Consider the following 144179-nt stretch of genomic DNA (forward strand, 5'->3'; position numbering starts at 1 on the left):
TGGAGAGTTCCTTTTTCCCAAATCGTGTGGGAAATGGGGCTCGAGCCAAAGGCTGAGCGGGACCCTTCTCCTTCGGTTCAGACTCCTGAGTGGCTGATATCGCTTGAGGTTGAGATGGACCTTGCTCTGTAGTTGGAATCTGTATATTTTCATCCTACATAGGCGTGTTAGCAACAATAGGGGAAAAAGATTGGTTGATACCTCTGTCTAGCAGCGGTGGTGATTGAGTCCGTTTTCCTCCCCTGGTTTCGATGGCCTTCACTTGGTTCGGGACAGTCTCAACTGTCCCAGGCAACGTTCCTTTCTGGTTCAGCTTCAAGGCTTCAGCAATCTACTCGACTTGAACTTCCAGCATTTTGATCGAAGCAAATGTGTTTCTTTGGAACTCCTGATTCGCTCGCTCTGTGTTCCTCCAGAGTTCCTTCAGACTCAGCGGTGCTTGTGCCGCTGTGAGAGGTTGAGCGAATGCAGGTGCCTGCTGCGAAAAGTGGGGGTTTTGATAGTATCATTGTTGATGTGGATAATATCCCCCTTGATGATATTGTTGCGCAGCGAACTGTTGTGGCCTTTGAAATTGTTGCTGAGGACGCGGTCCAGTGGGGCCTTGAGCCTGCCCCTTTTGGAACTGCTGGAATTAAGGGGCATTTCTGCCAGCCATATAAAAGACCTCTACTGGGTTCTGAGCTTCATTGTTCGAGCACTCAGCAACCTGCGGACCTTGTTGGTTTTCAAAAGCTCTTTCCTCACATTCCGCGGCCTCATGCAGCGCCTGTTTTCCTTTATTACGGAGGTTCTGCTTCATGAGCTTAGACAGCTCCTTTACTTGGATCGACAGACTGTCGATCCTTGCATCGTGAGATACGGAAGCAGGAACCTGGTATAGACCCCTCGATGGCTCGGGCCTGTTGGACTCTGGCCAACTTGACTGATTGGCCGCCATTTTCTCGATCAAAGCCCTCGCTTCAGAGGCACAGCGCCCCATCAGCGAGTTTCCTGCCGCTGCATCCAAGGACATCCTAAGTTCAGGAGTAATTCCTGAGTAGAAAATTGGAAGCTCCATGAAGTCTGGGATTTCATGATGAGGGCAGTTGCGGAGCAATTGTTTGAATCGGCTCCAGGCTTTAGGAAAGGTCTCATCACTCGCCATCTTGAAAGTGAGTATTTCATTCCTCTGGCGAATGGTCTTTGAAACAGGATGGTATTTACTCACGAAGGCCTGCGCTGCTTCCTTAAATGAGCCAGGAATGGGATAGAGGTTATCAAACCATTTCCTGGCCTCTCCTGTTAAAGAAAAGGGAAACATAATCAGTTTGGCAGTGTCCTCCATGATGCCGTGCGATTTGGATGTGGCAGCGATCCTGTTGAAGTTCTGTAGGTGCTCATAAGGGCTTTCATTGAGTAGCCTATGAAATTGACTCTGGCTCGCCAGGCTAACGAGCGCTGGTTTCACCTCATAATGGTCAGAGCCTCTGGGCGCAGAACTTGTAATTAAAATATGATCCAGAAGGGACTAGTAGTGAACGTCCATGGGGACTTCAGCAAGCGGGCGATCAGCAGCCCTGTGTCCCTCAGCCCTCTGGTAAGGCTCGGCAGTAGGTTGTGGGGGAGTGATGGTTGCGGGCATCGCAGCGGTGTTGGCAGCTTGTGCCGCTTGGGAAACGATAAATGCTCCCTTCGCAGCTTGAGCTTGTTCCACCTGAGCGAGGTGCGCTTGCAGCCCCGCCATTCCCTGTTGGATGCTACTGAGGGCTCTCAATAGTTGCTCCTCAGTCTGTGAAAGTGCAACAGGAATGACAGCAGGGACCACAGTGGGGACGTGGAGCGGCACCTCCTGCGAAGATGCAGATGTGGCAGAGTTTGAAGATGTCCCAACGGCAGTTTGGAAAGCTGGGATGACAGTAGAAGGAGCGGTGGAATTTCCTTGATTCGCCATGAGTTGTTCTCGCACTTGCTCTCTGAACAGACGTCTCTATGATCGAGCGGAAGGAGTAGGACTCGTGGGACGCTGAAAACGCTTCGGACCCCTACAAAATGGCAGCCACACCAACATAAAAGTTAGAAAATTAGTTAAACACAAAAGTCACAAATACAATGAATTTAATGTAAATTATGGCGCTTCAAAAGATTTTCTACAGATACTTTTCATGAGTTTAAAATCCCCGGAAACGGCACCAAATTATGATAACTAAATTTTTGTGTTCAGAAATTCTTATACAAATTCACAGAGAATTTTATTCGAAAACCAATGAGTAGGATTTTATAGGAAAGCGATCAGACATAGCAATTGTGTGGTTGTAGACCCTCAGTAGTTATCATAATTATTTATACTCTTTTTACTGGTGAGTTTCCAGGTCGAACACAAGGATTTTAAATCATGAATTTCAAGGGTGAAAATTTTGAAGAAAGCGACGAAAAATGCAGAAAAGGATCCGCTTGCAGCGGATCCGAAGTTTAACTACTGAAAGCGGTAAATGAAGCAATAAAGATGAGGTGAGCGGAAGCGGAAGCGAGCGAAGCGAAGGCGAGAGGTGGAGTGTCAATGGTAACCAAATGATCGGGACATGAGTGGAAGTGGGGACCAGATGAACGGGACATGGATGAATCGCAGTTACCAGATGATCAGGGCATGAGCGAGCGGCACCTAGTATATATATGTATATGAACGGATTAGAGTGGAGGAGAGGTGTTGTGTCTGATCTGCGCGTTACTAAATGGATAGGTTCTCCTAGATATAGTAAGCGAATGATGTAAGTGTGTTATCGGAAGAATATATGTATATTACAGAAGTGATGGGAGGAAGATGTTGTAATTATATAAACTAAATTGTAAAGAACTCATAACACTGGAATTTTTGACCTGGGAGGATTTACAACATGACTTCAAAGACACCTAGAATCAAGACATTATAAGAAAGAAACCCTACTGTCACTAGGAATCTCTGTGACCTAATAGACCCCCGCCTATGTCCCATTAATTTTCCCAATTTCTGTCTCATTAGTGGCTTTACCCCCTGATGTTACTACTATTTAATCAAAATCGAATTTAGCACAGTAGTTAAGCAGGTCGACAAGGCTCCCACGTACTTAACTACATTGAACTACTTTGAGACCGCTTTTGGTGCATAACAAGGCTTAGATAATCAATTCTTCTCTCGCTCTAAACCAGTGAAATGAAATTCTCTAAACTTAATTTATATAAGTGTGGAAAAGTGTGAAAGAATTTAGTTGAAGAAGTGAATGATATTTCTTTATGTACTACGAAAGCGTGAAAGATTAGAACTACAAAGCTGTAAACGAAAGCAGTAAAGACATGACCAAGGGAGAGGGAAAACCCCTGCTCCCTTGGCCATTCCGGTGGAGAACTCCCTTACAGGGTTGGAGCTCTCAGAAACAGGAAGACGACGAATGCTAAAGTATGCAGAAATCACCAAAAAATCGATCCTTTTACATAAAGATATCTGGCCCTATTTATAGCAGGTGCAAGAGGGACGGTTACAAGTAGTTGCAGGACGGTTCCAACCGCTGGGCAATTAGGCGGTTGCTGGCAGTTATTCTGTTGAAACAGTGTCTGGCCATAACTCCCAGGGTGCCCGCGTCGCTTGCGTTGAAAGCCAAGGGCATAGATCTTCCTCGCTTGCTGGTAGGAGGGCATCAGCGCAGCTAGGCTCGCTTATGCTGGCTGGGAATGGAATGGTTGTACCGCTGCAATTGGAACACTTAGTTGAAATCCGGACTTGATCTGCAACGGTGGGTGTCTAGGTCGTCGCTTGCAAGCGGGAGAGGCTGTCGCTTGCGGCCGGTGAAGGCTGTCGCTTGCCTCTCATGCTTTTGTATTTTCAAGGTGTTTTCTGGGTGCTTGTGAGCGAAGGTGGCTGCCGCTTGTGGCGTCTGCCTTAGCTTTTCTGGCACCAGACTACCGCTTAAAGAGACAAAAATCGTTAATAATCTTAAAAACGGATTCTGGATCATGCCAAGCGATATAGATCAATAATGTATGCCGTTTACAAATTATTTTGATGATTTTTACACATAAATTCGAGCAATATACATTTTTGTCAAGCTAAGAATATGCTCATATTTGCAGTCATCAATATACTATAAAAAAAAATTATATATTTGGAAGTGATATCAAATTAAGATTGTTTATTATTAAAATATAAATTATTAAAGATAAATATTATATAAAAAGTATATAAGAATAAAAATAGAGAGTGTGTTTGTTTTGTAAATGGTTTAAAATGATACTTTTAAATGTAAAATACAGAGGATTGTGTAGATAATATAAAAATAATAAATCTGTATAATATAATATTTTTGGAGAAAATATGTTTGTTATTTTTGCTAAGAAAGAATATTCTCTTAAAAATATAAATTTAAATAGGCATTACTAATATTATATAGAGATCTAAATAATATATAATTAAATTATAATTTTAAAAAAGGCTACACTGTTTTTTTAGTCCTGTAACTAGACCCCCTTATCATTTTAGTCCCGTAAGTGGAGCCTGTCGCAAACTAGTCTCATGAGTGAAAAATTTTTGCTGTTTTAGTCCTTCGGCGCCGGAGACGCCCGCGTGGCTCGCCGGAGGTGATGTGTCCGCCAGGTCAGCGCCAGGACACGTGGATTTTTTTATTTATTTTTATTTTTTAAATTTTTTTTAAAAACTTATTTTTAATTTTATTTATATATTTTTTATTTTTTTAATTTGATTTAATTTTTTAAAAAAATGAAAAAAAATAAATAAATACATGTGTCCGCCAGGTGTTGCTGACCTGGCGGGACACCTGACGGACACGTCACTTCCGGCGAGCCACGCGGGCGTCTCCGGCGCCGGAGGACTAAAACAACGAAATTTTTCACTTATGGGACTAGTTTGCGACAGGCTCCACTTACGGGACTAAAATGATAAGGGGATCCAGTTACGGGACTAAAAAAACAGTTTATCCTTTAAAAAATTGTTTATAAAAACATGCACTTTAATTATTGTTTAAAAAAAAAATTAATATGATAGTTATATGTTAATAAATTTGGACTTTATAATATTAGTAGATATAGATATCATTTTTGTAATATCTATATTTGGTCGATAAAATCTATCAAATATTCAATATTTAGAACCTTAAAAAATTAATCGTGTAAAATATTTTTGATTTATTCAAATATTTTTCATATAAAAAAACTATATATTTGATATTAGTAATTTATTTTAAAAATCCAAGAAAAAAGAATATTCTTCCAAAAATATAAATTTGATTAAACATTACTAATATTATATAGAGATCCAAATAATATATAATTAAATTATAATTTAAAAAAATAAACTGAAATAACGTTTACAAGTTAATAAAATTTGACTTTAGTTTTGTTCGATTTTTTTTTTTTGTTTACTAATAAGATTTTCAACTATATTATAATTTTTTTTTTTTACAAATACATGTAATTAAATTACAATGTAAAAAAAAATTAAAATTAAAATAATAGTTTCATGTTAATAACATTTGACTTTATAATATGAGTATATATCATTAATATTATATATAGAATTTATTTGTATAATATCTATATTTGATCGATAAAATCTATCAATATTCAATATTTAGAACATTAAAATTTATTGTGTAAAATATTTTGATTTTTTCAAATAATTTTTCATATTAAAAATTATATATTTAACAATAATAATTAATTTTAACAATTTAATAAAATTTATAATCATACAGCACGGCTCCCCTCTAGTATTAGAAATAATAGAAAAGATGGGGCAAACTAACAAGATATGAGTTCGTATATTTTTTTATGATATATAAAAAAATATTATTTTGTAGATAGATTATATTCTTCAGTGCCATTTTATATTCATTATAATTATTCTTTATGTAAATATATATATATATATATTATTAATAATTTTAAAATAAAAATATAAAATTTATCTATGATTTAATGTGTTCGGTTTGGAGTTTGTACTTTGATTTGAATTTGCATTTGGTATGGAGTTTGAATTTTGATTTTTGAATTTAAGTTTTTAAAAAATATATATATTTGTTAAAATTTGAATATGAATTTGATTCATATAGATGTTTTAAATATTAATTTTATTTTTAATTCAATAGAGAATTTTTTTTTTTTAATTTAATGTATATTTTATTTTCAAAAAATAGAAATAGAAAAATCTTCTTAAAACTCCAAACCAAAGACCATCTTTTGATAATAAGCAATTCAACTTAAATTTCGAGTAGTTGACATTGATTGTATATACGATGGTTACGGAGGTGACCATATAATTTTAGATTTGGGCTCATTAATGTGGTCCAAAATTTAATACCTACATTTAGGGGATAATTTTAGATTTGGGCTCATGGTCCAAAATTTAATACCTACATTTAGGGGTGTGACAAATAGCTTTTTGAATAGCTTTTATCTTATTGAATAGTTTTTAGTTGTTTGACTAGTTAAAAAGATAATTTAGATGTTTGGTAAATTAGTTTTTTGGAATAGCTTTTTGGACCCAAAAAGCTAATTTCTGAAAAGCTAACTTACTCAACGTTTTGAAATAGTTTTTTTGTGTAATTTTTTTTTTTATTCCTTAGATGCCCTTATAAATTTATTATGCATTTTACACAAATAAATATATTTTGATTATTTATTAATTATATTAGAATATTTTATTATATTATAATTTTACTTTTATAAATTTAAAATAATTAATTTTTATATAAAATTATTTTAATTGTAAAATATATAAATTTATTAAAATCAACATAAAATAGAAAATATAAAATAAATTAAGATTACATTATATAAATTTTATACTAAAAATGAATTAAATTTATTGAAAATTATAAATATAATGAACTAATCGATAGCTAACATAATAAATATATACACAAAAAATTTATTATTTTATATTTTACATCATTTTCAATATAAAAAACTATTTATATATTTTAATAAAAATATATTATATTTAAATCTAACTGTAATAAAAATAAATACTTTTATAACACTTTTACAATTTTCAATAATTAATAACAAAAAATTTTAAATATTCTAAACTCAAAAGAACATAATTGAATATATTAGAAACAAAAATAAAGTAGAAATGTCTTCAATTGTCATTATACGTATAAACAGATAATATCAAACAGTTGTTTTACCAAACATTTTAATACAAACAACTAATCGAATAAGCTAGTCAAACCAGCTAATTGAATCAGCTAACCGCTATCAGCTAATTGAATCAGCTAACAACTGATCACTAACACGCCCTTAATATCATACAACCATTTTAAATATTATTAATTTACTTTCCAATCTCAATTCAAAGTACGTTTATTTTTATTATTTTCGTATTTTAAGTATTTTTTTATTTTAATAAAAATAATTATATACTAATATTAGAATATCTTTAATTTTTATATAAATCGCAAGTATATCATTATACATAATAAAGTCAAATAAAAAAATATTAAAATATCTAATACACTTTTACTAACTAATAAAATATTATTATTTTCAATCTTATACAAAACTCACGTAGGAGTATTGTATAGTAATCTCTCTTCGAGTATAAATACATTTATTGTTTTTACGAATTCATTTTGGTTCATATATATATATTTGAAAAAAAAAAAAAAAATTAAATCGTCAACAAACATGATCAAAATTAATTATTTTTTTTATAAAATATATAAAATAATAATATAATATAGATAAATATATGTGTATATATACATATAGGTGTATAATTTAAGTAGATGTATGAATGTGTAATATATGAAAGTCGTGTGTGTATATGTATTTGTATGTGTTAGATAAAGATACAGATAGATGAAAGAGAGAGACGAGAGTATGCTCAAAGTACGGAACATACATAATAGCCAAAATTTCATCCGAAAGCGATGTTTCCATATATTTAGAAGTCGTTCCTTCCATCAAGCTGAAGGCAACAACTTCTATTGAGTTGTGGTGCTTCCATTGAGCAAAAGAATATAGCTTCCACAGGTCCTTAGACAGAAACCTCCGTCGGCCTGAGTTGGTAACTTCGTAACATCAATGGAAGACCTTGGCACATACATATTCTATATATGAAAGGGTCCATGGGTCAAGGGTCAAGCCAAAAGAAAGAAGAGAGATGATTCTATGTAACTCGAGGTTGTTGGAGACATATCCCCGTGAACCGGCTAGGAGTATGATAGAAGCAAGTCAGGGTAAACGATAGGTCTGATCCAGAGGCAATTAAGATGTTCAGAACGAGTGGAATCCGGTCCAGAACAATGGAAGATGTTCAAAACGAATGGAATCCGGTTCAGAGGCAATGGAAGCGGTTGGAAGCTGATGGAAGGAGGTTACCAGGTGGTGGAGAGTGGCGGAAGGAATAATTGGAACTGCTCCTTTTAGTGGAAGAGGCAGTTATTCTATCTTAGGATTAAAACTAGTAGAAACACACATCACACACACACACACAAGAAGATCAACTCGTATTTTTCTCTATCTTTTTTCATGTTTTTAGTTTCGTTTTATGCAATTTAATTCGAATTACATGCTTTTATGTTTTTTCACAATTTTTTTTACTTGCTTTCCGTATACTATCTTAGTTTAGTTCGATCAATCGCGTGAGATCTTAGTTACGTGATGACAGATTGGCTCTTTGGAGTACTTTGGGAACCCACGCCGATGGAATCGACGAATGATTTTGGAGTATCCGAATTTTATACTCCAACAATTGGCACGCCCAGTGGGACCAAGTTGGGTTCGTGTATGCAACTTCGTAATAGTAAGATGATCACCATGGAAAACCAAAATCAGAACTCAGGTCTGAACGCGGGTGTAAGAAACGTTAGGACAGGAACACCGGTTCACCCAAGTGGAAGCCGTAACCCAAGGTTGATGAAAGAAGAAGAATCATCATATTGACCGAAACGATGGTGGACATGGTACGCAAATAGGTGAATCAATGTATTCAGGCTGGAATTGGGGATATCGCGTAGAAAATCTCTAAGCAATTGGCCGACGTAATCCGGCCAACTGTGAGGAACGAAACATTTCAAATCCGCGAATAAGAACGCCGAGCAGCGGCTAGCGGAGGGAAAATTTTTGGAAGTTCAGGAACTACCTATGGAGGTTCGAGAGGAATAGCTTCATCTGGTGGAGGGAATCCATCCCTTACAAGGAATTTCGGCCCAAGCTCAGGTTGCGGAAACACTAGATTGCCCAAGCGGCCGACTGGTGGAGCAGGATTGCAGTTCGGCAATGTAACGATACTAACCAGTGGAGGCTTTGGCCCTCAGATGGTGGGAGGGCCGGACATCGCTGCAAGCGGTGTTTATGGAACTCATCCAGGGGCAGCACTGCCGGGGCAATTCGCAGGTCAGCCTACATGGAACGCACCTCCACAGCCATGGGTTCAGCGGGCTCCATATGCCACTGTCCCTCTGATCGAATATTTTTGGAGATTTTTTTAAAAATAATATCTTTTAAGATACAAAATAATGATATATGTATAAAATGAAAATTGTGTCGTGTGTGTTCGTGTAGTAACTCCAAAATTCTTCGTCAAAAATAAAAAATCTCTTTAACCGGTGAGTGTCCGGGTCGAACTCAGGGAATATGCGAATATCCTATATTTAATTAGAAAAAGTGCAATGAGTTAATGCAATTGAAGAAACTGAAAAGATAAATTACAAAAATTAAATCTAACTAAAAGACGATAAAATATACATATCTCGAAAAGGATGAAGCAAGGCGTTTGTGTCTGACTTTTGCGTTCCTTAATGGCTAGATTTCTATGGATGAAATGAGCGGGATGACGATGGCGTGATAGCGAAAAATATATGTATAATTGTGGGGCGGCACGGAGAAATGAGCGTGATCGCATTTGCTCGCTTAAGCCGATTCTCGAATCGGTTGGTACTTGACCTTAGGGGATTTATAACGAGGCTTCAGCGACACCCGGTGAAGAACATTATAAACAAGAAACTCTACTGTCACTAGAAATTTCTGTGACCCAATAGACCACCGCCTATGCCCCATGAATTATTCTTCCAACCGTTCCGCTAGTGGCTCTACCCCTCTGATACCTCTCTTTAATCGGAATCAAATTCAGAACAGCAACTAAGCAGGTCGACAAGGCTCCCGCATACTTAGCTACATTGAACTACCCGGAATCTGCTTATGGCATGAAACAGGGCTGAAATAGTCTATTTTTCTATCGCCCTTCTTCAACCTTGTGAAAATCCAACTTGAACAATTCAAATCGAACATGGAATTTTTGGGTGAAGGTGACACAGAGAAATATAAAAGAATTTTACTAGCTAAAATAATATGCAGGAATTAAAAGAAAATGAGGAGAAAATCAGTTTGCTCGCGATACAAAACTGAAAATCTCGTATTATTAAACTAGATAAAAAAAAAAGGGAGAAAAGAAAAGGAGAAAATGGAATGTATGGAATGTATATTATTGTGTATATATGGTGTGTCATGTATGTGTGTATATATGTATGGTAGAATTAGAGGGGATATTTATAGGGGAAAAAACTTCTAGAAGCTTCGCGGTTACAACCGCCCATAAATAATTACTTCTAAAAATAACTACTAACTACCTCTAAAAATAGCTACTAACTACTTCTAAAAATAACCATAAATAACTATCTCTAAAAATACCTACTAACTACCTCTAAATATAACCATAAATAAGTAACTCTAAAAATAGCTACTAATATAACTACTAATAACTACCTATTTTCTAGAAGGTTTCAGAATAAAAATTACACAAAAATAACTAAAAATTGGCTAAAAAGTAGTGCAGCAATTAAATATGGGAGCTGAAAGAGTGCAGAAATAAATGCAGAGCTGAGGGAGTCTGGGCATTAAATGCAGCCGTTGACCCAGCGGCAATAAATGCAACAAGAATTAATGCAGCCGCCGCTCATGGAGTCCGCGCCAGCTGCCGCTTGCCTTCCGTGCTAGCCGCCATCGCTTCGCTCACTTCAACGCCAAAGTTTCCGTGCAGCCGTCGCTTATTCCCGTGCCGTCATTGCTTCGCTCACTTCAACGCCAAAGTTTCCGTGCAGCCATCGCTTGTTTCCGTGCAGCCGTCATTGCTTCGCTCACTTCAACGCCAAAGTTTTCGTGCAGCCGTCGCTTGTTTCCGCGCCCCCGTCGCTTGTTTCCGTGCAGCCGTCATCGCTTCGCTCACTTCAACGCCAAAGTTTTTGTGCAGCCGTCGCTTGTTTCCGTGCTAGCGCCGCTTGTCTTTCGCGCTCGCGCACTCCTATGCAGCCGCTCCTCACTTTTCGTGCTAGCCGCCGCTTGCCTTCTGCGCTCGCGCAATCTTATGCAACCGCCACTCACTTTCCGCGCTAGCCGCCGCTTGCCTTCCGCGCTCGCGCACTCCTATGCACCCGCCGCTCACTTTCCGCGCTCGGTTGATCTTGACTTTCGCACGTTGACTTTCTGGCGTTGACTGTTGACTTTTGTTGACTTTCATGCCGGTGAATGTTTTTCGCTTCTGAAGCAATTTTTTCACTTTTTAAGGTCAGTTTTGGACTCCCATATCAGTTTTCAAGCATTATTTCATCTATATAAATAATGAACATCTTATAAATATTTATATAAATAAATAATACTTTTTAAATAAAATTAATTTAGTTAAAATTAAATACTTAAATAACACATAAATAATGCCAAAAAATATAATTCAAGAAACACATCAATTAATTTAATTCATACACCAAAATAATTATAAATTACACTTAAAAACTAATAAATTAATATTATACAAACAAAAATGAAATGAATACAATCATTAGAATAAATTAACATAAATAATATCAAAATTCGACATAAACAAATAATTAAACAAATAAATATAAGCTATAAAATATGGCAAAATCAAGAGTTATCACCCTCAGGGGGGAATGGCTGGCTAGGCTTGGGGACCAGGATGGTAGCCGCCGATTCCTAATCAGCAGGATGCCCGGCCATTGATAGACACCAACATTCTAGTGGAAAATATACGGAGGGATTTTTAACGAATGAAATTTGAAGAACGACTGGTGTATCAGAGACCTTATCCAACTTGGGTAAGTGAGATGGTGCCGTTGCCTATTTGAAATAAAGCGCTAGATTTTACATTTTTTTTAGATGAAGATGGAAGATCAACGATAGAACACATTGGGAATTTCACCGCTCAATGCGGAGACTTGGGTGGAAATGACTGGTATCGATTGCAATTATTTTCTTTATCTCTAACAGGTACTGCATTTTTGTGGTATACATCGTCGGCCCCAGGTACCGTACAGTCTTGGTTAGATTTGGAGAGAATTTTCCATGACCGGTTTTATGCGCCACCTGTGGAGACTACGATATCCCATCTGGTAGCTGTAAAAAATGGGTATGATGAGCATATGGCATAGTTTCTAAAGAGATTTCAGCAAGCTAAAGTGCGGTGCACGGTGCAAATTCCAGAACAGCAATCAACCGCTGCGAAAGTGGATAATATGTGATCAGACCTTCGGGATCATTTAGGAGTTCAAGATATACAGGATTTTTCGCGTTTAAGCGCATTGGCAATGAGAGCAGAGAAGCTTATCTGAGAGAGACGGGATGCCGCAGTTGGAAGGTGGAAGAAAGATGGAAAAACTAGAGTGACATATTGCGTGGATGATGAAATTCCAGCCAATAAGGAGTGTTCTGAGGACCAAGATGTGTTGGCCGCTGAGTTGCTAAGAGGAAAAACATATTCTTGTCCGGAATTAAGGCCTATAAAGGGCAAGGAGATTAGGGGTACGCAATATACCTTCGATGTGTCTAAGGTTGAGCAGATATTTGATTATTCGCTGAAGAACAAACAAATCAAACTCCGGGACGGGCATGGAGTTCCGTTACCAGAGGAGCTGAAAGGAAAAACATACTGTAAATGGATGGAAGCTACACGCATGCTACCGCCAATTGAACGTACCTACGGAATACAATCCAGAAGGCCTCAGACGAGGGCGGATTAAAATTAGCAGAGAGAAGCATGCAAGTGGATGTAAATCCGTTTCCGGCTCCGTCCATTAATACCATGTCCGTAGGAGGTCCCGGGAGATAATGCAAAGGGAAACAACCATTTCGGCAGCCGGTTCATGAAAGACTCGAACCTAGGATGCCACAACAGGGTTCAGTCTTAGATAGGCTAGTTGCAGGAAAGTTGTCTAATGGCAATGATGAGGGCAAGAAACCTAGAGTCGTAGAGCGGAGCCCCAATGTGAAAGTGACGATTCCAAGTGTCAAGGAAGCTCGATCATCCTATAAGCCAGACTACAATAATGTAATAGCTAAGGCTCAACTGGATGCCACTGTGGCCGAGGTGAAAGTTGCTATTGGCCAGTGAGTTTGGACTATTACGTCCGCTGATCAAATTACCATTACCCCAAAAATGACGTGTAAGCCTCCATCAGCAGTGGACTTGGAGAAGTCGACAGTCAATGCGCCGGAGCGAAATGCCAGGAGGGCAATGGGTAATCTTATGCGGTCTCAAAAATGAAGGGGACAAAGCTTTTTTAAACGATTACAAGCTAGGCTGGAAGCTGAAGGTATTCAGCCAAGTCGGAATAGTGAGGTAGCAAAGGAAAAAAATTCATCGAATGATAAGAAAACTGAATCAAGAATGGAGGTTCGGCAAACAAGGAATCAAGATGAGAAAGCCCCAAAAGTTGAGGAACAGAAGGAAAAACCTCGAGAAAATAAATAGTTGCACCCACTTGATATTTTCTACACCGAGTGCCGGACCCGCTCCAAATTGGCAACGTCGATGGGTACTAAAAGCCACACCGTCGAAAGAGCCTGATGCTGAGGCTATCCAATTATCGGTTGGATTGTTGCCATCTGAGTTCAAAGCCCCGGAAGGAGAGAAAAGTTACGAGGGAGTGATCGTGGATGAAGAGCCCAGTTTTAGAGTTGAGTCACGTAGTAACCACAGTCACAATTAATTGACTTGGGTCCGGGTAGAATAGACATGTAAAGCCCCTGTACATTCGAGCTTTAATGGATGGATGACCTATAGGTAGAGTAGTGATAGACGGCGGTGCATTTGCCAACGTGATGCCGTTTCGGACATTTAGGAAGTTGGGAAAGGCAAGGGATGATTTAATACCAACCTCAATACGAGCCACAGATTTTATGGGAAATTCGTACAAGCCGGAAGGTATTGCTACTGTCGATGTGCAAGTTGGTACAAAAAAATTACCTTCAGCGTTTTTGATAATAGACAGCCGCCCATCGTATGCAGTGTTGTTGGGGCAGGATTGGATTCACGCCTGTGAGTGTGTCCCGTTGACTTTGCATCAGAAATTGCTATTTTGGGATGGCGAAGAGGTTCAAGAAGTTGAAGCAGAGAAGATCCATTCGCAACAGAGGTCATTGCTGTAGATGCGACTTTATACCATTCGGAGATGATTCTATTGTCGGAAGTGATCACCTCTATTCCTAACGAGGGAGATTATGAGTGTGTGTTTGGTGATAAGCAGTTCAGGGTTCAAGCGAGGGCCGACCCACGGCCTATGAATGAAGAATATGATGAATTTTAAATGCAACGAAATTTTATATAAGCCACTCGGAGCAGGCTTCATTGCGAGTTCAAAGCCGTTCAGAGCAGGTTCCATGGAAGGTATTGAGCCGCTCAGAACAGGCTCCATTGAAAGTTCAGAGTTGTCCAGAGCAGGCTACCTGGAAAATTTTGAGCCGCTCGCAGCAGGCTCTGTTGCGCAACGTTCAGAGCCGGCCAGAGCAGGCTCCATGGAAGATCCAGAGCTGCTCAGAACAAGTTCCATTGGTAGTTCAGAACCATCCAGGGAAGCTGCCAGTGAAGCATAATGACCATCACCCGTGCACAAAACATACCCAGTGTTCCAGGCCTAAGATCCGCTGGAGGACATTGATTTGAGCACTGATAAAGTTCCACGAATCACCAAAGTTAGTGCATTGTTAACATCAAAAGCTCGAGCTGCCTTGGTAACGTTTATAAATGAATACCGGGATTGCTTCGCTTGGGATTACGATGAAATGCCACGCTTTGCTCGAGAACTCGTGGAACATCGACTACCCATAAAAGCTGGATACAAACCCCACAAGAAACTCCCGTGGAGGTTTAATCCAGATATGTACCCAAACATCAAAGAGGAAATTCAACGGCTCTTGGGGGCAGGATTTATTCGGACTTGTCGATACTCGGAATGGGTGGCCAACTTAAGTTCCCGTACTTAAGAAAAATGGTAAATTGCGGGTATGCGTTAACTACCGCAATTTGAATTTGGCGACACCCAAAGATGAGTACGTTATGCCCATCACCGATATGTTAGTGGACACAGCCGACATGAACAGAAATCTTTCATTTATGGATGGGCATTCCGGTTACAACCAAATTTTCATAGCCAAGGAGGATGTTGCAAAAATGGCATTCCGATGCCCAGGGACCCTTGGAGTATACGAATGGATGGTAATTCCGTTTGGGTTGAAGAATACTGGAGTTACTTTTCAGTGAACAATGAACACCAAATTTCATAATTTCATTGGACAATCGGTGGAAGTTTACATCGATGACATTATGGTGAAATATAAGGGTTTTCAGAACATCTGGTGGACCTTGAGCAAGCTTTCCAGTAAATGAGGCAATAAAATTTGAAGATGAATCCAGCGAAATGCACATTCGAAGTGGCCTCTGGAAACTTTTTGGGTTTTATGATGTATAATAAGGGTATCGAGGTGGACAGTAACAAGACGAAAGCGATCATCAATGCCCTACCGCCTGAGAATCGGAAACAACTCCAAGGATTCCTTGGGGAGGTAAACTTGCGAAGATTCATCTCGAATGTTGCGGGCAAGCTTAAAGCTTTTTCCACGTTACTCAAATTGAGGAATATGGAGGAATTTATGTGGAAGCTGCCACACCAGCAGGCTTTTGAAGCTATTAAGGAAGCTCTGGCCAGTCCGTCAGTGCTGATGCCACCGCAAGCAGGTTAACCTTTACGCTTATATGTTTCGGGCACCGAGAATACAGTCGGCTGCTTGCTGGCGCATGAGGCTCCTGAAAAAAGCGAGCGTGCCATTTTTTTTTATCTCAGTAAAGTAATGAACGATGCGGAGACGAGGTACACTCCTATGGAAAAATTATGTCTCGCTTTATTTTATGCTTGCACAAAACTTGAGTGTCATTTGGCCCCGAGGGAGACGGAAGTTGTGTGTTATATCGATATTTTAAGATATTTATTAAGCAGACCAGCTTTGAAAGGGAGGCGAGCAAAATGGGTTGTAAAGCTAACCTCCTTTGATTTTACGATATTGACCAATTAAAGTTGTTAAAGGACAGGTCGTTACTAATTTTTTTGGCAGATCATCCGAGTTCGATATCCAAGCAAGCGTCTGGTCGTTTGGAAGCTGTTAGTAGTCTTGTGCCATAGATCTTAAAGTTTGATGGTTCCAGTACTCAAAGCAGCGCTGGAGCTGGTGTCTTTATTGAGAGTCCATAGGGAAGAAAGTGGATCGTTGCCAAACCATTGGCGTCCGGATTTACTAATAATCAAACATAGTACAAAGCCTTATTAGTTGGACTGAGGATCCTCCATAAAAATGAGCTAAAGTGATCAGAGTTCAGGATTCATAGTTGATTCTTAAGCAAATTGCTGGTGAGTTCCAGTCCAATGATGAAAAATTGAGAAGCCTTCGAATGAGAGCAGCAACTATGTTGCAGAATTTTGACGATGCAATTGTGGAATTCATACCTCGAGCTGAGAATAGAGTAGCTAATGACTTAGCTCAAGAAGCCTCTAGGTATAAGCTGCCAGCTGGAGGAAAGTTCAAGTCAAGGTGGGTCTATGCCCAATGGAAGCACAGGATTTATGAGAGGCAGGCTCTGAAATATACTTTGATTGATGGAGATCTTTTTCACAGAGCCGCCGATGGAATATTACTGAAATGCGTGGATACTCAAGAAGCCATTAAGGTGATGGGTGAGGTGCATGAAGGGGTTTGCGGAGCACACATATCCAGATTAATCATAAGATGGACGATCCGACAGTATGGGTATTTTTGGCCCTCAATGACAGAGGATTGCATCAATTATGCTCAAGGATATAAGGCGTGTCAGCAACATGGTCCTTTGATCCGAATTCCAGTGGAAGAAATGCATGCAGTCATGAAACCATAGCCATTCCGAGGATGGGCGATGGATATCATCGGAAAGATTCATCCGTCATCCTCCAAAGGACAATCATTCATATTAGTGGCCACTGATTATTTCACAAAGTGGATCGAAGCTGTACCATTGGCCAACGTGACATATCAAGAAGTGGTTAAGTTTATCAAGGAACACATTATTCACCGGTATGGAATTTCACAAACGATTACCGCCGATCAAGGTATTGTGTTTACCAGTAACAAAGTAGCCACATTTGCCACACAATACGGGATCACTCTTTTGAATTCGTCCCCGTATTATGCACAGGAAAACAGGCAGGCCGAAGCAGCCAATAAAGTCTTAGTCGGAGTAATTAAAAAGGTTGTGGAAGACAATCCGAGAAGGTTGCACAAAGTGTTGGGTAAAGATTTATGGGCCTGTAAGCAATACCGAAGTAAAGGTACCAGTTGCACCCCGTTCCATCTGGTCTATGGACAAGAAGTGATATTGCAATTGGAAATCACGGTGCCATCTTTACGAGTCTTGAAACAGAATTTGCTCAGCCATGAGCAATATGATACTGCCATGTTACAAAGGTTGGTTGACGTACATGAAGATCGGATGATGGGTTTGGAGAATATCTTAGTGAATAAAGCGAAAGTGGTACGAGCTTACAACAAAAAAGTACACCGACGAGCATTCAACGAAGAAGATTTGGTGGGGAAGGCAGTGTTACCTAAAGGCTTCAAAGATAACACGTTTGGGAAATGGTCTCCTACATGGGAAGGACCGTATCAAGTAAGTAAAGTGTTGCCTAATGGTTCTTATAGATTGATGAATATTGATTGGATGGAACATAGAAATTTTATTAATGCTAGACACCTAAGGGGTATATGTCACCACTTGAGTTTTGATAAAGGAATGAAGTGGATAAGTGAAAGCAGGTCTTTTTGAGACCGCTAAATATGAGATAAAATGAAAGCAGGACTTTTCCAGACCGCTAACAAAATGGAAACAGGTTGTGGAGCCGCTTTCAGAAAGAAAGCAAGCAATGGAGCCATTTTCAGAAAGAAAGCAGGTTGTGGAGCCACTAAGGAAAGAGGTTGTGGAGTCACTTTCAGAAAGAAAGTAGGCCATGGAGTTACTTTCCGGAAGAAAGCAAGCTATGGAGCAACTTCAGATAGAAAAATAGACGAATGAGTCCTTTGCAAGAGGAAAGCAGATGGAGAAGCCTCTTCTAAAAAGGAAGCAAATTGACGAGACTCCAGAAGAATTCAAAGTTCCACAAGAAGAAAATTCCAAAAAAGGGGTAAAGCTCCATACGTTTTGCATTATATCCCTTTTTTTAGAAGGGCAATTGTTGGACCCCAAGTCCAAGTACTTAAAGTACGGAATACACCTAACTACCAAAATTTCATTTGAAAGCGATGTTTCCATACATTCAGAAGTCGCTTCTTCCATCAAGCTGAATGCAACAACTTCCATTGGGTTGTGGTGCTTCCATAAAGCAAAAGAATATAGCTTCCACAGGTCCTTAGACAGAAACCTGCATTGGCCTTGGGTTGGTAACTTCGTAATATCAATGGAAGACCCCGGCACATACATGTTCTATATAAAATGGTCCATGGGTCAAGCCAAAAGAAAGAAGAGGGATGATTTCATGTAACTCGAGGCTGTTGGGAACATATCCCCGTGGACCGGCTTGGAGTATGATAGAAGCAAGTCAAGGTAAACGATAGGTCTGATCCAGAGGCAATGGAAGATGTTCAGAAAGAGTGGAATCCGGTCCAAAAGCAATGGAAGATGTTCAGAATGAATAGAACCCGGTCCAGAGGCAATGGAAGCGGTTGAGAGCTGATGGAAGAAAGTTACCAGGTGGTTGGGAGTGGTGGAATGAATAATTGGAACTGCTCATTTTAATGGAAGAGGCGGTTATTCTATTTTAGGATTAAAACTAGTAGAAACACACATCACAAACATGCACAAGAAGATCAACTCCTATTTTTCTCTATGTCTTTTCATGTTTTTAGTTTTGTTTTATGCATAATTCAAATTACATACTTTTATGTTTCTCGGAATTTGTTTTACTTGCTTTATGTAGATTGTCTTAGTTTAGTTCGATCAATCACATGAGATCTCAGTTACCCGACGACGGATTGGCTCTTTGGAGTACTTCCGAAACCCACGCCGACGGAATCGACAAACAATTTTGGAGTATCCAAATTTTAGACTCCAACAATATAAGACCTAAATTAAATTAATAATGAGTCATAATATTCCTTTTTATCTTAAATATAATGAATACGCCTCGTTAAAACCTTATTATAAAAAAAAGTCAATAGGACAAAAATCCTAATAAAGGAAAAATAATGTGCAATTCATGCATTAAAAAATACTCCTCCTAAGTTAGATATCATTTAAAATCTCGCAACTGACGCATCCCGATGTTTTTTATTAATTTCTTGAACATTCTAGTCGGTAAAGCCTTGGTCAATAAATTTGTTAAATTATCATTGGATTGAATCCGAAACACATTATTATGATCATTTTTCTGAAGATCTTGAGTAAAGAAGAATTTCGGTGAAATTTTTTCGTTCTATATCCTTTCATATATCATATTTTTAGTTGCGTTATAGAAGCTGCATTATCTTTGTATAAAATAGTATAAGGATTATAATTTTCAGATCTCAAATCAAAATTCTTTAAAAAATATGGTGAATCATTGATCTCAACCAGACATTTTCTCTAAAATTTATATTATTTGAGCATTATTTGAAGATGTGGCAGTTAATATTTGTTTAGTAGATCTCCAGGATACTATAGTACCGCCACAAGTAAATATATAGCCACTCTAAGACTTGACATTATGCGGGTAAGAAAGATACCCAACATCTGCATATCCAATCAATTCATGTCAAGAATGATTTGAATATGATAAACCGATATCAATTGGTCCTTCGAGATAATGGAAAATATATTTAATATCTTTCCAATGTTGTTGTGTTGGCACTGCACTAAATCTTGCTAATAAATGTACAACAAATGTTATATATGGTCTTGTACTGTTAGCCAGATACGTTAATGTGTCAATAATACTTAAATATGGTACCTCAGGACCAAGTGCTTTCTCATTCTCTTATTTTGGTCTAAAAGAATCGTTAATAGGATCGAGAGTTCTAACAACTATTGAAGTACTTAATGAATGTGTCTTATCCATTGAAAATCGTTTTAATACATTTTGGGTATATACAAATGGACGAACCAAAATTTTATTTTCCAAATGTTCAATTTGCAGACCAAGGCAGAATTTTGTTTTCTCGAAATACTTGATTTTAAAATCTATTTTCAAATATTGAATAGCTTCTTGGATATCTTTAAGGGTTCCAATTAAATTCAAGTTATCCACATAAATAGTTATTATCACAAATTTTCTCTCATTTCTTTTTATAAAAATATATAGGCAAACAACATCATTGGCATATCCATTTTCATTAATGATTCACAGAGATGATTATATCACATGCGATCAGATTATTTGAGCTCATATAAAGAATTTTGTAATTTAATAGAATAACATTATTTTGGTTTTGATTTGTATGCTTTAGACATAATGAATCCTTTACTGATTTTCATATAGATATTAGTATCTCATTAGCCATATAAATAGGTAGTTACTATGTCCATCAAACGCATATCCAATTTTTTATGAACTGCCAAATTGACAAGATATCGAAATATTATTCCATCCAGTAATGGATAACAAGTTTCATTAAAATTAATTTCAGGTATGTGAAAAACCTTAGGCTACAAGTCTTGCTTTATATCTGACAATCTAATTATTTTTTTTTTTTTTGAACAAATACCCATTTATAGCTAACAAGGTTAACGTTTTCAGGTGTTTGGATAATAAGTCCAAAAAAAATTCATTAGTGTATTTAATTCAGATTGGATCACATCTTTTCATTTTAGCCAATCTTTTCTTTTCTGACATTCATCAACTGATCTATGGAATCCTTATAATTTTTCATTAAATCAAGTGCTATATTATAAGCAAAAATATTATCTATAATTATGTCCTTTCGATTCCAATGTTTTTCAATAGTAATATCATTTATTGAATTTTAAATAACACCATTCTCTTCTGAAGAAATAGGATCAACCTCTTCAAGAAGTTTATCAGGATCAACTTTTTCAGGAATTTGATCCATGTTACTATTTGTTTCATGAGAATTTTGATTAAAATTCAATTCTCCAATCCTTTTATTTGTTTATATTTTCTTTCAATGATTTTTATCTTTGAAATCTAAAGGTCTGTCACGCTTTTGGCGTACATTCAATTCATTAGCACTTTGCAATTGCCATTCAGGGTGTAATACCCCCGGAGTTAGACCGGTGCTAGGCCAACTCTCATGGATGAGCCAGTGCCAGGTCATCCAAGGTTGAATATAGGTTACATGGATTGAATAGACTACTCATGTCAACAATGTGCAAATTCCTTTTCGAGAACCTTACTTAAAGAACTCTAGAGTTCAGCGTGCTTGTCCTAGAGTAATTTGAGGATGGGTGACCCCCTCGGAAGTCCCTCAGGGTGCGCGTGAATAAGGACAAAAGCGCTCTAAAAGGACTCTTGTTGACCTGTAGGGCCAGTCTGCAATCCCAACACCGCTCGGCTTTACGTGGCTTGCTGGCCGGGGTGTCACATTTGGTATAAGAGCCGACTTGCGACAGCTTGCAGTCGTTGACCGGACTTGTGACGGGCCTAGCAGTTGACGATCCTTGGGTGCAACGTGGACGTTGCATTCTTAAGTGTGAAATGATGTAATATCCCCGGAGTTAGGCCGGTGCTAGGCCAACTCCTATGGATGAGCCGGTGTCAGGCCATCAATGGATTGAATAGACATGTCAACAATGTGCACATTTATTCCTTTTGAACAAAATTTATAATTGTTATATTATTACAAAATACGGGAGTAAAAAACAATTACGTATAATGGGATACCATATCTAAATTTATTATCACATTGCACTTTCAGAGTGCTCAAAATATAAATTATCAAAACTTTCAAAATATGCACCTTTAGGGTTCTTAAAATATAAACCTTTAGAGTTATCAAAATATGTACCTTGGGTACATAAGAACCACACATCTAATTGTGTGTTAATAATAAAATTATCACCACCACTAGCATCATTTTCAAACAAATATATATATATTGAACATTGGCATCTTCAGGTGCCTTTTTTTTACAATAGATAGTGGAAAACATAGAAGATTGAATAACTTAATATATATAAAATAATAATATAATATAGATAAATTTATGTGTATATAAATTTCTTCGAACACAATTTTTCACAACTTGTTTGAATAACTTTAAAAATACAAAATAATGTTGTTTTTATATTAGTACTTCCTCAGTAAGTCTCGTGCTAACAACATATTATAAAATATATATATAAAATAATAATATAATATAGATAAATTTATATGTGTTAAAAAAATACAAAAGAATGTTGTTTTTATATTAGTACTTCCTCAGTAAATCTCGTGCTAACAACGTATTATAAAATAATAATATAATATAGATAAATTTATATGTGTATATATACGTATAGGTATATAATCTAAATTGATGTATGAATTTGTAATATATGAAAGCAAGCCATGTGTATATATGTATTTGTGTGTGTTAGATAAAAATAGAGATATATGAAAGAGAGATGAGAGTAAAGAAACTAGCCTTTTCATTTTTCTTATTGATGGAATGAAAACCATATATATATATATATACATATAGGCATTCTACAATTGAATTAGTCATAAAATCGGCCTCATGGCATCAATCATACAACAGACAAACATTGGTAGTTTATAAAAAAACAGGCAGAAAACATAATCAACAAATAGTATATGGTAAATAGCAATACATACTCTCCCTCCGCAGCACACACTTCCCCTAGCTTGTTGCATTCTCCCCATTGCGTTGCAGTAGAGGCCAAAAAGAGGTGGTCAAGGGTCGGCTTCCTCCGCACCATCACCATCATCATCATCATCATCATCATCATCATCATCACCGTCCTCATCATCTGCTCCAGGGTGGCAAGGCAGCAGCCTCAGAGTCTATGCCACCTTTCTTTTATGAGCAATGAGAGCAACAGAAATAGCGGATTTATTCCTCATGACTTTAGTCAGGGCTCCTTACATTTCTCCATTCGGGCATCGGCATCTAGTGGGGCATCAAGGATGAAGTCATTGTGGAGCTTTTTAAGGTTGGACTGGGCAATAAACGATCGAATGGGAAACACCTCCTCATCTGGTTCTGGATGAATTCCCTTGAAACTCAAGAATAAACAAATTTAAACCGGGATAACGTAATCTTGTCCACTCCACTTTTGAATAAGAAAAAAAGTCAATTATCTTCCTGATTACCAAATAGCCAAAATTAATTAGCTCAAAATGTTTATCAATAGAGAAGATGAGGGTACTCATATCAGTGCTGACACTAGTATTGTTGACGCTTGGTAAAATGTTGCATCCACAAATTCGAAAGAGACATTGATATTTCATCGTCAGCATTGTTCCAGTCACTCCAAAGCGTCCAAATATCGAAGCATTGCCAACAAATATGGTTCTGGCAACCTCCTTTGTTGATTCCTCAATCAGTTCACATGACAACTTGTTTTCATCGTTTGTTTGCAGTTGTAACAACTCATTGATCACTGCAGGACTGAGTTTCAAAATTTTGCTACTCATATATATCTTATGATACCAGAAAGAGTTTGGGTCGAGTACCTTGCCACTCAAATTGGCATAAAACTCCTTGACAAGGCGAGGACAATAATGCTCAAATCCCAATTCCCAAAACAACAGATATCTCTCCTCAAGGAACGCGCAAAATCCGAAATCGGTATAAGCTCTCTGAATATACTGAGCTTCCGAAATCACAGTTCTTCCAGCAAGAACATCTTAAGCATAACGACGGCCAGAAGCATAATAATATGCCTCAGTCAACGATTTATCTTCACGAACAGCAGGAGGATCAGGAACTCCTTTGGAAGTTCAAGCCTTTGCCTTAGTCCTTTTAAAAGTCTTTTTAGCAAATGCAGGGCATCGTGAGACAAACAACCGAACTTTATTTTTCTGAGTCTGTCCAAAACAGAGGACAGACGAAAAGAGTCCAACTCATCTGCTTCTTCATCGACTTCGGGGGGTTCCACAGGAACAATTTCTTCTTCCTTAGCCTCATTTTTAGGAATGACTTTCTCTACCTCTCCAGTATTCATATCCTCAGGTTAGGGCACTTCTATTCCAGCTTCCTTAATGCCTTCAGCAGGTACCTTTTCATTTACAACCTTACTTTCAGGTTCATCAACAACAGGAACCTCTTCTGTGGTTGTAGCAACCTCTGCATCACCACTAGCAACATATTCAACTTCTTGAACATCAACAAGATTCTCTTAAGCATTTTCTTCTTGTGCACCAGCCATTTCAATAGTGACTTCATCTATTGTTTGGTCAAGTTCCTCTGGAACATCATCATTTGCGGTTTCCATGGGTGCAACTTTGTTTGAGTCGATTCCGGGCATAACAAATATTCCCTTAGCAGTACGACCTTCAAGTCCATCAGATATAGGATGATCTTCAATAGTGGGACAGTGGTTTCTTCATCATGGGCATCAACAGTTGCTTGAACTTCAATGTCACGAACTGGTTCTTCCATCACACATTCTTGAACCGTTTCAAGAACAAAGGAAGAGGGTTCATGAAGTTTCTTCCCTTTCTTCGAAGTTCCAACTTTCTTCTTTGAAGCAATCTTCGGCTTAACTTCCTCTGCAACTCCACCGGAATGAGTTTTCACCATGGTTGGAGATTTTGAAAGAAAACTTCTCACAACTCGAAATTAGAATTTGGAGATAGTGAGGATGAGTGGTGTGTATGCACTCTGATCTGAAAGATATAGATACAGAGGAATCAAAACTCTTCACATTCCATCTCCATTAATTACCATCAGTCCAGGCACATGGAGTGTCAGACCGTCGTTTCAACATCGGGACACTGCCCTAGGCACAGTCGCTGCAGCCCTAAAAAGGCTACTAATATCCCTTCAAGTAACAAAATGCCATGATTTTCTTCTTTCCTTTATTCATCCAATATTCCAAAACAAAATTTATCCATAATATCCCATGAATAGGGGACCTAATTCTTTCAATATTTTGAATTAATTAAGGTATGAACTCATACCTAATTCCCTTCTCAATTTCTCAAATCATTCCGAATCCAAGGCTTTAGATAAGATGTCTGCCTTTTAAAAATCGGTTTCAATGTCCTGCAATTTGCACACTTCAGCTTCCACGAGCTCACGGATAAAATGATATTCAATTTCTATGTGTTTCGTTTGACCATGTTGAACTGGATTTTTTAAGATGTTGATTACACTGGTGTTGTCACACCATAGCACAAATGACTCATTTTCAATCCCAAAATCCTGCAACATCTGCTTAATTCATAACAATTGTGCACAACAACTTTCAGTTGCTACATACTCTGCTTCAGTAGTAGATAAAGCAATCAAACTTTCCTTCTTCGAGCTCCAATTGATCAAGTTCTCACTAATGTAAAAACATCCTCCCGTAGTACTCTTCCGGTCATCATAACATCCACCCCAATCGGAATCAGTGAATCCAATTAGATTAAGTGATGATCTCTTAGAATACCACAATCTAAGTTCGGACGTTCCATGGATATACCTTAAAATTCTCTTTGTGGCTTTCAAGTGAGATTCTTTCGGGGCTGATTGAAATCGAGCACAAACACCAACACTAAACGTGATATCAAGTTTGCTAGCAATCAGATACAATAGACTTTCGATAATGTTCTTTTAAAGTTTCTTATCGACATCCTTTCCTTCAGAATCCTTAAAAAGTTTGTCTTATTGTCCCAATAGTGTTATAACAGTCTTAGAACTTTTCATACCAAACTTCTCAACCCTAATTTTTCATACTTTGTTTGGTTTAGAAATATCTCATTAGCACATTGCTTGATTTGCAATCCAATGAAGTATGTCAACTCCCCTATCATACTCATCTTGAATTTTGAAAGCATGAACTCCACAAATTCACCCTTTAACTACTTTGTTGTAGATCCTAACACAATATCATCGACATAAACTTGAAAGATCATAACATCAATACCTTTATGCTTGATGAATAATGTCTTATCAGTAGATCCTCTGGTATATTCTTTTCCAATCAAGAATGTAGACATTCGATCATACCAAGCACGGGGTGCTTTCTTCAATCCATACAAAGTTTTCCTCAATCGGTAGACATGATTCGGATAGAATGGATCTTCAAATCCTTTAGGATGCTCCACATATATCTCATCTTTGATCCAGTCATTCAAAAATGCAGTTTTGAGATCCATTTGAAATAGAGAAAATCCAAGCGAACGTGAGATTGAGAGTAATAACCTCATGGCTTCAATTCTTGCAACGGGGGCAAACATTTAATCATAATCAACTTCTTCAATCTGAGTTTAACCCTGTGCAACCAGCCAAGCTTTTTTCCTTGTGATATTCTCTTTCTCATCAGATTTGTTCTTGAATATCCAATTCGTTAATGACATTGATGTCATCTGGTCGTTCTACCAACGCCTAGACTTTGTTTCTTTCAAACTGATTCAGCTCATCTTCCATACCACTGATCCAGTACTCATCTTTCAACGCTTCTTCAATATTCTTTGGCTCAATGGTAGACAAAAAGCAATTCATACTAGAAAATTTCCTAAAATCAATGTACTTTCCTCTAGTTCGACGACCTCCTTATGGATTTCCAATCACAAATCAATGAGATGGTTCTTAGGAATTCTTGAACCATATCTCTTTACTTCAACATCAGATTGACATTCTTCAGTAGATTCACCTGCTTCACTCCAATCGAATTGTATCGAACTCTCATCACGAGTTGGTTCTGGAATTTGAGGTGGAGGGTTCTGAACCTCTGGTAAAGTACTATGATTTTGAAAAGTAGGAAGAGGCATCGAATCATCGTCATCCTCTTGATTGATTTATCTTCTTTCCACATGAGAGTCATCAAAATTTACATTCATTAATTCCATAACTTTCTTTATCATTTGTTGTAGACGCGATAAGGTCTGTTGTTATGACAATAACCAATGAATATTTCTTCATCTGATCTTGCATCAAATTTCTAAAGATAGCCCATATCCTTCAAAATGTAGCATCAACATCCAAATGTATAAAAGTATGACATATTCGGTTTCCTTCCTTTCCATAGCTCGTGCGGTGTGATCTTAGTGTGGGGTCTCAGATATACTCTATTGATTACATAACAAGCAGTGTTGATCGCCTCAGCCCATATGTACTTCGCAACACATTTAGCTTGCATCATTGATCTAGCCATTTCTTGAAGTATTTGGTTCTTCCTTTCAACAACTCCATTTTGTTGTGGGGTCTTCGGGACTGAATACTCGTGAAGTATTCCAAGATCAACATAAAAACCATCAAACTTCTAATTCTATAACTCCTTTCCATGATCGGTATGAATTCAATTTAGCTTTGATCTCTTCTCATTCATTTTTATCCTTTATCAAAGGTATCAAATGTATCACCTTTCTTTTTCATAAAATCAACCCATGTGTATCTTACGTAATCGTCAATGAAAACATGTATGTACTTTTTACCTCAAGACTAGGTGTATCCACTGGACCCATCAAATCCATGTGCAGCAACTCCAGACAAGTGTTGTTGATCTGATGTTCCAACTGTGGGTGAGACACACATTTCTGCTTTCCACGAGCACAGTCACCAAAAACGAAGTTAGGCAACTTCTAAAACTTTGGAAGTCCTCTGATACTTCATTGCTTGCTCAACTTCATCAAGTTCTGTTGGTTGACATGGCCAAGTCTTGTATGCCATAGAAAGGCTTCATCATCCTTTGAGATCAATGCAATATCCACGGGTTTTTCAGGTAAATAGCAGTTGTTCCTTGACATTTTTCCAGTCATCACGCACTCCTTCTTGTTGTTATACACCTCACAAGCATCCTTAGTGAACTCACTAGCAGCTCATCATCACATAACTGACTGATGCTAATGAGATTAGTACTCAAGCCTTCAACAAAGTATACCTTCGACAACTTCGGTATACCTTTGGCTTTAAGAGAACCATAGCCCACAATTTTTCCTTTGGCTCTATCTCCAAATATCACTTCACCACATGTGTCAGCTACATAATTCTTCAATAGATGCTTCTGATTTGACATATGGCATGAACATCCACTATCGGAATACCAATGAGATGAATTGGTTGCTTGTTGACTAGATAGGATGACATTGCACATCATTTGAGATTGATTCTTCTTAGGTCTCCATTCCATTCTGAAATTCACCCTTTGTTTAAGCTCATCTGAAGGCCAATGAACCTTCTTTCCAAATATCAAATCCCTAACCAGCTAGAAACAATGAGATTCATCATGACCAAATCGAATATAGTACTTTCAGTTACTCTTCTGTTGTAACGACGGATTGCCACGTCTTTTCCTTCTGCAATTTCGATTATGCCTTCCTTTTCCATTTTCTTTTGGAACCTCTAGTGTTCTTCTCCTTTGGGGCTTTATTTGGAATCTTCACATCAGTAAGCAATCCACCTTTCACAAAGGTAGTTTGTTTTACCTTCAGGGATTCTTGGCAAACGATTCCACGATGATCTCCAAATAGTTTCCCAATCGATAAAACTCCATCGAGTTTGTCTTTTCCTTTCCTGAGCCTATCATTTTCTTCTCTCAGATCATCACACTTTATTTTCAGTTTCTTGACTTCCAGTCCTTCATTGATTTCGAACATTTCTTATTCACTTCCTTAGCTTTTTCAACTCGAGCTTCCAAACGGTAGGCAGTGTTGATCAAATCTTTGTTTCTTTTGACAAAAAATATTTTGTTCTGCTACAACTTCCTCATAAGCTTCCTCAGCTCATAGATGTTCATCTCTATTTTTTCCTTGCTATTAAACTTTTCTTCAAGAATATTTTCTTTTCCTTTACTAGATTATTCTTCTTTGGCAACAAAAGAAACTACACTTTCGTTATCACTTTTATCTTCAGATTCTTGATCGGATTCTTTATCACTCAAGGTAGCTTGAAATGCATGCTTTTCTTTCTTCTTGAAGGTGCACATTCCACTTTCACATGGACTACTTCACCACATGCAAAGCATTTTATCACTTGAGTTTTATGGCCTAGAAGCAGTGTTGAACTTCTACTTATAGCTTTTGTCAAAAGCTCCATTTTCTTTGTTGTAACTAGTATTTTCTGCTTTGCTGTAACCAACACTTTTCTGTTCTGGATACTTTCGTAATTCTCCAGTTGTTCTACCACTTGTAAAACCTTTGTTTCCAGACTTGTTGTGGAATTTTCGATGACGCTTTTCACTTATCATTCGAAACATTTCTTCATCAGATTAAAAAAACTCCATATCTTCAGTAGTGAGAGCAATCCCTTTTAGCTTTCTTCTTCAATATGATTCATCTCCCAATTCATGAAAATACCATTTAAGGTTTCAAGATTCATGCTCTTGGTTTTCTTCTTATCCTCAAGAGTAGAGACTTTGACTTCAAACTTTTTGTTAACAGATCTCAACATCTTTCGAAACAGCCTTTATTAATCATATTCCAAGCTAAGAGCATATGCTTGATTCACCGCATCCTTGAATTGAGTGTAAAACTAAGACATGGTTTCATCATCTGTCATTTTCAAAGCATCGAACATACTTTCCACCCTTTGAAGTTTTGTTTTCTTAACTTTAGCATTATCTTTTAATTCATTTTCCAAGGCTCTCCATGCATCATTTGCTTTCTTGCAATTTGAGATGACACATAACTGAACTTCATCAACTGAGGCAAATATGGCATTTATAGCTTCAGCATTTCCACCAGCAACAATTTTTTTTTCAGGTGTCCATTCATTTTTCTACTTCAGAATGATAGTTAGGGGGTCGTTGTGAGTTTCTCCAGGCATAAATTTGGTTGGAGGAATCCATCCAAGCTCTACAGCTTCCCAAATTTCATCACCAAAAGTTAACAGGTAGGCTTTCATCCTGTTTTTCTAGTAGGTGTAGTTGTTCCTATAAAAAATTGGCGGACGAATGGACGTGATTACTTCATGACTCATCTTGAATCACGGATAGATCTACTCGGGGTATTGAACTGCTCTGATACCAGATGTTGGGAAATCGCTGGTGGCAGGCCGAATAAGAGGTTCAACGCCTCCGAGTAACTTACACAGCGGAACTGAGAAACGTTCACAAAGCTTTACAACGTATGTCTCACGCTTATAACAGAAATGTGTGTTCATGCAAAAATCGATAGTTGAATAAGTGCATAAAGAAAAATAGCACATCAAGTTTGTTTACCCAATTCGATTTTTCGACCTACGTTTGGGGGGATTCCAATCCAGAAGTCTTAACTAAACCAAATACTTGGTTTACACCATATAAGACACCAAATCAAACTACCCAACCTATCTTCTACTCAAGCTCAATTTAGTTTATACAAAATCTCACGGACTGGCTGTTACTACACCGTAACAATTCCAGCAGGCCAGCGACCAAGCTAAGAATAAGGTTGTTTACCAAATGAATATCTTCTTCGACTTCGACTCCAAGAATCCTTTTTCCCGTCTTCAATCCTCCATTGATGAACTCTCGCAACACTCTAACAAGTGGAGAGAATACTAATTTGAAGTGTTGTGTATCTATTTTCTGATACAAACAAAAACAACATACAAAATACAAACACTGTACATATGAGACAAAGTTGATTGTGTGTCAACTGTGGGGCAGTGTATTATGGCAAAAAATGTCATGCAGTATAAGAGGACAATACATACAGCCTCTCTTGCACTTCCTGCGTGCAACACACACACATTTTTCCTATTCCATCGAGTGTAGGACACGCAGAATGCATTCAAAACCACCAACTGGGTCAACTCTGCATAACTATGTTGGTTTTAAAAAATGGTGTCAACAGACACTACAACAACGGCCTGCACACTTGCTCATATGCCAAAAGTAGAAACAAAAAGGGTTTTGGCTTTTTGGTATATACCAACAGCATCGGTCAATTTGTGTGCATCATCCAAGTTATGAAAAAGAGCACTGTAATACTGTAACTCGTTAAAAGCATAATGATTATATCTTAATAATACAATATCAAATATGAAAGAATATAACAATAATATTTAAAAGGTATAAGAATTACTTTAAAATAGAACAATAGTAATATAAAAAATTATAGTAATAATAAAAAATATTACGATAGAACTCCATGTAATCTTCCTAAACTAGTGGTTAGTGAAGTAGTACTAGGTATACCTATAAAAAAATAGCACAAAATTACAATAATAGTTTGAAAATAGTAAACATACATATATATATATATATGTATTAAAGTAATTAGTATTACTTGCAGGAGTGAATTTCGTAAGACTATGATAATAATTTCATGAGCGCATAATAGTAATTATGAAAGAGCATAATAGTTATTTTTGAAGAGTACAAAAATAATTCCATAGCACTATGTTAGTTCATATATTGCATTATATTATGTTATAAAACATAGATCACATGTTATTATCAAATTCAACACAATCTTCCATTGAATTCAACACATTATATCCATTCATACCGCAGAGCTATGTGTTTTTAGGAGGTAGGTACCATGCTGATTAGGGTTAATTAGCACTGGCTCAGTACTCCTAATTCGTAGGATTACCGTTGATAAAACGGTATAGATTAAAAGCAATGACAAAATTGTAATATAAACTCCCTTCTGTGTCTCTCTCTCTGTCCAATTTCTTCTCTTTTTTTCTTGCGATTTAATTACCGAAGATCATTGCAAATTGAACTGAAAATATCAATCTGGAAGGTGGACGATGATGTCCATGTCAATTCGGAATGATTAAAGAGATATTTTTATTATTATTTTATTACTATTGTGCGCTTTCGAATTTATTATTGTGCTCTTTTGAAATTATTTTTGTACTCTTAAAAAATAATTGTTTAGTCACAATTAATACATAATATATAGACAGTTAGCGAGTAATATATATATTGGCAGCACCATGTATGAATTACAAAAAAAAAAAAAATAACACATTAAGTGTTAAATAAAAACACATGATTGTATTGTATGGAATGCATGTTACGTGCTCAAATCAATTTTAAATTGTGTTTTTTTTTTTTTTTTTAACTATGATGTGTGTTGTTTGTTCTATATTTAACATAATACAAATACAAAATATTAACGGATAACACATGTTATAGTCAAAGGCAACACAATTTAAAGTTGATTTGAGCACATTAAGGGGTGTTTGACAATTAACTAATAGTTGTTAGTTATTAGTTGATTAAACTATATGGAAATATTAGTTATTTGTATTTAAATATTTGTAAAATAATTGTTTGATATTAATTATTTATATATGAAATGACAATTAAAAATATTTGAATATTTTATTTTTAGAATATATATTATGTTAAATATTGATAATTTTATTATTTCCTATATTTCTAAATTGAAATAATTTTAAATTTATATTATTTAAATATACAATTTATATGATAATATATATATAAATAGATTAATAGTATTCATATTTTTTTTTTCTATATTTTATTAAATATATATATACAAATAAAATTATTAATATAAAAGAGAATTAACAAGTTTAATTTCTTGAAACTTATAAAATTAAATTTATAAAATAAATAAAAAATAGATATATTAAAATAATTACTAAATGATGCAACTAACATAAGAAAAAATTAAGATATAATAGTATTATTTTTATGTCATGAGAGTCGAAAAAAAAAACAAAATTTTTTAAAAACTCATGCAGTACAATTCATCTAACAACACAATATTTATATTCTAAAATCATCTATGTCGCTTATTTGACTAAATTGACATAAGACCATAAGTGATATTGTTCTGAATTCTTGGCATCCGTTTGAAAATTGATCTTTCAACATTTTCATACTCGCAATTAACTTCGAAGTCACCACATTCAGTACAAATATCATATGGGACAAATTTAGGATCATCATCCATGCATGAATATAAAAGCTGGATCAAAAATCTTACTTACCCTAATGTAGTTAGCCAAGAAGAAAATTAAAAGGATTAACATATTACAAATACTTTGAAATGTGGCATGTATTGAGAATTGTTGATGATATACGATGGTATTTCGTGGAATTCAGAATCTTTGGGCTTTAATATATCTCTTAAAAGATCATTAATTGCATCTAAAACCCTTTTAAAAAATTTGACTCACAGTTTCTCCGTAATATTGAAATTGCTCTTGCACATTTTTATTTAAAGCGCCTTTACTATATTAGATATTTATAAAAATGAATTTATATACTCTCTTCGTCCCATTGAGAGGTTTCCGTTTATTTTTTGCATCTAAATTTTTTAATATTAATATTATATTGTATTGTATTGTATTGTATTGTATTGTATTGTATTAAAAAAATGATAAAAATACACCTATTAGTATTATATAATATAAAAGTAATGACATTTGTGTAATATATTGTAAATTGGAATTGTATTTATTATATTAGATAGGTAGTACAATTACCCCCTCCGTCCCAGCTAATTTGTCTCATTTAGTTTAGGCACGAAGTTTTAGATATTGTGTAATTATTAAGTAATTAAGAAGTGTATTAGTAAAAATAATTATAATTTAATAAAAATAATTATAGATTAATATTTAAGATGACTAAATAGTTATTAAAATTAAAATAATTATAAATTTTGAATTTTAAAATGTAATTAAAGTGTATAATTATATGTCCCAAAAAGAAAATAACAAAATATATGACACAGACGAAAATAGAATTAAAGAGTTACAAATTAAGTGAGACTGAATGAGTACTTGTAAGATGTGAACTCGTGTCACTCATTAATTAATGATTTAATAAAATATTTAATTATATTAGAATTGGTCTAGTCAAATTAATAGTGGTTTAATAGAACGTGGGATAATGATTTTAATGCAAAGGATTCTGGCCCTCCCTCTGCCTATAAAAGGCCAGAATAAATTTATTCTATCACACACAGAATTTAAACTTATGCATTCTGGCATTGAGGTTAAGAGGGAGAAACCAGAGGATCCAACTCATCGTCCAAATCAGAGGATCCAACTCATCGTCCAAATTAGAGCATCCAACTCATCATCTCAACCAGAGGATCCAACATGTCGTTCTGTATGTGAGAATGGTTTCCAACCAAGGTCAGTATATATACACATTTATATGATTTTGTGAGAATCATAAAGTTCAAGATCTGCGAATTTGAAATCGATTATATTTTGTTTTAAACTTACATGTGATATCAGAGCATGGTTTTGAACTTGTGAATTCTCCAATCAATGGTTAGAATTATGTGAGGATAGATTCTTTTCGCTGCGATCTAAATGTTTAATTTGCGAAAGTTTTAATTATAAATTTATTATTATAATATAATTTAAATAATGATATGTATTTCTGAAAACTTCGTGTATTTGAAAATTAATTTGAAATATGCGATTATTATTATTATTATTATTATTATTATTATTATTATTATTATTATTATTATTATTATTATTATTATTATTATTATTATGTGTATATGTTCCGCGTATATGTATATGTTCTGCGTATATTATTGTTAATTTAAATCATCCAGAATATGTTCTGCATATATGTGTATGCTTTTAATTAAATCATTATCCTTAATGATATTATTTAATAATAATATATTATGAGATTAGTTTATCGACAATTAGTTGAATAAACATCCCACGATTTATGGAATTGGTGATTTATTTGTATAACCGTTATGCATTAAATAAAATAAAGATTAATAATATATCTATTAATAGAATTTGCGCGACCGTTGGATCTGCGTAATATAACTTTGTTTTTCTACTGTATATTATTTAACCGAATAGGGAAGAGGATCACATGCTGACCTTGTATATACTTTCAGCAGTGCTGAATTAGTATATAATTATATATTTATTATTATATTAAATTTTTATAATTAGATATTAATTGAAATTAAGGGATGTGATTAGCTCCAACAGTGCTGAATTATGCATTTCAGCATAGTATCCCTACCGTTTAAATAATACATAATTATTGTTGTAGATTATTTTGATTATATTCAAATATATTATATAATTTAATATTTAAATTAGGAATAATCTGTTAATCACCAAAGTGATCAGATTAGAAAGATATTAAATAAATCTAAATATATTTGAATGTATTATATAATTTAATATTTAAATTATGATTAATCTGTTAATCACCATAGTGATCAGATTAGAAAGATATTTGTGTAGATATTAAATTAAATGCTAACTTTAATTACTTATTATAATGTGACGCTTTTATGACATTATGTTTTAACAACGGGTAAATTAAAGTTCATTAATTATAAAATATTTAAGGATCAACCCAAAGGTAGATCAATTATTTTATAATTGAAAATTTTTAAGTACTTTTATTCAATATGCAACATTATCCAAAGATGACATGCATGTTCAATTAAAGTGCGATTTATTGTGCGAATTATGTTAGCGTCAATTATATTTAATTAATACGTTATTGTTCACCCAAAGGAGAATTATAACGTACATTTATTGTTTTTGCCTTGACTCTGATTTGAAAATCTCAATTATTTTAATTTGCAGTAACTGTACCTGCTTCGCTTCATTCGCATGCATCATCTGTTCCTATGTTTAATGGGCTCAACTATCCTGAATGGTCTGAGCACATTCAATTTCCACTTGGTGTTTTAGGTCTTGACCTACCACTCCATGTTGAAAGCCTTCTGCTATTACTGATACGAGCAACGAATGTGAAAAGTCTTTCTATAATGCTTGGGAGAGATCGAACCGATTAAGTCTGATACTTATGTGGATGAGTATAGCGAACAACATTAAGACTACTCTTCATGAAATCGATGATGCTCAGGAATTTATGAAAGCAGTTGGGGAACGCTCTCAAACTGCAGATAAGTCTCTCGCTGGGACACTAATGGCTACACTAACCACCATAAAGTTTGATGGTTCGCGATCCATTCATGAGCATGTCGTCGAAATGACGAACCTGGCAGCAAGATTGAAAGCTTTAGGGATGACTGTGGATGATAACTTTCTGGTGCAGTTTATCTTGAATTCACTGCCCCCTGAGTATGGTCCATTCCAAATGAACTATAATACCATGAAAGATAAAAGGAATGTGAATGAACTTCACAGTATGCTAGTTCAAGAGGAAACACGGCTTAAAAATCATTGCTCTCATTCAATTCATCTTATTACCAACCAAGGAGCTGGTAGGAGAGTCGGGAATAAAAAAGTGAAGGGCAAGCGCGGACCATTGAAAGTGAATGTGCCGTCTGCCCAAGCCCCGAAGAAGGAACTCAATGATGTCAAGTGTCGCTTTTGTGGAAAATCCAGACACTTTCAAAGAGATTTCCTGAAACGAAAGACTTGGTTCGAAAAGAAAGGTACTAATGCTTTTGTATGTTTCGAATCAAATTTGAATGAAGTTCCTCATAATACTTGGTGGTTTGATTCCGATTGTACCACTCATGTTTCGAAATCCTTGCAGAGATTCCTTACGATCCAAACCACAAAGCCAAATGAAATATTTGTTTTTATGGGAAATCAAGTCAAAGCTCCCGTTGAAGCCGTAGGAACCTACCGTTTAATTTTAAATTTTGGACACCATTTAGATTTATTTGATACTCTTTATGTACCTTCTGTTTCTCGCAATTTGGTTTCTATTTTCTAAACTCGATTATGTTGGATATTCATTTAATTTTGGCAATGATTGTTTCACTTTATTAAAAATATATATATTAATATATTATTATTTTTATATATTTTTAAAATATTAAAAATTGATTATTTTTTATATTATAAAATAATTGTAAACCATATTTTTGTTGAATTATAAATATATATCAAATAATTTTAACCAAAAAGTGAAAATAATAATAAGTATGACCTGATTATATTGAAAATATGGTCGTGAACATGACCTAGAACATGGTTGTGTTGAGAACATGACAGGAATATAGCCTAGAGCATGGTTGTGTTGAGAACATGGGTAGGAACATGGGCAGGAACATGGTTGTGTTCAGAACACGGGCATGAACACGGCCGTGTTCAGAAGTGCAGGGTAATCAACACGGCCGTGTTGGCTGCCTGGGACGCCCAGTCACCTTCTGAGTCTTCCAACACGGTTGTGTTTCAGTCCCAGTCAACCATCTTGGGACTAAGATTGATAAATTTTCATTTGAGTGGGATCAAAATTAATAATTTTTTTAAATGGGACCAAAATTGATAATTATATGAATATGACAAATTATTTTGCCCTATATTAATTTACTTCTACATCCGTCACCAGCCTGACTCCTTTTTTGTTATTTTATTATTATTAATTTTAATTGGTGAATCCACGATAAAAAACAATATATATATGACAAAACGTGGCGAACAACTTTTGTGCCAAATGTATATAATATACGATACGAACTCCGAAGAATCCTAAACAAAAAAAACATTGCATTGAAATCATACGCCACCCTCCCATCCCACAATTCTTGACTTTTTAACTGTTTTTTAACCTTTTTTTTACTAAATCATCCAAAGATGCCACTTTCAAGATTTTCATTTTCTACTACACAACATATTAATACACAACTTCTGCTTCAAAGGAATTAAATAAGCAAGTAACTGTGTGGCATAAATAAATATTAAACCTACAAATCATAAACAAACAACAAATTTCATAAAAAATTTAACAATACTTCAAATCAGTTTAGGCGTAGTAATGAATTTCACAGATCCACTTAATAACCCAACAATACTTCTCATAAATATCCAAACAAAAATAAATATTTAACAATAATCCAATAAACCTAGCTACCTCCAAAATCAAAACAATAAAAACCATAATATATGTAAGTATTGAAATTGAGAATGAAATTGAAGAAAGAATGAGAGAAATTATTTCAGTTCATCGAAAAAACTAAAAGGTAGAGATAAGTGAAGATCCTTTTATATTAGATCTTCACACTACATGTATGCGCGAATCTGGTCCATTTATTCTAAAATTAAATCCAGGCTGTACAAAACAATAAAAAACAAACCTCAAGACCCCTTCTCAAGATGGACCCTATGTAAATCGACAAGGCCCATCTTGGACAACAACAAAGCAAAGCGTGGACCGGCCAAGCTTTTAGTGAAGAGATCTGAGAGCTGAAGAGATGTGGAGATATAGACCGGAAACAGAAAACCAGACTTGAAGAGATCACGGACGTGGTGACAATCCAATTCAATGTGCTTTGTTCGCTCATGATAGACTGGATTCTTGGTTATCTGAATAGCTGCAACATTGTCAGAGTGAATAGAAATGGGAAGAGGAATTTGGAGATGAAGATCATGGAAAAGATAGGATAGCCACTATAATTCCTTAGCAATGGAACTGAGCACACGATACTCTGATTCAGCGGAGGATAAGGCAACGGTGGTTTGTCTCTTACTACGCCAAGATATAAGAGAAGCTCCCATGAAAATACAAAATCCAGTTATGGACTTTCGAGTAATCTTGCATGTCCCCCAATCAGCATCTGAATATCCCATAAGAGAAATAGGAGTATCAACTGAGAAAAATAGCCCAAGAGATGAACTCCCTTTCAAATACCGAAGAACATGCAAAGCACATTCCTAATGCACTTGTCTAGGTGATCCAACAAACTGACTTAGCTGTTGTGTGGCAAATGCTAAGTCAGGACGAGTGAAATTGAGGTATAAAAGCTGACCAACCAATCGTCGAAAGGGAAGGCAATCATCCAAGAGTGATGATGTATCATCATACAATAATAAACTGGGAGGAATAGGTGTAGATGCAGGTCTGCATCCCAGTAAACCAAAACGATCAAGGATGTCTAAGATGTACTTTCTCTGACATACATATGCACCATCTGTGCCTCGAGCAATTTCCATTCCTAGAAAATAACGAGCTTGACCAAGATCTTTAATAGTGAACTGATCATGCAAGAAAGTCTTGAGCAGAACAAGATCTTGTTCAACTGAGCCAAAGATGAGAACATCATCTACATATACCAATAAGCACATGAAATTAGAGTCAACACCTTTAATAAACAAACATGAATTATAAGTTGATTGAGTGAAGCCAAAAGCAAACAGAGCTTTGCAAAACTCCACATTCCACTCTCTAGATGCTTGCTTTAATCCATACAAACTCTTGATCAACTTACAGACTTGGCCCTTTGAAGCTTTATGATATCCTTGAGGATGAGACATATAGATCTCATCTGTTAAGTGACAATGGAGAAAAACATTATTAATGTCAATCTAATGGATAAACCAATCCATAACAACTGCAATAGAAAGAAGAAGACTGACAGACACCAGCTTAGCAACTGGAGAAAACATCTCCTCATAGTCAATACCATATTCTTTCTTATACCCTTTAGCAACTAATCAAGCTTTCAATTTTTCCACAGTACCATCAGGATTTACCTTCACTTTGTATACCCATTTGGAACCAATAGGATTCTTACCAGCAGGCAGATCTGTTAGAACCCAGGTTCCATTTGTTTCAAGGGCAGCAAGCTCTACATTAATTGCTTCTATCCATTCGGGAGATAAACTTGCCTCTGTGTAGGACTGAGGCTCTTTAAAATCATTGATCTGAACCAGAAAGGTGGTGAATTCTGGTGTAAATAATGGAGATGTGATAAAAGGAAATGTCAAAGGAGTAACAATATGAGTAGAAGGTGTTACTGTAGATGGAAACTGTGCAAACATACTGTAACAAAATCCTACATCCAACTAGGGGGCTTGACTGCTCTCTTCCCCTTGTTGACAACAATGCAAGATGGTAAAGGTTCTGAAATCACAGGAGATGACTAAGCATCAGTATCATTATCAATGCTGCTGTCAAGATCTGATATAGATAAGGGTGATGATGATTGTTCATTCAAAATAATAGAAGTTGGATAATGAGAATCAGGTATAGGTGAAGAAGGAAAATAATCTAAATTATTGGATGATATTAAAGGATCAAATGCATCAGTAACAGGAACTGATGCAACTGGAATCAAATTAGAATCTGGCACCGAGAAAGGATATATAGTATCAAAACATTTGATATCTCTGGCAACAAACACTTTCTCACCTTCAAGATCAAACAGAGAATATCCTTTATGTACAAGTACAACTCCCAGCATTATGCATGTGATCGATCTGCTATCAAATTTCTTTCTTCCAGGAGAAATATCCACAACATAGACCAAGCTACTAAAAGGATGATACTCTTGAATATCAGGTTATGTACTATATAGAACCTCAAAAGGACTCTTCCAATGAAGAAGAGCACTAGGCAATCTATTAATTAGCCATGTGGCAGAAAGAATGGAATAGGACCAAAACTTCATGAGAAGTTTGCTCTGAAACATAAGAGCTCTAGCTACTTCCAATAGAGTCCTATGCTTTCTTTCAACCAAACCATTTTGTTGTGGGTTGTAAGAACAAGATCTCTGATGTAAAATTCTTGTTCAGAAAGCATAGCAGAAACATTATGATTCACAAATTCTGAACCATTATCACTTCTAATACATTTAATAGTGCATCCAAATTGAGTTTTCACCATTTGCATGAATTGTTTAAGAATTCCATGAACTTGTTGTTTGGAATTCATCAAGAATGTCCAAGTACACCTACTAAAATCCTCCACAACAGTAAGTATATATGGAGTATTAGTAAGATTGTTAGCATGATAGGGTCCCCAGGTATCAAGATGTATCATATCAAAAGCCTTCATTGCTCTATGTTGTTTGAGATGAAAGGGGTTTCTGCATTGCTTGGCCTTATGACACACAATACAAGCCTTAATCACTTTCTTTTCTTCATCTGTGATAAGCTGTTGGACTATCTCCATATGCTGAAGAGTGGTGAGAGAGGCATGTCCAAGAATTTTATGCCAATCCAGAGCACTTCTTGTGGCTAGATCTTGTACTGAGTTAACTTTCTTGTCAACACACGAATCTATAATATACAATATTCCCTTTGCTTTGGCAATTCCCATAACAGCATCTCCATGTCTTCTCTGAATGAGATGTGAATCAATAAAAGTACATTTGATATTGTTGTCTCTAGTTAACTGAGCAACATAGACCAAATTATGAGTGAAATTAGGAGCCAATAACACTCTCTTCAATACCAAATTTGGAGTTAGAATAACTTTCCACAATACTTGATGACCTGTGTTGAACCATCTGGTAAGAACACTTGTTGAATTCCATCAAGTGCTTGCATCTCTGCCAACATTTCAGCATTGCAACAAACATGAGTACTAGCTCCTAAATCAATTATCCACTCTTGTTCTGATTTATTTTGTGTAATTCCAAAAGCAAAATGGCCACCTGCACTTGTAAATGGATCAGATTGAGAGTTGATGAGATTCACTTTCCCATCTTGTGATTCTGACTTACTTCCTTGATTGAACTTCATGAAGAATTTCTGGAATTGCTCTTTAAAAACCTGTTCCATAGTCTGAATGTTGTTATCTGCAACTACTTCTTTTCTGTGATTCACATTCAATGCTTGTTGTCTACTCTTCATATACTCTTTATACTTCTTGTACCACTCAGGAATACCATGGAGTTTGAAACACTCAGTAATATCATGTCCATTTTCATTACAATGAGTATATTTAAGCTTTCTCCTTTCTTCTCTTGATAACTTTGGTCTAAAACCTACTCCTTGAGGTTTAGAAAATCTCTGATTCCTCACATTTATAGCAGATTCAGTATTATGATTGACCTAGTTAGACACTCTTCTCTGATCCTCATCTTGTAGGATCATTGAATAAACCTTGCTGATATTTGGTAACGGATCCATCAAAAGGATCTGACCTCGAACATTATCAAAGCATTCATTCAAACCTAGCAAAAATTGATTCACTTTTTTTTCTCTCAGCCACACTCTTATTTGTTTCATTTGCTTCATAGGTACAATTAGCATGGGGAATCAACAGGCTCATTTCATCCCAAATAGCATTCAAATTATTGAAATAGTTCATAACAGATAAGTTGTTTTGAACACACAACATCAGTTCTCTTTCTAGCTGGAAAATCTTAGGACCACTGCTACGATCAAAGCGGTTATTGATTTCTTCCCAAAGCCTTCTAGAATCGTCTATAGTATTGAAAAGCATTAGCTAACTCCTTAGTCATGGAATTAACAATCCAAGTTCCAACCAGAAAATTTGCCTTTAACCAAGCACTATAATACTCAGATTCAGGTTATGGTTCAAGTGATTCTCCTTCAATTAGCTCTAGGTTATTCCTTTTTTCTAAAGCACGACGAATAGATCTCTTCTAGGTAAAGAAGTTGTTACCTGTGAAAGGAACAGCAACAATTTGTATTCCAGCATGATCGTTGGGATGCATGTATAGCAGATCCTCCATCTTTTTCTTGTAGTTGAGAGCACGTTGAGCCGCGATCTTCAGATGATCCTCTTCAACTGGAGTTTTACCAGATCTCGATGATTCAGGTTGCTCATCCTGAAACAATGCATTCCAAGCAGGTTTTCGATTCTTCTGCATTATGAATTGGATTATCAATCAATCAGCAAATAGATTGAATTAATTGATGAAGATAATCGGATCTTCAAACTGCTCTGATACCATATTGAAAATTGAGAATGGAATTAAAGAAAGAATGAGAGAAAGTATATTTCATTTCATAGAAAAAACTAGAACACAGAGATAAGTGAGGATCCTTTTATATTAGATCATCACGCTACATGTATGTGCGAATCTGGGCCATTTATTCTAAAATTAAATCCAGACCGTACAAAACATTAACAAACAAACCTCAAGAGTAAGGACTTCAATGATTCGTCCATTGACAATGCTGAAATGTTATATCAAATTAGTATCTTACATCAATTGAATAAAAGAATCCATGTTCTGTATTTTGAATTTTGAGGTTTATATCTTATTTATATCAACAGAGCTTACTTATCAGTCCATTTGTAGATGCGAGTATTTGTATACTAGATTACACTACATATTGACTCATAATCTCATATATATTTTCACTATAGCGGCATATTGCATTATAACACACTTATTATGCTCGTGGCTGAATAAATAAATACTTTTTAACAATAATTCAACAAACTTACCCCCAAAATCAAAACAATAGAAACCATAATTTATAAACTCAATGTAAAAATAAATCCTACATTACAAACATGAACAAAAATTTGTATTAATAACATATATATATAAATGAATTCCCAATAAAATATACTCCCTCCGTCCCAAATACCATGTTCACGTTGTCGTTTTTGTCCGTCCCACATACCATGTCACTTTCCTTTTTTGAAAAATGATTACACACTTTAATCTCATTTTAAATTTTTTAATTTTTTTTTTTAATTTTAATTAAACTAATTAGTTATCTTAATCTTAATTTATAATTATTTATATTATAAGGATAATTATTTTCACTAATACATTCTTAATTATCTACTAATTATACCCCTCAAAATACCGTGTCTACAGTGTAGCAGACACGGTATCTGGGACGGAGGGAGTATATATAAAAAAAATTACCTTTCAATTGGAAAATGAGAAATTATCTAGAGGTGCAGTTGCGAGAAATTTGAAAACAAAAAAATAAATAAATGAAAATGAAAATACAATTTTTCAAGTCCTCACTTGTAAAGTATTTTTTTTTTTTTTTTTTTTGTTTTTTTCACTTTAATAAACTCTTTGAAACAACTTATTTACCAAATAATTTAATTAGAGGTTTAACCGGTCAAACAACTACAATTATTCAATAAGATAACAGCTTGTTCAATAGTTGTTTACCCAACAACCCCTAAATACGTTAACACAATACAACTATATACTTTTATTTAACACAATACATGCTACGTCAAATTGACAATGTGTTAATAGGAAAAACAGTATGATGTTAGTTTTCCTATGCAGCATCCTAATACATCTAAATATATATACTCTATCTACTTAAAAAAAATATCAAAAAATCAATTAAAACTATTTTTTTGTATTATCAATATATTTATCTATATCTAATATATATATATAAAAAAAAAAAACTATATGGGTAAATTATATACATCTTATATTTTAGTAAAAATGCACAAAACAAATCTTTATTTTATTTATTGCGTGAAACTCCCTTGTGTTAATGTAAAGTTTGCACGAAATACCCTCTTTGCCCAAAATTGATGTTTGGTTCTAAATAAAGACCTAAATTACACAAGTTTTATAAATAAAAAAAAAACGTAAATTATCTTAAATAATTTTTTTGAATAAAATAAATAAATAAATAATTAAGATCAATTATTATCTGATTTTTACAAAAACTATAAAAATAAATAATTGATCAATTATTTATTCATTTATTTTATTAAAAAATTATTTAAAATATTTTACACTTTTTATTTGTATAAAAATTGCGTAAATTTAGGTTTTTATTTAGAACTAAACATCAGTTGGACAATTAGGGTGTTTCGTGGAAATTTTACATTAACACAAGAAGATTTCAAGTAATAAATAAAACTCAGGGTGTTTTGTGTATTTAACTAAAACACAAAGGATGTTATATAATTACTTTTTAATAAAAGTATAAAAAATTAAAAAAAAAAAAAAAAAAAATCTTTAGTTCTAAACATAGGCTGCTGATCACCTGTTTGATGTGTGCATCCATCAACAGCGTGCTTATCAATTAGCTCGGCTTATGAGAAAAAATGACCTAGATCACATATGGGTATAATTGTCTTTTTCATATAATACGTTCTATCATAGGATTTTTCTTCATTTCATTGTGTTCAACTAGTCAAAATAGGGGAGGAATTTCATCATCCTGAAGCCTTCGTGAACAAAATTCAATTGCATTCAACTTGTAAGTCAATAGAGGAAACTTCTTCTTCTTGAACCGATCGTGACAAGAAAAAAGGAAAAAAAAAAACCTCATCCTGTTCAAGTCCCTAGTCTGGGGACGGAACAATTTGTCTCAAACCCGCCCTCAAGAGAAATCAAAATTGAAGAAGTATTTTGCGTTCGAAAGATCCTATTATTTAGTTTTCACATGCTTCGAGGAAACTCGTGCAGTTGAGTGAGTTCTCATTCCATTCTTCCGGTGAGAATTTTCAATCGTTTATTCACTCTTAGTTGTTTGAAAGGCCTTCTTTTATGTAAAATCAATGGTTGTCTATGTGGCTCCTATTATGAGTTTATTAAATTTCTGAAATCCAAACTGTTATGTAAATGTGAATGTCCAAATTTTTTATATTTTCTAATATGACTATGAGTATATAATCACGTGTGCTTAATATTTTAATTGAAAATATTTATTGTTCACTTTTTATTTAATGATATGCTCTTTATTGTAGTAGTATATGGTTCAAGTTGAAATTGAATATGATTTTGCTCAGAGAAGTGAAAATGAATTGGTTAATGACTTGAAGCATCAGTTCAAGGTAGAATGTTTCAAAGATGATTGGATTGAATTCTTGAAGGCTGACAATGTTTTTATTGTATATAAAAAATGAGGAGTTTTGATAGTTGAGATGATGATTTAGTATAATCTGAAATGTTGATATGGTTATATTGTATGTTGTTATAGTATGTTTCCTATTTTTTTCATTCGGACTGGGTTCTATTTTCTATCTCCGTTATACGTAAGAAAATATATACTTCAATAGCCTAAATGATGTAGATGAATGGACAAAAGTTTTATTGTCCTTTAAGAGACAGTTTAGGTATTTTCAAATTGCTACAAAAAAGGTTTTTAGACCCACGGTGAGACGTTGAATATTCAGTTGAGGTGCATCCACATATGAAAGACCTGGATATCCACAATTGTGGAATCTTCTATATGTTTTACATAGCATATTGGCCACTTGAATTGACTAGAAGCGTATGTAAACAACTTGGTAAATATGAGATTTTAATTACAATTAGAAATAAATTGTATGTCCAAAATTGGCTTCAGGAGGAGAATCAAAAGATTGATTATTTCATGTCATAAAAGTACTCTAAGTTAAATTCAATTTAACAACTAGTATAAAATATGTCAATAAAGTAAAACGGGTATAAGAGTAATTTTCACATTACCCTACTTTATACAACCGCTTCTGTCTCCTTCCTCATTCTTCCTCGCGTATGTTCAACATCACGCAAAAAAAAATAGAGCAGAATCTTCCAACAAAATTAATGGATAAGATCGATACAGACGAGCAAAATCTATGTCATTATTCCAACATCAATCAATCACTCAAAAAGCAACGGAGACATCGAAAAAATTGGAGTTTCAGATACTTCATCTCTTTTGCTCAATAACATGATTGTTTTCATAATTTTTCGAGATCTTGAGAGCAGCCAAACTATTAGAATCGAGTTTGCATCTGTTAAGAATCTGAATAATACGTATTACCGATCGTTTTTGTATAAAAAATCTAAATTATTGTTGATTAAAATAAATGAGCATTACGTTCGGTTGAATTTAGCATTTACGTGTGTATGATAAGCATTTCATATTTTATCATACAATCCGATATAAAACTCAACATTCTCTAAAATGTGTGACATCATTTTAATATTCAATAGAGAATATATTGTTGATAAAGTATGCACCTAATAGGAGTTTGCACTCAAGATTAAGATCCATAAAAAATTCAGCATTCATTATTGTATAAAAATACTCAAATTATTCTTAATTAAAATAAATTGGCATCTTGTTCAGTTAAATTTAGCATTTGCGTGTGCATGGGGATAGTTTCATACTATATTATACAGTCCGATACAAAATTCAATATTTTCTAAAATGTGTGACAATATTTTATTATTCAATAGGCAATACACTACCCGAAAAAGAGGCGTCCCAGCGCCAAAACCGTACCATTTATGCTTAAATGACGCGGTCATTGACACAGTTCCAATCCGTGGCTAAATCACGGTGCCAACAGTTTAGCAACGGTTTCCAAACCAAAATATTAAATACATGGTGCCACTTTCCGAACCATAAATAAAAGAAAGACACACAATGGGGTGCCATTTCTAATAATAAAAAAATAATCATAGGCACCGAAAATGGTCTCAAACATAATTAATAATAAATAAATTATATTTCATCACGGATTGCAGTGCCATTATAAAATAAAATAAATAAATGAAAATATTTTGACGCCAAAAACGGCGCCAAAAAAGAATAAATAATATAATATATTAGCGCCGAAAACGGCATCAAAAAGTAAATTATAAATAAATAATAAATATATTGGCATTGAGAGTGGCACCTATGAATAATATTTTTTTTTTTTTCTTCTAAACCTGAATGGACAATAAAAATTGGTAGTTACGGCTATGCTTGACATATATATATATGTTACTAGACAAGCTGGCATACGATTGTGTAATTCTTTGTTAGCGTTTGTGTGTGAGCAAAGATGATTATGAAAATTTAAAATCAATTTTTTTGTGTGTGTTAATGATAAGTACGAAAAGTTCATACAACTATACAAGTACATAAAAGAAAAATAAATAAATAAGTAAAGTGTAAAAGCACCTTTACAATGCAATTGGATACCCATGGGCAATGATGATCTAATTGCTCAACACAACCGTCTCGGAGGTAGAACAGTGCTTCGTAAGGAGTGGCCGAACAACCTGATATTGCAAACTTCTTATTTACAAAGAAATACTAGAGAGGGAACTTTAATTTATACTCATAGCAAAGATATAAGGCATAGTAATAGTACCTTGCAAGTTGAGCACAGCTAAGCCCAAATCCCGGCAAGCAAAGCTGGATTATTAATATGAGCTTTCAGCAATGGCTCCTAGACAATACCCATGAAAGATTAAGCAACAACAAGAAGATCTCGATGACCTATTTAACCAATAACAGGTACAAACTTACACGATAATTCATGTTGTCTGAATCATGTATGTTTCCCATGATATATCCGGGATCCTTGATACAAATACAAAATAATTGCTACATAATTAGCTTGAGGACCAATCCAAGTACACACAATTAATTAAATCTTAGTGGTTAGCATGGGAGAACCAAACACTGGCAAATAAACTATCATGAAAAAAGGATTGTCCAAACAAGTTTTAGTTCCATGATTACATAAACGCAACAATATTTACAAACATTATTAAAGTGAAAGCATAATAAAGGCATGGATATTAGTGTTGCCAATAACAAGAAAAATGTCTAAGTTAACATGGTTTGCCTTGATGATACGAATCAGGCAACTGAAAGCAACAAATGAGAATTAATCTTATTGCATATTTCACACTTTTAATCATTGTGCAATTATTTTGCTCGTGTCAGATTGACCCAATAAAACAATATCTATCAGCCAAGAAACAACCCCTTCACCCAAAAAGATATAAAATAAAAAAAAAAAAATATCTCGCTCTGTCTCTCTCTATATATGTGTCTGTGTTTGTGAGAGTGAGGTACCTGCTACATCTATGAAAGAGAATTAATCCACCTGATGCTAAAAACACTCCAAACCATGCAAAAAGACCAAAATTGGCTGTTAACCGTGGCAAATTTGAAGCTGCATCAAAGAACAAATTATGTGAGCATATCATGTTTCAGCTAGAGAAACAGTCAAAGGCAAAAATAAATATCAGAAGCACCTGTGATAACAGAATTTATATATGTCACAAGTAGGAGTAAGATTACACCCAAGAGCACGGAGCAAATCCTACTTTCAAAAGTTTGACAATCAAGCTCTTGTTATCCCACATTCCCACTACCTATCATACAGCCTTCTAGCATTTCCCTGCAAATAGCATTCGCACCACAGTCACTTAAAAAAACAGAAATCAGTGAAGAATTCTAAATATACTACTATATATAGATAGAAAAGCTACCAAATACAATCAACCTGTGTATAATGCATATCTGAAACCAGCGATGAGTAAATGCACAAAATAAAATAGACAGCATACTGAAGATTACTATTTGCTCAGATACCAATAACTTCAAAATATTTTAGGCAAGACAAGGAAAATAGGGCTTCCTACAAGGAAATTCTCCTTTCTGCAAATATATCTGAACTTGGCGAACAACAACCATCCTTCCAAATTTCCGACCACAAGTTGAGCATCGGAGCGCGAACAGAGCCAGAGATTCGATTTACAGAGAGAAAAAAAAAAATGAAATTAGGGCTTCCTAAAAATGAGTATTATTTGATCGAATAATTTTTGCATTTAAAAAATACTAGCTCCTTCCAATATACCGTGTCTGATATACTGTCGATACCACCAGGTATAATTAATAGATAATTTAAAATATAAAAATGAAAATAATTATCCTATAATATAAATAATTATAAATTAAGATTAAAATAATTAATTAGTTTAATTAAAATTTAAAAAAAAATTAAAAAGTTTAAAATGAAATTAATGTGTATAATCATTTTCAAAAAAAAAAAATCACATGATACGTGGGACGGACAGAAACGGCAACGTGAACATGGTATGTGGAACGAAAGGAGTAATTTATAATAGAGGCTAGACACGAACTACCGAGTATTTTTTATTTTACAAATTAATTTTAAAATTGAGTCGCAGTGCAGTAATTCGTGCTTTTTTTTCTTTTAACAAATAATTTATAGTAGAGACGCAATATGTCGCGCTTTTATTTTTATTTTTTAAAAATAACATATAACAAAGGCACGACTATTAGCGTCTCTATTTTGTATTTAAAAAATTAATTTATAATTCACATGTCTTAATTTAAAATTATTTTTAGAGATTAGGCTATTTAAAAATAATTTATCAATTTTGATCGCAATATAAAAAATTCATTAATTTTAGTTCCAATATAAATAATTTCAATCAATTTTGATTTCATTATAAACAATTTCAATCAATTTTGGTCTTATCGTTAAAAAACTAACAGAAATTGCTAACGTGGACGTAATGGAATTGGCGTGACAGCTGACTTGGAAACTACACGACCATGTACAATTATACACGGCCATGTTGTTACATGGTCATATATATTTCAATGTATAATTATACACGGTCATGTTGTTACATAGTCACGTACAATTCTACACGGCCATGTTGTTACATGGTCATGTATATTTCAATATATAATTATACATGACTATGTTATTACACGGCCATATATAATTCTACACGGCCGTATATATTTATGTTTCGGTCTAAAATTTTATTTTTTGTTATATTTTTAAATTTTTTTTTTAAAATTTAGAATAGTTGATATAGTTAAAATGGAAAAAAAAAAAAAACAATAATAATCATAATATAATTAAAATGTATCAATTTTAGTTCAAATATAAATATTTATCGAGTATGTTTTTTTGGAAGATTATGTCTAAAATTTTACTATTTACCATAAAAAAATATTTTGTTACAAGCATTCGATTACTATATTAAAATAATAAATTAATTTTTAATACTACTATAATATACAAAATTTAAAAATAGTTGTGTAATTGGATATTTGTAAGAGAATTTTTTTTTATGAATAATAAAATTTTTGACAAAACCTTTCAAAAGAGTATATCTTATAAATTTTTATATTTGATTAAAATTGATAAATTTTAATTATATTATGATTACTATTGATTTTGTCCATTTTAACTATATCAGCTATTTTAAATTCAAAATATTTTTTTAAAAAAAAATATAACAAAAAAAAATTTAGACTAAAACAGAAATGTACACGGCCGTGTAAAATTATACATAGTCGTGTAACAACATAGTCATGTATAATTATACACTGAAATATACATGGTCGTATATAATTGTACATGGCCGTGTACTTCCCAGGTCAACCGTCGCGTTACCTCCGTTATGTCCACGTCAAAAATTTCCGTTAATTTTTTAATAGTAGGACCAAAATTAATTGAAATTATTTATAATATGACCAAAATTGATTGAAATTGTTTATAAGATGACCAAAATTAATTGAAATTGTTAATAATATGACCAAAATTGATGAATTTTTTTTTATATTATGACCAAAATTGATAAATTTTAGTTATATTTGGACCAAAATTGATTTTTTTCCCTAAAATTAATTTACAGTTCACGCTTTTTATTTTAAAATTACTTTTATAGTTGAGGCCCGGTTGTATGCGCCTCTATTTTTCATTTTTAATAAATAATTTATAACAAAGCGTGGTAGTAAGCGCCTCTTTTTTTTAAATAATAATAATAATAATAATTGATAGGAGAGGCGCGGACAATCGCACATCTATTTTTATTTAAAAATAATAATTTATAATAGAAGCGCAGTTGTCTTTACTTCTAATTTTTTACTTAAAAATAAGAATTTATAACAATGGTGCAGTTGTCCATACCTCTATTTTTTATTTAAAATTTTAAATATAGTTCACACCTTTTATTTTAAAATTATTTTTATAGTTGAGGCGCAGCTATTCGCACTTCATTTTTATTTTTAATAATTTATAAGGGAGGCGCAAATAACTGCACCTCTATTTTTATTTAGAGGGTATTTGGAAAACATTTTTTTTTAAGAGCTTTTAGTTTATTGAACAATTTTAACTGTTTGACCAGTTAAAAAGCTAATTTAGGTGTTTGGTAAATTAGCTTTTTGAAAAAAAAAAAATTTGGACCCGAAAAGCTAATTTCTGAAAAGCTCATCTACCCTTGCAACTTAATTTTGGTTATTCTTTATTTACCCTTACAACTTAATTATTTATTTTATACATATAAATATATTTTTATAGCAGTATTTATTAATTATTTTTAATATATTTAATTTATTAAATTATATTTTTATTTTTTTTAAATTTAAAATAATTACTATTATTAATTATTATATATAAATTAATTTTATTTGTAAAATATATAAATTTTTAAAACTAAATCAAATAGAAAAAATAAAGGTTATTAATTTATTTATATATATTAAAACAATCATTAACATAATAAAAATATATATACAAAAGATTTATTATTTTATATTTATATAATTTCAATAAAAATTATAATGTTTTAGTAAAATTAATTTTCTCATATCTAAATAATAAAAATAAAAATAAATATTTTATAATATTATTATAATTTTCAATAATTAATAACAAAAATTCTCATAAATTTCAAATCAAAATGAACAAAATTAAATATTTTAAAAAATAACATATCAATGTCCTTAATAGTCATTTTATGTATAAACAGCAATATCAAACAGTTGTTTTACCAAATACTTTTAATACAAACCGCTAATTGAATCAGCTAGTCAAACCAGCTAATTGAATCAGCTAACAACTAACAACTAACAGCTAATTGAATCAGCTCATAACTAAAAGCTATCAACTAATTGTCAAACGCACCATTAATAAAATATTTTAACAGTGGCCGGCGCTTTTTATTTTTTAAAATAATTTATCAGGGTGTGTAAAATGGCGCCTATTTTGAAATAATTATTATTTTATTTTATAAAAAAATAATAAGGCGCAGTATTGTGTGTCAAATTCTTTGTTAATATTATTTTGATGTGGATTTGGTTACTTTGTGCTCCCGCGCCATGCCGCATCCGTTCCATTTGCTTTTTTTGGGTAGTGATATATTGTTTGATATTTTTCATCATCTAATATAATATGATCCATTTATTCACATACAATCGAATTCACAAAATCAAATGATGTTTATAATTTCTATGATTAGTATGTATATAATAGGGGTTTATAGTTAGGATTAAGATTAGAAAAAATTCTACACTCATTGTTGTATAAAAATACTCAGATTATTGTTAATAAAAATAAAGCAACATTTTGTTTTATTGATTTCACCATTTATATGTGCATGGGGATCATCTTATACATATTATTCAGCACAACATCAATTGTTGACGCAGACTTTCCCACTACTCTTCCGATCACCATCACCACCCTTCTTCCACCATCGTCGCCGCCTTTCGCTCAATCCTCTCATACTACTAGAATAATAAAGTTGTCATCTATCATCACGTTGCTCAACACCAATGATCTGCCATCCACCATCATTCCTTTTTCACTCATCAACCAAACCTACAAACTCTCTTGGAGAATGGAGATCACCATCTGGACAGCGGCGGCGGCGTCAACAATATCGGCAACGATGGTGGTAGGGACAACAACAGTGGCATGAACAATAACATGAAGATGCTGCAAATAATTGCACTAGGAGACAGCTGAATTGGACAAAATAAATTAGAAGAAAAGACAATCTAATACTTATTTAACCTACTCTGTTGATTTCATATCAAATCCGATTAACAACTGAAATTGAACGAGCACTTTGCTAATGGGTGTTCCCATGAGAAGGAGATTTATTGCCTATTAATTATTATTATGTTTTCTTATAATGTTTTGTAAAATTATTATTCATTTATAAAATATTAAATTATATTGAAATTTTAAAAAATTGAATTAAATATTATATAAAGATTACATTTAAGTAGTTTATATAATATTTTAATTATAAAATTATATTTAAATAGTATTTGAGTATAATTATTAAAAAATAATACTCTCACCGTCTCATAACAAATAATATTTTTTTATTTTAGTCGGTCCATAACAAATAATATTTTTTTAAAAAAAAAAATTACTAATTCAAAATACACTTAACATTATAAATTGAATTAATTAATTTTATAACATATAACGTCATCAATCATGTAGAACCCACATAAGACACTTTTATATGTACCTCTTTTTTCAATAAGTAAATAATTTATCAACATTCCAAACTTTTCTTATTTTTTTATAAAATTACTTTATTGTTAATCTTTTTTTTTTTTTTTTTACTTTATTGTTAATCTTTCGATTGATGACATATGTCTTGGTGTATATACTTGTTCCGTGTTATTCTTCATACTATATGGTATACTTAGATTTGTTGCGCACAGAGGACGACTGGTCTAGGCCTCCGAACGGGCGGGGCCTAGGCATCGGACGTGTCAATTTCGGGCATATTACGTATGATACCAGAGCGGACTTTGACGATGATGGTGATCAAAGCGAACGAGTTGAGTATGCTCTGCAGGAGAGCATGCCAGTGGCACATCAGAGTTTATCATGTCCTAATGGAGCTGGACATTTCAAAAGTGAGTGCTCTTTGAGGAGGGAATACGCTCAATGGTGCCGGTAAGCTAGGGTGGCTGAACTTTGTTTGTGACAGAAGAACCATGTTAAGGATGATCGTGGGGCAAAAAAATTATACAAGCCACAACAAGAGGTGTCTATGGTGTGCGGGGATGATTGGTGGAGCGGGTTGTATGTGGGTTGGCTATATAAAACTTCGTTGATGTTTGATGAGCACAAAAATGTAGGTATGCAGGAAATGGTTGACGGACTGATGCCTAAAGGCATGCCGAGGGTACGAAAAGCAACGTCGTTGCACTCAACTAGAGTACAAACAAATAAATAATTTTTTTATTTATTTGTATTATATAAAAATTTTAGGATAAACTGTTTTTTTAGTCCCGTAACTGGACCCCTTTATCTTTTTAGTCATGTAAGTGGAGCCTGTCGCAAATTAGTCCCATAAGTGAAAAAATTTCGCTATTTTAGTCCTCCGGCGCCGGAGACGCCCGTGTGGCTCGCCGGAGGTGACGTGTCCGCCAGGTGTCCCGCCAGGTCAGCGACATCTGACGGACACGTGGATTTTTTTTTTTTTTTCATTTTTTATAATTTTTATAATTTTTTTTAATTGTACCAAATAAAAAAATAAAAAAATACAAATAAAATTTAAAATAAATTAAAAATAAGTTTTAAAAAAGTTTTAAAAAATTTTAAAAAAATGAAAAAAATAAAAAAATCCACGTGACCGTCAGGTCAGTGACACCTGGCGGACACGTCACCTCCGGCGAGCCACGCGAGCATCTCCGGCGCCGGAGGACTAAAATAGCGAAAATTTTTCACTTATGGGACTAGTTTGCGATAGGCTCCACTTACGGGACTAAAATGATAAAGGGGTCCACTTACGGGATTAAAAAAACAGTTTACCCAAAATTTTATTATCTACCAATGATATCCATATTACATACTCCCTCCGTCTCACCTAATTTATCAACTCTTTCTATTTTTGTTCGTCTCGCATAATTTGTCCATTTATTTTTTGAAAATATAACTATGCACTTTAATCACATTTTAAAATTCATAATTTATAATTTTTTTATTTTAATTAAACTATTTAGTTTTCTTAATCTTAATTCATAATAATTTTAGTAAATTATAATTATTTTCACGAATAACTTCTTAATTACATACTAATTACACAATAACTAAAATTTCATGCCTAAACTAAAGGAGACAAATTAACTGAGACGAAAGAGGTATATTTTATTGAAATATAATTTTTTTAAATATTTAAATACAAATTCTAATTTTTTAAATTATATATTAATTCTTAGTCTAAAATTATTAACAAGACCACATATATAAAAATAATATCATAATTTATAATTATTAATTTAAAATTCTTATCCTAAATAGCGTGTCACGAATCAAATATATTATTTAAAATGGGACATAAAGAGCATATATATATATATGTTTATAATAAAATAATACTCCATCTGTCCCTTAAGTAGATATTCATTTATTTTTTGCACGAAGTTTTATTTATATTAGTATTATATGATATATATAGTAAGAATCAAGTAGAAAAAGACTAAAACAACTTTATTAGTATTGTATAATATAAAACTAATGACATTTGTATAATATATTATAAATTGTAAGAATTTTTTTAATATTAAGTAAATAGTACCATTACTAAATAAAATTGAATATTTTATTATGAGACGTACCAACATGAAAAAATAAATAGTTTATTAACAAATAGTGCGAGTATAACAACAAATTAAAATAAAGAATATCAGGATAAAATTTAAGTTTAAATATTATTTTTATTTTTTTAAAAAAATATTATAAATAATAGTGGTTATAGTTAAAATATATATATATATAAATCTTAATTCTGCATATACTCTTTTTCTTCCATATTTCATTAATTCATTTGTGGGAAGCGAGGGAGTAAGAAATCTTAAATGGAGGATTTTGATGCCGGAAATGATAGCTAAATTTATTTATTAAATACCGTAATTAGTTATTTATTTTTTGATTGGTTGAACAATTAGAAATTATTAAATAAACTAAAAAATCGTTCAAAATGATAATTATTATAATTTGTATGTTATATAACTTATATTTAATAACAATATTTTTATATTTTAAAATAATATGGTAGGGTAAAATATATAGTTGATCTATTTTATTCACTAATATATCAATTTTAGTCTTTTTATTTTTAAAATGACAATTTTGATTATTTTTATTAACTATTGTTTCAAGTTTAGTCTCTTTATTTTAAAATGATAATTTTGATCATTTATTAATTTAAATAGTTTTAGTAGTCCTTAATTAATAATTGCTTCCTCTTAAACTGAATAAATATAATTATTACTCCTCCTGAAAAAATTTCAACACATTTTTTCCAAAAAATAATATATTACACACATTTTTTATTTTGATATTACATGCATAATTTTTCAAATCTCATATAAAACATATAAAAACCCAAAACAAAACATCTGAGTACCTTCTTTTTTTTTATCATCTAAAAATCTAATTATTTTCATTTATAATTAAAAATCATATTATATTTTATTATAAAATATAACGTAAAAAAAATATATGCAACCCATTAAAACTTGTGCAAAAAAATTTGAGCTTATTTTTTTACGACCATACAGTATATGATTTTCATCCAAAAATTTTATTATTTTTATTATTTAAATTAATTTATATTATTTTTTTTCAAACATCTCAACAAAAATATTTTATTTCAAAGAAGTTGTTTAAAAATAAATTTAAACACTAAATTTAAAAACCATTAGTCTAAATAATATAGTTGCAAGTTGTTTGTCTTATTAAGTTGTTGGTGTATGAAAACAAAAAATAATTTTTTTTTAGATAAAAATAAAATATTAAATGTGGTGATATATATTTTTTGTTGATAGGTACGCTTAGGAGAGTAATTTTTATAAAATACTCTCTCCATCGTACAATTATGTGCTCGTTTGATCGGACATGAGTTTTAAAAAAAATAGATAAAAATACAAGAAAATTTACTTTTTAGAGTAAAGAAAAAAAAATAGTATCTTTTTACTAAAAAAACTAGGATAAATTTAGATGTCAAACAAAAAAGAAAAAAAGTGAAATGCTTAGGTGACAATACCTATAATAAATATATTTATGAATTTTTAAAGAAATGATAATTATGAACAAATTTGAGTTATATTAATTGATAAAAGATCCAAAATTATCATTTTATAAAGAAAGAGACTAACATTGAAACAAATAAAAACAAAATGGATTAAAAGCAACATTTTAATAATATAAGGATAATAGTTGACACGAATATAAATAGAAATGACAAAAAAACGTGTATATTTACCCTCATATGATATAATTTATGCTTCATTTGTCATATTTTAATTGACACATTGTTTATTTTTATCGGTTTTATAATAATTGATACATTTTTATTTTACATAAAAGTTACTAAATCAAAATATATTTAACAAATATAGCACTGTCTAAAAAAACTCCTTATTTTCATCTCTCCTAAAAAATAACTATTTTTATCTACATTAAAAACTGTAAATTATAAATAAATAAGCTTATTTTTATTTACTTATATAATAAGAATTTGTATTCGTATTGCATATATTTTTCATTGTGATATAAACTTTAAAGTATTTAAATATATATTTTTAAATTTTTTAATTATATATATTAAATTTATTTTAAAATTATCAATATTATTAATTATATAAAAAATAATAATGGTTTTTTCTTTTAAAAAAATATCCAATATATATTAAAAAAATATTAATATATTACACATGGCAGCGACCACAATGCTGAATGTTGCTGACAACACACTGCAGCATACGATGTGCTCTCGTTTGAAAGCTTTAAATCTTTACGCCTTGTCATTTTGCGTTTGTTCTTTGAGTCGACATTGTGAAATCACAATCAGTTTCGGGGATTCTAACAATTTGTTAGAAGAGAAACAAAATATTGAGTTTGTTTTTTGTTTTTGTGAATTTTGTAAAGTTTGGCTAACCCCTATTTTCTTTAAAAGAGAATAGGTTTTTTCGTTTCTACTATTTTTTTGGAATTTAAATTGTTTGTTGTTGTGCTACGAGGGTAATCCCTTAAACTCACAAAATTTACTGTTTTTGGATGATTGTTTAAATTCTGCATTTAATTTTTGCGCCCAAAAATAAAACTGTAAAGGCTATTGGGAAACCAAGTTTACTAAACTCCGATCCTCACTTTGTGAGTGATTCTCGAGTACCTCGGTTGAATAGTCACGAGTGAATGTTGTAATAGATATGTTATATTTTTTGATTGCTTAAATAGCTTGCTGTGATTGCTTAATTATTTGTTATAATATGTGATTGCTTGTTTTTTCGTGATATTTACTTGCAGAATAATCTGTTTTTGGTGTGAAAATTAAATAATAATTTTCTGAAAAAAATTTTTCGATAAAAGAAAAACAGAACCTGTCATTATATTTTTTTTTAAAAAAAATCTGCTTTTATTAAAAAAAAATGGCTGGTAGCTCGAGTTTTACTATACTGCCCTTTGATGGAGAAATGGATTTTGCAATTTGGAAACAAAAAATGAGAAGCATTTTAGTCACTCAAAGAATAATTAGATCAATTGAACCGGATCATGTAGCTCAAGTTCCTTTAGAAAGGAGGGCTGAGTTAGATGAAATGGCTCACTCTATTATAATACTCAATTTAACAGATCATGTAATTAGGAAAGTAGGTAAGCAAGAATCTGCTTTGGAATTATGGAATAAATTGGATGAACTATACATTCAAACCTCACTTCCTAGTAGATTATATTTGTTAGAAAAAAATTTCAGTTTTAAACTTGATTTGTCAAAATCAATTGATGAAAATCTGGATAGTTTTTCAAAATTAATACAAGATATAAAACTTACTGGTGATAAAAGTATTGATGATTATAGTGCTATAGTTTTGTTAAATGCAATTTCTAATTCATACATAGATGTAAAATCTGCTATTAAATATGGATGTGATTATGTAACATTAGATGTAGTTATTAATGGGTTAAAATCTAAAGAGTTAGATTTACAAATACATAAGTCCAATAAGGGTGAAGTCATGTATACTAGAGGTAGGTCTCCTTTTAGATCAAATAAAAAGGGTAATTCTAGAAATGATAATAATAGTAATAAAAACCAGAATAATAGAAATAAATATAGATCTAAAAGTAGAGGAAATAGTAGGTCTATAACTCCAAATAAAGGGGGTAAAAGATGCTATAATTGTGGTGATCCTAACCATTTTATACGTGAGTGCCCTAAAAGAAAGAACAATAATGTTACAAACAGTAATAATAATGGTAGCCAACAGCATGTTAGTGAGTTAGCAAATATGACATTACTTGATAAAAATTGTTGTGATGTGTTTACTGTTACTGTCGATTGCTTGAATATGAACAATGTATGTATGAATGAATGGCTTATTGATTCTAGACGCACTTACCATATGACTCCATTAAAATCGATTTTTTGTGAATGAAAAACTTTAGAAAATTGCACTGTTTCCATGGCTGATAATAGCGTTTCTAATGTGCTTGGAATAGGTAGTGTAAATTTGAAATTTAGCACTGGTTTTGTGTTAAAATTAAATAATGTGAGACATGTATCTGATTTATCAAATAATATGCTATCATGTGCTTCACTATCAGATTTAGAATTACAGGAAAAGTGGGGAAATGATTGTATGAAAATTACTAAGAGATCTTTAGTTGTGTTTAAAGTTGTAAAACGTAATAATCTATACGTTACTTGTGCTGAACCAATTAATATGCCTGTAAACACAATAAATTTTATTAAAGAGAATAGTGATTTGTGGCATAAGAGATTAGGACACTTAAGTAATAAGGGATTATAAATTTTACATAAAATTGGATCCTTAGGAAATGTAAAATTTAATCCAGTGTCCTTTTGTGATAATTGTGTGTATGGTAAACACCATAGGGTCCAATTTCTCCATCCCCTAGTGAAAAACGTGATTTGTCTAAATCTGTGTTGGATTATTTGCATGTTGATGTGTGGGGCCCAACTAGTGAGCCCACACATGATGGGTCTAGATATTTTTTATCCATTATTGACGATTTTTCAAGAAAAACCTGGGTATTTCTTATGAAAAATAAATCTGATGTGTTTGATGTTTTCAAAAATTGGAAAATTAAAATTGAAAATCAAACAACAAAGAAAATTAAATATCTTAGAACTGATAATGGTTTAGAATTTCTCAATTCCTGGTTTGATATTTTTTGTCAAGAAAATAGTATAAATAGACATAGGACTGTCCCCCATACACCCCAACAAAATGGGGTGGCTGAAAGGATGAACCGGATTCTCTTGGAGAGAGTTCAAAGCCTTTTGGCTTCATCCGGGTTATCTAAAAAATTTTGGGGGGAAGCTGTTATGATAGCAGCTTATATAGTCAATAGATCACCCTCTATTCCTCTGAATGGCGACTGTCCTGAATTTAAGTGGACTTGTAGGATAATTGATTTTTCAAATATTTGGGTTTTTGGGTGTTCTACTTTTATACATGTTAATAATGACAAATTAGACCCTAGAGTTGAAAAATGTTTTTTCTTGGGTTATCCGGAAGGAGTTAAAGGTTATAGATCATGGTTAAGGTCTAGACCCGGTTTTAAAACTGTTATTAGTAGAGATGTTTTCAATGAAAATGAGATGTCTTGTTAAAATGTTGAACAATCTGTTTTGGATAAATCTGAAATTGATATTGAAAATTTAAGGTCTAGGCTTGGTGATTTTGATTTATCTTCTTTGGCTTTTAGTGTATTTGGGAATTTAGATGGTAATGAACCTAAGACTTTTATGGAGGCCATAAATTTTGAAAATAAAAATCAGTGGGTAAAAGCAATGAAAGAAGAAATGGATTCATTATATGATAATAAGACTTGGTGTTTGGTTCCTAAACCTCTTAATTGTTCTCTTGTTGATTGTAAATAGATTTATAAAGTTAAACAAGAAGATAGTGGAATTAGGTTTAAGGCTAGATTAGTAGCTAAGGGTTTTATCCAAAAGGAAGGAATATATTATAATGAAATTTTTCACCTGTTGTCAAATTTACCACTGTTAGAATCATGTAAGCTCTAGTTGCATTTTATGATTGAGAGCTAAAACAATTAGATGTTAAAACAACTTTTTTACATGGTGAATTAAATGAGAAGATTTATATAAAACAACCTGAAGGTTTTATTGATAAAAATAAAATGAATTATGTTTGTTTGTTAAATAAATCTTTATATGGTGGTTTAAAATAGTCACCTAGACAATGGAATATCAAATTTGATAATTGTATGAAAAATTTTGATTTTATTAAAAGCAAATTTGATTATTGTTTGTATTTTAAAACTGTTAAAGACCAACCTATTTTTCTTCTCATTTTTGTAGATGATATGTTGATCATTAGTCAATGTTTAAAACCTATTGGTCACGTGACTAAGTGCTCATGTGATAATTTTGACATGAAACTGTTGGGTGATGCTAAAGTAATTTTAGGAATGTGTTGCACTAGAGATAGAAAAAATTCAAGACTGTTTTTAAATCAGTCTACTTATATTTCGAAAATACTTAAGAAATTTTCTATGAGTGATGCTAAATCTGTTTATGTTCCTAGGCCAGATTTAGCTTATGCTATTAGTTGTTTAAGTAGGTATATGCCGAATCCGGATTTAGAACATTGACATGCATTGGGTGTTTAGATACTTAGTTGGTACAATAAATGTTGGTCTTGTGTTTGGAAAATATACTAAAAATATTAAATTAGAGGGTTTTGTGGATTCAAATTATGCAAATGATAGAGATAATAGAAAAAGTACAACTTTTTATATTTTTACTTTATGTGGAACTTGTATAAGTTGGAAATCTCAATTGCAACATATTGTAGCACTATCCACAACAGAATCTGAATATGTTGCAATAACTGAAGCTTTAAAAGAGGCATTGTGGTTAAAAGGGTTAATCAGTGAATTAGGTTATTTACAACATATTATTACTGTTTTTTCAAATAGTCAGTCGGGAATTCAATTGTGCAAAAACCCTGTATTTCATGATAGAACCAAACATATTAACGTACGTTTTCATTTTATATGTGATATTGTATCTAAAGGAATTTTAAAATTAGAGAAAATTTCATCTGAATATAACCCATCGGATATGGGTACTAAAGTTTTGACTGCAAATAAATTTGTATCTTGTATGAAATACATACATTGTGATACCTTTGATTAGCATTGTACTACTTAGAGTAGTAGGTAGGCTAAATTAATGTTTTACTAACATTATGTGGTTTCTTCTTGTATGCAGACAAATATATGGGCGATGATAAACCCCTATTTACTCGGACAAAAAATCAGGTGGACGATTTGTTGGATTTTTTGATCCAATTAGATCCACCCCAATATAAACACACACACACACCTAATTATGCAGCCCAATTTAGACCCTGGCCCCGATCCACGACCCGCACCCGCGACCGCCACCCTGAACCGCATTCATACTTACCTGACCCGTGACCCGGATCTGACCTGCGATCTCTGACCCGCTCCGCTTTGGATCCGCGTCTTCTTGCCTAGACTCGATCGTGGCCGTCCATTGTGGATCTACATCCTGGCCGTCCGTCTCTTATTACCTTGAGTACATATATGAAGAGAGAGAGTTCATCTATAATTATCCAATCTCATCCCTCTCTCTCTAAACCTCATCTTCTCTAGCTCACCCCTCTCTCGACCTCTCTGTTTGCCTTTCCCGGTGACTATTTCGGTGGTTTCACGGCGGTTCTCGGAGGCGCTTCCTCCTGTAACTTGTGGAGGTTTTTTGGCGTGGTGTTTCACCCCCCCGGTTGTTGTTCGTAGCCGCAAAGGGCTCGTTTGACTTGTAGGCGTTTGTATTTTCTTTTGTTTCGCCTTGTATTGATTTGTGGGGGTTGATTTGTGCGCGAGTTGTGTATTTCGGGCCGGTCGTTAGTGTGTAGTCGTTAGTTAGGTGATTTTTTGTGTGTCGATTTACTGTTTCGGGTGGTTAGGGGCCGAGCCTAACCAAAACTAGTATAATATTTGTGTTTTTACTCGATTTCGTTAATAAAATTTTCGGTCTATTTCATATTTTTCTATTACAAATACAACACATGAACTAATAACACTAACTAACAACACATGTTATAGTCTTATACACCACAATCCATACTTTTTCAACATACTACATACTGTTATACAACACATTTATAATTATGAACCAATAATACAAATATAACACATGAACTGACAACCCATATTATAGTTTTATACAACACAAATACTAATTAATTTCAGCACACCATATACTGTATACAACACACTATCATTATGAAGCAACATGATATGCCATTATTATACTATGTATAATAAGACTGTTTGTATATAACACGGTGCTGATTTGAAAAATTAACAATTTTTCAATTCAACACCCTAACCGTTCCTATTACACACTCATTATTTTTATATTATTTATCTTTTCTTATTCTTCATATTAAAAATTTAACTCCAAAATAAAATATAAAACACATTTTAAAATAATATTATAATTCATTATTATTAACTAAAAAAATATTTTCTCTGTCTTATTTCAAAGTTCTCATCTACTATTTTCGTTCATGTCACTCAAAACTATCATTTCATTTTTTTGATAAAAATAATAAGTTAATACCAAAATATTTTCACTTTTACTTAAATTAAAAATATATATAATTATATATACAATTATTTTTTCTATAAAATAAAAAAGTTTAAAATCTATTACATATCTTTATTACCTAATAATTACTTATACAATTATTTTTTCTATAAAATAAAAAAGGTTAAAATCTGTTACATATCTTTATTACCTAATAAAATATTATTCCTTATTACACTATTACAAAAATTCAAAACAACCACTGTCAAATGGACATAAGAGTATAATTATCTTAAATATCACTAATTCCATTGTTCCTAAAACCAGGGAACATTTTAGCAGATGCGTGCTGTAGACTAGTATTATTGTAAAATATTGGAATAATAAAAAAATCAAAATAAAATCAGACCTAGGCACCATCGTAGCTCTTGCTAGCTCGGCCGACGGCCTGCCACCGATCTACGCCTCTTTACAGCGTAAAATTTTAACTTCGATTGATTTTGCTATTAAAAGTAGATTGTTGATCAGCTGTAAACAAGTGGAAAATTGAGCCATATTTCGTAAGCAAGAGGAGTAGATTGTAGGAATGATCGTGATACATAGAGGAAATTAAAAACGAAAGGTTTGGGGTCCATGGCTAAATGTTGAAGTGGGGAATTATTACTAAACCCATTCCAGCAAGATTGATCTCTGAGTTTGTCGGTACTTTCTTCGTCATCGATTGATGAATTATACCACCGGTCTCTGTCTTCTTCGTATTATCGTCAATGGCTTCTTCGAGTTCCGGCAGTTCCATACCTGCTCCAGGTAAGGAAAGCTGCTTTATTCCACAACAGCACAACATTATCGGTTTCTCGTACTCTATTAAAGCGCTTTTTTGTTTTTGTTTGATTTTTTTATTCAGAGGCCGTTCAAGTTCTTGTCTCGTCCCTGGCGGATGATTCCTCGGTGGTTAGGGAAGCCTCGGCTGCTACCCTCAAAGACGTTGCTTATATGTAAATTTGACTCCTGATTTACCCCAATTTGGTGGAACTTGCGGAAAAGCCTAGTTTTTTTTATGGATATTTGGTTCTTGATATAGAATTCAACTTTGCGGGTCGAAGTTGCAATTGCTTCCATAAATTCTCTTGAGTTTTTAGTTAGACAAGTGTGATTGGTCAATGATAATCTCTAGAAACCCTAGGATGTGTTTGTTTTGTGTTTTGAGTTTGAGGTGTTTTTGATGTGAGGTATAGTAATATAAAAAATGATATTTTGCGTTGAAATGTTAATCTTTTTTAGTGGATAGAGTATATATATATTGTATTTTTCTATAATATTAATCTAAAAGACGATTGAAAAAAATTGTTGGGTGAACACACCCTAGTCTGAATTGAGTTTTTTGAATAAGTCTGTTTGAATGCTTGTTCAGTTTGAAGTATAAGTTAATTCAATTCTTGTTTCTAGGAATCCCCTCCTTGTTCTTGACTGTTGTTCGACTGTTTCGCGGGGTGGCAGAAGGGTAATGCCATGTTTTCGACACCTTTATAACATATGTTATCAAGTGTTATAGTCACGAGCCACGGACTAATATGATATTTCCTGTTTTCAGAAATTTGGGAACATAGCAGGTTTATTTCAAGTTATGGCTGTGGCAATTCGGGCATTAGATAAAGATGATGTTGATCCTCAGTTTATGACAAAACTTGCCAAAATAGCCACGGCTGAGATCATCTCAACCAAGGTATGTTTTTTGTGGTATTCTCCTCTATTTTGTCATTTAATGAATAAGTTTCTTGCTTTGTTACTTTGATTATCTCGTTTTACTTCTATTTAATGATACTCTACTTATCTTACTAAGTCTATCTGTGGTAGGAATTTAATGGTGATTGGCAAAGGGCTGCATTTGGTGTACTTGTTGCTTTAGGTTTGCACCTGCCAGATCTTGTAAGTATGCCACAGTTGTACATATTTCAGAGATGAAGTACATGTCATTACTTTTATACTATTCTATTCTATTCACCATATCTTTGAAATAGATTGTTAGGAACAATTACATCGAGAAGTGAGTAGACGTAAATAGTTTATGGAAAAAGAGCACACACACACACACAAAACATAAAAAAAAAAAAAAAAAAAAAACTCAGGGAAAAACCCCACCAAAATTTTGATTACCCAGTATATCCCAGAGCATATCAAGTACAAGGACAAAGATTAACATAATCTTTGTCATTGCTTGCTTTCAAGTAGTGACATAGAGAATTACTCAGCGACACATTCTTTTGATTTTTTATGTTGATATAATTAAAATAAAATGCAGAGTTTTGTGATATTTTTTGTTCAAAAGAAGCATTAATTTTCATAGTTGCTTTTCAAATGATGGGGGAAGTTTTAGTGTCACAAGAAGCATTAATTTTTATAGTTGTTTTTCAGATGATGGAGGAAATATTTCTACATCTTTCTGGATCTAATTCAGCTTTCCCAGCAATGGTTCAAATACTTGCTGATTTTGCCTCATCTGATGGTATGCTAGAATTCAGTTACTTCATTAGAAAGGTGTATATTTCCAAATTTATTTTTTTGTACTGGTTTATTAGTGCCCTTTCTTTTCTGAAGCTATTCAGTTTGCTCCACGCCTGAAAGGCATACTTGCAAGAGTTCTGCCTATTCTTGGAAATGTGAAAGATGTCCACCGGCCAATCTTTGCAAATGGTACTTCTACATTTTTGTATTGGTGTTGTATTTACGCTTTTAAAATGTGGCTAGTTGTGTTAAGTTCAATACATATGATGTTTTAGTAGACTGCATCTGACATGCGAACTACGGGGGTGTGTCTACTTGAGGGATTTTGGAATGATTTTACTATTTCAATCTTCTTTTCACCCAAAACATCAAATCAAATATCTAATTTTTTTTTTTTAATTATATTACACTAAATTTAATTTTACATTCAAAATATCACATCAATACATATTTATATCATATCAAACAACTATTTCATTCAAAATTTTCCTATTCAAAACGAAAATCTCACAAGTAAACACACCCGTACATTATTTCTGACACGATTAAATATAAAAAAAATGCATGAAGATGATAGGTTGACTAGGGGAGATGATGATATCCCCCACATGTAACTTTAGTGGAATGGAAGCAAAATCTTATCTTCATTGTAAGGATTAAACTGCTATCAATGGGTTGTGGTTTATGATATTCTGATTTTCTGTCTATTGATGCAAATGCCTAGCATCAATAGATGTCTTTTTAGGATGATCATTATGATTCTCAATGCTTCAATCTTGAAAGAAATGCCATCTCAATCACATCATGACATTTCAATGTAGATAGCATATTGTATTTTTATGATACATGTATGTTGAGGGAAACATTTGTGCTTTCACAGCATTTAAATCCTGGTGTCAAGCCTGTTGGCAATACAGTGTTGATTTCCCACTCTCCACGGCTGTTGATGGTGATGTTATGTAAGACATGTTTGCTGTCTTTTTTCCAGATATTGAATGACTTGATCTTTGAATTTTCTAGTGATTGTTACTTTTGATTTCAATTTGCCAATCTGGTGCAGGTCTTTCCTGAACTCTGCATTTGAGCTTCTATTAAAAGTTTGGGCAAATTCACGAGATCTGAAGGTTTTTATTTTTCTCATATGTTATTAGTTTCTTCATCTAGATTCTTGACTTAAACCTTTCTATATATCTAGGTCAAAAACTTACTGCATAATTGTACTTGTCTTTTATTTTATCTTGAATCGTCCTATATATTTTTTTTGGTAAGAGACATATTAGATTAGGAAATAGAAGGAACAAGATACAGGGGGAAATACAATAAATTAAAGCCAAACAATGAGATTGGAATGCCCTTGGGCACCTAGGGATGCAAACAAGCGGGTTCTGGATGGGTTCTTCAGGCCACAAAACCTGGCCCGAAATATTTCAAATTTCTAGTACTTTGAATCATGGCTTCTCAAGTTTATTTTTTGGTAGTAAATTACATTACTAGTTGTTATGGGTTTCTTAGCTATATTCTTGCTCTCCAATGTGACTTCTTCCAGAGGGTTAAAGCTTGGGAAAATTATGACATTGTCCTTTCTTTTATCTTATCCAACTCTTGATGGATGAAATATTGATTAACTGAGAAGTCATAACAAATGATCTCAACCTTGCAACTCAGCCTTTTGTGAACTGGAATGTAACTTATAATTGTTCTTTTCATGTTTTGATTGCCCATGTAATAATGATTTTCAAATAAAATGGCTTCTTAGCTTTTACCCTATTCAAAACGTTCTGAAATTTTATGGGAACCATTCAGTCTAAAGGACACTTATCACCGTTGAGCCTAGATCACAAAGAGAATGACTTGCAAGGTCTATAAAACATTATTTCTTGTTATTCCATCATTTGGATGTGCAGTGACAGTTCCTGGTATATTTACTGTGTGCTTATATTTCTGTTTATGTAGGTCCGGGTGTCTACTGTTGAGGCTCTAGGTCAGATGGTTGGTCTCATTACCCGGACACAGCTGAAGTCGGCTTTGTCAAGACTTGTTCCAACTATTTTAGGATTGTAAGCTTTTTCAATTTCTTCTAATGCATGTTTGCAACTAAAATATTCAAGGCACTATGTTCACTAGTCTTTAAATTTGTGATTGCATGTCCCAGACTGATCTGAATTTATTATACTTTTTCTGTCATAGTGTCATCCCTTTTTCTTGACTATATAGGTATAAGAAAGACCAGGATGCTGCTTATGTGGCTACATTTAGTCTCCACAATCTCTTGAATGCTTCATTACTTTCAGAAAGCGGTCCACCTTTGCTGGATTTTGAGGTTGGTAAATATTGTCTGAATCTTGCTAAGAATTCCTGAAGTTAAGGTTGTTTTGTATGTGCTTGCTGTCAATATTATGCATAGAAATTGAGACTTTCATTTTCTTTCTTCTTTGAGCTTTCTGATATGTTGTCTGTTGAGCTCTCTAAATGTGGCTGTTTCTTTTTGATGTTATTGTCGCTTAGCTACCGGCTAAATATGATGTATAATTTCTTAAATGTAATTATTGCTCTGATTGAATGAGGTACACTTTAATCTTTTTTTAACAATATAGTTTTTTAATTCTCCTCCTTACAATGCACAGAAGTAAAATCTTGGAAGCATTCTGTTGAAATTTGAAAGGAAGAGGTTTGCGCAAATTAATTATACTAATTCCTTGATTGATGATATAAAATTGCTTTGGACAAACTAAAATGTGTAAAAAAATGGTGTACCTAATTATGTTTAATAGTAGGCTTAGAGATTTTGTTCCTTCTTAGTGGTTAATGTATGGGCTTATCCAGAAGCAACACACTTCACTCTTATCAATTTATAATTTCGACCCTTATGATGGTTTTACCATGGTTAGCACTATAAGTTTCTGCACTTGGCAAAAGAATGTTACACCTGCGTGCCTCAGTGTTGTACATAGTTTTGCGAAAGAGTAACATATTCCTCGGAGAGTTTTCTGTTATTGCTTGATTTATCAAATCAAATTACATCCATTTATTTCCTTCTAGATGTCATGGATGTACATTCAAACTTTTCAGGATCTTACTGTCATATTATCAACACTTCTTCCCGTGGTTTGCATCAATAATGACAGCAAGCAGCATTCAGATTTTTCAGTTGGGCTGAAGGTAGAGTTGTGTGGTTGTGGTGAATCTGTATTTTTTGATGTTTATGAGTTTCAAAATAAAGAATTGCAGGGTACAGTTATCCTTAATTATCTCTGTGAATTGTCTCCCTACAATCCCATGATTTAGCATTCTCATGTTGATAATTCTTTTCTTTTGGGCAATTTTCCTCATGCTATTAATTGTAATATTTATTCCTATTTCCTCTTACCTTCTGATGGTTAAATGTTCTGTTTTACGCTTCCATATTTACATGTTTCTCTTACCTACAGAACATGATGTACTTTTATTTCCCCTGTCTGCTCTACAGAACTTGATGTACTTACACTTCTTGCCTATCCTCGTCTGTTAAGAGTCTATCTCCTCCTTTATGCTCTTTGTTTTCATCATGATATATAATCTCTTTTCAACAAAAAAAAAAAAAAAATAATAATAAAATAAAATAAAATAAAAAAGAAGAAAAAAGGAAAAAAAAAATTCAATTATGTTTTTAATACTTATTATACATTGGATGATCTATATATTGTGAAGAACTTTGCTTGGAGTTTGATGAGATGCCTTTCTAGAGTTATATTTTCCTTGTTTGGTATAGCACTGGTATCTCTCTCTCTCTCACCATTCTCTTTTTTGTACTTGGTTTTCTATTTGACATCTAATTCTGGGAACTTTTTCTTCGATAGCTGATCTCATCATCTTGTTGCTGCAGACCTATAATAAAGTTCAACATTGTTTTCTCACGGTTGGCCAGGTTTACCCAGACGATTTGTTCACTTTCCTTCTCTATGTGTGTATTATTTCCATCAAGTTATTTTTACATGAGCTCTATTAATTATGAACTATCTCAAAGAGGTTAAGATCTCCAAAAGTGTGATCCTTGACAAAAAGTAAACCTGAACATGATTTGAGAAGGAATAGAAACTGTGAAAGAGATAGTTCAAAGTATAGTTGTCTCACAATGTTATCTGTTGGTGTTCCAGAAATGCAAGTTGAAGGAAGAACCTCTAACTTTTGGTGCACTTTCAGTGCTAAAGCATCTTTTGCCTAGGTTGGTTTTGCCATATTTTTCATTTGTTAGAATGCCCCACCTTTTCTTTTAATACGCTTTTCATTATTTTCATTTGAAGATTGTCTGAAGCTTGGCATACTAAAAGGCCTCTTCTAGTGGAAGCAGTGAAAAATTTGTTAGATGAGAGTAATTTGGCTGTTTGCAAAGCACTTGCTGAGGTAGTGTCTCCATGAAAATTCTCATGTTTGAGTCTAAATTTTAGTTGCTTTATAGTTTTTTATGCTTTCATTGTTGTTTCTCTGGTTGTAGTTAATTGTCGTCATGGCTTCGCACTGTTACTTGGTTGGTTCAGCAGGAGAGTTATTTGTGGAATATTTGGTACGCCACAGTGCAATGCCATATGTGGACAAGGAAGATAATGAAAATCCTAAGGAATCTATTAGGTTGACTGGCTCCTACTATCCATTCCTACACAAGAAACCAGAGGTTTGACTTTCCTCTGAATATTTAAGATATGTTTTTTCCTGAATATTTAAAAGTTTCCTTGACCTGTATTGTTGCTTCAATTATAAATGTTCTCTTTTTATATATTATTATTATTATTTTTTTCTCAAAGACCAATGCTCTCACATGTATATCGCTCCATCTACATAAATGCGAATATGTTTGTAATTAGAAACTCATTTGTATTATGTGATTTGTATTTTTAGACCTTATGACATTGATAATTTCTCCAATGTGTAAGTTTATATATTTTTTTAATCAAATAAGTCAAATGTTCTTTCCATTGAGCTGCTTCATTGTACATGTATGACCTTATGAAATTGATAATTTCTCCAATGTAAATTAATAATTCTTTTGATTAGATGAGTTTGATGGTCTTTCCATTGAGCTGATTTAGTTTACATGTTATGTTTTATGTACTTGGTATCATTTGCAGTTAAAGGTTGGAGGAATATGCCCAGCAGATTTATGTGAAATATATGATAAAGGTCTTCTTCTGATAACAGTTACCATTCCTGAAATGGAGGTAGAGCTGGTTGTCTATTTCTCTTGTTCAGTGTCCAACTATATTTAGTGCCATTATTGAGATGGAGGTAGCGCTCGTTGCCTATAAATGTATATTTTTTAATATATATATTTTTATTTGATTCCCAGCATGTGCTTTGGCCATTTTTGTTGAAAATGATCATACCGAGAATTTACACTGGAGCAGTTGCCACGGTACGATCTATTTGGTGTATTTTCTGTGAATTGCAGTTTTACCTTTTGATCCCTTGATTCTGCTAAGAAATTTTCTGTTACTTGTGGCTGTGATCCTCTGTTTATCAGCAATAATTTTGGAGTTAGTAAACAGAATTTATCTCTCAGTGATCTAAAATCTTCTTCCACAGGTTTGCAGATGCATCTCAGAATTATGCAGGCATAGACATACTCAAAGTGATACTATTCTTTCTGATTGTAAATCCCGTGAAGATATTCCTAGTCCTGAGGTTAGGATGAGTGTACTTCTGTGTTGTGCTCTTTGATTAAACACATAACATTAAGTTTTTTCTATTAATAAATTTTAGGATCTTTTTGCGCGTCTTGTGGTGCTTCTTCACAATCCACTTGCAAGGGAGCAGCTGGTGACTCAGATTTTAACTGTGAGTTTGCTTACTCCAAATCCTAAAATATGAAGCCTATATGCTCTTATTTAAATTTCCTTTTCCACAGATTGGTAAACACAATTTGAGAACTTGATTATATAGTATTACTAATTCTATAACATAAGCATTTACATAGTCATTGATTCATACATCATTGTATAGTAAGCTCCGTGTCGGATGGTGTTTTTACTATGATGCTTGGGATATATAATGCTGATTGTTACATTTTGAGAGAATTTCTGAGATGTTTATTAATAATGAAATTAGGGCCTTATACAAAAGATATAAACTCAAATAATAATCTAATCTAATAGATATTGCCTAAATAATAACAATCTAATCTAATGGATATGTTTAAATAATAGCTATTAAATCTAAACATATCAACCAAAATATCTATCTATAACATATAACATCCCGTCTCAAACTCAGTTGGTGTTTTAGTAGCCAACTCGAGTTTGGCAGAAGAGACTAGAAGTCGAGTTTGAATATGGATGGACTTCATAATTGGGAATTAGTTTTTAGAGCATTCAAATCGATTTTTTGTCGTGGTGGCGGCCAGAGTCCGCGGCAACAAAATTGTGGACCATTTTGACTGGTGTTGACCAAATGTTGACCGACGCAAGTAACTCATATGTGTTGTTTTTATGATGATATTTGGTGGCAAACATCGTCTCAAAATTAGGAATACAGTGGTTGTGGTGGTGGTATAAGTCAGATGCATTGAAAATGTGACAAATAGATGAGATTAGAATTAGATATATATTTTCAAAGTGGTAGTGGATCTCATATTCGAAAGGTAGTCCTTTGGGTACATTCCAAGTTACAGGGATGTACTCGGAGAAAATGTGGTTTTGATACCATGCTACATTTCAAAGAATTTTTTTGAGATATATTAATAATGAAATTAAGATCTATTTATTATAGATCTTATATAAAAGAGAGACTCAAATAATAACCTAATCTAGTAGATATGCCTAAATAATAACAACCTAATCTAATAGATATACTTAAATTATAACTATCAAATCTGAATATATCAACCAAAATATCTATCTACAATATATCTTAACACAGATGATTTCATAACTAATGTTTTATCCCTGTTGTTAAAATTGCTTCTTTTGGGAGCTTGTATAATTAAATCCTACTTTGTTATGCAAGCCCTTCCTGACTAAATAAAGTTCATTTATTCATAATTTGAATTTGGTCTTTTGCAGGTCCTACAACACTTGGCATCCCTATTTCCCAAAAATATCATCTTATATTGGCAAGACGAGGTATATAAAAATTCAAATCAAGAGCTTGGCATCAGTTTTCACAACAATTTGCCAACTATAGTTTTCCTGGAACATCCTTGCCTTTTGGATTTTAGGGATGATAAATATGCAGTAGCTAGGTCTGTGTGCTAATTATATTTTTAATTCAGCCACTTCTATAATGTTTAAAGTGTCTTGTCTCTGAAGTTTGCATATGCCTATGGCTTGAAGGATGCAATTTTGTTGTGAATACTGGTCTATAGTCTTGTTATGTCTTATTCTATTTTTGCAATAACAGTACCTTGAATGTGTGTGGTGTAAACAAATTACAATGTTCTAACTGTTTTGTCTGTTTTGTAAGCTCTAGATTCCCAAAATGAAAGTGTATGTGAGTGATCCAGAAGACCTGAAGCAAGATCCTTTATTCCAAGAGACTTGGGATAACATGATTATCAATGTGAGATCTGGTTTCTCTATTAATGATATTTTTGTAAAATGATGTATTTTACTTTTCATTCAATATATAGGTGTGGAGCATATTTAGAACTATCTATGTATTACCACCTCAGATATATATGTATATTTAATATTTATTTATTTGATCTTATGAATAATGCTAAACTCTCTAAATATACTTGGACTTTAAATTTTTTTATGATGAAGTGATTTGGTGTGTTCACTTTGTGTTTTTTGATGAATGTGCTTTTATGTTAGGTACGTGGAATCGTATCGGTAATATAAAAATAATATATATTGTGTTAATATGTATATTGTATTTTCTAATAATATTTACAGGAAGTCTGGCCACCTAAAAATAGGTTGGGTGAACAAACCCTAAGTTTCTTTAGTTTGTACTATCTGTTTTATCCATGTTCTTTCTTTGCTGAAAAGACATGCTGATTGAATGCGGGAGTAGCCTGAATAGATATCAAGATCAACTTGGTAGACAACTTATGCATGCGTGTTGCTAATATACTATTTTGTTTCTGTCCAAAAGTTCCTTTCAGAATCGTTGGATGTGATTCAGGATGTTGACTGGGTGATTTCCTTGGGAAATTCTTTTGCTAAACAATATGAGCTCTATTCATCTGATGATGAGCACTCAGCACTTCTTCACAGGTTCTATGGATTATGTAATACAATTATCATTTCAAGATTTGATTAGGTTCATGCTTTTATGAATCTGCATTTGGTGTGAATGATCTCTCTCTCTCTCTCTCTCTCTCTATATATATATATATATATATGTATATACACATATATATTCCTTGTTTTTTGATTTTGTTAATTAAGAAATGTTTTTGATGTCATCAGCCCATATTTTTGTTCTTTCCTTGTACAGGTGCCTTGGCATTTTGCTACAAAAAGTACATGATAGAACGTATGTTCGTGCTAAGATTGATTTGATGTACTTTCAAGCTAACATAGCTTTGCCAGTCAATAGGCTAGGTTTGGCGAAGGCCATGGGATTGGTAATCATTCTTCACATAGAATGCAGTTTGTTGAGCTAGGAAACTTAATTTCATGTAGATTTTTACTAAGAAATGTTGTTTAAGTGTTTATTCTCACGGCTTGCTGTTTCAATATCTAGGTTGCTGCATCCCACTTGGACACTGTGCTGGATAAGCTGAAAGGAATTCTTGACAATGTTGGTGAAAACATCTTCCAGAGGTGAATATTCTGGTCTTGTACAGTTCTCTATATTTTGTAGAGGGGACACAATAAATTGCTATAATTGGTTTCTTAAGTATTTCTTTGGTGGCTATTGATCATTGCTATGCTGTACTCATAAGGTGGTACAACATGTGATTGATTATTACCTGAAATTAATTTTGTCTCCAGTGTTTTTGAATTCATCTGTTGGGCTATCTTGAAATATTCTTAGTAGCACGCAACATCAATTGGAATGCATTATACTACTATGTGCAATACCTCATTAAGTCTATATGCATATTTGCTTGTGTGCAGGATTTTGGCATTCTTTTCTGATAGAGCTAAGATGGAAGAGTCAGATGATATTCATGCTGCTTTGGCTCTTATGTATGGCTATGCCGCAAAGTATGCTCCATCAACAGTTATTGAGTCCAGAATAAATGCACTTGTGGTATGGTAGAATCATCTGCTCTTTCTCTCCCTCTTCTCTAAAAAAATGTGACTACGAAGAGTCATTTTTGAAAATCACATTTATGTATGTGAGCATGTGCATTTAATTTCATACTACGAGATTCTTCAGAATAAATATATTATATAAGAAATATGGACAGTTTTTCTTTCTACTGCCAAGGGCTTGAAACTTTCACAGCACATGAAATTTAATAAAAGTAAATAGTCTAACTATATTAGCTGAACCAAATATATATATGTATATATTAGAAGAGTCTTAATGTTAAATCATGTGCGTGATTGGCATGGGCATGTTTACCATGCGTAACCATATTGAGTGCCAACGGACTGCTAGTTTCTTGTGAATTCGTGAATATGGAAGGGGTTGTGTTCTTCGGTATGATTTTTTGTTATGCTTCTTTGTTAAGTAACTAAGTCCATCGGTCTAACTTAAGGATGTCAGTAGGTACTTGGCAGCCCGAGACCCGACCTGTATATTGGTACATAGACTTGACAATACTTGAACCTGAGTGGACCAAAGCTAGACTTGAGTGGATGATATAAATGAAATAAGGATAAGCAAAATCAAACAATATCAATCGTTTGCCCAAAAATCATCAAACGGTACCAACCGTTTGCTCAAAGCCTGACGGCTACTTTATTTTCAAAATTCCAGAATGATAGTCAACCCTAATTACTTCTTAAATATTACTCATTCCGTCCTACATACCCAAGCCCAACAATATTTTTCATGTTGGTTTGTCCTACATACCATGCAATATTTTTAAAATAGGAAATAATTAATTACACTTTATTTCATCACATCACTCAAATAAAAAAAAATAAATACATTTTTTTCTCTCATTACATTATCTAATTCCCAATATATTAGTACTTAATAGTACCCACTTAAATTATCGTGCCGGAAACCAAATATTTCACCGTATGTAGGACGGAGGGAGTATTACCTAAACTCTACTTACTAAAGATAAAAAAAGTCCATCCAAAAACTAAAGGGCAAGCCTAACTCAAAATATAATATATTATAGAAAAACAAGTAAATAAAATCTAAACTCCCAAACAGCAGGCTTAAGCCCATCCCCGTCGCCAATACACAAGTATCGGCCAAGACTCCGTTTTCTCTTTAATCTTAACTTCATACCCTTTTCAATTTTGCTTTAGATCAATTTCATCCCTCTTCAAATCGATCATCCCCAAGGTTGAAGTATGAGAACTGAAGTAAGCTTTGATGTTCCTTTTGTTTTCCTCCCTCATGGGCTCGATCCAACATCTTTTGGGTTAGGGTTTGGTCACCCGTTAGAACTACTTAGCCGCCCTTCCACTCAAAGGACATAGTAAAAACTTCCCAATTTGTTTGAACATTGCCCAATGTGGCTTACCTAGTTACACGAAAATAATATCAACACCCTCGAAGGGAAATACAAAACAATTGGTTGTTACCTCACAACCTTGTAATGAGACTGTAACATTCCGGCATAATCCTTTGGGTTCCTATCTTCATCTATCCCTAACCTAACTACAAATTTTTTCTATACGATCGGATGGTAATCGTATAGTGAGTACTAAGAACGAAGATATAAGGTTGTGACTAGGGCCATTATCAATTAATATTATTGCCTTCTTTCTTCGCACAACTCCATGCAATCACATAGTCCGTTGGCTCGGAAAGCCCTCTACAAAGAAAAATGCGAAGGTCCCCTATTCTGCTTGCTCTCCTATTCAATCTTCATTAAGTACATAATATTCGAACTGTCGAAGATCTAAGACCTCTTTGTCTTCTTCATCTATCACGACTCGCAATTGTTTGAGAGCGCGTTCATGTTTTGGGGTGTATGGTTTCTTGCAGCAAAACATAGTTCATTGGCTCGCAATTCAACAAATTCTTGGGGTAAGAAACGGGTAAATCGATTCCGGACAGTTGACTCACTAGTTGCCTCCAATTGAGCCAGAGAAGGATGACCGGAAGGTTCGCTAATAGATCCTTTGTGGTTGGCCCCTATTCTTGAAACCTTAATCATGTTGCTTGGTAGGGACATAGAGCTCGCGTGCGGTGTCGGGCTTCTCAAATTTTGATATGAGTGTCTGTCAATTTGCACTTGAAGATTATCCTCAATGTTTTTGGACAACTCCAAGGCCAGCTGTCTCAATGTCTCTGGCCGAAGAAGTCAGAGGGAACTTCGAATCGAGTCCTTTAGACTTTTCACAAAGTAGCCCAGATGGTGCGTATTTGTCAAATCTGAAAGTTGGCTAGCCAATTGAACAAATAAAGTTACATATTCATCCACCGATCCTTGTTTAATGTCTGCCAATCGTTAAAAATGACTGCCCTTGAAATGCATATTAAATTTGGCTACCAGCACTTGCAAAAATTCTTACCTATGTCAGCTCCGGTTTGTAAGAGAGTTACCAAGTTGACCAGTACAATGCAATTTATTCCATGGCCACCACAGCCGATGGCACTTCATCTCTGAATTAGTTTTATGAATCTCAAACTCTTGATTGGTGCGGGCAACCATTCTATCGGATCTGAAAAATTAAATGATAGAAGTTGCACAAGGCCTCTTGGCAATTGGAAGTCAATCACCGGCTGCAGTGGCACAGCCTCCGGGGATGGCAGTGTTAGTTGCAGTGGCGCGGCTGTCAGTTGCTGCGATTCCGAGGGTATTAGAATCACCTTTGAGAATTCAGTAAGAGTCGCCATAATCTCGGCTGCTAGGATGTTAGTCGCCTTCATGTTATTCTTCATCTCGGCTTGATCAACCTCCAGTTTGTTCATTCACTCTCCTGTTGATCTTGTTGTTACATTGACACAAGGATCGGGATCTGGGATGTTACCGATTGATAAAAACAAAATAAAAGATAAGAAAAATCAAACGTAATCAGTAATTTGTTCAAGAATAATCAAACAATACCAACCATTTGTCCAAAACCTTACGACTGCTCTATTTTCAAAATTCCAGAATGATAGTCCTAAATCCTAGTTACTACTTGAATAATATTAGCTAAACCCTACTAATTAAAGATAAAATAATTCCACCCAATAACTAAAGGGCAAACTCAACTCAAAATATAATATATTAATAGATAGGAAAGTAAATAAAATCTAAACCGTAAACAAAAGACCTAAAACCCATCATCGTTGTCAATACACAAGTATCGGCCGAGATTCCGTTTTCTTTTAATCTTAACCTCATAGACTATTCAATTTTGCTTTCTATCAGTGGACCTGACCAAACCCAAATATTAAAAAATTGGCAATTCAATTTTAAACGTATACCTTACCAGACCCGACCCAAACACAATGTTCTTTTTATGATTAATATATATATATTTAAAATTAAAAATGTAAGGAAGAATTATCGAAACAATATTAAAAATTTGAAAATATAGGCGACATTAAAATGTAAAAACTAATGATAAAATGATATACTTCTGTAATAGAATGAGATAACATTATATATTGTATGTATATGAAAATAATAACATATTCAGGTCGGGTTCGGGTAGGGTTTGACACCCAACCCGGACCCAATTATTTTTACATTTTATCAGACCTTTTCCTAGCTCGATACCTGAATCATAAGACCCTACCCTGATTAAATGAGTTGAGGCTCGGTCGCGTATCAGGTCTATCTTGACCCATTGCCATCACGAAAAAGGAATTTTACAGATAGTACATAGGCAAAAATGTAATAGATACCCAGGCTACTAACAGAAGAGGATCACAAGCATACTGGTAAAACATCTGGTAAAACATTTCATAACTTGTTTCTAACCAGGCTACAGGAAGATTTAAGGGTGTGACTAGATATGTTTTGGAAGTATTTTGAAGTCTTGGAGAGTATTGAAAATAATAAAAAGTTGAATAAAAAAGTAGGTATATAATGTGATGTAAATAGGTATTGGATATGAAATTTTATATGGAATATAGGATTTTAACCCAATATTTTAATTAAAAAATAGGTGTTAGATATTGATATATCTTAAAGAGAGAAATTTTGAAGAAAAGTGTCAAAACTATAGTTGGAAACATATGTAAAATTTCCATCTCCAATAACCTGGTGAATATCTCTCTGAATAGTGTTGGATGCAAAGTAGTTTTCTTAAATAATAAATTTATTCAAGCATTTTAGATAAATTGCTGTCATTGTGGAATATCTTAATATTTATTGTTGTTTAACTGACTTGAAAGACATGTAATTTCTTTTATCTTTTGTCAGTATTGAGTGGTCTAAATGAAGTAATGAACACATATTTTTGTAAATTTTGATTACATTTAACATGTTGATACGTTAATGATTTTGATTCCAATATGAAACAGATAATGGAGATAAATTATGCATTAGGAGTGTGTGACCCTGTATTTATTTACACGTATTTGTTAATAGCTTAAGTGAAGTGGTGCATGGACCATTCTTTTAAGAATGATTTGTTGGAATAAAAATATCCGTATGTAGTAGTGAACTGATGATGCTTGTTCTTCTACTTCTAGAAAAATATTGTTTATAGTTCTAAAAGAAGCATTTGGGAATCCCTCCCACTCCTGGCTTCATTGTTGATATCCTTTTTTTTTTTGGTTGAAAAAATGTTATATGCTTTTTACATTGCTTGACAGGGTACTAATATGCTTTCCCGACTTCTTAATGTACGCCATCCAACAGCGAAGCAGGCAGTTATCACTGCTATTGACTTACTTGGTTAGTAGATATGGTCACATAAATGTTTATTGTTAGCAGGCTTTGTTTTTAGCTTTTTGTGTTTTAGGAAATTACTGTTACAGTTATTGTTTTTTCCAAGTAATTTGTCTTTTAGCATATTCAATATGGATCTTATGTTCCACCAGGCTGATAAATACGTTTTTCCTTTGGTCAAATTTCTACATACTAGTTCAACATAAGTTATTCTTCTAGATAGATATATTTTCTATGTTTTGAAGTGCATGCATCTTGTTAGTTTAGTATAGCAATGAAATAATATTACTAGAGATCAGTGTCTTCTCAAGGAGAATGTTTTTCTTCTGGATATAAATATGATTTTTAGACTGTCAAGAGGCACCGTAAATATTAACCCAAATCATGAAGATGCAGCTGTTGGTAAAGCACATTATTTTAGTTGTGTGGGCATGCTTTATATTTCATAATGCTGAAGTAATTCATACTACGAATGACAACAAATCTTCTGCTCTATAGTTTGATAGGAAATGATTATCCCAGAGGCTCTCACATTTAGTTGATCTACAAGGTATGAAATGAATAATTTTGCCAATGCAGGTCAGGCTGTCATTGGTGCTTCTAAAAGTGGCACATCATTTCCTTTGCAGAGGAGGGATATGCTTCTTGATTACATATTGACATTAATGGGTCGAGATGATGAGGATGGATTTTCCAATTCAAATCTAGAGCTCCTGCACACGCAGGTTTGTTCTGATATTGCATTAATCTGGTGGATATCAATGAATGAGCAGCCATTTTTGACTTTCTTATGCACTAGTATGTACTGTTTGTACTTCATCCACATCTATTGAAAAATACATGTTTGTATTTTATCCTATGTTTGTGTTAGAAAAACTTTTTACCTAGAAATTTATGACACTTATATGCTTTGAACTCTTTAATAGCTCATGACGTCTCTAGGATGTATGTTATCTTTGGTTATTACCTTCTTTTGCTTGCATTTCCTTTCTGTTTCCCTTGATTTTTTTTTTATTTTTTTATTTTTTATTTTTCTGTAATTTTCAGTGCCTTGCCTTGAGTGCTTGCACTACTTTGGTTTCTGTGGAGCCAAAATTAACAATGGAAACGAGGAACCATGTTTTGAAGGTGCAAGTCTATTTAGGTACTGCTTTTTAAATCAAATTTCCTCTTCACTAAAGAATCACATTTCTTACAGGCAACACTCGGATTTTTTGGTTTACCAAATGATCCTCCAGATGTAATCGGTGGCCTTATAAACAACCTTATTACCCTTCTTTGTGCAATCCTTGTTACAAGGTATTCTTCTCATTCTTTTAGTGGTTAAGCATGTGCTTATTTATTTTAAGGAACATTAAAGACTTTTCATGCTTTCATGCCTGTTATATTTTGCGAGAATTTTATGACATATATATTAATAATAAATAAAGTTAGATACTAACAACCTAATCGAGTAGATATATCTGAATAATAACGTAATCTAATATATATAATTACATAATAATTACCAAATTTAAATAATATCAACCAAAATATTTATCTAAAATATATTTTAACACTCCGCCTCAAACTCAAGTGTAGAAGCTAACTCGAGTTTGACAAAAGAAATACGAGGTATAGTTTGAATATGGACAGACTTCATAATTGGGCATTAATATATAAACCATTCAAATCAGTTCTCTGTCATGGCGGCGGCGCTAAACCGTAAGAAATTAGAATTTTGACCAAATTAAGGTTTCTAGTAGCGTTAATTCTGTCACTGGAATGCCCCGGCGATCCTCTATCACAACAACGGTAACCCTAATAAACTAAAGGTTTGGTTAGGTTAGGATTTTTAATGGACAGGATCCTTTGTTGTGGTGGCGACGGACCTTTGTTGTGGCGGCGTCAAATTTAGATTTTTTATGATGGCTATCCTCTATCTCGGCGGCACTGACGATTCTCTGTCGTTGTGACGGCGCAAAACTGTAAGAAATTAAATCCTAATAGCCAGAACTCCGGAAATAAAATTGAACACCAAACCAAACACATGATCAAAAAACCGGAAGCAACTTACAAATAATTGAAAATATCCAATATATAGTCGCCATAAAATTCTAGCAATTGGATACGGGACGCACTTGCATATGGAGCCAAAGTCATTGTTGACCAAACGTTGACCGACACAAGTACAACAAAATTGTTGATTGGCGTTGACAAATGCTGACCGATGCAGTTAACTTACACGTGGGTTTTTTACGATGATATTTTGTGGCAAGTGTTATCACAGAATTAAGAGTACGATGACGGTGGTTTTATAGGTCAAATGCATTTGAAAAGTGACAAATAGGTGGGATTAGAATGGATATGTATTTTTGAAATGGTAGTGGATCTCAAATTCGAAAGGCAGTTCTCCCCGTATATTCCAAGTTATGAGGATGCACCCGGAGAAAATATGGCTTTGATACCATGCTACATTTTGGTAAAATTTTATGAAATATTAATAATAAAACTAGGGTCTAGTTATTGAACATCTATTTTTATTTTTTATATTATAACAAAAATTAATTTTACATTCAAAACATCACATCAATACTTATTTAAATCACATTATACAACTATTCCAATTCAAATTTTTTACTATTCAAATCTCAATTCAAAATCTAAACTCCCAAACAAACATACCCCTAAATAATAAAAGTCTAATCTAATAGATATAATTAAATAATAACTAAAGGTGTATTTGTTTAGGGGATTGGATTTTAAATCCACTATTCATCCAATTTTTTCCCTAAAAAAATATCAAAGCAAACACCTATTTATCATTTTTTAGATTATACTAAAAATCAATTTTACATTCAAAACATTACATCAACATCTATTTATATCACATCATATAACTATTCAAATTCAAAATTTTTACTATTCAAATCCCAACTCAAAATCCAAACCCCCAAACAAACACACCCTAAACAAATCTAAATACTATCAACTAAAATATCTATCTAATATATATTTCAATGATGCTGTTGGTATCCCAAAAATGACCTGATAAAATGGCAGCTTATGCAATAGTTAAGCGGATCAACTCAGCGACCATTTACTTGGGAAATCACAAAAAGTATTCATTTGTTAGTTGATTTGCTTTGTTAGTTATTAGTAGCTTTAATTAGCAAAATTTAGTGTTAGATCGGTGTGCTGAATCAGTTCATTACTCTAGTGCTTTGTGTATATTCATTTCGATGGATCTCTATATATACGCAAGTAATTTAATCTCAATGCACAATTCATTTTTCTCTTTTACCATCGTACAAGATGTGACAACCTGACCCCCAAGCCACGCAAAGTCGGGTGTGTCGGGATTGTAGACTGGCTCTACAGGTCAACGCGAGTCATTCCAACGTGCTTTTGTTCTCCCTCACGCGCACTCTGAGAGACTTTCCAGGGGTCACCAATTCTTAAATTACTCTAGAGTAAACACACTTTTTAACTCCAGAGTTCTTTCAGTAGGGCTTCCGAAAAGGAATGTGCACACTGGTAAGATGAGTAGTCTATTCAATCTATTTAACCTATATTCAACCTCGGATGGCGTAGTACCAGCTCATCCACATAAGTTGACCTAGCACCGGCCCAACTCCGGAGGTATTACACGAGAGCAAAGAACATCTCATGGTGTGTTTGTGCGGGGGATTTTCCCCAAATTTTACTATTCATTCAATTTTTTTTCCCCCAAAAAAATCAAATCAAACATCTATTTTTCATTTTATATATTATACTAAAAATCAATTTTACATTCAAAACATCAAATCAACACCTATTTATATCACATCAACAACTATTCACATTTAAAATTTTTACTATTCAAATTCCAATCCAAAATCCAAAACCCCAAACAAACACTATCAGTTTCTCCGGGGGAGCGTCCGATCTAAAGTGGTTTTACAGAAATCTATGAAGAAGCTGAAGAAGAAGGTGAAGAAGATCTTAGAATAGTCTAATCTAAAAAAGTTGCTCAATACTTATTTCCATTCAATTCAGGTTGGGGCATAGCGGCGACCTCGCCCTACCTTTTTAGTAGATTCTCTTACTTGAAGAACTCAACCGGAGGTCAAAACTTTGGTCCGACAGAAAAACAAAAGGTGTAATTGCAGTCCTTCAATTCCTATGCGGATTGTCCCCAAGGTGGACTTACCAAATCAACCTTCTTAGTCTGAACCAAATTCCTCTAAGGGTGTGTTCGTTTGTAGGATTTTGTCAAAATCCTATTTTCATCCAAAATTTTCCTCCAAAAAAATCAAATCAAACACCTATTTTTCATTTTTTATATTATACTAAAAATCAATTTTACATTCAAAACATCACATCAACACCTATTCATATCACATTATACAACTATTCAAATTCAAAATTTTTACTATTCAAATCCCAATCCAAAATCCAAACCCCCAAACAAACACACCCTAAATCTAGCTCAAAAAATATACTGAATTCAGAGTTGTGCTCCTTTCTTCCATTGACAAGTTCTGTGCTGTTCACCACTTTATATCATTTTCTCTAATTAATCCTTCCTATCCCAATCTAGGAGTTGATCTTATCCTTTACTCTAGGGATATCCGGCGACCATGCCAATGCTGGTGGTATTGCCGGAATACATCTCTCGCATCAGCGGGTAACTCTCACTCGCCAACAGGCTCCATCCAATCTTGATCGAAATTGGTGGTTCAGGTTAATTTTGCCATCTAAATTCAATTCTAGGGTGGTTTTGTTCTAGTTTCATTCACTGCAACCTCAAATTCAATTATGAGATTTTCTGTTGTTCTTTGTCCGCACACCATGACTGCTGAGTCCAAGGAGTCCATCAATTCACCCAGTTCATGACTACCAATTTAATTTAAGTCATTGCTGATGGAACTACTAAAGTTCAGCCTCCCTTGCTGACTTCTCCCAAATCGCATAACTTTTTGGAGTTTCAGGCTACCCAACATACATCCTCGATGACATTGATAGCCCGTCATGGTAACCCAATGACTTGTCATATTTCTATATCTTTGGATCAATCATTGATTTTGATTCCAGAGCAACAAATCATGTTTAGGTAATAAAGAATAGTTCACCAGTTCTCCTTACCATTGTCGATGGATCATGTACTTCTAAAACCAAGGAGTTTGTAATTAAATTGTTTCTTTTTTTACTCATCCTTCCATCAATGTTGGTTGTCCAAAAATTTCCTTCAATCTTATATTAGTGAGCAAGTTAACTCGTTAACTGAATTATCTTGTGTCTTTATTTCTTAAACAGAGATTTAAAGACAAAATATTAGTAGAATAGAATATGAGTCAAATGGAATGTATTACTTTCGTTCAATCTCCACTAGCTTATTTTTCCTCCATCTCTTTTGCTAAACAATGTTGTCTTGGTCAGCTGTCACTTAATTACCTTAAGTTGATGTTACCACATTTTAAATTTGTTTCTACCTTGAATTGTGAATCTTGTCAACTTGAAAAACCTTATAAACTTAGTCACACATATATCTAGGGAGCTAATCGAGTCAAGTCCAAATCAGTATTCTAATATTTTATTCTTTTTGTTCATTATTTCTTCCAGATGACCTGGTTATACCTAATGAACGATCGCTTTGAAAAATTCTCTATTTATTGTTCTTTTTGTACTGAAGTTCAAACTCAGTTTGGTTTTATATTCACATATTTCTTAGTGCTAATGCTTGGGAATAATTTAGGCCCTTCTCCAGTTACCTTGATTAGCATGGCAATCAAATACCAATCCTCTTATCCTTATACCCTACCACAAAATACGGCAACTGAACAAAAAATCATTATGTTGGAACAGTTCATGCCATGTTCTATCCACCCTCATATATTCTGTTGAGTTTGTTTTGTTCATCGGCTTTAACCTTATACTGACAAGTTAGATCCTACATTTATTCAAGCCTGTACATGGAAATAGATTGTCATTTTGTACATGAGAAACTACAAGGTCTCTTTCAAGCTCTGTCTAAAGGCCAAATTGCTGATTTATTCATGAAGTCATTGGGAGAATTCCAAGTTAGGTGCATTTGTGACTGGTTTGGAGATTATTATATTTTACTCTATCTTGAGGAAAAGTGTTAGTCAATAGTCATTATTCGTATTAATTAGCAAGATTAGTCTGCTGAAGTAGTGCCTAGAATTAGTGCATTAATCTTGTGATTTGTCTATCCATTTTGATAGATCTGTACATGTGCCCATATCATATAATCTCAATATACAATTCATTTTTCTCTTTAATTTTGTTATGTGATAACCAAAAATCATTTCATTCAAGCACAGTGGCAATTTCCTTGGTTGATTAGTAGATGCGTACTTATCCTTGAAAAAACAAAATGCCCATTCTTGATTCCAAGATTTCTCATATGTAGTCTGCTGAACTGTTCTTGATTACCCTTTTTTATATTGAAAATTCAAATGCCCATCTTTGATTGCAACAGATCTCAATTGTCCATTCAAGTGTTCTCGTTCATTTTATTATATTGGATAGCCCATCATTGATTCCAAGATTTCTCATATGTAATCCGCTGAAGTCTCCCTGATTGCCCTTAATTAAGCTTTAAACTTAGGTGAAATTCATTGCAGTGTATTTTATCTGTATAAGATGTTGGTGTTTTCATGTTTGAAAGTAGATAAGCAATGTGGTATTGCAGCAACATTGTGCTAAAACTGTTACTAATCCGAAAAGAAAGAGAAAAAGAGAAAGAAAAATGAGTGATTAGATGGATGATCAAACTTTGGAGATTCTAGTTGTTATGTACAAGTTAAGCTTATAACAGTGCCCTTTGGTGTGATATATTGTTATTCAGTGGAGAAGATGGAAGAAGTAGAGCAGAACAACTGCTGCATATCTTGAGACAGATAGATCCGTATATTTCTTCCTCTATTGAGTATCAGAGAAACAGAGGTTGTCTTGCTGCTTATGAGTTGATGCAGAAATTTCGTACAGTGTGTGTTAGCGGATTCTGTTCACTTGGATGCCAGGGAAGTTGCAGTCACAACAAACTACTCGACCGTACAAGCAAGTTTTCCAATTTACTATGTTAGTTAGTCTCTCTACCCTTTTCCATTTTGCCTTCCCATCTTGCATTGCTTTAAAATATTCAAATATTTTATTTTATGCTTACACTGTCACTACTACTCCAGCTGCATTTGTATCTCCAAGTCGTGATGCATTATGTTTAGGGGAAAGGGTCATGGTATATCTTCCGCGTTGTGCAGATACAAACCCTGAAGTTAGAAAAACTTCTGCACAGGTCTGTAATTAATATTATTCCTTAATGTGAGGTTCTTTTCTCATTGCATGTTTTGACATGAGCAACATTTATCATATACTTAATATATTTTTTATGATCATTAATATAGTTCTTTGTGCTGACATTGCTTTGTATTTGCAGATTCTTGATTTATTTTTCAGTATCTCTCTTTCATTGCCAAGGGCATCAAACTCTAGTTTTGGACTTGACATTGAATCATCTTATGGTGCTTTGTCTGCTCTTGAGGATGTTATTGCTATTTTAAGAAGTGTAAGTGAGGAAGTCCTTTTTGGTTTTATTAAAAGAACAATACGAAGCCAGGATCGTATTTCAAGTTTTTGTCATTTTTAGGATGCATCACTTGACCCATCAGAAGTGTTCAACAGGATTGTTTCCTCTGTTTGTCTCTTATTATCAAAGAATGAGGTAACAATTCTAGGTATTCACGTCTTATTACCATATTCTATTTTTTGGGGGCAGTTAAACACTTGTTTGTTATTTTACACAGCTTGTGGCTGCCCTGCAACTTTGCTCAACAGCTATTTGTGACAAGATCAAACAGTCTGCTGAAGGTGCAATTCAAGCTGTGGTTGAGTTCATTACTGAGAGAGGAAAAGAACTTAATGAGGCTGATATCTCAAGGTTGGTTGTGGCGATTGAGTTTTATGTAGTAATCTTTCATTTTCATTTACCATGGTCTTTTTGGTAATGAAATCAGGACGACACAGTCTTTGCTTTCTGCTGTCATCCATGTAACTGAGAAGTACATACGTCAGGAAACACTTGCTGCTGTATCCTTGTTATTTTTTGATTCTCTTGGCAGCATCGTTGAGATCTATTGCCCTCAATACAACATGATTATTCTTATTATTTTTTAAAGCATGGAATATATCACATGTTAAATGATTTTTTTTTTTTTTTTTTTATGGGATCAGTTTCTTTAACTACCCAAGATTTCATCTCTCGCTGAGAGTACTAGCGCAAGTATTGTTTTCAATGAAGTGTTGGTGGCTGCAGAGAGAGATATAGCAACAAAAGATATATCTAGATTACGTGGTGGATGGCCTATACAGGATGCTTTCCATGTAATCTTATATATAGGCTATTGCATATCTTATGATGATTCTTACCATTTGTTGGATTTTTTTTCACTGTTTGATATGGTGAAAAATCAACATCAGTGCTTCTGATTTCCATAATCTTGCAAATTGCATTATGTTATATATATATATATATATATTGCAAACATTTATTTTTTCCATATTAACTTTGGCTGCTTTGCTGGCAACATTTTATTCAAACTCTTTTAAACACTTCTCTCATTCTTGCAGTTTATAATATGGTTATGTCATCTAACATATGAAGCTTTCTGAAATTTTTAGGCTTTTTCCCAGCATGCTATTCTTTGCTCTTCATTTCTGGAACACATAATTTCACTGCTGAATCAAACCCCTGCCATTCAAGGTGATTTTGGGAAGGGAGAGTATTCCAAAACTTTTGGGGAAGTTCATGCAGAAGATAATGTTTTGCATGCTGCAGTCATAGCTCTTACTGCCTTTTTCAGGTCTCCCCAATCTGCATTAATTATGTTTCTCATTTGTGCCTGCAATGACCAACAATAAGTTATAAAATCTACAGAGGCGGTGGCAAAGTTGGAAAAAAGGCTGTTGAGCAAAGTTATGGTTCTGTTCTTGCCACTCTTGTAATTCATTTGGGAACATGTCATTTGTTAACTAAGTCTGGCCAGCAGGAACCTCTACGGTATCACACTACCCCTGTTTTTAATATACACGAGCTAAATTGGAAGGGTTTGTGCTTTAACACAATTGTTCTCACCTTCTAAATTTTATTTCTAGTGAGCTGTTGATTGCATTTAATGCTTTCTGTGAATGTGTTGGCGATCTGGAGATGGGAAAGGTACATCAGCCTTTGGTTGACGGTATTTGAATCTTATATTCATAATAAGTTTGATATGTAAGAAGCAAACCTGTACAGATTCTGGCTAGAGACAGAGAAGATAATGAGGAGGAGACATGGATTGGTTTGGTTGGGGATCTGGCTGGATGCATCTCCATAAAAAGGCCGAAAGAAGTAAGCTTCTAGTTTACTCTTGAAGTCCACTCCGTAATATGATTTACACTACTGATATTTCACCGATGCCATTTTAAGCCACCAATAAAGATACCTGTGTAAATGAGCACGAAACCCTTGCATGTGTTTGGTTCATTTAGGGAATTTGTTTTATTTCTCATGGAATTACATGAATCTAGGATTTTAAAAATTCATTTCTATAACATTAATCCAAATAAGAGATGTGGATATCATCCTAACTCCTTGTGTGTGAATGCTACAAATGTAATAATATCAAGAAGGCGATTTCATTGTTTGTACTTTGTAGGTATATAATTTTCGCTAAGATGAAGATTTGGTACAGTAGAGAAATAGGGGAAAAATAAAGTTACATTATTCTAAGAAAAGAAAAGGCAAAATTACATATATATATATATATATATAGCAAATTAAAAAATCTATCCTAACTAACTAATTAAGTCATGGATATGGATATGGATATGGATATGGATATAGATATAGATAAAGATATAGATATGGATATGAATCTAATAAATCTAACACTCCCCCTCAAACTGGAGCGGAGCGTACAAATCATACGATCCAAGCTTATTGCAGATAGATTGGGATCTAGGAACTCTAAGAGCTTTCATAAATATGTCTGCAAATTGATCATCTGAGGGCACATATTTAGTATCTATTTATCCATATAACACTTTCTCTCTAACGAAGTGACAATCTATTTCAATATGCTTTGTTCGTCCATGAAATACAGGATTTGATGAAATGTGTAGTGCTGCTTGGTTATCACACCATAACTGCATCTTCATCTTCATCACATCACAGAAATTGAGTTCACAAAGTAATTGTTTAATCCAGAGAAGCTCACATGTAGCTAAAGCCATAGCACGATATTCAGCTTCAGCACTACAACGCGCAACCATATTTTGTTTCTTACTTTTCTAAGATATCAAATTGCCTCCAATAAACACGCGATAACCAGAGGTAGAACGCCTATCGATTGGAAATCTTGCCCAATCAACATCTGAATATCCAACGATTTCAGAATGACCATGATTTGTATAAAGTAATCCTTTTCCGGGAGACTCTCTAATATACCGCAAAATACGCATAAGTGTCTTTCAATGAGAGTCACATGGAGACTGCATGAATTGACTCACTACACTTACTGCAAATGATATATCTGGTCGGGTGATAATGAGATAATTAAGTTTTCCAACCAGCCTTTTATATCATCCAACATATATCAGTCAATGGCTCCCCTGACCTGGAAGCAAATTTTTTATATTAATCCATAGGGGAATCCACAACCTTACATTCATTTATACATGTTTCTTCCAACATATCAAGAACCTACTTTTTCTCTGAGATAGGATATCACAATTCTTCGATTGGGCAATCTCAATTCTTAAGAAGTACCGTAATGGTCACATTCCCAAGTCTTTGGTCTGGAAATGATTGTGTAAATGCTCTTTTAACTTTGTAATACCATCTATATCATCTCCAGAGAGGACAATATCGTCAACATGAACAAATAAGTAAACACACCGCCCTTCTAAATTATGCTTGAAGAATACGGTATGATTAGACGAACATTGTGTCATACCAAGTTCTTTAATAGCAAGACTGAAACATGCAAACCATGCCCGTGAAGATTGTTTCAAGCCATAGAGTGAACGACGAATGCGGCATACAAGACCAGACTCCCCCTGAGCAACAAAACGAGAAGGTTACTCCATCTCCATATATACTTTTTCTTTAAGCTCACAATGCAAAAAGACATTTTTAATGTCAAGCTTATGAAGGAGCCAACCGCACATTGCTGTCATCGAAAGAAATAGACGTACAAAAGATATTTTGGCACTGGGAGAGAAGGTTTCTGCATAATCCTCTCCATATACTTGAGTAAAGCCCTTTGCAAAAAGTCGAGCTTTAAGTCGATCAATGCCGACCTTCAGGTCCAACTTTGACTGCATAAACCCATTGGCAAGCTACGGGTGTCTTTCTTGGCGGTAACAGAACCAACTCCCATGTATTGTTAGCATGCGAAGCGGACATTTCCTCCATCATTGCCTGACACCACCCTGAATGACCTAAACTCTCTCGCCAAGAGCGAGGAACAGTGACAAAGTCTAAAGCACTCACAACACTGCACATGCAAGGAGATAAATGGTGATAACTAAGAAAATTATAAATAGGATTCAGATTACGAGTGCACTGAGTACCTCGACATGGGACGACAGATGAGTGAGGAATCGCAATCGAGGAAGGTGATGGAACCGGAGATGAGTCATCAATAGGTGCTGGTGATATGGTGAAGTAGGTATGTTCTGACGCTGCCATGTATGACGACTATAGACCTTAAGTGTAGGCTTATGAATGTGGACAAATGGAAAAGGATTCACAAGTATTGAGGAGGAAGATGATGACATCGTAAAGTATGGTATGACTCAAAGAACGTGACATCTGCATTAAAGGTAATATCGATGAGTGAGAGGAGAATAACACTTATATTCTTTTCGAACTCGAGAGCGGTAAAGGATATAGGGACACATTAGGTTGAAGACATGTTATGGGAATCTGATGTCCTAAGATAGCATATGAAAGATGATTGATAAGGAAATATGCTATAAGACTAGCATCAGCCCAAAAATGAAATGGAACATTATAATATATAAGGATGATACGAGCTGAAACATGCTGTAAGAATAGTATTAGCCCAAAAATGAAATTGAACATTATAATGTATGAGGATGATACAAGCTGTTTCCGTTAGATGATGGTTCTTGCGCTCAGCCACTCTATTTTGTTGGGGAGTGGAAGGACAAAATGACTGATGAATAATTCCTTTAGACTAGACAAAATCACTAAATGAGTGAAAAAAATACTCTGTGCCATTATCACTAAATGATAGATGTATAAAATTGTATATGAATTTCAGCACAACTTTTTGAATATAAAGAGTAATTCAAATCGATTTTTTATTAAATAAACCAGTGCATCGAGAAAAATCATTAATAAACGTAACAAAATATTGAAAATCAAGGGTTTAAGTACGACAAGGGCCCCAAATATGAGAGTGAACCAATGCAAATGGCTCAGATACTCGACTATCGACGCGCTTGGGAAAGGAAGTACAAGACTGCTTCCCAAGCTCACATGACTTATATGGTATCGAACATAGTGACAAAAAGTTAGAAAAAAAATGCTTTAATTTAGACAGATTGGGATGACCTAATCGTTGGTGGAACAATTCGGGAGACTTGATAGAGGATATAGCAATGGTAAAGGTATTGCGAGGGGACTCGTTTAGGTAATATAGCCCATGAGACTCACGTCCGGTACCAATCGTCTGCCCCGTGCTGCAATTCCGAATAACAAGAAAATCACTAATTAGTAAAATAGAACAATCTAGATCTCTAGTGAGATGACTAATATATATGAGGTTAAGTGGACTTTCAGGAACATATAAACAGATTGAAAAGGTAAATTAGGCGATGGACAAGTTTTACCAACAGCTTGAGGATAAACTTTATCACCATTAAAAAGAGTAACATGAGTTAGTGAATTTGATGGAAGAAAGATAGAAAATAACGAGGGATTACCAGATACATGATCGATTGCACTTGAATTTAGGACCATGGACTAAGAGAAGTTTGAGAGACGCCAATAACGGGAGTATGGGTATCAGGTGAGTCGGCAATACTGGTGGAGGATGATTGCTGAGATGCTTGATACTTAAGAAATACAACATAATCTGCTTCACATAAGGTAATACTGTCAGATGATTTTCCAGGCGAATCAGTAGCAACAACATTTGTCGAACGAATGGATTGTCCATGTAATTTGAATTGACATTCTCGTGTGTGGCCCATCTTGTGACAATAACTACATTGTGGATCACGTCCACTGTGATCTTGACTTCCTCTCCCGCCACGATCTCTATCACGATTATCGAAGCTAGAATTTTAAGACACCAAGGTTAAATTATCAGTAGTATTAGTAGATGGGGTAGCCATAGGGGTGTTACTGTTAGAGGAGAGTCGTACTAGTTGAACAAGAACATCATCCAGTGCGGGTACAATGGCACTTCCTAGTATATGGTCTTTAATACGGAAAAGAATTTGTCCTAAGCAGCCTCTGGATTTGCAGAACTGGTAGAAATTATGGATCGAAACTCATGTCGAATAGCTTCCAGTTTACTCACATAAGTGGGAAGATCAAGTGTGTGATCTTTAAGTAAAATAAGACTGGAGACTACATCATAGTAGCGCTAAATATCAATGCTGTAAATGGAAGCAGCCTTACTCCAAACTTCATAGCATGTCTCAATGAGTGATATGTGGAAAGTATGGTTAGATCCAAGGAATTTCACAGTGAGACACATGATTGTGCATCAACTTTTGCCAATTCAGATCGAATTTCTTCTTTAATTTCTGACTTTCTATTTTTAGGATGGTCAGGTTGCCCTTGTCCTTTTAACCGAAGTCATATAGATGCAACCTATGACTTATAATTAAATACACCTCGTAATTTACCGGTAGTAGCCATAGAAATAGCACAAAAAAAGTTGCCTGAGAAAAAATCTGGTGGACAGCTGGCGGCGCGTGGTGGCAGCGGCGGCGGCGATGGAGGGTGACACTACCCGACGCATTTTAAGAAGGAATGTGCCTCACCAGCGCGTGTCTGGAAAATCCATCGGAAAAAGGTCTAAAAACGGCTGAAACCGAACCTTGGTCGTCCTCCGGTGATAGGACGTGCGGCGGCGTACGGAGGCTCTCTCACTCTGGTTGGAGTCGTCGGTCTATTGGGAGATAGATTATGGTGTTGGTTGGTTGAAAAGATAACTCAAATTAAATTAGAAAAAAAATTAGTGTTTTGGTATAATTAGGGCTTGAGATGAGGTGGCGGCAGCTCCTGAGACTAGCGGCGGCAACAGCGACTAAAAACTAAACTCCAATTTTACCCAAATCCTAGTTGACTCTGATACCATGCAGAGAAATAGGGGGAAATAAAATTATATTATTCCAAGAGTACATATATATAGCAAATTAGAAAATTTATCCTAACTAACTAAATCATAGATATGGATAGAATATGAATATGGATATAGATAAAGATATAGATATGAATATGAATCTAATAAATCTAACAGGTACTAATGATCAGCTTGAAGTTTCCTAATAGTTCAGTATGCATATGTTGATCAGTTGTGTACCAACTTAAATGAGTTGTGAATTGGAATGATTCCTCTTGGAGTTCCATATTTTCAGAAACATCTTAAAAAATTAATTTCATGAATTTATATTTGGCACTAGAGATCAGGTTGAAGGTGCTTGTTAGTTCAGTGATTAGTGTTTTATGTGCATACATTGATGTAGTTACTTAAAGCACTTTTAATTTCTATGATATGAACCTGTAGATGCTTAGGTCCAGATGAACGGTGAATTTGGGCCAAGTGTATGAGCTATTTTTCTTGATCTGAAGTTTGTCAAATTTCTTTGGTGCTTCTGAATAAAAATTGATAGCACATTTGTTAGTTAATTCACTCCAATATTTAGATGATATACAATATTAACACATGTGAGTGGGATTGGTAAGTTTCCTGTTTTTGGGATATTTATGAAGAGATTGCATTGCTGAGGTAAGTGCTAGTGAGGTTTTTCATTTTAATCATAGTTGAGATATTATAAATAGGGTGAGTGAAGTTTTTTTGAATTTTCCTACTTGATTAAATGTTTCCAGTCCTGATTTATTGCATTATTTTTTCACTTCCTCTGTCCAAACTACAGGTTCTTGGTATCTCTTTGATTCTTTGCAAATCCCTGGATAGACCACCAAGGTATTTGCGGGAAGCTGCTGCTGCTGCATTGTCAGAATTTGTTCGATTCAGGTATGTTTTATATTTCCTATGTTCCCTTGTGATTCCAGCAAAGCATGTTTATACATTTTATTTGGAATGGCAATATGGAAGTGTCATCTTTCTTCCCCTTCTACTGTTGTAAGACGTGTCTGGTGCTAACAGTTGGTATTGTCTTGTGTCCACATCCCAATTATGAACTTTGTTGTCTAAGCATGTATGAGAGCGAGAGAAAAATAAGTACCATCATGAAATTGTGAGTTTTAAAAGTTGCCAAACCATTATTTGTCTTTATATAATATGCAAGTGTTCTTGGATGTCTAGCAGCAATTTTTCCATAGTAACGGTAGTACGACCTGTAAAATGCAAATGCCTTTATATAATGTGCACGTCTTCTTGGTTTACAATTTGGAATGTCATTGAGCATGGTCAAATGCGTCACAATAATGGAGGGAAATTTTTAGAACAGAAGTGCCATCAGGCTGATTTTAAAAATCTTAACTCGCTTTTCTTTTCTTTCTTTCTTTTTTTTTTTTTTATTTGACCACAAATAGTTATGCAACAAATATGCATTACTGTTTCATCCGTGGCTTGATGGAGGCAGTTTGTAGACCAACATAAATGACTTGTTCAAGTGCAAATTGGTTTGAATCCTCTGCTCTTGCTATCAAATTTCTTACATCAAGACTAATCATTTTGCAGTGATAGTTTTGGTTCTTTGTTAGAGCAGATGGTTGAAGGCTTATGCAGACATGTTTCTGATGACTCTTCAACTGTGAGGCGTCTTTGTTTAAGAGGACTTGTCCAGGTAAGCATTGTTAAAGCTGTGATGCTTGCTTCTTTGTGTCTTCGCCTCCAATTTTCTGTTCTGGTACATATCTGTACACTTCAAATATATAGTATATATTTACATATGAGGTTTGTTTGTTTTAGTGTTTTGGTTCGAGGTTTCTTTTTTTTTTTTTCTCTTATGTGAGGTATTGGGAATTGTATCCGTAATATATAAAGTACTCTCTATCTCACATACCTTGGAACATTTTTTATTTTGGTTTGTCCTATCTATCCAACAATATTTCCAAAATATTAAGTAATTAACTACATTTTATTTCATCACTTAATAAAGAATATATATACAGTTCTCTCTCATCACAGATCTGATTCCCAATTTTTTTAAACTAAATACTACTCACTTAAGTTTTTGTGCCGGAAACCAAAATCATATCTGAGACAAGGGGTAATATTTTGTGTTGAGTGTTGACTTTTTGTTAAATAATAGAATATATATTATATATTGAGAATCATGTCAAAATTTTTTGTTTGGCAGATAAACCTATATACTCCCACTGTCTTATAAAATAATGTTCAAAACTTTTGGACACGGAGAGCAAGTAAAATAGTTTTTTAATATTATGTGTACTTTTGGATTATAGTAGAACATGTGTAAGAAATATGTGGGGTTCATGAGTGACATTTGTGTAAATAGATGGAAAAATAGTGGGTATAGATTTAAGAAAGAATTGTACTTTTTACTAAATATAGTATGAACACACTTTTAGTAAATGATAAAATGAGCACACTTTACAAGATAAGGGGGAGAGTATAATTGTTGATGCAATTTTTCAATAATAAAAAGTAAAATCCGAAAAATAAGAAATTATCTTCGAATTTGATATAATTAGTGCCTGAGATTAGGAATCTTTAAACACTGTAAGATACATAAATAAAATAGAAAAATAAAACTACAGACTGGAAAATAAAGTAGTGATCCCCAAAGGCAATTCTTTTGAATTTGATGTCGATTGAAGATACTCTGCCAGTTGCTGACCCCAATTCTTAAATATTCCTCAGAAGAGATGTTTCGGAACTGTCGCCAGCAACCGCCGTCAACCGTTCACAACGAAACGTTTTGAAACGTCGTCTGGTCGGTTACGGCAACCGTCTCGCCAACCGCATAACCCAACCGACCAATCCAGAGACTAACTGGTCGCTAGACCAAACGATTCCTTGGTCGCCCTATCAAGCGACCATCCTCTGGTATTTTCAGACGATTCAATGGTCGCCCCAACCAAGCGACTGAACTACTGTTCACTTAATTAGACGACTAATTAACAGACTTTCGCTTGGTCTAAATTCCGTATTGGCCGAACCAACCGACTGCAAACCATCCGATCCGACTGCAGACCATCCGACCTGCCTATCCGACCACGGATTTTTTGACCTGCCTATCCGATCGAGGACCAATCGACCTGTCTGTCCGACCGCGGACCTTTCGACCCGCCTGTCTGACCGCGGACCTTCCTACCTGCTTATCCGACTGCGGACCAACCGACCGCGGACCAACCGACCTGAGTGCATATTTTCTTCTTTTCCGCCCGACTTCGTGTCCTAACTTCTTTTAAGATCCTGCTACCATTATTATTATTATTATTATTATTATTATTATTATTATTATTATTATTATTATTATTATTTGTGCGTAACAATAATATTCTTCAGATAACTTGCATTGGTTTCCACTTTTATCTAATTATGAGCTCTTTGGATTGATAATGCGGTTGATTCATTTTGCGCAATTTACACTCTTCAACATTCTTGTGGGTGTGTATTGCCATTTTGATGCTTATGAGATGCTGCCAGTAGGGCTGAGCTTTTGGCTCTCGAGTATTTCGAATATTTGATTCTACTTTTTGGGGTTTATCCCACATTTTCATGTAAAATAAACTATTTTTTTTTCACAAAATATTAAAAACTAATAAAAATTACTTACACTCATACAAAATCACAATCTCGAGAATTCTTTGACAAGTACTAATATTGCCATTTACTTACACATGCTGCACCTGTACGTTCCTCTCTTCAAAATGTGTTAGGCAACGTTGTCTTCCGCCGCGGCCGCCAGCTGTCCGTCGGATTTTTTCTCATGGAGCTTCTCTAGTGTTTTTTCTAAGGCTGATCCACTTAAACCACTAAATTTTCAGCTTATTACTACAGTTACATTACGCGGTGTACCTAATTATAAGTTATGGCTTGCGTCTATACGACTTTGGTTTAAGGACAAGGGCAATCTAACCCTACTGTGGAATTCCCTGGATCCAACTATATTTCCGACAGATCAATCATTTGAGACATGCTATGAAGTTTGGAATAAGGCTGCTTATATTTACAACAATGATATTCAGCACTACAATGATATAGTCCTCCTTTCACTTAAAGATCACACATATGATCTTCCTACCATCAGTTCGGCATATCCATAGGTTGCTTGGAACAAGTTCTTTGCTGTATTGGCTCTTGTCCACCTTAGAGTTGAATTCGATCATGTTCGAGACCAAATACTTGGAGGTTCCATTGTACCTATGTTGAACGATGTTCTTGTTCGTCTAGTAAAACTCTCCTCTAGCAGTAACACCTATATAGGTACCCATCTACTAATACTACTCCAACTGATGGTTCAACTTTGGTTTCTCAAAACCTTAGCTCCGATAACCGTGACAAAAATGTTTATGGGTGGGTGAGAGTCGAGATCGAAGTGGATGTCGTCCGCAATGCCGTTGTTGTCACAAGTTAAGCCATACACAAAAACGTTACTTCAGTTTACATGGATGTCCCCTTGTTCGACAAATATTGTTGCTACTGATTTGTTCGGAGGTTCATCTGATACTTTCACCCTACATGGAGCAGATTATGCTATATTTCTTCAGTATCAAGCATCTCAGTAGTCATCCTCCATCAGTTCTGCTGTCTCACCTAGTATACCCATACTCCTGTAATTGGTATCTCAAACTTCTCTTGATCCATGAGTCTTAGATTCAGATGCAACTTGTCTGATAATCCCTCTATGTTCTCCACATTTTATCCATTAAATTCATTAACTCATGCCACTCTTGCTAATGGTGATAAAGCATACCTCAAGTTGTTGGTAATGTTTGTCCTTCACCTAGTTCACCTCTTTAGTCTATACTTTGTCTATCAAAGTCCATTTAACCTCATTTGTTAATCATTATCTAAATTGCTCTATCTTACTAACTAGTGATTCACTTGTATTCTAGATCGCAGCACGGCACGGACAATTGGTACCGAATGTAAGTCTTATTGATTATGTTACCCAAACGAATCTCCTTGCACCTTATTATATCCGCAATTGAGTCTCCTGACTACTCTACCAGCGATTAGGTCATCCCAATCTGTCCAAATTAAAGTGTCATTTTCCTAATTATCTTTCTCTATCTTTATTATCTTGTGAGTCCTTTGAGCTTAGAAAGCAGTCTTGTACTTCCTTCCCAAGTGTGTCGATAGTTGGGCATCTGAGTCTTCTGCATTAGTATACTCAGAAATTTGGGGGTTTTGTCATACTACTGTAACTTTTGGTTTTCAATATTCTATTATGTTTATCGATGATTTTTCTCAATGTATTTCGGTTTATTTAAGGAAAAATCGATTTGAATTGCTCTATATATTAAAAATGTTTTGTGTTGAAGTTCGTACACAATTTTATACATCTATATATTAAAAACGTTTTAAGAAGTGATAATGGTGGAAAGTATTTTTCATCAGTCGTATTGTCCTTCCACTCTTAACAAATTGGAGTGGTTGAACGAAAGAACCGTCATTTAATAGAAACAACTTGTACCCTTCTCTTACGTTATAATGTTACATTCCAAATTTGGGCTGATGCGATCCTTACAACATGATTTCATGAATCATCTTCCGTATACTATCTTAGGACATTAGATTCCCATAATATGTCTTCAGCCTAATGTGTTATGTGTCATTGGTTGTACGTGCTTTGTTCTTGACTATTTTCTTAGTTTGGACAAATTACGTCCTCGATCAATCAAATGTATTCTCCTCTCATTAGTCGATATTACCTTAGTACAAATGTCACGTTCTTTGAGTCATCACCATACTTCACAGTGTCATCATCTCCGTCCTCAATACATGTTACTCCTATTTCAATGGCCCTTATTTCCAAGTCTCCACTTGAGATTTATAGTTGTCATACATGGCAGTGTCAGAACGTACTTACTTCACCATCACCTACGACTATTAATGACTCACCTCCGGTTCCGTTGCCTTCCGTGATTGCGACTCTACTGTTATTTATCGTCCTACGTCAAGCTATTTAGTCCACTCGTAATCCTAACCATGTATATAATTTTATTTATTAACACCATTTATTTTCTTTTCCTTTTATGCGGAGTGTTGTGACTACTTTAGATTCCATCTCTGTTCCTCGCTCTTGGTGTAAGTAAGGCTTTGGGTCATTCAGGGTGGCGTTATGCCATGATAAAGGAAATGTCTGTTTCCACCAAAAAAGACAACCATAGCTTGCTGTGGATTTATGTAGTCAAGGTTAGCCCTAATTGTTGCATTGATCGACTTAAAGCTCGATTTGTTGCAAAGGGCTATACTCAAGTGTATGGAGAGGACTACACAAAAACCTCCTATCCCGTTGCCAAAATGTCCTTTGTTCGCCTTTTTATTTCTATGGCAACAATGAGTAGTTGGCTATTTTATCAGCTTGACATTGAAAGTACCTTCTTGCATGGTAAGCTTAAACAAGAAATGTGTTTGGAGCAACTACCTAGTTTTGTTGCTCAGGGGAATTTCGTCTTTTATGTCGCTTTCGTCGCTCACTCTATGGCTTCAAATAGTCTCCACGGCATGGTTTGTACGTTTTAGTCCTGTTATTTAAGAATTTGGTATGAAAAAATGTTCATCTTATCATACTGTATTCCTTAAGCATACTTTAGAGGGATGTGTTTACTTAATAGTCTATGTTGTTGACATTGTTATCGCTGGAGATGATATTACAAAATTTGATTTTAAGCCAAAAGACTTGGGACCACTATGGTACTTCTTGGAATTGAAATTGACCAATCAAAGAATTGTGCTATCATATCTCAGAGAAAGTATATTCTTGATATGTTGAGAAATAGACATGAGTGAGTGTAAGGTTGTGGATTCTCCTATAGATCAAAATAAAAAGCTCTTTCATGGATGGGAGAGCCATCGACTGATGCTGAGCAGGACGAAATAGAAGATTGGTTGGAAAGCTCAATTCTCACTATCACCCACCTGACCAAATATATCATTTGGAATTAGTATAGTGAGTCAGTTCATGTAGTCTCCATGTGATTCTCATTGAAAGACATATTTTGCTGTATATATTAAAGGGTCTCCACAAAAAGCTTTACTTTATACAGATCATGGTCACTCTGAAATTATTGGATATTCAGATGTTGATTGGGTAGGGTTTCCAATCGATAGACGTTCTACCTCTTGTTATTGTGTGTTTGTTGGAGGTAATTTGATATCTTGGAGAAGTAATAAACAAGATATGGTTGCACTTTCTACTGCTGAGGCAAAATATTAGGCTACGGCCATAGCTACTTTGTGAACTCAAATTTTGTGATGTGACGAAGATGAAGTTATGGTGGGATAATCAGACAACATTACACATTGCATCAAATTCAATATTTCATGAATAGACAAAGCATATTGAAATAAATTGTCACTTCATCAGGAAAAAAGTATTATCTTGATATATAGAAATTAAATATGTGTCCTCAGATGATCAACTTAAGTCTTGAGTGGTCTTAGATCCGAGTCCATCTACAACAAGTTTAGATCGACTGACTTGTACGCTCTAGCTTGAGGGGACTGTTAAATTCATATCTATATCTTAGGTGAATATGATTCATATCTATATCTATATTTATGATTTAGTTAACTTTAGTTTGTTACTTATGGTAGATTTTCTAACCACCTATATATATGTATACACTTCCCTTCACTTTTATCTTGGAATGAAAATAATTCTCCCTATTTCTCTACAACTAACAACAAATATTCCAACAAATAATAAACACTAAATGAACAAACTCTTGCATCTGAATTGTTCTTTTTTGGATTTTTTTGTTTTTGAAAAGTTAAATTCAGATTCGGATACAGGGTGTCGGACAATTGTTTGGATCAAATTTCGAGTACTAAATTTGCATCTGAATAACACGATCAGCTACCTGACACACGGCCCTTCATTTATTCCTTTTAATCTTTTAGGGTTAAAAGGGAAGCGAATATGTGCATGTTTCAATATTTTGATGTGTATAATATCTTGTTATTTTAAGTCCTATTCTTTGTGTGAATATTATTTCTACTTATCTTTACTAATTTAGACTTCAAATATTGGTCTTTCTTTTTAAACATAGTTAGTTTGTCATGCTAATAGCCTTGCAACATCAAGAATGAAGGTTTTCATTTAGTATTTTGTTAATTAAAATTATGTTCTTGTAATGTTGGTTATAAGATAAGTAAATGTTTCAACTATTCAACTATTATCTAAACCACCCAACATGTTAGGTATTTGATTATATTTGGGTATGCGAGTTGTCAAATATCCAATATAGAAGAGTAGAAATTGGATAGTTCATAATCAAATTCCAATCTGAATTATCCAAACTTCAATTATCCAATGTGATCCCACCCCTAGCTAGCAGTGCCGTATTTAAAAAATATCTTCTTCCCCTACTCTTATTTATTTCAGATGATAAGACCCATATACATGCCACGAAATAATTAAACTATGATCTGTAAAAAAGTGATGGAGGTGAATTTGTATCTCCACCATATTTGATACCAGCATCACTTGCATGCATGTCGTGCAGATGCCGCCAGTCCATGTGGTCCAGTATACTGCTCAAATTCTCAGTGTTATTGTAGCTTTGCTTGATGATCCTGATGAATCAGTTCAGCTTACTGCTGTCTCATGTTTGCTGATGGTGATTTCCTTTTCAATGGGCTTCTATATCTATATATATATATATAGAGAGAGAGAGAGAGAGAAAGGGTTTTTTTTTTTTTTTTTTTGAGAGAGATATTCAACATCTCATATTTATTATAATCTCCTACATTGTGCCATGCACCCCAGGTTCTTGGATGGTCTACAACCGATGCTGTGGAACCTATTTTGCTTAACCTTTTAGTTCGGCTTCGTAACCTTCAGGTGAGTTTCTGAATACCTTGTTTGTCATGATAATTTTGTAGATCTAAATTTGGCAGGATGTTCTTGGTTGCCATTTTTGTCATCTTGAATTTTTCTTTTTAATTTATTAGTAGTTATCATAAATGATTTAACTTAAAAGGATATAACGTGTGGATAGTGAAGGAAAGTCCTATAAATTTCACACTTTTTATCCTAAATTTCTTGTCATTCAATTAGAGGAACATGATCATATCTAAGGTTGTTCCATTAAAATAAATATTTTTTAGATTTTTAACGTGACAGTCAATGATGCTCAAGATTTTCACCGGTTTTGATCAATTGTATTTAATTTGGTTATGATGAACTTCTCATGTGAGCTCATATGAGTGGATGAGATTTTGATTTGTCATTAGTTAATGCTAATCTTTTCATTTAATCATTTCAACCCTTTTTATTCTAAACTTGTGGTGCATTTGGTTGCGTTTGTGTTTTGGATTTTCTTTTTTTTAATGTCTATAATTTTTTGTATGTGATGGTTTGAATGAAAAATGTGTATTGAATGTAATATTTTGAATAAAAAATAGACGGGCAATGTAATATTTTTTCAACGGGGTAAATTGCATATGAAAACAAGGTAGAAAACGCATACAACTTTTCAAAAAAACTGATGAGCAATTAGTTTCTTTTCAAAATGATTGTGTTCATGAGCTTTGAGAACATGATTTTATTGGTATTTATCAACTTCTTTTTTTCTTTTCTGTTTTTTAAATTTGCAATAGGTGTGCATGAATGCGAAAATTCGAGCCAATGCATTTGCAGCATTCGGAGCTCTAAGCAATTATGGGTTTGGGCCTCAACATGATGCATTTCTCGAACAGGTCCATATTGCATTTGATGATGTGGAAAGATACTTGCCTTATATCCTTTGTGCTTTATCAAATTAAAATTATTATTTAGTAAATTAACTATGAGCACGGCGGTGTTCACAATTCTTTAGGTCGCTGAAACAGTGTTCCCTTAATGTTGAATATATTTTTGTTTTTGGAAAGTAAAGAAAATCTATTCAATAAGATAGTTTAAAATACAAAAACTTAGGAAGTGATGGATGAATATCATTGTCGAAGCTAGAAAAAGTGATATAGAGATAAACATGCAGACAATCTCCAATCATGTATCTTGGCACGGAATGGATGTAAGAGATACTGTAGGACTTGCACAAAGTTCGGAAGTTTGTAAGATAGTGTAGGACTCTGTTCTATCAAGAATTTGATACTGTAGACCTAGTTGTGTGTGTATTAGGTTTTTGTCTTTCATGCCATGTAACCGAAATTATAGAGTAATATATTATATCACTGATGGCATTTCTATACTGAGAAAACTAAAAGACCAACTAGAAATTAACTTTCTACTATCTCCATAATTAATTTTCTACCCCTATCTATATTAAAATCTACTTTCTTGGTCCCAGTGCTCGACAAGGTTTATGAATTTGAGTCTGCTTACCGTTGCTAGGTTCATGCTGCATTTCCACGTTTAGTTTTACATCTTCATGACGAGGATCTTGGTGTGCGAAAAGCTTGTCGGGTTAGATAATTCATTGTAGATCCTTCATTCGAGTCCCTTCTTTATTAGGGAAAGTTTTGGCTTTTTAATAAAGATTATATTTTCCTGCAGAAAACTTTAAAATGTATTGCTCCATTGGTCGAATTTGATGGTATGGTTGCCCTATCCAACACACACAGATTTAGTTCCGATCATAGGTACATCTGAAGACCATTACTGCAGCTTTATTGTTTCGTTTACTTTCTTCATTTATTTATTCCACTTTTGCGCTTTTCTCTTTTGCTTTAGAGGTGATTACGAAGACTTACTTAAAGACATCGCTAAGCAATTTACCCAGCAGATCTCCTCGAGAATCGATACGTACATGGCATCTATAATACAGGTCAACATTTGATTGATATTGTGTATTCATTATACATACATATATAAGACCTTCCTTTGCTAGGGTTCAAATACATTAAATGTCGAGGTTTCCTTCCGTCTATCCACAATTACATTGAAGTGATGTTTTTTCACAGAAAAATTAATAAATTTTATAGATTGTGATGCTTGATGAAAACACTAAATGAATACACCCTTAATAGTTGGAAGCATTGCATTACGCAGGCTTTCGAGGCTCCTTGGCCAGCAATTCAAGCAAATGCCATTTATTTATGTAGCAGTATAGTCGCGGTTTCGAACGATCAACATATCTATGTCCTCTACCATAGCCAGGTTGTGATTTGCGGCATCCTTTTCTATAAATTTCCTCAGCCTAGCCTAGTTTTGTGTTTACAGTAGACATTTACGGTTGGATCTTAGTTTAGGTCTTTGGAGTGCTGATTGGAAAGATAAGCAAATCTTCCGATGCAATTGTTAGAGCAACTGGTTCCCGGGCACTCGGATTGCTCCTTAAGTCGGCCAATTCAAGTTCCTGGAAAGGCGCACGGCTCGACCCATCAGATTCGATCCTGTCCGGACATGAAGCAGAATCTTCCAGGAGATTATGATTATGATGACAAGAACCACAACTGGGAAGGAACTTTATAGGTGCTGGATAATTTGTTTTATTTATGTGAGTACATGTGCGGCGGCGGTTTGTACAGCTTACGATGGATAAATTATGATGCTGTCTGTGAGCTGCTTGTGACACTGCTTGTTGGGGTGGGTTGGGTTGGGTTCCTTGCATATTTGCGGTGTTTAATTTGTTACGGAAGAGAAGAGCAAGAGCTTCATTTCATGTCTTGATTATTGTGATAATGCATGGCTTTGCTATTCTATTTAGGTTGGTTTGCTGCTGCTGCTGCTGCTGCTCGAACCCGCCGTTGTTCTTTTCTACGGTTGATTATTATTCAGCAACTATATATATTCTTTGTGTTCGCGTTTGAATTATTGGCTAAATGTGATATTTAATTAAAAATATAACATTTCTTCTATCCATTAAATACACGAGGATATAATGTGAATGACAGAATACATCATTATATCAAAATAATACAAATGCCGTGTATGATAGAATAGACAACCCACAATCACAAACAATATATTAATTATATTGAACATGATAGATTTTTGCATTATAAATAAAGTTTATTTTATATTCTTTTTTTGCATATATCATGTTAGGAGAGTTGTGGATTTTAAACTTTTGCAAAAGAGTATATATTTTTAAATTTAAATAGTATTGATTTGAGTTTAAAATTCAAATTAAAGAGCTCTTTATACTTCATATTGTTTTATCATATATACTTTATATTTTTTATCATATAAAACTGAAATATATTCATGTGTGCAATATAATTTCTTTTTTTTTTTATTTTTGATTGATTTATGTGTATATATATATATATATATAAAAGTGTGTCTGATCAATATTATAAAATATATTTTGTCTCTTTGGTTTCAACAATAAAAAAAGACAGTTATTAATATGCATACAACAATTTATATTGATTTTTATGTTTTTGGCCTGAAATATGATAAAAGAAATGTAAATTCACCTTTGATATTGATGTTTGGTTTTAGTTTGAATGTCAGCTTTTTATTTAAATTAAAATTGATGTTTGGTTTTAGTTTGAATGTCAGCTTTTTATTTAAATGTTAATTTAAATAGTATTTTAAGATAATGTAAATACAATATATAAACGGACATTATATTATATAGTTCATACAACAAAATATACTATTTTTTATTTTTATTTTTTTCGCTCCGGAAGAAAATATAATGTATTAAAAAATGGTACATTGTGTTTTCACCTATAAAAATATTCAATATTTGCGACAACTTGATGAGTCGGTCGAAAAATTGGTAAAGGGTCTCTTAGGACACTCCAGAAAACTCAGTAAGAATAATATTTTGTCAGTGGAGAATGGGATTAGCAAAAAAATCAGCCGAAAAAAATAAATTATAAATCGACTTAAAAATTAAAATTGCTTTAAAACTGGATGAATGAACAAGGAAATACATGCGTAATTGAAATAAAGTTGAAAAAAGTATAAAGTAACCGATGGAAAAGTGAATGATATGAAAACAAAAAATACGATAAAAATAAAAGAAAATAAAGGTAAAAAGATAGACTGAAAGGCGTGTTGTTGGATGTTGATCGTCCTTTTTCCATCTTCAAAATTCAGATTTTATACTCCACTTAAGCTTGTAACTTCTCTTCTCATTTAATTGTCCCATCACTTTCGCTATTATAGAAGATCATTAAATCAAGTGTAACTTGTTTAACGTTCTTATCTTCAATAATAAGTCCTTTATTTATCATTAAATAACAACAAAACTCTTATGATCATTGAATAATATTTTATTGGAACAATTTTCCTTGATTAATGGTCATAACCTCCGTATTGATTTTTTTGCTTCATAAATTTTGTCAGCTCCATATTCTCCCTCCGCATAATGGGCTTCAAAATCCTTCTTGGGCTAATGTCATCCTCTCTGGGCTCCACTGTCTCTGGTTCATTTCTCACTTAGGTCTCTAGCGAACTAGGTTTCTTTCTTTTAATTGGGCTTTTCCTTCAACGGTGTTTTTTTCGGGTCTAACATAATACCCCCAAAAATTGGGATTAAAACTTAATTTTTATTTCATAACATCTTTTTATTTGATCTGATGGATGATGTCTACTACCACACCCTATTCGAGACGGAGAAAACATTTTTAACTAGCATTTCTTACTTACTCCATTATTCAGGCCATAACTTCTCACTTTCTTGAAAACGTGTCCTCTCACCATTTGAAAGATCACTTCTCATTCTTTGTTTTGCTCTAATTTCTCTCTCAATCTTCTTCTCCTTCACGATCATACATGGCATCCGGCAAGTCCATTTCATTCAGTGGAAATTTCCCCACCGATGGTTTTTTTTTCGTCCAGTAGATTTTTTGCAGTCATCCGCTCATTCCAATGATGGGAGATCCACCATTTCCGCTCGCCTTCTTCCTTTTGGCGGTCAAGGGCTTATCTTCTTAATTAAGGACGTCTTTGATGTTGAGGTTCAGAAAGGTTTTCTCCTCGAACCATATAACCTTCCGCTAACCCAACATTGGCTAAAGATCAATGCTTTCCCCTCAAACTTTACCCACATTCCTGGCAATTCTACTTCCCACACAATAGTGAGACGATTAAGGCTTTACTATGTTTTTAGGACTTTTATTTGAATCATTTTGTCTTGTCCTTCGGTATATTAAGTTCTATTGTCCTATATGTTTCCGTGATTTTGGGATTACCTGTGAAAGGCCTCGAGTCCCCTTTGATTGCTTATAAAATGTCCATTGTTTCTGTTTTCTCCAAACCTTACATTGACAAGGCCACCTCCACCCAATTAATGGCCCAAACTACACTGTCTTACACCGTTAAACCCCTGAAAAATAATGTTTTGTTATTCTTTTGGTTCACAAAGTTTTTTCCTGTTTTGGCTCCAAAGGGGTGGTGAAGGAGACTGAACTCATTCTTTAAATCGTAATGACCGATCAAAAAATTAATCTGGCCTTGTATTTATTGAGTTTCTCTACAAGGGCATCAATGATTTGATCAATAAGATATGGAAACCCCCCTAAGGACCTTCATGTAATTGGACTTCTTTGCTCTCTAAATTTTTGGAAAAGACTATTTTTCTTAAGTTCATAGATCCGCAGACCAAACTTTGTCAATCCTACCCATTCTCATCATTAGGGGAACTTCTGCTCTTTGGTCTTTTTTTTATAAGCAATATACACTCAATCACCCATTCTATCTTGCAAGCCTCTCCTTGATCAAATTAATTTTTCTATCCATTGATGGATAGCAAATGCAGTCCGTCTAGGTTAATTGAATTGAGGGATGGAAATTCCACTTTAATCCTTAGTTTGAATGTTTGTTGGAATAAATGTTTCTCCACCCGGCCAATGATTATTGGTTGCTCCACTTCATCTGCTACATCCACTTTGCTCCGAGTCATATTAGTCCCATGGCCAAAAAGTTTGGCTTGATTCAAGACGTTCCATATTTTGGCTACCTTCTTCCGCCACTGTCCGAAGTCTGCCAGACATTTCCTCTGACACCTTGGTACAATGGTAATCCTATATACTGGATATAGAGAGCCTTGTCTATTTATTTCATCAACTTTAATGGGCAGTTACTCTCTTTTTTTGAATCTTGGTGGGCGGATATTGAAAAACGCCTGTTGTTAGATCCTTTAAGCACCTATTTAGTCAAGTTGGTTTACAAGCACTCTGAAAATAAAAACCCTTCAACCTCCGAAACTGAGGATGTAGTATTCAATGCATCTATCCGCACTCTACGTAAAATCCATTGAATTATGCTGAATTTTGTGGCGGACGATTGCTAATTTTTTTTCTTTTTAGCCACATCTAAAAAGAATTCCTCTACTGCCTCTACATCCTCAGGCCATTGCTTTTCAAAATGTTTTGCCACTCTGAAAGTGACCCCTCATCCAAATACTTCAAAGATCACGAGAATATCGCCGAAGCGTTTCCTCTCCATTAGGTTATGGTGTTTGTTGCTTGCTTCTCTTAAGTTCAAATGTATCATCTCAAAACATTAATACTGTTTTCCATAGACATTACTGAAGAGGCCTACAGTTGCCACTCCTCGCATCTCTCATTTTCCTCTCCGTGTTTCTTCTTCTCCGCCAACCCCAAAGCCCGAAATTGTTTTTTTTTGCTCGAATTCCATTGGAGGATATGGAGAATTACTTCTCTAATAGCTCTGCACCTTCTCCTATTGTGGAATCCCCGCAAATCCCGGCAGCCTCTGAAAATCTGCTACACCTTGCTAGCCGAAATGCCATCCCCCCCCCCAAACGTTTGAATTTATTCAAGTTTCCCTGGTTCGGATGATCTAAAAGAATAAATCAAGCGATCCGGAGTGCCTTTCCATTTTGGAAGGGTTGGTGGATCGGATGGGCAATATGACAGACAGATTCAAGCTTCTTCCAATTCTTAGGGACAATAATTAAAAGAAAGTGGACCTTTTGTTCTCTCTAGAGCAGAAAAAAAGCATGCACGTGTCTACCTTCATTTTTGAACACCATAAATTTGTTGAAGAATAATGTGACACCCTAGCCCACAAGCCACACAAAGTCGGGCATGTCAGAATCGTAGGCTAGCCCCATAGGTCAATACGAGTCCTTCTAGTGCACTTTTGTTTTCACTCACGCACTCATCCTCAATTACTCTAGAGCAAACACGTTTAACTCTAGAGTTTTTTTAGTAGAGCTTCTAAAAAATAATGTACACATTATTGACATGAGTAGTCTATTTAATTAATTTAATCTCTATTTACTCTTGGATGGCCTAACACCGGCTCATCAATGTGAGTTGGCCTAGCACTGGTAACTCTGGAGCATTAAAAATAATCAGAGGTGAAAGCTTTACAAGCAGAACAGAAATATCTCTTAGCAGAAGTGGAAAGAATGCATCAGCGGTTGAAGGAACCTTATGTTTGCAGCAGTCAACTAAATGAAAGTCTGATTTACTACATCACTTGCTAAGCAAATTTTTTGGAGTGGGCAAAGAAACTAGATCTTCATCTTGCGGAGTTACAAAAGAAAATGGTATTGTTCGAAAAGAACCTTGAGAAAGTGACTCATGGTCTAGTGGAGTTGTATGATGCTTGGGATGAGGTAGCATCTATTTGGATGTCCCTTCAGACCGCGGAGTTGGACTCTCCGATGGCATAGGCTCTTCCAATCAAATCTACTGAACTTGTTAACTTCATTCCGTCCATCTTGAGCGGTCTTCCGTCCGTTTCTTCAATCACTCAATCTATGCCAGTTCCGCCGAAGTCTGGTGATTCTCCGTATGTTTCTTCAATTGCTCAACCTATTCCAATTCCACCTAAGCCGTTAATTCTCTTACTATAGAAAAAAATAGCTCCATCAACCCATATCGAGTTTACTGAGCCACCCATGAAAACCCCTGAAGTCGAAACTAAAATCGTCACCCACAACATAATGATTTTTCCTTTGAATTGTTGATTGCTTTTGTTCTTTTTTAAGTTGATGTTTATTTTTTGTTTTGGTTGAACTCAGTTTTGAATGCTTTCATATTATGTTTAAGCTTAACTACTACTTTATTATTCCATTTCTTCTCATACTCATAGGTAAAATTTGTTGAAGAATTTTCTATTGATATCAATATCAAATCTTTTCTATTTTGAATCCATGATTTTGTATGCTGCATTCAACAACTAGGCCAAAATTATGTATGGCTCTTCCTTCTAGTTGGGTGATCACTTTCTAAGTTCAGAATCTTTTGCGGACTCTGGTAGAATAACTTTCAACACCAAATCTCCATCTTAAAAGAATGTAAGTCGGACATATTTGTTGAATTCCCTCTTTACTTGTCTCTTCCTCGTTTAAATGTGGTCGAGATCTCTAAGTCTTTCTTTCGGAAAGGATTCCAACTCTTGGAGTAATGCATTGTTCCATCGACAACTGACTTTGCATAAGTATTCGCAAAGATGGCATTGTAATTTCCATGGGCAAAATTGCATCATGTACGTAGGTTAACATTAAAAGGATACTCCCAGTAATTGATGACTTTGCATTGCTGTAAACTCATAAAACTTCTTCTAATGATCCATGTCATCCTCTCGAATTTCTTTCTAATAATTTCTTCACCATGGCACTCGGCACCTTGTTTGTTGCTTGCATTCGCCCATTAGGTTGAGGATAATAAGATGTGGAATATAGAACCTTGATCCCATACTGGGCATCTCAAAGTCTTTGACTCTTGCATTGGTGAAAACTTTCATTTGACCAATGGTTATTGTCTGCGGAATTCTGAACTGGTGGATCAAATTGTTTTTTATGAACTTAACATATAGTTTTGGCGTACTTAGACCAGAGAAACTCCATCCACCCATTTTGGAAAGTAATATATGGTTGTTAGGGTGAAAGAATAACTCACTGATGATCAAAGATAAATCTTCCCTATAATATACATAGCCCAAGCTCGGAAATACCATGGCTTCACAATGGAATCCCATTGCTCCACTAGAATCCGCTGGATGAGACCATGGTGTTGTCATGCTTCACAACAATGGGCATATTCTATCCAAGAGTAACCATGGTGGAAGATGGTTCATCTCATGTTCACACCACTTCGATGAGGTCCTCCAATACCCTCATGCAATTCCTTCATTATTCTTGTTTATGTAGATCCTAAATATCGAGCAAGGGTTCCATATAGTCTTCGGCGGAATAACTCTTCATCCAATATGATGTATCTAATAAGTATATGATTATCCAAATTTCTTGAAGTCACTATGCTCGGATCTGTCAGTCCTTCAAGGTTACTAATCCGCCTGATCCAACACTACTATACATACAAGATGTTTTTACTAATATCCTGAAGCTTCTTGTTCCAAATCGTTCGCCTTTGAATTTTTCCTTAGGGATGTACTCCAAGATTGTTTTTTTAAACTGTTTCTACAACACTTTTATGTCTGCCAGAAAATCTAGCAAACTTGGCTCCTTATAGTGAAATTCTCCAAGTACTTGGTGGACCACCAACTAAGAATTTCATCTAATGCGAACATTCTTTGCTCCCCTTAAAACCAGTAACTGCAATGCCATCAACAAAGCTTTGTATTCCGCTTCGTTGATAATACACACAGATGGCCATTATGAAGAAAAATTTCAATCATAATCCTTAATGATGTTGATGACTACTTCGGCACCGGTGGACTCCCGTTGGATCCATGTTATAAAACTACCCAAAGTTTCAACCTAATATATGCCGATAAAACTTCATTTGAAGAATTATATGGTTTTTCTAAACAGGCCTTTTACTTGGTAGGTAATATTATTGAAGCTTCCGGGAAGACTGAACTTAAAAATTGAGAGCAATTTAAGTGGCTAAACCATTTTATGGCGTTCTTCCAACAAATAGGTCACTACTTATCCTTTAATAACACGTAAAGGCATGTATTTTACGACAAAGAATATCAATTTCATGGTCCATTTCACCAAACGGCTTTGAAAGACATGTCGGCTTGATAAGTGTCAAAGGAGGCCCACTTTGCATAACACTTTGGTTTCCACTGACATGAGGTAATACTCCATGTGGTGCATGCATAGTACAAGGATAAGCATAGTTTTTCGATACGGGAAGAGTGAGATTCCGTTTTGTTAAATATTTTTCTCAAGTAGTAACATGTTCGTTCTTGCTCCCTACGTCATCTTGAGCCAATAGACATCCAATAGTGTGATTAGTAGCCATAATATATAACTTCAATTCCTTGCCGGTTATAAGTGGCATTAAAACCGGAAGAGATGTCAGCACTTCCTTGATGTGGTTCAAAGAATTTTGTTGCAATTCTCTTCACTCAAAATTCTCTTTGTTTGCTCGCAACAACACGGAAAATGCTTTCATTTTCTTGGAAGCATTGATCATAAACCTCCAGAGAAAATTAATTTTTCCCATGAAACTTTATAGCTTGGTGATTTTTCTAGGCGGACTGGGCATTTTGATGGCTTTGGCTTTGTTCGCATCCACCTCAATTCTCTTTTGATGTATGAGAAAACCACGAAAGTTCCTACTTAACTCTAAAAGCACACTTAGCGGGATTTATCTTCAACTCTGTGTTGTCTCATCCTCAGGGAAACCTTCTGTAGGTCTACCAAGTGGTGTTTAAAGGATCTAGACTTGACCACTTCATCATCTATGTATACTTTCATGAACTCTCAACCAAGTTGTGGAAGATGACATTCATCCCACATTGGTAAGTTGCTCCTGTATTTTTTTGTCCAAAAAAATCACAATCTATTAAAATATGCTAATGACTATCGGACAGCGGAAAACTATCTTGTGGGTATCTTTCTCAACAATGTAAATCTAGTTATAACTAGAATACCCATCCATAAAAGATAAAATTTGGTATCCTTCTGTAGCATCAATCAACATATCTGCTACGGGAATTACATAGTAATCTTTAGGTATTGCTAGATATAGATTGCTAAAGTCTATACAAATTCTCAATTTTCTATTCTTTTTAATGATCGATATAATATTTGAAATCTATTTCGAATACCTACAGGTTTGGATAAAATTGGGTTTCAACAACGTTTCCACTCCTTTTTGATCTTTGGAAGTGACTCCAAGTTGAATTATCTTGAAGGTTGCTTACAAAGGTGGTAGTAACCAAACTTTGAGCAAGCTTGGATATTTTATGATATTCCCTGCAAAGCAATCATGAAACTCCTAGATCATTGCAGTAAACTTTTCTTGTGCTCCTATGCTTGATCTTTGTCATCCGAGGTTCTGTTTCACTTTCTAAGTTGATATCTTTCAACGGATCTTGAGCTTCGAACAGAACCATTGTCCTCCAAATAGATGTGATCGATCTCTTGTCATCAGGATTATCACTAGATGGCGAAATATCATTATGTATTGGTTGCCCCCTAATGGGTTCCGTCATTTGCTTCTCAATTTGGTATGACGCTTCCTCAGATGCCCCTCCCATTTACTGATAAACTCGATGTCGTGCATCACATGTTTCCATGAAATCCAATTGTGTGAGTATTGTGAGCATTGTCTTTAAAATCTATTGTTTTCATATTCTTTGGTCATAGATGGGAGAACATTCAGATATTTGGTGAGTCTAACAATACATGAAAACTTTTATATGCGATTAGTAGATGGATTACTGTCTATCTTTATAGATTTTTAGACAATAATTTCTACATTAATATCCCATAAGGATTTAACATATCTGAACCAAAAGAATCATAACTCATCAAATTGCATAAATCTTTTTATGAGCTCAAGCAATTTAGTTGTATGTGGTACAATTGTCTCAATGAAATCTTTAAAAAAAAAGTTACATAAATGATTCTATTTGTCCATGTGTTTCATAAAGAAAAATGAGTCAGGATTTGTAATCATCGTTGTATATGTCAATAATCTCAACATAATTGAAATTTTTTATGAAACTTAGAAAGCTATTCAATATTTGAAAAAAAAAAGTTTGAGATCAAAAACATTGGAAAACCCAAAATTTCCTTTGGTTTGTAAATTGAACATTTAGAATGTGAGATATTTACCACCAAATAAATTATACGAAAAGGGTATTAAAATAATTTCTAATGGATAAATCATATTCGCTAAGTAACCCGATGCTCATCAAAGTACTTGATCCAGTAAATGATCCATTTAAACCTACATAGAAAATTAAATAAATACTTGGCTCAGAATGTTATATTTGAGTGCTATAGGCACATTGATATATCTTTTCAACAACACCTGACCTGACATATTATTTATTGTAAATTTATTGACAAGATTTAACCCATCGCCTACTCGATGACATTTTAATTGGGATTAAAAACAATTTTTATTATCTCTAAGGAACAATTGATCTCAGGTTATTTTACTCGAAATACTCTGTATACTACTTAATTGGTTTTGCCGATGCAGAATATTTGTCTGATTCTTATAAAGTCAAGTCTCAAACTGACTATATATTTAATTATAATGAAACTGCGATCTCTTGGAGATCGATGAAACAAGCACTAATTGCCACTTCTTCAAATTATCCTGAAATATTGGTGATGCATGAAGCTAATAAAAATTATGTTTGATTGAGATCGATGACTCAACATATTATAAAAAAATTGTAGGTTAATACCTGAAGATAAAATGTTCATGACTATTATGTATGAAGATCATAAGGCTTGTATAGTCCAATTAAAAATGAAGTAACATTAAAGAAGATAGAGCAAAATATATATCACCAATAAAAAAAATCACTCATGATCTTCAAACGAATTGTGAAATTGATGTGCAATAAATTTGATCATATAATAATTAGCAAATATATTAACCAAAGTATTATCGACTACAACATTTGAAAAATTGCTAAAAGAATTGACATGTATCAATTAAAAGATCTGAAATAAACAAAATAGAAAATAAGCAGAAAAATGTTGATAATATTTTTTTTTTCATTACATTTTTTTTTCCGATATGATTTTTTTCTAAAAAAGTTTTAGCGAGACATATTCTCTGTATAATAGCATCAAGGGGAGGGGAAGAGTATTGTATGACTACGTATCATAAACGTAAGCATTACAAGCAACTACATATTCATCCGTAATTTGGGAAAATATTGATTCGCTCTCAACCAATCCATTAGCTCATCTTCAAATGCAGTGAGTTGTGTTGATTTTGGAGGTTTGGCTTCAACTCAATCTCATTTCTAACTCCATAAATGGATTTAGCTACAATGTTACTTCATTTAACACTGTAGTTTAACTCCATTTAAAAAAATTGGAGGTTTTTTTTTTTGTAATTTTATTATTTTATTGATGTTGTATAATTTTATTTCTTAAAAAAATAATATATAATTTTATTTTTTCATATTTGGTTTGATAGCATTTAATTATTTATTTAAAGTTATTTTATTTGTAATGCTTTTTAATTATAAATGCTATTTGTAATATATGTAATTTTAAATAAAATATGAATTATATATTTTTGGATGATAATGTAAAAATTGTGTCTGTGTTGTAAAATAGTTTGAAGGGTAATTTTTTTTATGTGACATATAGAAAATTGTGTAGATGATATGAAAATAATGAATATGTATAATATATTGATTTTTTTTGAAATTTCACAAAAAGAACACACCACTAGTTGGGTGTAATTTTAAATATGAAAAAATATATAAAATAATATAAAAGATCAATATATATGTAATATACTTTTTACAGTAAAAATTAAAGTTTTTGATTGGAATAAAATTATTGTAAATCAACTATATTTTTACTATAACTGCTGCAAAAATAAAATAATGAGTTGGAGATGATGTTAATCTTCCTCTCTTAATTATCATCTATGTTTGCGCTAACTTATACATATTCAATGCATGCATATTAATATTCAAATATTATTATTACTTAACTATACATACGCATATATGTTCATCAAACTCAATCAATATTAACAATTCTTTCTCCCGTGCTAGGAAGTATTACTCATTTTCACATCCCAAATCAAGAATATGACCGATACGATTGATTGGTATGTACGTCTTAGGAATGACACATTTGATGTTGGATCAAAGAGCTAGTGAGAAGTGGTAGATTGGATAACTTTTGCTACTATTTTTTTTTTCATTTGGATAAAGCATTCTATGGATGATTGAAAATTCAAGGAATGAGTTTGGGGTCGAGATTTAAGATACTCAACACTCACACTTCTATTTTTTCTCTTAGGTTATTTAAGATTTGAGTTCTTACTTAGTTTACCCAACCTAGCGAATATATTTAGGATAAGCTTAGCCTTTACAGTTTATATATGTACTAGACAAAATCTCCGACATGCAGGGTTGTTGAATAACGTACTTTTTATTTTATACAATATACATTAAAAATTATCAAAATTGTAAAGTGTCAAAATAAAAATATATTATTTGTTTGATTGTGTTTTTAACTGTCTATTTTTATATCTATTTATAATAACATATTTTTTTGTTTACCTGGAAATTGAAATGTTACAATTTTGTTCTTTAAAGTTTTTCAAATACAAATTATTAATTTTTTAGTAAATATGAAATCTATTACTACAAATACCTTCAAATTTACAATTATTTACATTGGTATTATTATATCAAATTAAAACACAATAAAAAAATAGTACTTCCTTTGTTCATTAAATATATTCTCTTTTTTTTTTTCTTTGTTCGTTAAATTTATCTTATTATTAATTTTAACAAATTCAAAATATAGATATTTAATTATGACTCTTCAATATTTACTTACAACAAATATCACTATTATTGCACATCATTTTTAAAAAAATAAAAATAAAATTCATAAATAACTCCAAATACTTTTTTATATTTTAATACTTTCTAATAAAATATTTACTTTTTTTTTTATTCTCGTGTCGACCCATATATACTAAAATTACCAGTTATGGAGAGTATTTACATACAAAAAATACTGTAAATTACGTATTCATTAAACTTGAATAGTTGACAAAAGTTAAAAATTTCAAACCTTCCATTCAAAACTCTCTTTATTTTCATTTTCTCTCTTCAATATAACAATAGATGGTCGCTGTTGCCGTCATTTTAATGTTCTTTGGGTGAGGGGGTAAAGGATATTTTTCAAATATTTTAAAAATATATTTTGGTATAACTGCTATATATGGATATTATACGGAAAATATCAAAAATTAAAAATTTCCGAAATAATGGTATAATGAAAGGGTACCGTACGTTCCTACCATACTTATATGTTCAGTATAGTATGCAGTATAAGTAGATATATTTTGGTTCGGTAAAATACGCCATCCATAATTTTAAAATTTTTTGAGATATTTTTTGCATAATTTTTTCATTAAAACTAAAATATACTTTGTCCATCCCGGTAAAGATGAAGTCTTTTGTTTGAGTACAGGAATTTAGGTAGTATAAATTAATTTTTTAGATAGTGGGAATTACTTATTTAATGATTAAAAAAATTTTAAAATATGTGTTTAAATATTTTTAACATTATATCTCAATAAAATATATACAATATGAATATCATTTTGTAGAAAATAAAATTTTATATAATTCAAATAAATAAAAATATATATTTATTTATTTGTCATTACTATAAATTAATTTTATAAAAAAAATAGAGAATTTTAAAGATAAATAAAAATATTTGTTAATTAAAAAAATATATAAAAATAAAAAAGATTTTGAGTAAGTCTGTGATAATTAATATATTAAAATATTAAATATATAATTAATCCTACTATCATTATATATTTAAAAAATATTTAAACTTAAAATTTACTATTTGATAAATTGTGTCGGACCATCGGTCGGTTTGCACAGGCTCAGACAAGGCCCGGATTTTCAATCGTGCCCGACTAACTCGATTCAAAAATTTTAAGTCTAATTTTGAGGTCCAAATACTTATTTCATCATGTCGGATTTTCGATCGTGTTTATCTTTTCCAGCTATACAACGAGTCCCTTTCCTCCTACGCTCCCACCAGCTCCAATTATCTCCGCCTCTCGACGGCTGCCGTAGTCTCCTCCATCAAATTCTTGACCACCGTTCTCACCTGATCCCGCGGAATTTTTATATGATTGGAAGTGTAATCAATTGTTTCATCAAAGTGAACTAATATATCCGATCAAAACAGAGAAAAGAAAATAACTAATATAATTTTTTATTTTTTTCACTGATTTTCTTTCATAAAAAATTAATATTTCGTGTATTTTTGTTAATTTTTAATCTTTTATTGTTGAATGTATATATATATATATATTATATTTTATATATTTTTAAGATGAAAACACTGCAAACACACTCTTAAAACACAATAAAACAATCCCTTTATTTTGAAACTGAATACTAGTAGCTCATCATTCTATCATACAGTGTATACAAATACATTACAATATGCTATACGTACTTGTAATTAATAATATCGTCATATACGAATACGTATGTATATGAGAAGTTGTGTATATATATAATCGAGATCAGCCTGCAGGAACTACGCACTATTAGTAATTAATCACAAGAAAGAATTAATATATATATATATATATATGTTATGTGTTTGTCTATGAATATGATCAATCAGTAAGTCTGGATAGACGAAGATGCAGCATAATCATCGTCGTCTTCTGCTAAACCTAGGAAGAGGAAGTCGTCGTCGTCGTCGTTAATTAAGGATTGGTCGGAGGATTCTTCAGCATCAGGCTGCAGAAGCAGCCACTCTTCTCCATCTATGTAAGAAATATTCATGTATGGCTCCGCCTCCGATTCCTTCAGCTGCTTGGCGTACCCCACTCGGTATGTATAATTTGCTCCTGGCCCGTAGTTCTCAAACTCCCCAAATGTCACCGTTCTGAGATGAGATCCAATCAAGAAGAAAATCATACTCCATTTACATTCAGTTAACTGTTTTTTACCATTTCTAAATACTGTTTTTAGAATTCAACTTTCACAATTCATACTAAAAATATATTATTTATTTGCACAAAATCAATATTTAATTAAATAAAAGAAAAAGCATATCTTCCTTTCTATTTAACCGTGACACCTAAATAATCTTTTCTTTTCTATTTATAATCTATGGTGATCTTCTATTAACCCTAATATCATATCACATTGCACTTTTAATTAAACCAAAGGGTATTTGAGCTTTTCTATCTTGTACAAGCTCACTCATCCGTATATTATTTTCTTAATCTACTATATTTAGATATACATATAAAGCTGAGATAGCATTTTCAATATATAAAGAGGGTGTAAAATATGAAGTGTTGATCAGTCTTAATATATTTGGAATTCATAAGACAGCATCCTTGTCAATTCAATAATATGCAATTGTATTGTGTTGACATGTGCATATGCTAAAATCAGTTATGGTATATATATATATATATATATGTTGTATGTATAATTTTACCCCAACAATCTTAATAAACACTCTAATTTCAATATATATATAATTTCGTGTAAATAATGAAATGACGATACACATACATACCGGTCACGGGAGGAGTCGCGCCAGTCGTTCCAGCCGTCGGCGGCGACGGCGGAGGACATGTACGTCCGGGAGAAAACGGCGGTGGCGTAGTGGCCCCAAGCCCGGCCGAGCCAGACCTGGCCGGAGCCGGAGATGCTGCAATTGACGAAAGAGAATCCAGAATTCTCAGCGGCGGAGTCGCGCCCGTGGGCGGTGATGCTGCCGCCGACGCCGCCGCCGGAGGGGAGGTCTTTGGCGGTGGAATTGATCCGGCAGTCGTGGAATAGGGATCTGGCATTCCCGAAGATGAAGTCGATGGAGCCCTGGATAAAGCAATCTTTGTAATAATGGCGGCCGCGGTCGTCATTGAGGGTGTCTTGCTCGCCGTAAAACCCGCAGCCGTAGAACGCTGATTGGTCGCCGGAAACCTTCAGTGCTATCGCCTGTCCTCCCACCGCCCCCGGATCAGGTGCTCCCGCGCTGTTCTACACATTAATTAATTATCACATTCATTCCGTCTTTCTACTTTTTTTTTTTTTTCTCGTTAGACTTATACATAACTTATTTATATATAATAACATACTTTATTTATTGATAATAATATTATTATTTTAATAAATAATAACTTATTTATTTTTACTATTTATCTCATTATTTTTACTTAATTCTTTAATAATTTTTTCATAATACTTTTTTTTTTTCTTTTCATACCTCACTTATTAAAATATCATTATTTTTTAATCATGTACCCAAATACATTTATATAAATTTAACAATGTGTCTTTGAACAAATATGACTCAGTTTACACAGGTGTTTTTATAGATATTTTCTTTATCTATTAGCAATATTTTAAAATTTTAAAAATCTTAATAGAAACTTAATAATTTAATCATAAACAATTAAAATTTAATAAAGTTTAAAAACAGAAGTAATGAAAAAGTGTTTTGAGTGCTAATAAGCATTACCAATTGTCTCCTTATTAACAAACTCCTAAATTAAGTAACTTTTAAAATAAATTAACAAAACTTAACAGACATTTAAACACACAAATGAAAAAGGAAAAACTAATTCGCCTTTCAACTTAGTGCTAGTATTAACTACAAAACTAAATATAGTAGAGTTACATACATCAATAAAGTAGGACTTCTATCACACTTCTTAGAAATTTTGGGAGAAAATAATAAGATTGTGTTATTGATCATCAAAATAAGAAGCTTATATTTAGACAATATAAAACAGACTCGATAGACTCAAATCTAAGTAATCTAATCTACTAATAAGATCAAATCTAGATATAAATCTACTAAATCTAAAATTGAATATCTAAAATATATCAACTAACACTCAAAACAATATATTTTTCATTTTCGTTTTGACATCCAAAATTATACATTTCTATTATACTAAAAATATTTTAAATTTTTACATAAATTACAAATATATTATTATGTATATCATTATTTTATACATAAAGTATTAATGACAAACTTTTCAAGATACCCTTAAATACTCTACTTACCAATAAAATAGTAGTAGCAATGTTTTTCAATTTGCTACAAAATAAAACAAATGTAGACATTTGATGGCACATAAAGAGTATTTGATGGTTTAGTATTTTAGTTTTGACTACTATTAACAAATGTGAATATTTGACTGGCACATAAATTTATCAATATTAAATTGCTAATATATTATATGTAAACTTACAAGAAAAAAATGTATTTTCATCTTTCATCAATCAATTTAATATCATAGAACTCACTCAGAAATTTTTATTTTTTTTATCTCTCCTCAATAAATAAGTATTTATTTTTACATTTAAAACTTCTAATATTTTTTAAAAAATTAGTTTATATTAATTATAAATAAATAAAATAAATTATTTAATTCCTACAAAATAAAATTACACTTTACTTCGATATAGGGTTTAAAATATTTAAAATATATATTCTAAATTTTTTTAATTATATATACATATATATATTAATTTTATTTTAAAAATATTAATATCATTACTTACATAAATAAATAAATAAAAACTAGTATTATGTATTACTATCATTAATTTCTATAGTAAACTTCACTATTTTAAATACAGTGCCACAAACAAAAAAAAAAATATCAACTTAATTAGAACAGAGAAAGTACTATGTTAATTTTTATAAAAAAAATAAAAATAAAAATAAAAAATTACAATAATTATATAATAAAAAAAGAAAAATGAAACCTTGATTCTTCAGAGAAATATTAAAAAGAGGAAATAGCATAAATAAATACTGCATTAATTAGGAGAATGAATAAAATTAAAATACCACAAAGCTGATGTTATAGGCAAGGAAATTAGGAGGCAGAGCTGCAAAGGTGTAAGTGAGGGCAGTTGTTCCTGTAGAATTGGCTGTGTCATTCCATGCTATAGCAGTCTTGAGGTATCCCTGCCCTTGCATTATCACCTTCGTCTTGTTAGGGCTCACCACCACCTTTTCCCTACGTACGTACACACAAACAAATTTATCATTATTATTATTATGATCCAGTAGTCCTTCCCTTCCATAAATGGTAATTTAAGGAAGAAAAAAGAGAATTTGGATTATCTATCTAGATATAGTTGAATTACTACTTTTTACCTATAAGTGCCTGAATCAATTACAATGAGTGTCCAGGAATCGCTGAAATCCGGCAAAGCATCCACCGCTTTCTGGACGCTGCTAAAATTCGCGCACTTGCCGCCGCTGGCCACCACCGTGTAGACTGTGCTCACGTTGTACAGAGATATGAGGCTCGATTTCCTCAGGGCTTCGCACGATCCGCGGCGGCGGCGCCGGCGGCGGTGGTGGTGGTGGTGGTGGTGGTGGTGGGGTTTTGTGTAGAAATAATTGATGCCATGGAAGATGTGGTGGAGGCGAAGCTTAGCTGCGACATTGTGGAAGGCTTGAATGGAGGAGTGAGAGGGGAGGAGAGAGAGAGCAATGGAGAGGAAGAGAATGGCTATGGCGGTGAGCCATAAGAGAGCTGAGTTCTTGAGGGTCATGGTGGGTGCTGGGGGGTGGGGTTAGGGGGCTGTTTATAGGGGGTGCGGGTGACGTAGGTTGTAAGAAAAGTGATGGGCAGAGAGAGTGATTATTGTTGTGCCTGTGGTCGGAAGGGGAATGGGAAATAATTATTGAAATTAACAAATACACATTCTGCTTGCTTTGAGATTGTCTACAGATTTTCTATATTTAATTATATTGATTATACTACATGCTTATTATTATTATTATTATTATTATTAAATCAGTTTGTTCATTCAATATTTTTAAATGAATTGATTTTTTATTTAAAGTATAAAAAAAATATTTTATATTAAAAAATGAATAATTATATTAACTTGTTTATATTTTATATTTTTAATAATATTTATAAAATATTGTTCTATTAAAAAATGCTAAGTAAACATAATCTTATTTTCACAAGTTAACTTCACACCCTAGTACAGTTACGGAACGATCTATTTATTAATTATATATATTTTTGGTATAACACAATATATTTATTTTAAGTACATTCAAATTTATTAATAATATATAATTTTGATGTAACACACTATTTTTTTTTTAAGTACATTTAATTTATAATATCCAAAAGTCTTTTTATTTCGAGATCCTCAAGTATGTATGCTGTTGTTTGTCAATAATATTTGTTTTTCATCAATATTATTTTTTACTTTCAATTTTTATATTCATCGTTAGATCGTCTTGTTTTAAACTCTAAGGAGATTGAGAGTTTTATTTATGATATCTAACGAAGTTGAGAATTTTATTTCTAAGTTGTACAGTATTAAGAGTTTTATTTTTTACTCTAAAATTAAAAATTGGGTATGTTTGGTTGACATCTCACAACCGGTTAATACTAATGTATTTTTTCAACAAACAAAAAGTAAAATTCAAAAATAGGAATTTATCTTCGAACTTGATTAATTAATGCCTGAAATTAGGAATCTCTAAACACTGTACGGTACATAAGAAATTTAACTGGAAATTAAAATGCTGAAAATTTAAATGATGATCCCTGAATCTCTTGACTTTGATGTCGATTGAAGATGATTGAAGATAAAAAATCCACATCCTTAAATATTCCTTCAAAAAAACGTTTCAGAACCTTCGCCTGGTTGGTTACAGCAACCGCCCACTAAATCTTCCTTCATTGACACGTGTCTTACACCATCTCGCCAAATGTTTCCACCAGTTCCAGAACTCAACTGGCCCATCCGACCATTCTAGAGACTAACTGGTCGCTAGACCAAACGATTTTTGGTCGCCCCAACCAAGCGACTTGTTGGTCGGACCGCAGACCTTCCGACTTGTTGTTCCAGCCGCAAACCTCCCGACTTGCAGACCATCCGACTTATTGATCTGACCTACTGACTATCCGACCTGCGGATCTTCCGACCTGCGGACCGTCCGACCTGTAGACCGTCCGACTCGCAGACTATCCGACTTGCGTACCGTCCAACTCGCAACTATCCGACCTGCGGACCTTCCAACCTGCGAACCAACCGACCGGACCAACCGACCGAGGACCAACCGACCTGCCTATCCGACCGCAGACTTTCCGACCTGCCGATCCGACCGAGGACCAACCGACCAGACCAACTGACCGAGGACCAACCGACCTGAGCGCAAATTTTTCTCTTTTTCCACCCGACTTCGTGTCTAACTTTCTTTAAGATCCTGCTATCCTTATTTTTATTTTTATTATTATTATTATTTGTGCGTAACAACTACTAATATTATACTCTCTTCGTCCTAATACAATAGTCTTGTTTACCGTTTTTGTCCGTCCTAAAGCAATAGTCTGATTTTCATAAATAATTATATCACCATAAAATTATCTCTATTTTTTCATTATTATTACACAATTGCCATTACTTTTTACACTAATATACTTGCAAGGGCAAAAAACTCATTTATCTTTATTTTTTACCAACTACCAATATAATATCAATATTTCTTAAATCTCGTACTTTTGGGACGGAGGGAGTATTATATATCCATTCAAAATTTATTCAATTTTTTTTTTCTCTTTCTCTTCAATAAATAAATTCTCTATTTATTTGTAAATATTAATTTATCTATTTTTTATTTTGTAATAATTTTTATTATATAAAAATTTATTATCTACAAAATAATATCCATATTATATATTCTCTCCGTCCCATATAATTTGTTCACTCTTTCTATTTCGGTTCGTCCCACGTAATTTGATATTTATATTTTTAGAAATATAATTATACATTTTAATCACATTTTAAAATTTATAATTTATAATTTTTTATTTTATTAAATTATTTAATCATATTAATCTTAATTTATAATTATTTTTATTCTATCATAATTATTTTTATTAATACAGTTTTTAATGACTTATTTATTTATTACGTAATACCTAAAAGTTTGTGACTCAGATAAAGTGGACAAACTAGTTCGGACAGAGGGAGTATATTATATTAAATACAGTCATTAAAATAATTAAATACACATTTTTGAATTTTTTAATCTTATATATATTATATCATAAATCAAATTTTAATTAAATAAATCACATCAAATACGTAACATATAACATCATAAATCACGTGGGACTCACTCAAAATTCTTTTATTTATATATCTCCTCAAAAACAAAGATTTTTATCTACATTTTAAACTCTATCTCTTTTATAAATTAGTTTATGTTAATTAAAAATAAATAAAAATATTTTTTTTATTTACTTGTATTATAGAAAAAGAATCTCTATAAAATGATATTCATATTGCACATATTTTTTATTACAATATAATTTTTAAAATATTTAAATACATATTCTAAATTTTTTAATCATATATATTAAATTTATTTTAAAAATATCATTATTATTAATTATAAAAAAATAATAAAATAATATCATAACTAATATTATTAACTAATTAAATACTCCTTTTGTCCTATAACTAAGTAGTTATTTACTTTTTGCGTGTTGATCTTTGGATATTAATTATTATATCAAAACGTATTACAAATCAAGAAAAAATTGCAAAAATATTTCTATTAGTGTCTTATAATACTAATATAATGATATTTGTATAAAAAATTATACAAATATAAGGATATTTTTAACGTTAAATACAATGACGCAAAAGGTAAATGAATACCTTGTTATGGGATGAAGGGAGTATTATGTTATTATTATCTTGGCACGAAGAGAGTATTAATTATGAAATGCAACAAAATATTAAAAAAGAAATCTATTATATACTTTTTTTTTTTTTAAGTACTCCCTCCATCATAAAGTATCATTTTTATTATTTTCTTCGGTCTCATCATACTTATAATATCTTTATCCTTTTTTTTACCATTACACGTATAATTACTTTATAAAAAAGTCACGTGGCAAAAATATCAAAATATTTTATACACTTTCACTCACTAATAAAATACTACTTCCTCTGTTTCAAACACCGTGCAACATTTGAGTTATGGATAGTATTATTTTGAAATAATTTAGAGATTGGATGGTATGATTGGAGAGATATATTTATTTATTTTATTTGAGTGAGATAATGTGAAAAAGTGAAGTTATATATATATAATTAATTATTTTAAATTCAAAAATGTTGCAGTGAGTTTAAAATAAACAAAAAAATAAAATATTGCGGGGTGTTACCATGTTAGAGTATTTACCACGAAGAAAATATTATTTTTTAATATATTACGAAACCTCAAATGGCTTGTTTCAGGGAAACGGAGAGAGTGTGTAAGTTTCAATTTTTTTTAATAAAATTATTATATTTAATTTATTATTTAAAAAAATTCAAACCAAAAAATAATAAAGGGATAAACACGTTCATAATGAAGGAAGAAGATGACGATATTATGTGTTATGGGCAGCAAATGGGAGGTTGCATAAGCCACACGCTAAGCCAAGTCTGTATCTCATCGTCCTCTTTCTTCTTCTTCTTCTTTTTTTTTTTTTTTTTTTTTAATGTAATATTTATTTTAAGAAAAGTGATGATATTTTATTATAATAGTGTTGAAACTACAGGATGTGCATTTTGGTCATTGTAAAATATAATGTAAAATATGAAATATGCTAAATAGATCCTCAACTATATATGTTAGCGGTTTGATGGTTATAAAGTAGATTTAATAGTATTTTATTCACTGATTTGTTTTCAATTCAAATATATTGAAATGCAATTTTTAGCAAACAAACTCTATTTTAATAGTATTTCTTCTACAAACTTAACAGTATTTTTCACACATATTTGTCTTTATTTACATATATTCTGAATGGTTTTTCGAAAAAGTCATTCATTCTGAAACTACTTCAAACAATTTTACAAAAAACAATACTATTTCAAAGCACATATTTTCTTCTCATAAATAACACAAATTTGTTTTCTAACGCATTTTCTTTCTTTACAAGAAACCTTCGAATTTTGCTCATCATCATCCTAATGAGAGAGACAGTCTTACATCATTTTTAAAACTTTTCTTTTTTTTTTCTTTAATTTCAAATGCTGGTATACGCAACGCGGTGATATATGGCCTTTGTTGCAATTATCATCAAATGAACCTGTATCTGATATTGTTTAAATAATAAATTTATACATTTTTGTATATAGATGCATAGATATATGATAATATTGAATCCTTTATTTTACCAAACTCTTATACTTCAAATCAATTCATTTTCTCTACCATTAGATTCTAGCAATTTAATTATACGTACCAAACACCCTAAAATTCTTTAGGGTAAACTATGAAATAAAATATGTGTATATTATTGATAAGAATAGTCTAATGAATCCCAAGGCGAGGAGGCGAGTGCACTCAAGTGGCATCGCACGAGGGCATTTGCGACTTTGAGTAGAGGAGAGTGTTACGAACTGACATTTCTACTAAAGTTTTCGGCCATAGTCCGTTCCATATGTAAGAACTCCAATACTGTACGGCTAATCAACGGGCAAGTACGCGTCCTGCCTTATTTATCCCGCATTATTCAGTATACTCAAGCTTGTTGCGCACAACAGACGACCAGCTTGAGCCTAGACGCAGGACATGTATCAGCTTCTGACACGTTACAAATGCGAACTTGTAGGGACTGATCACATAGATCGATCCATTATTACTGTAGTGGAGTGTGTGGCGTAAGGAAGGAGAAAAAAAAGCATGGTTGATGAATGGGGCGGGGCAACTAATTCCACAATCAAAGTGTGTAATTACATCACAAGGGTGGGTGGCTGGCTGGCTGTGTCCTTTAATTATTGTCTCCTTTGGGTAAAGTGACAAGTTTCACACTCAAATCCCACTTCCAAAACAAAACTAACTCATATCATATCATATCACAACACATTCAATCAATGCTTAGACCACTGGAAAACATTATATAAATGGACATACGTCTTCTATTTCCCACAATCAAAAACAGCTCAAACAAATTAATTATAATAATCATAACAATACCAAACAATCAATCAATCCATCACCACACAATTATTTTCATTTCTTCAAACAAACGTAGAGATCAAGGAAGCATCCCATTATTACTATTAGCTCAGTGAAAATGTCAAAATTAGAGGCAGTAAGTGAAATTAAACTCAAAATGGGTAAATGTGTTTTCACAACTTCACATTCACATTCGATGTACACCTTATTATTATTATTTTAAGCGTAGCTAATAGGTTACTTACACATGTGACGTAACTAGGCCAAACTCCAGATGAGAAGAATTCATGGTTCCCTCATTTATCATAATAATAATAAGTTACTGGCCAGGGGTGGCAGACATGTGTTTTAACCATTTTTCTCTAAAGTAGGATAAGACAATCACAATCTCTACTAAAATACGACTAAAATTTTGCTACAACACAACAGTTTCAGGTATCTGTTGAAATAATTTAAAGGAACGATGTAATAGTAGAAGGGAGGCAGAAGCTATTTACGCTCATGAAAATGGATTGTGTTTAACTACGCCTGCTGCAGCAAGGGAATGCTGGAATCAGATTGATTGTGATCGGTAGTAAGGCGGCTTGGAATTGCTTTTTGGAGCATGCGTGATCCCTTGAAAGTTGTTAGCTGCCAGCAGGTTATCTTGTATTCAGCAACCTGCGTTAAGGATGGCGAGCTGAGAATTTTAAATTTTCTATTTCAGCAAAGCAAGAAAGAAACCTTGGTGTAGACCAGTTACTAGTGTACCTGCTTTTCTGGTATCTCTTCAAATCCGAACTTGTTTATCCATATAGACTTTGAATTGTCAGTTGAAGGAAGAACCAACCTTTTGACATTCAAATCTGTAAGTATTTTCTCGATGGAGGAGAAAAGGGCTTGGAAGTATCCCTGTGGAGACAGGTTCTATATTGTGAGGACAGCATGATACAACTAATAAGGTGTAGCTACTAAAATAATTCCGTCTGACATTTGTATGAGCTACCTAAATTACCGATGCCCGAATTTAAACCATGAACTGTTGTATGCCCATGGGTTATAATACTTTTTCGATTTCAGTATCAAGAGTTCTTGTAACTAGTGAAGCCAAGTTTTACGGTAATAGAATGACTATTTACATCATTCAGAAAAGCTTACTTTGCCCTGATAGCTGGTGCGTGTTCCAACCAATGGGAGCTCCGCCATATCTTGTCCAAAAAGCCGGAGGATCCCAGCTGATACAACAGTTGAACTGCAAGATGGGAATAAGTTGTCAGCCAAAGAAAAAAAAAAAAAAAAAAATCATATATATTGCGAGACTAAGATAAAATTGTTGTACAAAAAAAGAAAAATGCAAGGTGGTTCATACTTCACTATCAACATTACACAATACATTCCACTGAAGTCTTGTCCCCTTATATTCCTCCTGTCAGAGAGAGAGATAAGAGAGAGAATCAGAAAGGGTGAGAGATCTGTAGGAGGGTACAATAGCAGATAAAGCTAGATGGTCATTACAATTGCAAGAAACATAAACCTGCCACAAGATCTAAGTTGTGCACATACCCATATACCATTGAAGGAATGAAATCACGGCCAGTTTGCGGATCAACAATAGGGTCAAAACATTCCTAGAACACAAATCAACAAATAATTTTAATAATGGCAGATACTTCCCATTGTGTGAATATGACAAAAAAGAAATGTAATTTCTGAGGCATCAGCGGAGCCACAGACACCTCATGATCTGGCCAAGGAGTCAAAACATGCATTGATATAAAGCTTAAAAGTTTCAGGTCGTAAAAACATGGATTTTAAAAACACTCAAATATGATCTGATTAGTCAAGAAAATAAATTTTCATTAGCATGATTTTGGAACAATGCAAATTTCACACTAGCGCAAAGTTCTATCAGAACCCAACATCAAATGACAAGCCTAATTTCAACAGATATGCATTCTATAAATGAAATGAACTTGGTTTCACAAAAAGAACATTCTAGGCTGGAAACAAGACATGTCATATTAAAGCCTATTCACACGATTAATGATTTCCTGTTGTAGACTTAATCTATGTCAAGTTTATGAATATATAAACAAATTTAAACTGAAAGGAGTAATATAATGCAATAAATCTTACATGCAATACAGCTACAGCCTGTGACAGCAATACTCTTGTTTCACGAGAAGCAACTTTTGCATTCAAAAGCCTCCATCTCACATCAAACCCAACATCACCAAAACCATTGCTTTCTACTAGTTTTTTCTTTATTATATCCAAAGAAGAATCTGAGAGCTTCTGTGCCCCAGAATTTAATAGATCCTGCAAACCAGAAAACATGCATTTGCAATCCTGGGTGCAGTACCATTGTCCTTCTGGAAGTTCCTGCACCACAAGTGCATATGTACTTTGAGAACAAGAAATGCAAGAAAGTTGAAGGGAAATGAAAAGCTTGCTGCTGCTAAATATAAGTATCTAGTCCTTCTGTTTAAATCTGCACACCTTTAAATACAACTTGTGTTTTTTCAAACAGCCCACATGATACTCCTTTTCACACTGGCAAGGCATGAAATAACAAACAAGTCAGCGCGAGTTAATTCGGAATCCAACAAAAAAGATGTCAATGGACCAAGAAAAATACCTGATCACACACTATCACAGTGCGTGGACCAAATCCATATTTACTAAAACCAACACATCTGTAAATGAAAAAGTCCATTAATTAATCAGATAGCAGCAACAGGACTGGTTGTCTAAATTTATTTGAACTAGAACCAGCTTATAGTTTTAGGTATCAATGATGCAAAATTTATGTATGAGCATTGCCTGCAAATCACACATGCTATTATTTCTTCGTCTCCTTGGTTCTTCGCAATGCGAGTGCAGCGATTTGTTATCTGTTCTCCTGAACCAGTATCTAGACCTCTTTCAGCCACAACGGTATTGGCATTCTGCTCAAGATACCTCTCCCTCTGAAATATATTCTGACAATAGATGCAATGCCATTTACCACGAGGGACGCTCGACAAGGATGCACACTCTTCAGCATAACATGGGCATACATAACACACATTATCATTAGATATAACTGATTTAATAGGCATAATTTTTCCATGATGGTCAATTACAGAATAAACCGTACATCATAATTATTTTCAATAGCATGCCATTCAATTGTTAACTTTGCTTCATTCTTTAATCACTTCAACATGCAAGACCAATTGAGGTCTTAATGTGTTTATTATACTGATATACACAATGTCCTTTAGAATGTAAAACAAACAACATTAGCCAAATTAAAAAGCAATTAAAGCAATCAACCATTCTGACTTGGAAAGGAAAAAGTAAAAAGTAATCCATAGCCAGAAAATGCGACTAAACATATTCAACTAATGAACAGTGCTTTAGGTTAACAAATAGGTAAGCATAGATGTCGACCTACCTTTGTGGAAAGAACGAGGGCAACTATCACAAAATACAAGTTTCCCACCATCTGCACAAATGGAGCATATAGTGTTATTCTTTTTTGAGGAACTCTTGTGGCGTTGTAGCAAACACTTTGCAAATTCATGGAGAGACTGCCCATCTGATGTGTATGTATTCGTATAGCTGCAGGAAGAGAAAATAGAGAAAAAGAAGGCACTGCTTATAGGTGGAAACAGAAAAGACGGAAGAATTAGTACAATCTCCGAATTGGAGAGAAACTAACGGTTTGTGGCGAGCAGCCCAGCCAGCATGAGCTTCAAACTGAGATGGACTAACCTGATTAAAGTATGAAAATAATTCAAAATGCCAGACAAAAGAACCACATAATATTACATGATAAATAAAAATAGTCACCAAAGTTTTGCAGCAATAGCAAATTATTCCTGATCCCAATTTATAGCCATCGCGCAATTTCTATAAAGAACAACAATATATTAGTGTACAGGAATAGAAAATTGTAAATGCAGTATGCATATGTGTATATATATAAATATATGGGAAAGTCGGTGGATTTTATTAGAGTAGGAAAAGAACCAAGATTTAGAAAATGAAAAACAGAACCAATAATTAAGCTACAGTAAGATCCAAAACATTCAGAAAGTATTAGTAGACATGCATTTATTATTAAATCTCTAGACAAACCTTGCCACGAGAATAATAAGCAACTTCAGTTCCATCCGGCAATCCACCACTCTCAAAGATCAGCTTGTGCATCTTCTGATCTCTACGTAAATGAAATAGGAAACAAATATAATTTTTCATATACCAGAACCGAAATACAAACATCATCCTTCAGGTAAATTTTACTATGACAGGTATAAAATCATAGATATACCAACCTTGCAGTCATCTTTGATGAATTTTTTGATTGCAAAGAAACAGATGGAGATTCATTGCTTACAATCTTCGACAGGAAAGAATCATCTGACAACCTATACATAGTATTTATTATATTATCAAGGAAGTTAGCCATTTCATTCTTATTGTCAGGAAATGTAAAGCACAGATATATGCAAAATGTAACAACTTTAATATCTTCCTCTGGGTCTTCTTCTTCAAGGAGTCCTGTGAAAATTCACTATCATTTCCCCGCATTGGACCAGAAGCTGATTGTGACACCCTTAATATAAGGGAAAAAAAGCACACATAAGCAAATGAGAAAATATCTCAAAAGAGTTGCAAGATACAGTTCTCATTGAAAGCATCAGAGAAACAAGTCCCTTTAAAAATAAAATTGTTAACATAACCCACAAATTTGTAATCTTCCATTTTCTTTTCTTTCGTTTTGAAATCTGCATCGAGGAAGTTGCTGGTGAATTTGCATTGCCGTTCAACTCTGCATGCCTGAAAAAAGTAAAGGAAATGACGTTGTAACATATTGTTTGTTCAGCGACTAGGAAAAGAATTCTCAGAGCAAACAAAATACAGACTTTCTTTTCTTCCTTCCTCGACGACTCTTTTGCTGCAGGCTGTTAAGCACTTCACCATTTTCAGGCATTGTTAAACCCAAAAGTGGTTCCAAAGGCCTGAAAAAGATACAATTATATCATTAGATACTTCTTTGCTTAATGAAGTATAAAACCTAGAAAAGCATTGTTGCCCACTAAAGCATAGAAAGAAGGCATGCAATTCAACATAAACACACTTATGTTATGCTTCAAATTTACAGTAAGCTGTAAACTATGCATAACTTGAAGAAAATTAAAGCCAATAAACAAGTCAACTCCAACAAACACAAGTGATGAGGGTGACGTCGAGCAGCATATTACCTCGACTTCAGACTTTCTGCATCAACTTCTGAATTCATTATAACCATGCAGGAATCACAAAGCAGATCCAGTTTCGAAACAGATGTTGCAAGAAATGACCCTGTAAAGGGAATAAGATATAATGCAAAACTAGATTTGCAGAAATGCCTCAAGAACTTTGTGGAACAACTAAAGCTCACCATTGCAATTCCGGCAAATGACTGATTCCTTTTCAGGCATTGGACCTACAAAGTTTTGTATCGTCTCTTCTAATGACTTTGCTGATGATTTCCGGCACTCTTTGACCACGTCAAGTAGGCTTTTCCCATTCTCAAAGCATATGTACTGTGATGCCCGTCTATATGATTTACAGGCATGAATTTCAAACTGGCAAGGCGGAACCACCTAGAGTATAAAGTAAAGACAAGACAAAATCCTGGGTGTTATGTGCTAATTATCTGAAAGCTAAGGTTACAGACAGGTTTGCTGTGATTAATCATGTGGAAAAGAAAGCCTTAAAACATTCAACACTCACCTTTTCTCCCTTGCAAGCACTGCATGAGCACAGAATTCCAAACTTCTGAATAATTCCGCGTAGTGGGAATCCCTAGGAGAATAGCAACTAGTTAAAAGCAATTTAAGCTGAATTCATATATAATGCTTTTTCAAAATCATCATTAAACAAACAAACAAGAACTCAGGTTTATTAATCACTAACATGCTAATAAGACTTGTATTTCATAATATTATCCAACCTAGTGCCCCCTATCTTTGCAGCCCCACAAGACCAAGCAGGTACCGAAGAGGATTAAGAAATCCCTGCTTCCATGAATCCAGGTTTGTGCTAAATATGATGGCAACCCTTACTACAACGCTAGAATTTACGGCACAAGATTTTTGAACCAGCAATAACTTCCATTCATCACCAATTCATTTATCCATCAGTGAAATCATATTTACATCCACCTTCAATGAACACAAACACTAAATAAAAGTTCAGTTTTTGGGATTAGAGATTAATCAAGTTTGACACACCTCAACCACACCTAATTCAAGACGAGCATTTCACCTTTTAATTCAACTCGAACTTTTATCGTACAGACTAGAACTGACTCAAAAAATGTTTTGATTCGACCTTGAGTTCTATCTAATATACATATTAAAGCAATTTTTTATTTGGCCTCCGACTTATTAAGACTCCTACCAACCCACCCAACCCACCATAGAAACTGTGACAGCATAAATTCCTTAAATAATAGCAACAACGCAATCCAAAAAGGAAAAAAGATGATGGCTGGGTATCAAGCATTATACCCTTTTCCCGCCATTGTAGAAGACTGGGTACCCATCCAGCAACTGAGTTTCAAAAAGCTCCCTCACAGTTGTCGGCCCCCCTTTGACGAGAATTTTCTTAGACATCTTCATCTCCATCTTCCTCGTTTTCGGACCACCTGACGCCGTCGTCTTTTTCCCACGCTCATCGAAACCAGCAGTGTCCTGAGAATCTCCAGAATTCCCGTTCTCAATTCCTGATTCATCACTCTTCCGTCCATCAGCGACCGTCGGATCCTCACCGGCTCCGAGCCCATCCGCAAGACACGAAATGCCTAAAGTGCCCTCGACTCTATCCACATTATCGCCTTTGCCGCCATTACCTGCAACTCCACCGTTGGAACTCACTCCCACCGCAACTTCACCTGAATTTCCAGAACCGCCATGGAGTTTGTCCCAAAGTCCGATAACATCCTCGCTCTTCAGCTTCTTCCTCCTCGTATAAACGGCGAAGCCATCCGCCTCGGTCGGTCTGACCCTCGGCACGCAGCAATCGCGCAACAAATCCGAACCATCCGATTCGAGCTCGCCGGATCTCGATTCGAGTCCAGATCCGACCGTACAGTTTACTGCAGCGCCCAATTCGGGCTCCATTACCACTTTCTCCTCCACTTCTTCCAAATTCAGCTGTGCTGTAGCTGCGCTTGCAAATTTAGCACCAGCAAAAGAAAATCAGACTAGTCCACGTCAACAGGCGTTCATCAAAGCGAGAAATTGAGCTGCATCAGTGCAAGAAAAGGCGTTAATTTCAGATTTAGTTGCAAGAAACGAAGAAATCGGGGGGCGGGCGAAACCCTCGAGGATGAGACACGGGAACGAGCAAGCGGTGGGTACGGAAGTCAGAATGCTGAAGAAATCAGTAGCCATACTCATCATAATAATTACTATTATGTTAATATTATATTTTTAAGTAGAATGTATGTATATACCAAAACACTAGTACGAGGGTTTGGGGTACTGATAGCCATTTAAATTGGCATTTATACCCCTCAATATGAGATTGTGTATATATGTAAACTATTGGGCAGCCCTGCTATGCACGCCTGAGCCATAAATTAATTATTTTGTTAATTTTTTAATATATTTTTAAAAATAAATTATATATTTATTAAAAAAATTATTAAAATTAATTTTTTAATTAAAATAATAAATATAAAAATAGTATAAATGAATTAATACTTATTAAAATATAAATTTAATTGTATTGAATCATTCACAAAGTTCACAGTATTTATTTTTTTCTTTAATACTTCTTAAATCAACATTTATATATTCTACTCCATCCGTTCTGAAACTAAGTATCTATTTGCTTTTTGCAAGTAATTTTAGAAATATTAGTATTATATTGAAATATAGTAGGAATAAAGTAGAAATGACTAAAATAACTTTATTATTACGTGTGATATAAAGGTAATGACATTTGTGTAATATATTGTAAATTGTAAGGATATTGGTAATGTTAGGTAGAAAGTACAGTTACTAAAGAAAGGAAATGGATACTTTATTATGGGACGGACTAAAATGAAAAAATAGATACTGGTACAAAGGGAGTATTATATTCTTTTTATGTGCAATTTATTTTATTTTAATTTATTATTTTTGCTAAAGTCATATTCAAGAAATTTGATTGGATAAACAAATCAATTGATTTGCTCTTTATTGTAAAGCTAAGTTTTATTAGCATATTATTACTATTTTTTATTATTACTCCACTCATTCAATGTAATTTAAGTGTATTACTGTAGATATGAAAATTTAGATAAAGTATTATTAGTAACTAATTAAGAAGTGTATTAGTAAAAATAATTATTGTACAGTAAAAATAATTATAAATTAAAATTAAGATAACAAAATAGTTTAATTAAAATTAAAAAAATTATAAAATTCAAAATTTAAAATGTAATTAAAATGTATGTATAATCATATTTACAAAAAAGAAATAGACAAATTATGTGGGAAGGACGAAAAATAGAAAATAAGAACAAATTATGTGGGAGGAAAGGAGTATTATTTTAAGTGTAATTCAATTACATATTCTTTTGGCTATCCATTTAAATTATAATACTCTCTCAATTCTACTTTTTGCGTCCGATTTATCGTAAGTACAGAAATTTAAGTAAAGTATAATTAGTAAATAATTAAAAAAATATATTAGTAAAAATAGTCATTGTATAATAAAATTAATTATAGATTAAGATTAAAAAATTAATAAGTTATGAAATTTAAAATTTGATTAAAGTATATAATTATATTTATAAAAAAAATGACAAATAAGGTGGGACGGACCGAAATAGGAATAATGGACGAAAAAAATGAGACGGAGGAAGTATTAGTTACTAAAATTTGTATAAAAAAAATTAGGCAATCAACATATATAATAAAAAAAATATACAATATATATATTCTTACATAGCACAATATATGTTGTATTATAACAAAATATATGTTGTGTTATAATAAATATTATAAAAATATTATGTTGTGTATAATATGTCTCTATACTGATTTGACCTAATCAATAGCTGTCATTTTTTTAAATAATGTGTTTTTTAAAAAGAAAATTATGTTGAGTTTTTTTATTATTATTTATAATATTTACTAAATTTATATATAATTTATTTATAATAAGAAATTATCAATTTATATTACTCCCTCGGTCCGCCAAATTTATTTTCATTTTCCTTTTATTATTCATCCATTAAATTTACTTCAATACTATATTTGTAAAAATCAAAAAGTCATTATTTAATTATTATATTTCATTCAGCACTTATTTACAATAAATATCACTAAGAGCAGCATCAATAATACAAGTTCCGACTCCCTCTTTCCTTGCACCGAGGCTGGTTTTGCAAAAAATAAATAAATTAATAAATAAATAAATCACACAAAGGTATTAAATCGAGCCTATTTTGTCTATGCCTCTCCCACCCAGCTTGGACCAATAGAGGGCTAATCCATTATATATATATTTTTTCCCTCTCATTTCTCTTTTCTCCTCCCTTGAAAGTGATTTCTCTGGAAGAACGATTTTGTTCCTCTTCATCGGACGCCGTTGTTGCAATCGTCGCCATTGGGATCATCTTGTGGCCAGCAATCGTCTTCATCGCCGGCTCTCTCGTCATCCTCGTTGTTGAAAGTAAAATATGTATGTTCTTATAAACTCCAAGAACTCGATCTTAATATTGAGGGTTTATCGTTTTTGCGTGCTTGCGCTCAATGTTACTTAAAATATTTTATGCGCTAAATCTTCCAATATACATAACACGATTCAACCCTCTGAAATTAATTCTGATTGCCACTTGTTGTTGCCTTTTTTGTTATTTTTGAATCTGTGAATCGGCCGTAATTGTCCTTTGTATTTCTCATTTCATTTTGATATGTTAAATTTTTGTGTGCAATTTACTGCTAGGTTGTGTGTTGTTTGGTCGATTGATACGATATTGGTTTTGAGTCATTTGTCTACCGAGCTCGCTTATGAATGAATTAATTTGAGGGTTCCAACAAATTGACGATTTGGGTTGAAACTGCAAATTAAATTAAGATTGGGATAGTAGGCTGCTATTGAATATGATGGATATAGTGTCTACTATATTTTCAAATTCTTCTATTTTGAGAGTAAGTTCAATCTGGCTCGAACAGTTATGAGCAAAACAATAATTCACAAATTATTATTGATACTTTGATGAATTTTGAGGAACATAACAGTTGTATCTCCCAACCTAAAAAATGTTTGGGCGTGTTTTTATTTTTCAATTTGAAGATCTGTGTTCCCTTTGTTTTTGAATGTTGCAATTTAAATTGACAAGATTGTGTAATCTAGTTTTCCTAATTATAGTATTCGGTACTTGTATCTTTCCTTTTTATGTTCATTATTGGTTGCACAAAATTTGAAATTAAATTAATTTATTTCTTTTATAGATTTGAGCAATGGTGGATGAAGACGAAAGCCATGGAGATGACGAAGTACACGAGATAAATGATCAATCCCAATCAAACAACAAATCTTCTGTAAAACCTCCCAATATAGTCCCCTATACACAATTGAGTCCCAACTCAAGTCAACAACCACATGTCGTCCCAAGTCATTTAAATATGAGTTCCAATTGTCCATTTTCACCAATGCAATACTATCCTCAAAATAGTGAACCTTTATTTTACCTAAACATGTGGAATATAATGTTGTCTGGTGTTCCATCTCATCCACTATACCACAAAACTCAATCATCTCAGGTTGTTGCATCACTATTTAGCCCACTCCATCCACCAACACAGTCAAGGTTCTTCACAAGTCAATAATCTTTGTAGGTCGGTAGAGAACAACCAACGCTCAAATAAAAATTGGAACACGGATGAGGATATGAAGTTGAACAGAGCATGGTGCAACGTGACAACTGATGCTCGGGTTGATGTCGGCCAAAAGAAACAAAGATTGTGGGAGCGGATATGCGAGACTTTTGTTGTTTTAATGGAAGAAAAAACATGGGGTAAGCAAACTTGAAAATAAGAGGGCTTTCGGTGGATGTGAGAACCGATGGACGGAGATTCGATCGCAATGTACCAAATGAACTGCTATTCGTGTCCAAGCACAACCACAGTATCGTAGCGGTTGGAGCCTAGCAGGCTTCGTAAATAACTACTCTGTTGGTATTGCAAGTTTTACTTGTTAACTTTGTATGAATTATTTATATTAATAGTAATTGTGTCATATGAGAGCTATTGTCAACATACGTTTCTTGAAAAACACAAAATAGTCTTCAAGTTCGAGTCATGTTGGCAAATCGTAAAAGATCAACTGAAATGGTTGGAATTTGTTGTTGGTAAGAAAAGCTAAATATCCAATCGACGCTCTGAGGTTGAAAAGGAACAGCTTGCGGAAACTCCTGCAGCTGGTAATGCAGCTTGTAATGTTGATGAACCTTCCCCAAGGACCCCTATTGATTCAAGTATTGGTGCTAGACAAATTGATCAATATACGAACACAAGAGGTCCATGTTTGTCAGATTTAGACGGGCCTATTGCGATTGATTTAGAATGCCCAATTGGTGTTAAACGAGCCAAAACTGGTGACAAACCAAACAATTAGAAGAATAGTAGATTAAAAAGACTTGAAGAGTCTCAGGCTTCCGTAACCAAAAACATCACTGCTACTTTAATGACTATGGACTCCGCAAGCCGTGAAAGGTGGTCAACATCGTAGGCTTTTGAAAGCCAAAAAGAGCAAAAGAATGATGAACGCTATGAACGTTTGTCGATAAGAGCTGAGAATATAGTAATTTGTTTATTTCTGTCCAAGAAAAATATATTTGTTAACTTCTACTATGAGCCCACATGAATATCTTTAAAAATACTTACTGTTCTTATGTTAACATAAAATAAAAATGGCTCGAGAAGTTGGTTTATGTCACCAAAGAGCTTGAAGATATCGACGAAAATGTGATTGCAGCATTCAAAAAGCTTAAAGAGGCGGATCCCAATAATTTGGTGACAGAGGTAGACGTAAGAAGCTACACAATGAGTAAACAACTGGTCGAGAATTACGAAGCCACTTTTGAAAGTGTGTACGTATGTGCAATCTTTTTTTAAAAAATATTATTTGTTCCTAACATCTATTTTATTTTTATTTTTTTGTAGCAATGCTTGAAACCTTGATTGTGAGTCAGGCGGCGGGTTCGAAAGACACGATAGAAGTTGGGCCAAAAGTCATGCATGGTGAGAGTAGGAAACGCTTGTTCAATGATGACAATACTGCTGAAGGTACTTAGTGACACTACAATTGGACTACACCTAAATTGAGATTGGGGGAACTGTCTTGATGTTTTGTTGTTTGTTTATAATGTCCGAGGTTAGACACTATTTTTGGAATTTGCATATCTAATGTGGCTATTGTTGTGTGGAGAATTGTGCATATGTTTTAACTATTAAGTGTAGAGTCGTTTATCTTTTGGGTGCTAACATAACATGTTCGCCGAATATACATTCTGTTGGGCCAATTAACAGACAACTACATATATTTTGATATTGCTAATGTTAATGTGCATATTTTAAATATAATGATCTGATTTTTCTTAGTTAAAGTTTCTGGGGTGGTAAAAAAAAAACTATATAACAATGGCTGCGCTCAAAGTGGACTACCTACATACCCGAACGGGATCAAGGCATACTTAGTTCTGCTGATACAAGCTATATAGTCCAAGACAACAAGAAAACTAAACAAGCCTAGGTAGTGTAAGTATCAAAGGCCAAAGGCAACATGCCTAAGGCATCAACACCAACCAAAATACGAAGCCTATCAAGTCTAAGCATAAGTGTCCCAAAGACAAATAAGAAGGTGAAGCCTGCTACCTGAAATAAAAAGTCAGAAGACCATCTGCATCCCCTCTAAGGAGGTCTCTAATCGATGAAGGGATATCCTTCAGGAGAAGTGTCCGTCCAATTGGAAGAGAAACCACTAAAGTCGCTAAGGCATCCACAACACGATTCCCTCCTTATATATATGAGATATCCGCCAAATTGCATCCATAAGCTGCAGTCGAATACATATAAGGCATCGCTGAAGAGTCCAGTGGCTCATCTTGGAGAAGATCACAGAGATGCATACTGTCAAATTTGTCTCAATCCATAGTGGCATCAATACTCGATCAATCGCTATCCCAACTCCAGTTTGAATCACCATTAGCTCTGCCAAAGTGTTCGTTGCCTGCGGAATCGGAGTCTGAAACGTTATGGGCTGCTCCTATTGAATATTGGACAATACCTGCCGCTCCGGGATTGCCAAGCAAAGCATCATTTGTGTTAAGCTTGAACCATCCTAGAGACGGTGCCTCCCAATGCACCATAATCGGAGGCCGAGGAATTGGAGAAGGATATCTAAATCCAAGCCCATCAGCTATATGGAATTCTCCCTCCCAATGTCGACGTAGAAGAATCCTAGCAAACCAAAGAGTCTGCAAGTGTGGATGAATCCATCAGATGATCCTCTCGGAAGACACGTGAAGCCGTCTATGCTTCACATCGTTCCGAGCAATCCAAATGAACCATAGTATCAAAAACAGAACATAAGCTCTAATACTATGAGAATGTGCCGAAGAAAGCCTCCACGAGGACACAAATAGATGCAGTGTATGTGCCTCCGGCAAAGATAGCCTGAAAATCGCTGGAAAATGCTCCCACACTCGCTAGGGAACCTCATAACCAATAAAGAGATGTGGAGTAGTCTCCACCTCTATATGACAGCAATGACATCGTGATGCAATCGAGACCCCATAGTGCTAAAGGATCTCATCCGTCGGAATCCGTCACCGAAATAATCTTCATAGAAATACTGACATCGTCGGAGTCAAGATACGTGACCATAGTATCCCTGAAAGCCAACTCCGAACATCCGTATCACGGAAAAGTTCCCAAGCCGAAGATGTCATGAATGTACCGGATGCCGAGGCCATCATACTTATCTGGTCCTCTGTCTACCTATCAATAGGAACCTCTAAAACACGTTGAACGAGCGACTTCGGAAGATACGCTCGTAATCTCCCAACATCCCACAAGTCACCACTCCACATATCCCGAACTAATATCGGCGGCGGTAGTCTATCCTCCCGAAAGTTCGAAAGGGGCTGCTCTCTGAACCATCTATCATCCGAAAAACTAACACTCCCCTCAGCCTAACGTCCAATAGATCTGTGATTGCACCTCATCCCTCACACGACATAAACGCTTCCATACCGGACTATCATAGCTTCGACAAGGTGCACTACCTGGAAAAGAATCGCGAAAGTACTTGTGCTCTAATGCCCCGATTTTGGAGTGTATAAAATAATATTATTATAGCAAATAAATATTTTTATAATATTTTGGGATAAAAAAAATTAATATTTCGGAATAAATTTTATTCTTATCTTATATATTGATTATGATTAAAAATACTG

General features: G+C 33.7%; 5 protein-coding genes and 1 long non-coding RNA gene across 16 annotated transcripts; 3 read left to right on the top strand and 3 right to left on the bottom strand.

Annotated features, from left to right (window-relative positions):
- Positions 1-17203: 17203 nt before the first annotated feature.
- Positions 17204-18287, top strand: LOC127266274 (uncharacterized). The gene is made up of 2 exons (XM_051296462.1): positions 17204-17953; positions 18141-18287. Exons 1-2 carry the CDS (start codon positions 17204-17206, stop codon positions 18285-18287), a joined length of 897 nt encoding a protein of 298 aa, XP_051152419.1.
- A 17858-nt stretch (positions 18288-36145) lies between these two features.
- LOC127266275 (uncharacterized) lies at positions 36146-36873 on the top strand. Its single transcript, XM_051296464.1, has 2 exons — positions 36146-36734; positions 36839-36873. The coding sequence occupies exons 1-2, from the start codon at positions 36146-36148 to the stop codon at positions 36871-36873; spliced, it is 624 nt and encodes a 207-aa protein (XP_051152421.1).
- A 9564-nt stretch (positions 36874-46437) lies between these two features.
- On the bottom strand, positions 46438-49482 carry LOC127266232 (uncharacterized). 4 transcript variants are annotated; one of them, XR_007842104.1, is made up of 6 exons: positions 49347-49482; positions 48957-49102; positions 48775-48874; positions 48062-48273; positions 47869-47969; positions 46438-46719 (listed from the first exon to the last, which is right to left on the bottom strand). It is a non-coding gene; the product is annotated as an uncharacterized LOC127266232 (long non-coding RNA). The 4 variants fall into 4 exon arrangements; XR_007842103.1 differs by lacking the exon at positions 46438-46719 and having other exon boundaries at positions 47867-47969; positions 48062-48139; positions 48220-48273; XR_007842102.1 differs by lacking the exon at positions 46438-46719 and having other exon boundaries at positions 47867-47969.
- Positions 49483-64532: 15050 nt separating this feature from the next.
- LOC127266233 (protein SHOOT GRAVITROPISM 6) lies at positions 64533-106591 on the top strand. 8 transcript variants are annotated; one of them, XM_051296404.1, is made up of 52 exons: positions 64535-64919; positions 65017-65107; positions 65559-65613; positions 65704-65835; positions 65967-66038; positions 66525-66615; positions 66708-66803; positions 67495-67573; positions 67675-67738; positions 68568-68671; positions 68829-68934; positions 69684-69773; positions 70477-70554; positions 70748-70815; positions 70895-70994; positions 71086-71262; positions 71717-71806; positions 71935-72000; positions 72171-72269; positions 72348-72422; positions 73646-73705; positions 74052-74141; positions 74682-74803; positions 75027-75156; positions 75276-75355; positions 75653-75788; positions 80424-80505; positions 81079-81224; positions 81547-81627; positions 81698-81798; positions 87332-87564; positions 87669-87778; positions 87920-88048; positions 88130-88204; positions 88287-88420; positions 88497-88569; positions 88732-88863; positions 89161-89342; positions 89417-89539; positions 89635-89695; positions 89774-89869; positions 95662-95762; positions 96432-96537; positions 103397-103510; positions 103660-103734; positions 104493-104591; positions 105226-105297; positions 105388-105473; positions 105565-105658; positions 105883-105990; positions 106083-106419; positions 106541-106591. In XM_051296404.1, the coding sequence occupies exons 1-51, from the start codon at positions 64880-64882 to the stop codon at positions 106263-106265; spliced, it is 5187 nt and encodes a 1728-aa protein (XP_051152361.1). In that variant the 5' UTR covers positions 64535-64879; the 3' UTR covers positions 106266-106419; positions 106541-106591. The 8 variants fall into 8 exon arrangements, with proteins under 8 accessions (XP_051152365.1, XP_051152368.1, XP_051152366.1 ...); XM_051296405.1 differs by having other exon boundaries at positions 70477-70518; XM_051296407.1 differs by lacking the exon at positions 105226-105297 and having other exon boundaries at positions 64534-64919.
- A 13484-nt stretch (positions 106592-120075) lies between these two features.
- Positions 120076-124273, bottom strand: LOC127266219 (probable pectinesterase 15). The gene is made up of 4 exons (XM_051296378.1): positions 123869-124273; positions 123557-123728; positions 121265-121728; positions 120076-120619 (listed from the first exon to the last, which is right to left on the bottom strand). Exons 1-4 carry the CDS (start codon positions 124270-124272, stop codon positions 120349-120351), a joined length of 1311 nt encoding a protein of 436 aa, XP_051152335.1. The 5' UTR covers position 124273; the 3' UTR covers positions 120076-120348.
- A 5625-nt stretch (positions 124274-129898) lies between these two features.
- Positions 129899-137163, bottom strand: LOC127266298 (uncharacterized). Its single transcript, XM_051296491.1, has 22 exons — positions 137046-137163; positions 136234-136970; positions 135455-135526; positions 135120-135324; positions 134941-135040; positions 134602-134697; positions 134423-134515; positions 134199-134291; positions 134011-134103; positions 133814-133895; positions 133526-133585; positions 133395-133447; positions 133128-133294; positions 132512-132725; positions 132327-132384; positions 132188-132241; positions 131825-132070; positions 131252-131316; positions 131058-131114; positions 130847-130940; positions 130460-130600; positions 129899-130369 (listed from the first exon to the last, which is right to left on the bottom strand). The coding sequence occupies exons 2-22, from the start codon at positions 136843-136845 to the stop codon at positions 130232-130234; spliced, it is 2793 nt and encodes a 930-aa protein (XP_051152448.1). The 5' UTR covers positions 136846-136970; positions 137046-137163; the 3' UTR covers positions 129899-130231.
- Between the last annotated feature and the right edge of the window lie 7016 nt (positions 137164-144179).

This window comes from Andrographis paniculata, unplaced genomic scaffold, assembly GCF_009805555.1.
Source record: "Andrographis paniculata isolate CXL003 unplaced genomic scaffold, ASM980555v1 Contig75END, whole genome shotgun sequence".
In the NCBI taxonomy this organism is placed as follows: Eukaryota; Viridiplantae; Streptophyta; class Magnoliopsida; order Lamiales; family Acanthaceae; genus Andrographis; species Andrographis paniculata.

Coding starts and splice junctions, on each gene's coding strand:
- LOC127266274 (XM_051296462.1), top strand. CDS start 17,204: ATGGATATCATCGGAAAGATTCATCCGTCATCCTCCAAAGGACAATCA. Junction 17,954..18,140: donor CATGGGAAGGACCGTATCAA/GTAAGTAAAGTG, acceptor AAATGAAAGCAG/GACTTTTCCAGACCGCTAAC.
- LOC127266275 (XM_051296464.1), top strand. CDS start 36,146: ATGAGTATAGCGAACAACATTAAGACTACTCTTCATGAAATCGATGAT. Junction 36,735..36,838: donor GACTTGGTTCGAAAAGAAAG/GTACTAATGCTT, acceptor AAATCCTTGCAG/AGATTCCTTACGATCCAAAC.
- LOC127266233 (XM_051296404.1), top strand. CDS start 64,880: ATGGCTTCTTCGAGTTCCGGCAGTTCCATACCTGCTCCAG. Junction 70,816..70,894: donor CTAAAGCATCTTTTGCCTAG/GTTGGTTTTGCC, acceptor TTTCATTTGAAG/ATTGTCTGAAGCTTGGCATA. Junction 88,864..89,160: donor CTATACAGGATGCTTTCCAT/GTAATCTTATAT, acceptor TGAAATTTTTAG/GCTTTTTCCCAGCATGCTAT.
- LOC127266219 (XM_051296378.1), bottom strand. CDS start 124,272: ATGACCCTCAAGAACTCAGCTCTCTTATGGCTCACCGCCATAGCCATT. Junction 121,729..123,556: donor CCTATAACATCAGCTTTGTG/GTATTTTAATTT, acceptor ATTAATGTGTAG/AACAGCGCGGGAGCACCTGA. Junction 120,620..121,264: donor CGCGACTCCTCCCGTGACCG/GTATGTATGTGT, acceptor ATCTCATCTCAG/AACGGTGACATTTGGGGAGT.
- LOC127266298 (XM_051296491.1), bottom strand. CDS start 136,845: ATGGAGCCCGAATTGGGCGCTGCAGTAAACTGTACGGTCGGATCTGGA. Junction 135,041..135,119: donor CATTTGCCGGAATTGCAATG/GTGAGCTTTAGT, acceptor TTCCCTTTACAG/GGTCATTTCTTGCAACATCT. Junction 132,242..132,326: donor CTGTGATAGTGTGTGATCAG/GTATTTTTCTTG, acceptor ATGCCTTGCCAG/TGTGAAAAGGAGTATCATGT.